General features: G+C 39.8%; 10 protein-coding genes and 2 pseudogenes across 12 annotated transcripts; all 12 read left to right on the top strand.

The window, feature by feature from the left end:
- The first annotated feature begins 29,763 nt into the window (after positions 1–29,763).
- On the top strand, positions 29,764–31,893 carry LOC115678559 (MATH domain and coiled-coil domain-containing protein At3g58250-like). Its single transcript, XM_030601958.2, has 3 exons — positions 29,764–29,990; positions 30,096–30,253; positions 30,884–31,893. The coding sequence occupies exons 1-3, from the start codon at positions 29,875–29,877 to the stop codon at positions 31,723–31,725; spliced, it is 1,116 nt and encodes a 371-aa protein (XP_030457818.1). The 5' UTR covers positions 29,764–29,874; the 3' UTR covers positions 31,726–31,893.
- A 3,777-nt stretch (positions 31,894–35,670) lies between these two features.
- On the top strand, positions 35,671–38,035 carry LOC115678556 (MATH domain and coiled-coil domain-containing protein At3g58270-like). Its single transcript, XM_030601951.2, has 3 exons — positions 35,671–36,131; positions 36,229–36,386; positions 36,975–38,035. The coding sequence occupies exons 1-3, from the start codon at positions 36,016–36,018 to the stop codon at positions 37,814–37,816; spliced, it is 1,116 nt and encodes a 371-aa protein (XP_030457811.1). The 5' UTR covers positions 35,671–36,015; the 3' UTR covers positions 37,817–38,035.
- Positions 38,036–43,498: 5,463 nt separating this feature from the next.
- Positions 43,499–46,368, top strand: LOC115678599 (protein RESTRICTED TEV MOVEMENT 3-like). Its single transcript, XM_030601983.2, has 3 exons — positions 43,499–43,614; positions 43,736–43,896; positions 45,441–46,368. The coding sequence occupies exons 1-3, from the start codon at positions 43,499–43,501 to the stop codon at positions 46,259–46,261; spliced, it is 1,098 nt and encodes a 365-aa protein (XP_030457843.2). The 3' UTR covers positions 46,262–46,368.
- Positions 46,369–50,896: 4,528 nt separating this feature from the next.
- LOC115662534 (MATH domain and coiled-coil domain-containing protein At3g58270-like) lies at positions 50,897–52,972 on the top strand. Its single transcript, XM_030584675.2, has 3 exons — positions 50,897–51,035; positions 51,162–51,319; positions 51,990–52,972. Exons 1-3 carry the CDS (start codon positions 50,920–50,922, stop codon positions 52,826–52,828), a joined length of 1,113 nt encoding a protein of 370 aa, XP_030440535.2. The 5' UTR covers positions 50,897–50,919; the 3' UTR covers positions 52,829–52,972.
- Positions 52,973–56,506: 3,534 nt separating this feature from the next.
- On the top strand, positions 56,507–58,796 carry LOC115662533 (MATH domain and coiled-coil domain-containing protein At3g58360-like; annotated as a pseudogene).
- A 547-nt stretch (positions 58,797–59,343) lies between these two features.
- Positions 59,344–60,523, top strand: LOC115662532 (uncharacterized). The gene is made up of 2 exons (XM_030584673.2): positions 59,344–59,377; positions 59,701–60,523. Exons 1-2 carry the CDS (start codon positions 59,344–59,346, stop codon positions 60,420–60,422), a joined length of 756 nt encoding a protein of 251 aa, XP_030440533.1. The 3' UTR covers positions 60,423–60,523.
- Positions 60,524–65,063: 4,540 nt separating this feature from the next.
- Positions 65,064–71,557, top strand: LOC115662531 (uncharacterized). The gene is made up of 3 exons (XM_030584672.2): positions 65,064–65,235; positions 65,864–66,136; positions 70,952–71,557. The coding sequence occupies exons 1-3, from the start codon at positions 65,151–65,153 to the stop codon at positions 71,518–71,520; spliced, it is 927 nt and encodes a 308-aa protein (XP_030440532.1). The 5' UTR covers positions 65,064–65,150; the 3' UTR covers positions 71,521–71,557.
- Positions 71,558–76,154: 4,597 nt separating this feature from the next.
- LOC130139080 (uncharacterized) lies at positions 76,155–76,867 on the top strand (annotated as a pseudogene).
- An 8,546-nt stretch (positions 76,868–85,413) lies between these two features.
- LOC115678555 (MATH domain and coiled-coil domain-containing protein At3g58270-like) lies at positions 85,414–87,967 on the top strand. Of its 3 annotated transcripts, none has more exons than XM_030601950.2 (3): positions 85,416–85,725; positions 85,868–86,025; positions 86,799–87,967. In XM_030601950.2, exons 1-3 carry the CDS (start codon positions 85,610–85,612, stop codon positions 87,638–87,640), a joined length of 1,116 nt encoding a protein of 371 aa, XP_030457810.1. In that variant the 5' UTR covers positions 85,416–85,609; the 3' UTR covers positions 87,641–87,967. The 3 variants fall into 3 exon arrangements, with proteins under 3 accessions (XP_056171551.1, XP_030457810.1, XP_056171552.1); XM_056315577.1 differs by lacking the exon at positions 85,416–85,725 and adding an exon at positions 86,264–86,321 and having other exon boundaries at positions 85,869–86,025; XM_056315576.1 differs by lacking the exon at positions 85,868–86,025 and having other exon boundaries at positions 85,414–85,725.
- A 3,168-nt stretch (positions 87,968–91,135) lies between these two features.
- Positions 91,136–93,376, top strand: LOC115678557 (MATH domain and coiled-coil domain-containing protein At2g01790-like). Its single transcript, XM_030601957.2, has 3 exons — positions 91,136–91,484; positions 91,588–91,745; positions 92,344–93,376. The coding sequence occupies exons 1-3, from the start codon at positions 91,369–91,371 to the stop codon at positions 93,162–93,164; spliced, it is 1,095 nt and encodes a 364-aa protein (XP_030457817.1). The 5' UTR covers positions 91,136–91,368; the 3' UTR covers positions 93,165–93,376.
- Positions 93,377–98,671: 5,295 nt separating this feature from the next.
- On the top strand, positions 98,672–100,809 carry LOC130134396 (MATH domain and coiled-coil domain-containing protein At2g01790-like). Its single transcript, XM_056315672.1, has 3 exons — positions 98,672–98,944; positions 99,064–99,212; positions 99,784–100,809. The coding sequence occupies exons 1-3, from the start codon at positions 98,829–98,831 to the stop codon at positions 100,602–100,604; spliced, it is 1,086 nt and encodes a 361-aa protein (XP_056171647.1). The 5' UTR covers positions 98,672–98,828; the 3' UTR covers positions 100,605–100,809.
- A 12,889-nt stretch (positions 100,810–113,698) lies between these two features.
- LOC130139202 (MATH domain and coiled-coil domain-containing protein At2g05410-like) lies at positions 113,699–116,024 on the top strand. The gene is made up of 3 exons (XM_056315671.1): positions 113,699–113,949; positions 114,057–114,214; positions 114,863–116,024. Exons 1-3 carry the CDS (start codon positions 113,816–113,818, stop codon positions 115,702–115,704), a joined length of 1,134 nt encoding a protein of 377 aa, XP_056171646.1. The 5' UTR covers positions 113,699–113,815; the 3' UTR covers positions 115,705–116,024.
- The last annotated feature ends 458 nt before the right edge of the window (positions 116,025–116,482 follow it).

Here is a 116,482-nt window from a genome sequence, read left to right as displayed (position 1 = left end):
TGGAGGATCAAACTGGTTCGTTAGTAGCCAAAAAAATTGGCAGCTTGACTTAAGGGCCTCACCATTCGATTTTTGGGAATTATGATACCACGGCTGAGTTTCAAGAGGGAAGAGACTTTATTTGACCTTGATTGATTGTGTAAATACTCTAGGATCTTCAAGAGAGAGGGAGAGAGAATTAGTAAAGATTACATCTTCACTCAATTAGCTTGACTTTACAAGTTATTAGAGGAGGGTATTTATACCCGAACAATATGCATAGGAAAGGAAATTAGCTATCTTAGAGAATCATGAAATATTAAATAATATCCCTAATATCTAATAATATTTCTAATGATTTTCTCTCAACATGAAATCTCTAGTCCCCATAAATATACTTTATCATTCCCCCTCAAGCTGGAGCATCCAGCTTGCATATGATTGTTGCAACTTTCTTCGAAAGTAAGCCGGATCTTACACTAAACAAACCGGATTTGACAAGCGCTAAAGCAACACATGTTTAGAAAGTTGACATATCTTTCTCATACAACCTTGATAGAATCCTATGGAAACCCAACTTGAATTGCGGCAAACTAAACTGCATCACCCCATAGTGCTCATCTTTGGCTACTTGATGAAGGTGTGCTCGATTCTGGCGCTCACAGCTACCTGGATACTTGATGACATCACCCCACGACGCTCATCTTTGGCTGCTTAGTGAAGGTGTGATTGACTTTGGTGCTCACAGCTACCTGGATATTTGACGGCAACTTTGCTCGTCGATGTTACTCGCAATTAGAGGAGAGTACCACATCGAATAACATCTATAGTAGCGTTGTTGAGTGTTGACAAAATCGAGAAGTAATCGAAGATGTTTAGTCAACATAGAGGAAGAAAAGGCCTTCTCTCTTGATGGCTCTGATACCATGTAAATATTCTAGGATCTTGAAGAGAGGGAGAAAGAATCAGTAAAGACTACATGTTTACTCAATTGGCTTGACTTTACAAGTTATTAGATGAGGGTATTTATACCCGAACAATATCCATAGGAAAGAAAATTAGTTATCTTAGAGAGTCACAACATATTAAATAATATCCTTAATATCTAATAATATCTCTAATGATATTCTCTAAAAAGGAAATATCTAATCTCCATAAATATACTTCATCAGATTGGGCTTGATTAAAGTGACAAATATAACGCCAAGGACCATTGAATGAAGCCAAATACTGGTGGACATGGACTGCTAGAAACTGCTTATGAGAGGGAGTTCAGTCCCATTTTGGATCGCTTTAAGCTATTTTTTCTTCTCCAAAAAGCTTGAGGGTTCAAGTGCAATAAAAATCTTGAGAAAACCACAAGTTTGGAGGCCAAAATCGAGATGTAGACAGGAGAGTTTTGTGATTGCGAGCTAGGGTGTTTTGGCAGTGAGTTCTAAGCGGTGATCCGTGAGCTTGTGGTGCCTTATTCATCATTTAAGTTAGATTACATGTCTTTATTTTGCTTTTGTTTGGCTTTGGTTCCCTCACCATGCTTCCAAGCGCAGAATTGGAGTTTAAAGTCGAGGTATGTCTTGAAAAACATCCCTATGATATTTTGATGAATACCAAGCTATCTCTAAGTTCTAACTATTACCATGACGAATGCAAATAGTGAAATTAGTTATACATCATCAGTGATCTAGCTTATTAGTAAAGACGAGAAACTAATCTTTGATAGTCTGAGCTTAAGCACCAGTCATGATAGTGTTCTTGGAAGTCTTTGGTAATGATAAGAATTGAAGAATCATTGATCTTAACATCTCGTGTAATTCAATTAGTATCGTCAATGTAGATAATCAGCCGTATCACTCACAATCAGCATTGGTGATAGTGTGTGCATAATAGTGATGGTGATGCATTAGGTCTGATGATGGTGAGATATGTACTGGGAAGATGACCAATGATGGTACAAAATGTATCCATTAATGGATTGGACTCCGTAGTAGAAAAATCGAGAAACTAATCAGAAAAGCAGCTACCGACCAAAAAAAAAAATCAGAAAAGCAGCTGACAATTTACTATTCTGACAGTTGCAACAGGCCTACTTCAGGAAGCCTAAGACTAGCAAAGGAAGTGACTGCAGGAGCAATGTTGATTCTGTCAATGGTCTCCTCCAATGGCTCTCAACGGCTTGCTGATCTCCAACGAACACTTTGAAAACTCCAATATATAAGAAGCAATGATGCTTTGAAGAGGGTTGGCCGGATTGAATATTGTGATCATTATCACAAATAGAAACTGTAGTTGATCTTGCTCTGCATTGCTCTTTGTATTGGTTTAGCACTAACACATTTGATAATCGAGTGAACAAGTGTAAAAGCAGTGTGTGTATTCTAATAGTGTGATCTCTGAGTTGAGAGGAACAACACTAGTTAGTTGTAACTTGCTCTGCTAATCATTAATGGAATTCGGCCACTGTTAAGACTGTTTTTTTTTTTTTAGCAAATTTAAGACTGTTAGTCTGAGAGTGGAAGTAGGCTTGTCTACAAAGCCAAACCACTATAAATCGCTATGTGATTGTCTTGATTCACTCCGATTTACTTATTATCATCACACACGCTACTTTAGCCGAGATACTATCTTGAGTGCTGATTGTTTAATATTCTGCAAAAGTTTAAAGTATCATCACTCAATCTATTTAACCCCCTTCTAGGTTGCATTGTTAGCCCCAATAGTATGAAAGCTTGTCTTCCCCTTGGGGGTGTCGCAAGCTCATTATTTTGGTCTACCAGTTCATTTAGCTAGGCCACGGTGTTCGGAATTGTACGGTTTAGTCTTTAGATCGTGTGTATGTTGTCAATAAACCGGTGGTTTCATTCTTGAAGCCGGTTGGAAACCAGTTCTTGTGCTTGTGGTCGTGACTCTCTCGGTGCAAATCCTAGTTGGTCCTTGCTTGTTCATGTTCTATAGTTGTTGTTTATAATAATATATGATGCTTATTTGCGATAGGCTTAGTGTTTAATAGTCGTAGTACACATCAAATGTGTTAAATGTCGATTTTATGCCTCGTAGACGATTTTAAGCAATTTTGTTTGCCCTCTGGACAGTCCGTTCCAGCCTTCGTTCATGTGTGTTTAGTCTTCATTCAAGTGTTAATTTTGTCACCTATTGCTTGCACGTTAATGTGGGTTCTTGTCCGAATTAGTCCTCGTTAATTTCCTAGAGCGGTCTGCGTGGTTTGGGGACGAGTCAGGATGCTTTCCGAGTGATTTTGAAACCGTTTTGTGTGTCGTTAGCGGTGTCGAGTCTCCTATCCAGAATTTGTGCTTGCTTGTGAGGGACGCCTAGTCTCCTTTGGGCCTTGAATCGTGGCCTTGACGTGCCTTGGGTCGGTCTCCGTTGGCCTCAATAGGGCTTTGAACCGGCTGGTCACGTCGTGCTGTGGCCTTGACAGCGGGTCCTTCGTCTTATTTCGTCCCTTGGCCAAGGCCCCTAAGCGGTCCCAGCTTCCTGTTTCATGTTTGCATCATCTCCATGCCATTATCGCATGTTTGCATCGCATTCAGTGTCATCTCAAGCACCGTAGCTGGTTTATTACTCTAGCGGCTGTCATGTAACATAGATTAGACTTTGGTCATGTTTATCATAAATAGAAATTAAAAGATAAGAAGATGATGAATGGAAAAGATAAAAAATGGGGATTGCATTTAGATAGGAATTGCTTCTTACTGCTAAATTTGAGATATGCTTAGTTGCATTCCATATCATTTAATGTATTAAGGGCATCATCTAGTTAGGATATTTACATTCCTTAGTCTAGGATTGTTTGCATGTTTAAATTTATGGAATAGATTACAAGGTCTTGTTCCGAGCCTTAATAATAAGGCGGTGCTAAACTTTTACTCGATACGGCTTGGTTTTATTTACCGTACTTTAATTATATTTATATCTTGCTTGATTTGTGCTTTGCTTAATTCTGGACGTATGAGCAGGTTTATGCGTGGCCACATAGATTTGCAAGTTTAGGGAATAAAAGTGGAAAGATCGAGTGAAACATTTTCCTGAGAAAAGAGAAAAGGTACCAATTTTGAGCGCTTTTAGAAAAACATTTTGCGTAATCAAGTTCCCGTGCCCGAATCTCTGGTTCGCAAAAGAAAAACGACCTCCCGCATTTTACTTAGCTATTAAGCGCACCGTAATAGGTTAGTGGCGTAGCTAAAGAAGAACCGATTGTCATAATAAAAATGAGAAAACCAATGTTGCCACCGCCTGTAGATACCTTAGCCATTGAGCAATTGCAGATCCACTTGCGATACTTAGCAAACGGTAAGAAATTTTTCCTCCTGTTATACATGACATTGGTCATACTCATAGCAAGTGGAATGAGATGAGAGATTTGTTCATGGAAGGCGCCCGCCTAGTTGCGATATTGCTTCCCTAAGGAGATCTACATTAGATTTCCCGTTAAGGGCCTCTCTTAGTTCTTAGGACACCCTTTGGCTTTCTTCCCCAAGTGGGCATTTGATGGCCAAGCAAAGAAAATTCATGTCCCCGATCTTCTCGCGATCGCAATCGGAATCGTCGAGAAATGCAAGGGAGTTCTCCTTGCTCTGAAAATTTTCGGGTGCTTACCTCACGCTAAAAGCCACACGATCAACAATACCGGGCAGCGACATCCTTCCTGCGCTCAAATGTATGGGAATCTGTACGAAGACGAAACGACATCCTTCCTGCGCTCAAACTCTATGATTTGCTGCTCCAAATGAAACGTTGTTCCTAATTTTGTTCCACTGGCACGCCGGCTATCTGTTAAGTAATCTTTGGAGCGTATGTGCACTGGAAGAAGGTGGCAGAGATAGGTAAAAAAAGAAGCTGAGGAGTTCACCCAACCATCGCCGCCACGACCTTAGCCCACTTGAGTCATTGTTGTGAATCTCTCTCTCTCTCTCTCTGCGCGAAGGTGGCAAGCTGCGGCCATGGAGGTCGTCATGACCTCTGTCGATTTTGCTTCCATGGAGGTTGGTGGCTCCACGCGAGCCCCACGACCTCCATGGCTGTGGTTGGGGTAGCTCGGTAACCTCCATGACCTCGGTGACCTCCATGGCTGGGCTCTGAGTTCAAAGTGACAGAGAGAGACATTTGTAGCGGTGCTCGGTTGTGCGAAGAGGAAAAGCAGTGACAATGACGGTGGTCGTGGCGGCGACAGCGGTGGAGGCGGCCACGACAGCGGTAGCGGCAATGAGCATGATGTTGATCTTTTTCTTTTTCTTTTTAAATTTGTTATTTTTTATTTATGAAAATTTAAATTGGTTTCTTTGGATAAAAAAATAAGTGGTTTCAGAATCCTTATAATAGGTTATGCCAAGTAATCCAGTTGCACATTTTTTTAAAGAATCCTATTTCCTGAGTAATTCAAGAGTCCTAGTTCCAAGGTCTTTCCAAAGATGAAAAATCAAAGAATTGCAATCCGAATCCTATAGTAATCTCAACCCGCAGTGACCTAAGCAAGATCTAAGAGAATTTCAGAAAGTGCCGGATATATTCATTCTTTAAAAATTGCAGTCCAAATTCAGGCTTCACCTTTGAACCGATTCTGTCTCCTTCTGCAACTTGCTCTGTTTTCAATGGCTCCCAAGAATCAAGCTCTTGACAGTTCTTCTTCAGCGCATGTCTCGTTTTGACAATCTCAAAAAGACGAACACTGCAGCAACTGTTTGCTCGAACTCCTTGATGAAGGGGGCACAGACTTTGATCAGGTGATTCTGGGTCCCTGCTTTGTTCAGCGTTACCGCATTCCTTCATCTCTTAATATTTGTTTCCCCCGGTATGCCGGAGAAAAACTTCCTATTATAGTTCTTGAAACTGCCAGCATATCTGGGAGACATCTAAAATAGACGTTAACTCTTCAATTTTGCTTCACGGATTTCCATTGTGATTTTAGTCCTTGGGTGCCCACGAGTTTTTTGTCTCCATCAACTAATTCCTTTGCCCATCGCTCTTCTCGATTTGTATATGCTATCACCCGCTTCCATCCAACTGGGGATGATGTCTCGGATGCAAAGACCGCCAAATGCCCTTATTTTGAGCGAGTTAAAGATCTTTCCTGTGGTCATTTCTTAGCCAAATACTTCAGCAAATCTAGCAATACAGTCGATCATGTCAATAGGCGTGTGCAAAGGAACCGGGAACCGCCCGGAACTGGACCGGACTGAATCGGAACAGGCAGTCCTATGGGGACCGGTCCAGTTCTCGGTTACAATTTACTAGAATCGATGAATACCGGTCCGGTTCTCGATTCTAGGTGTGGAACCGCTCGCCCAATTACTCGGACCAGACCGGTAATGTGTATATATATGTGTGTGTGTGTGTGTAATTTTTAAGAAAAATTTCCAACCAAATAAAAGAAAACATTTTAAGAAAAATAAAAACCCTAAAATCCCTAATCTAAAACTCAACGCCTATCAATTAAGTACTCGTCTCATCTCATTCTTAATTTGCCTGAGTCGTCTCTATATCTCTCATTCATGGTCTCGACACTTAAGCTGATCGCCCAATTCACGGCTTCGGCTCTCAACTCCCATCAACTTACGGCCGCACCGCGGGCTGCTCATTGCCTCTTTCTCTCGCTCTTGGTCACTTCCATTTACGTGAAGCTTGGTGGGACTGATTCCATGAACCCACCTGGGAACCAGACTGGACCGGTAGTTCAATTCTCGAGTGGATTCATGGAACCAATGGGCGGTTCTTGGTTCCAATTTTTCGGAATCGGTCCTTAGTGGGCGGTTCCCGGTTCCATAGTGGAAACCACCCACTCAGACCATGCTCACCCCTACAAGTCAAACATGTTGTTTTCTCACTGTATTGGTTCTCTCGGTACGTTTTTTATAAGGGTTATTATTACGAAAAACCCCAAATTGGTACTCCTATGACATATTTAATCAAAACTAATTTTTTAACCACAAAAAACCCCAAACTGGTACACCTGTGATAAATTTACCCTCCGTTAGTTTCCGTTAAATTTTGCTGTCAAATTGCTTAGTTAAATGACACATGGCAGTTGATGAATGTACCAATTTGGGGTGTTACCCTTCGTTTGCCCCATGTGTACTAGTTTGTAATTTTTTTTATATTAATTCAATTTAATGGAGGGTAAATTTGTCACAAATGTACAAGTTTGGAGTTTTTGATGGTCAAAATATTAGTTTGGGGTAAATTTATCACATGTATACCAGTTTGTGGTTTTTGATGGTCAAAAAATTAGTTTGGGGTAAATTTGTCACATGTACCAGTTTGAGGTTTTTCATGATATTAACCCTTTTTATAATCCAGTCCTCAAAGTTGGAGTTTTTGGTGGTCAAAATATTAGTTTGGGGTAAATTTGTCACATGTGTACTAGTTTGTGATTTTTGATTGTCAAAAGATTAGTTTGGGATAAATTTGTTACATGTACCAGTTTGAGATTTTTTGTAGAATTAATCCTTTTTATAATCAAGTCCTCAAAGTCTCAAAGGATTTGGCTAACGCTCTTTGCCCAGATTCAATAAGGCAAGAACTCAGCCCCAGTTTCCTGATACTCCTGGATATTCGTTGCTAAGTCGTCTACTTAGCAAAGTCAGTTTCGCCTTTTCAGTACTTCCTTCGATTCTTTTCTGTGTACTCCATTGACCTTTTCCTGCTCCGTGCTCCTAGTTTTGCTAGTCTCTTCTCTTCCTTCACCCAAACAGAGCTTCGAAACTATGGCTTGGTGTGCTTACCCTTGTCGATCTCCCTTTAAAGGTGACAAAGAAAGGTAAGCTCTATCCTGGATTCGAGATTTTACTCTTCCCAATGTTGTGGAGGACAATTTGGACTTACTCAAAGTGTTCCCATGCCGATTCTATATTCTATGGAATATCCCTTCGAGAAGGTGGGGAAATGTCTAATAACCGATAATGCACCTTTTGCATGCTGTCATAATATCACTCGAAAAATGTTCCATAGTTCAAACCAAATCCCCACACTACACTGAACTTTGAGGAGTGGTGGGGCCTCTACCACATCGAACATTTTACTGATAACATCACTTCAAACTTCGAAGAGTGGATAGGAGCAACGCCTTTGCTAAGCAAGAAATCGACAAACAGATTGAAGCCTCTAATGTTCCAGAAAATACAAAGGTCTCTGAAGGTCAAACTCAAACTCATCCTACTTCAACACATCCTCCAAAGAAGTTAAAGGAGAAGTCAGGTAGGACTCACACTTCGATATTCGTCTCTTCTTTTCTCATGCTCCTTATAACTGTTCTTTTAGTACCGACAGTCAAACCAACGAGGACCGCTCCTGTTCGAGTTGTTGAAAGAAAATTGACAGGAATCCGAATTATCGAAAGACAAAGTCCATGAGGTTGATGTTGTTTTTCGAAGTTGTCAATGATTTTCTTCGAGTAGTCTTTTTCTGAGCATTGGCTGTACGTAATTTTGCCCTAGGGTGCTCGCTTATGTCTCTCAAGTTCATGAGGTCGAGCTTCCACAAGAACTAATCGACCTTGCAACTCCGACACTTTGATCAGGTACAAGGACAACAACTCCTTATTTATCTATCTGATTATTGGGGGGCAAATTACACACTAAGCGATGATAAATAACTCAAATTAAGTTTAAAAAAATAGGTCTCCATTTGACTTTTTTTTTTGTCAAAGTCTCAAATTGACTTCAATAGTGCAATTCAATCACACTATTGCGGATGTCCCAGCTAGATTTCTGATGGGAAAAGTGGAGCTGCTCCTTTATATGTATGGGAATGTTTGAGCTAATCATGATTAGCACATATTCTCTTTGATTAATCGCATAAGTATAGTTGAGTTTTCTAGTTATGGCGAGAACTTTAGATTTGCAAATTAACGGCCGGGAAAATTCCAAATAAAGGCTCGAAGTGTCATCATTTTTTTAAATAAGGGTTTGAAGTGGACCTTGTTTCAAATAAGGATCTGAAGTATAATCATTTTTTCAAATAATGGCATGAAGTGAACCTTATTTCAAAGAAGGGTCTAAAGTGGCCATGTCAGTCTTAACAAAGTCTGACCTCACCACTGGTCAAGGGCATTTTCGTCTTTTAATTTTTTTTGATGTTTTTCCTTTTTCTGTTTTTTTCTTTCCATAAAAAAACAAATTCAAAAAAAGGCTAAACTTAAAAAAAAAAAAAAAAGAATAGCCTATGGCCACTGCCCCTTTGCTGGCGGGGCGTTGGCGATGGCTGGCGGGGTCGCCAACACCTTGGCGAGGGCTAGAGGGCCTTGCACAGGGCCCTCCCCTAGACTTGGGTGAGGGTCGACAGCCATCGCCGCCGCTCCACCAGTGATGGGGGCGGCTAGCCCTCCCGCCTATATTTTTCTTTCTTTAAAAAAAAAAACTTTTATCTTTTCTAATTTTTAATCTAATTTAACTAAAATTTATATTAAAGTTGTCTTTAGACAAAAATGTCCTTGATCGGCCTAAAAATATTTAGCCGGCGAAGTTAGGTCCTTATTTAAAACTGTTATAGCCTCTCAAGCTCTTATTTAAGAAAATGATGGCACTTCGAACTTTTATTTGAAAATTTTCCTTAACTACTGCAAAGGAGAAGCCATAGGGGCTCCAATCCCAACTGCAAAGGACATAGGAATGTGCCTTTACTTCTTTTGTGATTGAGGTGTAAGAACGTTTTCTTGACACCACTGTCGACGGAGCAAACATTAAACGAATACTGACAATGCTGTCTTCTCCTCATATGGCGCGCTTGGCCTGGGGTGCATGCGCGGGTGGGTGCATGACACATGAGAAGATCTTCATACAACTTACACTAAGGTAGCCCAAAGGACCGGTTCATCCTCCTTTTGTTGCATTGAAAGAAGGAGAGAACGTTAAAGCATCACCATATTACGCTATAATTAACATACTATTTGGAGTGATGGACGCGTGTTCCGTCATTATAAGATGGTTTATATGAAGGTTTTCAAAGTCTATCGCTATTAGAATTACTATGTCGACAAAATTTAAGATTAACCTGATTTCGTTGTCAGTACAAATATATTTTTGAAGACGTTCTTAAGTTTGTATCACTAGATATTGGTAATAACCCCAACATATTATGCGTCAGGAAAAGTTTATTGACAAAAGCCCACCACTAGAACTCGGAGGCCCTTAACCAGTCCTATTCTGCTGAACAATCAAAAGTCCTTAACCACAAAATGTGTGGACTTAAGAGATGATGATGAAGAAGAAGAGAATGCAGAGAGATATGTAGAGGAGGAAAAGAGACGAAGTTGAGAAATCAAGCGGTTGATTTCATTTTCGTGATTTGTTTTCTATAATGAAATTACATCTGCGAAACATATGGTTTTCTACTGAAATTAGCAAAAATAGAAATAGAATACATCTAAGAAATATTTGGTTGCCTACTGAAGTTTAGCAAAAACAGTAAATATAGAAAAAACAATGGAAATGGAGATTGCAGCAATTGTCATGCCAACTGGCCTTCTTAATCCATCGCAAGCGCTTGAGGCCCAAATGTCTCCTTCTTTAGATATAAACAAGTTTCCAACGGAGCCCGTCAGCCCATCTGTCCAACCGTTTGAGTCTATTTCAACTCCCCACCTCGCCTTGAAATTGTTGGTTACTGTAAGGGTGCGCATGAATACCATTCTGTGCCCCGGCGCTATTTCTGAACAGAAATGATTTTTTTTGATTCTGTGCCCGGAAACAATTTCTGGGTATTTGAAGGCGTTTGATAAACTGTCCAAAATTTCTATTCCTAGAGTAGAAAAGAATAGAAATGCGTTTGGTAACTACACAAAATTTCTGTTCCCAAATAATATTTTAATAATATTTTGAATTGTTTAAATTTTTTTTTTTCTACTTTCTTCTTTGGCCATAGCCGGTCGCCGGCGACCGGCGACCGGCCACAGCCCAGGGCCGGCGAGGGCGAGGCTGGACCTCGCCTGCACGGGCGAGGCGGCCTCGCCCGGGAGGCGAGGCTCGGCCTCGCCCGGTCGGCGAGGCCGAGCCTCGCCGTCGCGACCGGCGAAGCCGGCCTTGCCGTGGGTCGCGATGGCGAGGCTCGGCCTCGCCGGATCTGGGGCGAGGCCGAGCCTCGCCGCGCGACACGGCGAGGTCGGCCGCCGTGGATCGCGACGGCGAGGCTTGGCCTCGCCCGATCGGCGAGGCCGACCTCGCCGTCGCGACCCACGGCGAGGTCGGCCGCCGTGGGTCGCGATGGCGAGGCTCGGCCTTGCCAGATCTGGGCGAGGCCGAGCCTCGCGTCTCGGGCGAGGCCAGCCTCGCGTCTGGGCGAGGCCGACCTCGCCGTCGCGACGGACGGCGAGGCTCGGCCTCGCTCGATCTGGGCGAGGCCGCCTCGCCCGGGCGGCGAGGGTCCAGCCCTCGCCCTCGCCGGCGAGGGCCGTGACGCCCTCGCCGGCCCGGCGTGGCCGGTCGCCGCGCCGCCGGCGGCCGGCGGCCGGCTCACTCAGGGAAGAACAAAAATAAGAAAAGACAAAAAAAAAAAAAACTGATTCTCAAAATTGTGCCGAGAAACAATAAGCAACTTTTTTTTACTTCTTGTTTCTCTTCCAAAACTGTTTCTCGGCACAAATTTTTGCAAAAATGTGCCGAGGAACAAAAAGTTTACCAAACGCATTTCTGTTCCCAAACTATTTCTGGGAACAAAAGAACAGAAATTTTTACTATTTGGCACGTTACCAAACGGGCCCTAAACATAATCCTTCCATGTGTTTGACCATTGGATAAGCAGCTGAACACCAGCTTCGTTTCCCTTGTTATAAATTCATAGGCGGAATTTGTGGACGTCCTTGTGCATCTGTCAAGGATGAGGTTGGACTACTCCCTTCCTTATGTCCAACGACACCCACGGAATAGATGCTGAATTTGAGCTGTTGCTGGCAAAGTCAGGCGACAAAGCAGCCTTTCCCACTTTTCTCCCAACACTACTTAGGAATGAGCTTGTGAGATTGTGAAGGAGCCAGGGATCTATACTTGTAGGGTTGGAGCTTTAAATTTACCATGTCCCCTTCTTTAAAACATCTCTCCACCCTTTTCTTATCTGCATACTGATCCATTCGACTCTGAGGGCCTGCTGTCGATCTCTTAGTAGCCGATTTACTGTTTCAACAGGTGACAATACACGAATGTCAAGCCCAAGAGTTCTTAAGAACCATACAAACCTTGAAATGGAGTTGTCTGGATGCTGGTGCCAAAGGTGGTATTGTACCACCATTCAACCGAGGATAACCATTGAGCCCATTTGTTTCATTGAGCGAATCGCATATACCTCAAGTAAGTCTCCATACACTGATCAAGTCTATCGATTTGCCCATCAGCTTGAAGGTTTCTTGGCAAACTGAACTAGTCAATAGCTGCTCTCTCACTTACAATTCTCAGGGGTAGCTCTTGCAACTTATAAACGATGCCGAGGAACAACTTGGCCACTTCGAGTGCTGTTAAAGGACTAGACAAGGCCATAAAGGGGGCATAGTTGGCATATGGATCCACCTCCACTAACACTGTATCCTTCCCATTACATTTAGGCAAGGCTTCAATGAAATCCATAGTGACATTAGTCCACTCCTGAGCAGGAGTATCCAGTGGTTGCAAGAGTCCAGGGTTTGGAGTTTGTTCCCCTTTATTCCTTTGGCACATATTACAAGCTTTAAATTATTCCACCACATCATGTTTCATCCCTGGCCAACTGAACAGTTGCTTGGACCTTTGATAAATGCCCCCACACCAGAATGACCTCATAATGCTGAAGCATGTCAACTATTTCTTAATCACATGCTGAAGCATGTCAACCTCATCATGTTTCATCCCTGGCCACTAATGCAAATGCTCTTAATCTATATGCAAGTCAACTATTTCTTTTGTCTGGAGCCATAATCGATCCCTAATTTTTTATGCAATGAACGACTAACTAGGTCGTCAAAATTTAGGTGTCAACAGTGTTTACTGCCTGACATGCTTCAGCATTATGAGGTCATTCTGGTGTGGGGGCATTTATCAAAGGTCCAAGCAACTGTTCAATTGGCCAGGGATGAAACATGATGTGGTGGAATAGTTTAAAGCTTGTAATATGTGCCAAAGGAATAAAGGGGAACAAACTCCAAACCCTGGACTCTTGCAACCACTGGATACTCCTGCTCAGGAGTGGACTAATGTCACTATGGATTTCATTGAAGCCTTGCCTAAATGTAATGGGAAGGATTTCATTTGCATATAGATTAAGAGCATTAAAAAATGCTTTGGAGCATTTGCATTAGAAAGCAGAGCAACTCCAAGGTGATTGGCTTTTCCTAATAAGCTTCTTCTCAAGAAGTTCCTGTAATTCCTTTTGACAAAAATTTAAAACTTCCTGATTCATTTGAGAAGGTCTAGCTTTAGCAGGAATGTCCTTTTCTGAAAATCCTGGTTCATAAGGTAGATCAACTATGTGACATTTTCGAGACCAGAAAGCATTGGGAATATTAGAACATATGGAATTTTTGATCTGATTTTCGAGATTGGAAATCTTTTTCTGAAGACTCATTTCAGAAAGATTTTTATCAATCCTTTTGTATTCAAGATCTTCTTTAAGAAACTGAAGATGAGTTTCTTTGTCTTGGATTATGCAATTAATCTCAGAAATGGAATATTCTTGAAGAGTATTCAAATTTCTGGTTTGGGGTTTTGAAATGAAATTAAAGCAAATTCTTTTGCCTAAGGTTTCAGTTTCAATTCCTTTCTCAGAAACTTTAAAAGGCTGGAGTAAATTGATAAAAGGTGATCCCAAAATAACATTTTGTTTAATATTCTTAACAAGGAGGAAAGGAGTTTTGAAAGAAATTTGGTCTTTCACAACCTCGGCTTCAGGAATTTTGTAATTTATAATCAGCTTATCACCAGATGCTGATTTGAGAGATTGAGAAGTTTTTTCAAAATATTTAGTTGGTATAAGACCTTCTTTTATACAATTAAGGTCTGCACCAGTATAAAAAAGGGCTGTTGTTTCTAAAACAATTTCATTTTGGATTCTTATGGAAATATTGATAATCCATTTTTTGGTAGTTATTTCAGAAAGCATTAAAAGGAAGTTCGTATCAGACGAAGAAGTGAGTTGAGGAACATCATTTTCTTCAAAACTTTCTTCCTTTTGTTTTCCTTTTGAATTTTTCATTTTGCTTTCTAAAATGTCTTTTTGCATAATAATCTGGGCAGCTTTGAGATTTTGTATCTCTTCTTTTTGTTTATTGATCTCGTGGGTAAGATCATTTATAGAAATGGGTTTGAAACTTACTTTCTTAGCTTTGCTAAGAATAGTAGAAATATTATAGGGACTATCAGATTGGATGACTGGTTTAGTAATTGGCTTGGGATTTTGGAAATTATTTAAATATTTTAATTTTGTTTCGGGATCAGTGATTTGATCAAAAGTCTGTAAAAGAATTTCTTCTTCTTTTGTCAAAACATTAATCTCAAAATTGGTGTCTTCTTCCTTTCAACTTTTTGAAGTTGATGAGGAAGAGGTTTCCAAATCACAAACTTGCAATCCCTTTTCAAAACTAGATTCATCAGAAGAACTACTATCAGTTTCAACCATTAATTGATTGAGTTGATTAATAGTTTCTTCATCTAAATCTAACTCATTAACCTTTTTGCTGAGTTTGCAAAATCGAGAAGTATGGCCTTTTTTGCTGCAGTTATAGCAAGTGATGTTTTTAAAATCTCTTTTAGGTTTTTTAGTTTTATCAAAACTATCATTTTCTTTTCTTTTAGAAAACTTCTTATCAAATTTCCTTTTATAAGGTTTCTTATAAAATTTCTTTCGATCCTTTTGTTTAGAAGGACATTTTCCTGAACATTTGGATTTTTCAAAAGATTCAAAAGATGGATCATATTGGGCACAAAAATCTCCTAATCCTTTTTTAGAAAGCTTTTGTTCTTTCTTGATTTGTTTTTGGAGACAAATACTAGTACACAACTGTGTTCCTATTTTATAAACATAAGAGGTTAGTTCTCCATAAGAAAGATGGTCATATGGAATTTGATTTCCATATTCTTCTCTTATCTTACTACGAACTTGTTCTCCTATGAGTTTTGGTAAGCAGCAAGAAATTTTTCTTTCCAAAAGAGCGATTGCGGTCTGTTTCTTTGGAAAACTCTTTGCAAAAATATTTCTTTATATTCTCGGAATTCTCCTAAAGATCTACATTTCATATTGGATAAAAGATCTTGGTTTTTATCAAGAATATGAGAAGAATCTCCTAGAAAATGTTGGGATATAGAAAATATTAAAGTATTAACGGCATCTTGGATGGGTTGATCATCTTCGTCAAGAATATTTTGACCAAAAGGGTCGAGTTTATAGGCATTTAGAATTTGGGACCTTTGCTCATCATTCAGATAGTTATCCCACCATCCTTTGAGCTGTCCTGTAAAGCCGGCTATTAAAAGATATGCAACAGAGTGGTCGGAAGTATCCGGAATGGTTTTATAAGTGTTGGCGAGCATAACCATTTGGGTTAAAATATTCATGAGGGTTTGCTCAGAGACACCATCAATGTTCCATTCATAAATAGCATCAGAAGAATACTTATTCTGAACTTTTGAAAATGTTTCTTCTGTGAGGATATCTGGAGGAGTGGCACGAGAATAATATAATTTCTGGGGATCCCTCCATGTGATACGATTTACCTCAGGAATGGATTCAGTATCAGATTTATCCAAAAGATTAATCTGATTGTAAGGCTCCATACGATCAGGAGTGTCTTTGACGCTTAGGTTTTGTATGAAAGGAGTATCTAAAATTATGGGATTTTTAGGGTTTAAAACTGCTTTTCCGTTGAGGAGTTTCCTCCTGTCTTCTAAAGCTTTAGCAAATTCAAGACTAGGATTTTTTGGAATTTCAAAATTTTTAAAGAGAGGTGATTTTAAATCCTTTTTTGGAATTGTTATAGAAGATGATGAAAAACTATTTTGAGTAAAGTTTTCAATCCGATCAAGTTGTTTGCCTATGGTGTGAAGATGTTGATTTGAAAAGTTATTTTGTTCAACGATCTTCTTGATTCCTATGCCATCTATTTCGGAGGCTGTTTTGAAAGGAGAAGCTATTATCTCAGTTTCTCTATGTTCAATTTTAATTTTTCTAAGTGGAGGATGATTAGACTCGATGACATGGCCATCGTCTAATTTCCATTTATAAAATTGATCTAAAACAAAAATTTGTTTTTCTTTTAGAAATTCATTTTCAAACCAATCAAAGAAGAATATTTGGATTTCATGTTGGTACATGTAATCGTAATATTCTTTTTTTAATTTTAAGAGCTTGGTTTCGAAAATTCTCGAAGAACCAATCTCTGATTTGTTTATTTTTAAAAGAATTAAATTCCTTATTTAAAAGTATTTTATCAGGTTCAAAAACTAATTCCAAAATGTTGATTTCAGGATCTTCCATTTCAGAGGGAGTTGGATCTGGGAAATCGGGAGTATGCTGATAAACTGGTCTAGAAATTCCTGATCTGCTATCAATTCCACTGATGTTTGGAAGAGGGGGAGCACTTGCGGATGCTTCCTCGGGATTATTTAAAGGGATATTAGGAATAGTATCTACTGACCTTCTAGAAGAAGTGGAATGCCAAGAGGGAATTGATCTAATATCACAAGACCTCCTAGGAATGTCAACAGATCTTCTGGAAAATTGAATAGTTACTCTTCCTTCAGGGTGTTGAATAATATTGGTAGGTTCAGAATTTTGAATGATTTGCTGGGGAATTCTGTTTTCTAATTCCCATTGATCAGGAAGGGTTATTTGATTCCAAGGAATGGTCATAGGAATGGTAATATTCGCTTTAGAAATATCAGTTTGTAAAAGAAGGGTTTCTCTATTGGAATTCAATTTAAAAGCTTTGCTACCGAAAGCAGAATTCATTACTTTGTAATAAACTCTGTAGATGAGAGCTATGGGAATAGAACCTTCAGCTATAGAATAATTATGGGTTTTTATTTGGAGAGTGAGAGATTTTAAAATATTTTTGTCTTTGAGAGAGATAGTAAGACCAGGATGACTATCAAAATGAATTGGTCCGCTGCAAAGAATGGTCTCGACAGCACCAAGAATAGATTCTTCATATTTTAAAAGTCTCGCATCTCTCAAAACAAGGAGTAAGGAAGTATCTAAACCTTCTTTGGTAAGGGGCTTTGCACCGACCTGTACCAAACCTATGTGCATGTAATTCCATTTCTGGGAATGCTTCTTTACAGAATCCTTATTTAAAAGTTGTATAGAAGCAAAAGAATTAGAAAGTGGTACATCTCTTTCTTTAGTAACAATGACATAATCATTATTTCCAAAGAGTTTAAATTTTGAATGTTCATAAATTCTGTCCAGTTTGACTTTTGGAATAAACCAATTTTCAATAGATTTATTGAAATCTTCTATATTAATTTCTTCTCTATTTATTGGTCCTTGATCTGAGGACATTTGTGATAAAGAACTAGAAGAAGACTCAGATCTTCTTAATAAGTTCATTTCAAAAGACTACTTTCTTCTTTTCAATAGATTTCGACGATGCTTGCCAACGGACTTACTACCCCACTGGGCTTTACTGCCTGGAACACATCCAGAAATCACTCGAAAAGATCTCCACGAAGGAAATCGCCTTTACTGAGAATGAAATTATAAAGAATATCTTTATCAGCCCCTTGGCTTTGATATCAATTATGTCATTGTTACTGAAGAAAGAGATGTACCACTTTCTAATTCTTTTGCTTCTATACAACTTTTAAATAAGGATTCTGTAAAGAAGCATTCCCAGAAATGGAATTACATGCACATAGGTTTGGTACAGGTCGGTGCAAAGCCCCTTACCAAAGAAGGTTTAGATACTTCCTTACTCCTTGTTTTGAGAGATGCGAGACTTTTAAAATATGAAGAATCTATTCTTGGTGCTGTCGAGACCATTCTTTGCAGCGGACCAATTCATTTTGATAGTCATCCTGGTCTTACTATCTCTCTCAAAGACAAAAATATTTTAAAATCTCTCACTCTCCAAATAAAAACCCATAATTATTCTATAGCTGAAGGTTCTATTCCCATAGCTCTCATCTACAGAGTTTATTACAAAGTAATGAATTCTGCTTTCGGTAGCAAAGCTTTTAAATTGAATTCCAATAGAGAAACCCTTCTTTTACAAACTGATATTTCTAAAGCGAATATTACCATTCCTATGACCATTCCTTGGAATCAAATAACCCTTCCTGATCAATGGGAATTAGAAAACAGAATTCCCAAAGAAATCATTCAAAATTCGAACCTACCAATATTATTCAACACCCCGAAGGAAGAGTAACTATTCAATTTTCCGTAAGATCTGTTGACATTCCTAGGAGGTCTTGTGATATTAGATCAATTCCTCTTGGCATTCCACTTCTTCTAGAAGGTCAGTAGATACTATTCCTAATATCCCTTTAAATAATCCCGAGGAAGCATCCGCAAGTGCTCCCCTCTTCCAAACATCGGTGGAATTGATAGCAGATCGTGAATTTCTAGACCAGTTTATCAGCATACTCCCGATTTCCCAGATCCAACTCCCTCTGAAATGGAAGATCCTGAAATCAACATTTTGGAATTAGTTTTTGAACCTGATAAAATACTTTTAAATAAGGAATTTAATTCTTTTAAAAATAAACAAATCAGAGATTGGTTCTTCGAGAATTTTCGAAACCAAGCTCTTAAAATTAAAAAAAGAATATTACGATTACATGTACCAACATGAAATCCAAATATTCTTCTTTGATTGGTTTGAAAATGAATTTCTAAAAGAAAAACAAATTTTTGTTTTAGATCAATTTTATAAATGGAAATTAGACGATGGCCATGTCATCGAGTCTAATCATCCTCCACTTAGAAAAATTAAAATTGAACATAGAGAAACTGAGATAATAGCTTCTCCTTTCAAAACAGCCTCCGAAATAGATGGCATAGGAATCAAGAAGATCGTTGAACAAAATAACTTTTCAAATCAACATCTTCACACCATAGGCAAACAACTTGATCGGATTGAAAACTTTACTCAAAATAGTTTTTCATCATCTTCTATAACAATTCCAAAAAAGGATTTAAAATCACCTCTCTTTAAAAATTTTGAAATTCCAAAAAATCCTAGTCTTGAATTTGCTAAAGCTTTAGAAGACAGGAGGAAACTCCTCAACGGAAAAGCAGTTTTAATCCCTAAAAATCCCATAATTTTAGATACTCCTTTCATACAAAACCTAAGCGTCAAAGACACTCCTGATCGTATGGAGCCTTACAATCAGATTAATCTTTTGGATAAATCTGATACTGAATCCATTCCTGAGGTAAATCGTATCACATGGAGGGATCCCCAGAAATTATATTATTCTCGTGCCACTCCTCCAGATATCCTCACAGAAGAAACATTTTCAAAAGTTCAGAATAAGTATTCTTCTGATGCTATTTATGAATGGAACATTGATGGTGTCTCTGAGCAAACCCTCATTAATATTTTAACCCAAATGGTTATGCTCGCCAACACTTATAAAACCATTCCGGATACTTCCGACCACTCTGTTGCATATCTTTTAATAGCCAGTTTTACAGGACAGCTCAAAGGATGGTGGGATAACTATCTGAATGATGAGCAAAGGTTCCAAATTCTAAATGCCTATAAACTCGACCCTTTTGGTCAAAATCGAAGATGATCAACCCATCCAAGATGCTGTTAATACTTTAATATTTTCTATATCCCAACATTTTCTAAGAGATTCTTCTCATATTCTTGATAAAAACCAAGATCTTTTATCCAATATGAAATGTAGATCTTTAGGAGAATTTCGAGAATATAAAGAAATATTTTTGCAAAGAGTTTTCCAAAGAACAGACTGCAATCAGTCTTTTTGGAAAGAAAAATTTCTTGCTGGCTTACCAAAACTCATAGGAGAACAAGTTCGTAGTAAGATAAGAGAAGAATATGGAAATCAAATTCCATATGACCATCTTTCTTATGGAGAACTAACCTCTTATGTTTATAAAATAGGAACACAGTTGTGCACTAGTATTCGTCTCCAAAAACAAATCAAGAAAGAACAAAAGCTTTCTAAAAAAGGATTAGGAGATTTTTGTGCCCAATATGATCCATCTTTTGAATCTTTTGAAAAATCCAAATGTTCAGGAAAATGTCCTTCTAAACAAAAGGATCGAAAGAAATTTTATAAGAAACCTTATAAAAGGAAATTTGATAAGAAGTTTTCTAAAAGAAAAGAAAATGATAGTTTTGATAAAACCAAAAAACCTAAAAGAGATTTTAAAAACATCACTTGCTATAACTGCGGCAAAAAAGGCCATACTTCTCGATTTTGCAAACTCAGCAAAAAGGTTAATGAGTTAGATTTAGATGAAGAAACTATTAATCAACTCAATCAATTAATGGTTGAAACTGATAGTAGTTCTTCTGATGAATCTAGTTTTGAAAAGGGATTGCAAGTTTGTGATTTGGAAACCTCTTCCTCATCAACTTCAAAAAGTGAAAAGGAAGAAGACACCAATTTTGAGATTAATGTTTTGACAAAAGAAGAAGAAATTCTTTTACAGACTTTTGATCAAATCACTGATCCCGAAACAAAATTAAAATATTTAAATAATTTCCAAAATCCCAAGCCAATTACTAAACCAGTCATCCAATCTGATAGTCCCTATAATATTTCTACTATTCTTAGCAAAGCTAAGAAAGTAAGTTTCAAACCCATTTCTATAAATGATCTTACCCACGAGATCAATAAACAAAAAGAAGAGATACAAAATCTCAAAGCTGCCCAGATTATTATGCAAAAAGACATTTTAGAAATCAAAATGAAAAATTCAAAAGGAAAACAAAAGGAAGAAAGTTTTGAAGAAAATGATGTTCCTCAACTCACTTCTTCGTCTGATACGAACTTCCTTTTAATGCTTTCTGAAATAACTACCAGAAAATGGATTATCAATATTTCCATAAGAATCCAAAATGAAATTGTTTTAGAAACAACAGCCCTTTTTTATACTGGTGCAGACCTTAATTGTATAAAAGAAGGTCTTATACCAACTAAATATTTTGAAAAAACTTCCCAATCTCTCAAATCAGCATCTGGTGATAAGCTGATTATAAATTACAAAATTCCTAAAGCCGAGGTTGTGAAAGACCAAATTTCTTTCAAAACTCCTTTCCTCCTTGTTAAGAATATTAAACAAAATGTTATTTTGGGATCACCTTTTATCAATTTACTCCAGCCTTTTAAAGTTTCTGAGAAAGGAATTGAAACTGAAACCTTAGGCAAAAGAATTTGCTTTAATTTCATTTCAAAACCCCAAACCAGAAATTTGAATACTCTTCAAGAATATTCCATTTCTGAGATTAATTGCATAATCCAAGACAAAGAAACTCATCTTCAGTTTCTTAAAGAAGATCTTGAATACAAAAGGATTGATAAAAATCTTTCTGAAATGAGTCTTCAGAAAAAGATTTCCAATCTCGAAAATCAGATCAAAAATTCCATATGTTCTAATATTCCCAATGCTTTATGGTCTCGAAAATGTCACATAGTTGATCTACCTTATGAACCAGGATTTTCAGAAAAGGACATTCCTACTAAAGCTAGACCTTCTCAAATGAATCACGAAGTTTTAAATTTCTGTCAAAAGGAATTACAGGAACTTCTTGAGAAGAAGCTTATTAGGAAAAGCCAATCACCTTGGAGTTGCTCTGCTTTCTATGTCAACAAAAATGCTGAACTAGAAAGAGGAGTTCCAAGGTTGGTAATTAATTACAAACCTTTGAATACAGCTTTAAAATGGATAAGATATCCAATTCCTAACAAAAAGGATCTATTGAATAGACTTCATGATGCAAAAATCTTTTCAAAGTTTGATATGAAATCAGGTTTCTGGCAAATCCAGATTAGCGAAAAGGATAGGTATAAAACAGCTTTTACTGTTCCTTTTGGCCAATATGAATGGAATGTCATGCCTTTTGGTTTGAAAAACGCCCCTTCTGAATTCCAAAGGATTATGAACGATATTTTTAATCATTGTTCTGATTACATTATAGTTTACATAGATGATGTTTTAATATTTTCTACATCCATAGAAAAACATTTTAAACACATCAATCATTTTATCAATATTGTGAAGAAAAATGGTTTAGTAGTTTCACCTACTAAAATATCTCTTTTCAAAACAAAGATTCGCTTTCTAGGACATTACATCCATCAAGGAACCATCATTCCCATTGAAAGATCAATAATATTTTCTGAAAAATTTCCTGATGAAATCAGAGATAAAAATCAATTGCAAAGACTTCTAGGAAGTTTGAATTATATTATTGAATTCTTCCTACCATCAATATAATTTGCAAACCACTCCATCAGAGGCTCAAGAAAGATCCTCCACCATGGAGTCAAATTCATACTAATATTGTAAAACAGATCAAACGGACTGTCAAGGAAATTCCTTGTTTACATCTTGCTGATCCTTTTGCTTTCAAGATAGTTGAAACTGATGCTTCTGATATTGGATATGGAGGAATTCTTAAACAGTCCAAAGACAATAAGGAACAAATTGTTCAATTTGTCTCTAAGCATTGGAATGATTGTCAAAAGAATTACTCCACCATCAAAAAGGAGATTCTTGCTATTGTACTTTCTATTTCTAAGTTTCAAGGAGATCTTTTGAACTAAAAATTTTTGTTACGAATTGATTGCAAATCTGCAAAAGACGTTTTGCAGAAAGATGTTCAAAATATTGCTTCAAAACAAATTTTCGCCAGATGGCAAGCCATTTTATCTATTTTTTACTTTGATATAGAATTCATAAACGGTTCTTCAAATTCTCTCCCACACTTTCTCACAAGAGAATTTTTACAGGGAAAATGCCTCCCAAACCACCCAACAAGCCCACAAGGAGAGACAAAGGCAAACAAATTGCAGAATCCTCTTCTGAGAAGAAACCCTTAGGACTAACTAATATCAGGACTTGGCTTCAGGCTACACAGTCACCCTTGAATATTACCACCATTTCTAGCCAAGCCAAGGAACAACCCATTTCTCTTACAGAAAATCCTTCTGATTCCAATAAACTCTCACAATTTGATATAACTCAATTATCTCAGGAAGAAGCATTACAGCTTCTCCAACAAGCCTTCAATAGCCAACCACAGTCTTCACTGGCAATGGTAAGTCTTGATCCCTCTCCCATAGCCACTCAAAAGGTGAAGGGAAAAACAATTTCTAGTGAGGTGGTCATTCAGTCTACTCAGACAACCCCTCCAAAACCAAAATTTTTCCATAAAACAATATTCCAGAACATTTGCAATGTTGAAAATGGGTTTTATAACGAAGATCCTTATGTTTTTGCTCAAAACATGTTTTCTGAAAAATTCTTATATACTCCTCATGATATTTACAAAACAAATGAGTTTTATGAGAAAATTCTGGAAGAAACAAAACCTGTCACTTTCAGACACTTCTCGGATAAGGGCCATGTGAACTATTCCACAGCCAGAATTCATAGGGTCATTCACCCTTCTCAATGGAAATCTGATCCATTAACCTTGAAAAAATTCAATACCAAAACAAATGAAGCTCTTCCATATAGGACATCCTTTTCGTATTTTGACTACCAACAAGCTTGGTGGAATACCTTTTGGAGGAAAAATGCCAACAATTCCCATACTTTGCTATTCTTCTTCGAAGATTTTGATATCAAACTTGTTCCATTTTGGTTTATCATATGGTGGGAACACTTGGGACCAACTGATGAAATAATCCACCCAAGAATCCAACCTAGTCATGAACTCTTCCTAGAAAAATTCTCTCCGCTTCCATATGAGAAAAACTTTCCCAAACTGATGCTCTTTTTCTATTACTTCGGAGTATCTTGGGTCCTCGGATGGTATTTTGACTATCGAAAGGCTATCGAAACCGGCATCCCCATTCTCATAAGGCGATTCAAAATTAAATGGTGGGATGGTTTCAAATTTTTTGATAGGGTCACCAAGCAAGCCGTCACAGAATGGCTAATTTCTAGGGGTTCCATCCCCATCAGTTCTGATGATATCACCCCCTTTCTACATGACAAAGGATTTATGCTTTCTAGACTAGCATCAGCTAAATCTCACCAGCAGTTAGCAGGAATGCTAAAACAAGCCCTTTCAGATTTGGAAGAAACCACTTCTTCTCATCACAGTGGCAACTCCAACGAGGATGATTGTTATGGTATCCCAGGAATAGCCCCTATTCCTCACAACTGGGCAAGTGTGAAGGACGAAGAAGAAGAAGAGCCTGAACCGGTGGAAGATCTCTCCAGATTCTCCTAAGAAAAAGGCGCCGAAAGACTCCTAGCTGTTTTCATAATTTCTGAGCCGAAAGAAGTCTGTCAACCTTTTCCTTTTTCAAAACTTTCATAATTAGGTTCGGTCACTATTCACTGTAACACTGTGCACTTACTACTATTTGCTACAGTATCACCCGTGAACTATTTCTACAGGAACCCAACCTGCTTATATAAAAAGAACCTCTTCAGACCCTTTCACACACAATTGAAAAAAAAAAAAAAAAACCTCTCCAGCTTCTCCAGACTTCTCAAAACCTTCTTGGAAGGAATAAAAGATCTCTCATCTCAAAACTTTCTTTAACATTTCCATATCCAGTAAGTTTCTGATCCCTGTCAAGATCTTGTTTCATACCTTCAAGATCTTTTCAAACCTGTTTCTAGTTTTTATAGTGTAGAAAATCTTATCGTTCTAGACTACCAAATAGTCTGAGTAACGGGAGAATTTCTACCAAAGAAATTTTCTTACTTCTGCACTTGTACTTCTGTATTTACATTCTGTAACATTTCCATACTGTTGTTGTAATCTTTCCATACTATTTATAACAGTTATCCTCCTTCAATATATTTCATACGTCTACATACCCCACAAACGGCAGGTCGAACCGCCTGTGGATGGTTTGTATTCTACTTCAAAGCAATTTTCTGCATCTGTTATATATTGCTTACGGTCTCTTTATTATTTATAATGCTCGCGCTTTTATTTAATTTTATTTATTTAATAGTTTTCTGTGTAAAAATCTGCACTTTTATATTAGAATATATTTTCGCTGTTGCTAGATTTAGAAGCGTATCTCATATCCTTTATCTATTTTCCCAATATATTAGATATTTTGATCATTTAGAACGACGATTACAAATTATATACATCCTTGTAGCCCTTATCTTTTTACTACAATTTCCTCAATACCTTTCTAACAAAAGAAAAAGGTCAGATTAATTGGATTTCATTCTATATTATATTCTTTTCCATTTACAATCCCCAGATCCTTGGACACTTATGGTTATATATATATATATATATAATTGGTAGTTTAGGGTATTGCGGAGCCATGAAATTTTGCGGATCTCGATTTGGACTTACCGTTTGCCTGAAACGAATTTTCGAAGTTGAGCGCGCATAGTGAACAGTAGCGACCAGCAGCTTTCCATGCCGATTTTCGTCGCTTTTTGGCTCGATTCTGGATCGGCCAAGTTGGGGTTATTGTAGTTCTTTGAATGGGCTTTATTTTGACTGTATGCTCACTTGGAACGGAGTTCGGTAGAGGAAGTTATGGCGTGATCAAGTTGCGCGCTCAAGCTCTGCGTTGCGGACGGTTTGGATAATCGCTTTGGATGAGCAATTTGTGGGCGCCTTTGAGTTGTCTTGTTAGTGTTTAAGCATCGTTTAGCCGTTTCGTAGTTATCGTAGTATTTTACTTGGTTTTGACGTCGATTCTCGTTTAATTGTCAAGATTACGAGATCGTCGGTTCGAGTGAGCATTGTTGTTTAATTTTTGGAAATTCAGGTGAGTAGTGCTATTTCTTCTATAAAATTCTAAACTCATGTCTTGAAAGCGGAAGAGACTCGATATATAATGAGTTGTGAAAGAACATATTTGTTACATAAAAGTATGGATAGGGCATTTACTACATTTTGGTATTTGTAAATGGTTTAAGATATGTTTTGGGAATGATGTTGCGAAACGAGGTATAGATATTGATTTGAAATGGGTATGTGAAATGTATTATGGTTTGAGAAATGAGTTCTTGAATGATTTGAGAAACACTTTACAAAAATGATTTCTGGTGGTTGAGTTGAGTTGTGAAATGTCATATACTTGGTTTGTGAAATGTGTTCAGTTTAACGAAGAAAGATTGTGTTTTGTTTTCTGAAATCAATTGGTGATATTGATTGTGGATTATGAGATTTATTATGGATTTGGTATTGTAGATTATTGGAGGATGTGTGTTTTGTGCTCAATATCGCTGTGAACCCATTGAGGGGCTTGAGGGTATGCATACCGGTTTAGGATATCCTTCTGGACCGAGCCACTGGCTTTGTAGGTGGAGACCTTACCAGGGGAGAATCTTGGTAGCCTTGTCACAAGGCTTTATGTTGTGACGATGGTTTGATATTGAGCAATATATTAATCGATGAAATAGACCATCGACGTGTAATGTGATATGAGATTCATCAAAGGAATAGACCATTGATGCGTGATTTGAGATTAGTCAATGGAATGGACCATTGACGTGGTTTTTAATAGAGATTGATCAATGGAGTCGACCATTGATGTTTATGATGATTTAAATGAGTATTTTCTGAATTATATAAAGTCTTGTTGAAATGAAACAACTTTTATGTGACTCGATAAATATTTTATATCTTGAGTTTGGCTTCTGAAATTCTGATATAGCTTTATGTATACATGCATAGTGGTTGCTCGATCTGCTTAGAAGAGATACACATTACTTACTGAGCTGTGGTTGCTCACCTCTCTCTTTCTCCAATTTTTTTAGGTTCCTTGGTTAGTAGCTAATAGAGCGAGAGCTGTGTCGCGGAGACTTTTAAGAGTTGGATTTCTTGTTGTGGTTTCAGGCTGCATCCTTCGGGTGGAAGGACGGTCGTATCATCTCCCGTTCGGGTAGGTTTCGGGGTGTGACAGTTGTCCTTGTCGTGCTCGAACTACTCTGTTTTGCAGGTTCCTTGGCGCGGCCTATCTTGCAAAAACAAACTTTGCTGCGAGCAAGAAGACGAGGCTGATCTTTGGTCAAAGTCATAAGTCTAAGCGGTGGATTGGTTTTCTCTTGGATTTTGCCCAGATTTGACAATAATGTTGTCCTGACGCCCACAACCTCAAGTCGCGAGCTTCACTGCTTCAAGTCGCGAGCTCCACTGAGTCCCGTCGCTGGCCGTGAATCGAGAATATTGGTCGAGACAACATCATGGTTCGTCATCCTATACCGCGGACGACCACTGAGAAGCTGCCACGGGACACCACTCCATCGACCATAGCTTGGTCCACCAGCCATCTGCTGAGCCTCACCCCCAAGCCATGATCCGGTCTGATTCTGATTTGAATTACGCGCGTTCAAATTAGGTAACAATCTTTATCCAATTCGATTTGAATATTTCATTCCTTAATTCGGATGGATTGTTATCTAATATATGATATTTGAAATATTAGGCATATCCAATTAGGGCTTATTGATAAAGTTGACTTAATTACTAATTTGGTCAGTAAAGATATTGGATTATTTTTTTTAAATTATTTCAGCTTAATATTGGATAATTGTGTTGCCTAAGATTGCGATAATCTTTAATTTAATCCGTGAGATGATGGGTTATTTTTTAGATTATCGTAATCTTTAATTTGAAATTTTCTTGGATTGTGCGTGCGGATTAGGTGAGATTTTATCTCTAATTTAGACAATTGCCATGTTTTAAAAATATTAAAAAATTCCAAAAAATATTATGTGCGTGTCATACAGATTAATTGCATCATGCTTGCTTGTCATTACCACGTGTCATGTATGTCATGTTGCGTGTCATCTCGCTACGTCATTCACGTATGCTATGTTGCATGTCATCTTGCCACGTCATTCATGACTTGTGATGTCATCATGTATGCCATGTCATTGCTTGCATGTCGTGATTGATGTTAGGTTCCTGAAATATTACGTGTCATGTTAGAATAGACTTGCTTTGTACGTCATCGCATTAGAGTAAGTGCATTACATGCATTGCATATAGGTTAGTCCTCATTTAAATAAGAGAAAACCCTAAAAAGTTTTGAGTGAAATTGCGTGTTAATTAGAAATCATATTTAGGGTAATGATGTGATTTTCTAGCTAACATTGCAGATTGCTTTCATTGCTTCGAGGTAAGTGTACCTTCCCTATCTTGCATTTTATTGCTTTGCTTTATTGGGTGTTTCATTAATGGTTGTGCACCCGCACGATCAGCTCACATGTTAGTGAATAGGTTTAAAATCAATCTAAGCTGCATGCAAATATATTTTTTTTGAAATAAAAGAGAAAGGTACCGAAAGGGCGTTAGATTAATCTAGCGTAATCAAGTCCCCGAATCCATAATCTCTGGTTCGTAGGAGTAAAATAATTCTCCCGATACTTTACTTAGATTTACAATCGACCTACAAAAATAGATTAGTAGCGACTCCTAATTGAAATGATTTCGCATGTTAAAACTTAAATCTAAGTTGTGAATTGGTAGGGACTTGGGAGAGCCCAAACTAAGTTTAGACGTAGTAATCCATTAGCCAAATCTTTAGATAGTGGACCGCGAGGGTAAGGTCACGACAAACACCATCCAATATATCTATATGTGTTTCACTCATAAAGCACTCACATTCATTACAATTACATAAGCAAAGGGAATGCCGTACAAAATTTTATACAAATAGAAAGGGAATGCTAATAGAACTAGGGTGGCAATTCGTGTTGCAGATAGTGTTTGTGTTGTGTTGACGTAAGGGTATACCGCAAAGCAGGTTAACGCGAATACAATTATCGTGTTGATCTATTTGACACAAACTTGACCCAATAATAAATCGGTTGACACAACACAACTCGTGTAACATGATTAAATATCAGGTTGACGAGTCAACATGAGCACATGACCTTGCATGACACAAAATTAACTCACTCACACAAAATCAAGCCACCGACTTGACACGAAATATCCTCGATTTTTCATAAGATCTATTTACAAATTGCAATAATCCATCAATAAAATATCATCAAGTCAAATTAAAAAAACATGGAAATAGCAAATGGAATTCTTCATTTTAAAATTTTAATAGTGAAGAGCACGTATGAATAATCTTTTAGTTAATCTTGTCTAAACAAGTCACAAACAGGTGGTATCAACACCAACTCGTTAATATAATTGGGTTATACGGGTCAATTGCATGTATGGTGGGTTAGACACGAACATGACAATTATAAAATCATGTCTCGAGGTTGACTCGAAATTGACCTGGGCACAATTAGTCTCAATTTAAGCCCGCTAATTGTGTTAGAGATAATTAGGATATTAACTTATATTAGAAATAATTAAGTTATTTCTCTTGATTTTCTACGAGATATTCTCGATATCTTTTTTTGGTTGTGCATGCTCTTGATTGATTATCATGTTATATTCGAATAGAGCCTATTCATGTGCGAACGATAAGCCTTTTTCCTCTAAACTTCAATAAACCACTACTGATTTTTTTTCTTTAACTTCACAGGGAAGTTTTCTCCTTTCTTTTCTTTTATTTTTATTTTTTTGGCTTTTCCACCATTCTCCCTTTTCTAAAAGCAGGAGGCTTCCAACGTCCCATCAGCTTGAAGTGGAAGAGTCAACAACGTTCGACACAGGTACTCATGTGGAGGACCTCATAGTATTCCCAACCGATGTAATGCAAGAAAGTCTCCTCCTCCTCCTCCTCCTCCTCCTCCTTCGCAATTAGAGTGTCGTCTAAGAAGAAACTTCCGTGTTGTTTGTGAAAGTTGATCGTGCAGAAGTGGCCGTCCAATAAAAAGAACATGGATGCACAAAATGATGTTCATCGGGGAGAATTCACGTGGAAAATCAGCTACTTCACTGAGCAGGACGCAAAAAAGCTTTACTCTGAAGCATTTACAGTTTCTGGTTGTAAATGGTATTTCAATTTTTTTTATTTTTCTATTTTTGCTTTGTTTCTTGTTGATCGCATGTTCATCGTGTTGCCAAGTGATCCTTGCGTTGTCCGATCCCTTTTGAGCAGGAGAATTGTCGTATACCCCAAGGGGAATGCGACGAGCCATTTGTCGCTGTACCTCGATGTCCCTGATTCTGGGACGTTGCCGAACGGGTGGACCAGAAACGCCAAGTTCAGCTTGAGTGTGATCGATCAAATCAATGATGTTCGCTCTATTAGAATGGGTTTGTTCTTGAATTGGATTGATTTTTCTTGGAATCTCTTCTTTTTAAATCTGATTGTATGATAGGTTTCTCTGTGATTTATTGTGCATCTAGATTTTGAGATATGGGTATTATGACTTGAAGAAGAAGAAGAGTTTAGACGTGAAAAGAATAGGTGAGAAGTGGTAGAAAGAGAGATATTGAGCTGAGAGAGAGAATAAGTTTTCTGAATTCCAATCGTTAAACCTCTCAAAGGCGGGTGAGCACATGCGCGTACAACAATCCCGACGATACTGATTTAGGAATTCAGCGATTTAAGTTACTGCAACTGGTCCAGTGGATGGAGTTGGGGCTTGACTGTGCCTATATGATCCAAATGTTGGTCCAGGAAAAGAGAGGAGCCACAATTTAAGTTTTAAGATAGTTACGTCTGGTGGTCTTAAAAATGTTGTGCATTGTCAGTTTTATCCAGCTTTGTGTGAATCCGGTTGCTTAAGCTGATCATGGGGAGGTGTTTGCTTATGTGTTGCTAATATTTTTCTTGACGTACAGCACAACATTCTAGTTTTTGATGGTCTCCAATGTTTCTTGCACATATCGTGCTTGTGAAGAAGTTCTTGAATTCGTCACCCGGTCTACTGAATTCTGCAGAAACGCAACATGATTTCACTGCAAGAGTGAGAGACTGGGGCTTCACAAGTTTCATTCCATTGACTGAGCTTCATAATCATACTGGGGGATACCTAGCAAATGACGCTTTGGTGATTAAAGCCGAAGTTTGCGTCTTAACAGTTACTCCTCCAGTGAACATTCAGCCAGTTAGACCAACTGATAAGTTTGACTCCTATTTTACTGGTCTGGAGGAATTCGTCAATGCTGCTGAGACTAATGGTCTTAATGTAGGATCAACTTCGCGCCACCAAGATGGTGCTTTGACGGCTGAAGTTCCTAGCTTAGAAGAAGTTGAGAAGGCTAAGCAGTCTTTGAAGGAATGCCTGTCAGATCTCTTTAAATTGAATATGAAAGAGAGGCTATCTGAGGCACTATCAACTTTAAGATCAGCCAGAACTGGATTATCGTCAGAGCAACAAATAGCAATTGAGACATTTCAGGCCAATTTCAATGATTTCACTTCCGACTTCTTAGCATTTGAGCAGGACAATGCTGAGTTTGAGCTGCATAAACTACAAAAGGATCAAAGGTTCTCTGCTATGAAGAAGAGCCAGGAGACTCACATCTTGTATAAGCAGTTAATGGATGACCTCGCCAAGGAAGAGGAAGAGCTCAAGAAAAAGATGGGGGAAGTGAAGTCTAGGAGGGACAAGCTTCTCTCAGACTGGGAGATCTTGCTGGTCGAGTCTGAAGAAGCGAAGTCTGGCTATAAAGATGAGCAGAAGAAAGTAGCAGAGGCTGAGGAAAAGAAGAGAATAGCTGAGGAAAGAATGTCTAGATCAACCACTGCTTGGTCAAATTTGAAGGCCCAATTCTGTTAAAACTTTAAGGTTACAAATAGGCTATGAGCAATTATTCACTTAAGTATGGAAACTGAGTTTTAGCTTGACTATTTGTAGGTCAATTTTTGGCAGAACAATTGCTTAGAGTGGGTTATGTGGTTGATCCTATATCATGTTAGTTTAGTCAGCATGTGGGTCAGTTCTCGATGTCTTTACATGAATTGTGTCGTCATCGTGCTCTTTGCTCTTTGAGCTTGGATATTCTCACAATTCTGATGCAATTTCCTGACTGTTGTTCTGTCAATATGTGATGATATAACTGTTCACATAAAACCTTCTTGATATGACTCCACATGGGGTGGTTCTAGTGATTAGGATGTCCCATAATCCAGATCTCATGAGGCGGAGCCTATGGATTTCATTACAGTCTCGGGGATTTGTATTAGGAGAGTTTACCCTGTCCTAAGTAAGGGATGGTCCCCTTGCAATTGAGTTTGGAATCACAAAATAAGGATACTAACTGATGGTTAGGAGTGTTCATAATACAAGGAGAGAGCCACAAACAAGGTGCTCTAGTGTCCGGGATGTTATCGGTAATTACAGAAGAAAAACAATTGACGCATTCAATTTCTCCAAACAAATAGCAATGAAAGACATTGTAGGTTTTTTTCCCTTACCAAAAAAAAAAAAAAAGACATTGTAGGTTTTGGTTGTGAGGTACAGAACATAATGCTATATCCATAGTTCTCTGGAAAAGGGGCTTTTACGACATGGATTTTCATCATGTCCTTAGCTGATCCATGGTTTTTCTTTTTGGTGTTTTTGGGCACAACACAATCGTTGGGTTAGGAACTTTGTAGTTTGGAACTGCATAATCAAATGCAATTGAGCTCTCATTTCATCGGGCGGTATTTACTTTGCTTAACGAGGATAATGAATGACCTAAAACACAATCTTGTTCCATGGGGCCTTTTATTCTTACTTAGTAGTTTTGGCCAAAGTAAACTATTGTGTCCGAGCTAGAAGTAGATTCGAGTCATAAATTCGTACCCAATGTAAAATCATAGAACACATAACAGTAGCATTCGACCAGCGCCGTAAACTGATGACAATCTGGAGTCGATTTTGAATGAACTTTAATTATGAGGAGAACTTTTAAAAAGGATGAGAACTTTCTTATAACATATGCTTGTAAAATTGTACGACTAAGAAAAGTAGATGGTTTGAATGATGATCCTGGGCAATTAAAATGAAACCATCATGTCTTACGAGTTTTGAAGAATGAATAAAGAATGAAACAAGGAATTCTCACACAAGACCTTTTTTATTATTTGGAAGCCCTTGACAGGTAAGAATTTTCTTTAACGACCATGGCTCGGCTCTTTCCGAGAGATCAAATTCGTTAATTTACATCAAGAGGATTTAATAGTAGGGCCGTGAAAGACACACCTTGTATAAGCAGTTGATGGAGGACATCACCAAGGAAGAGAGAGAGCTCACAAGAAAGATGGAGAAAGTGAAGTGCAGGAAGGACGAGCTCCTCTCAGACTGGGAGATTTTGTTAGTCGTGTTGGAAGAAGCGAAGTCGGGCTATGACCGCTAAAACTGTGTTAGTTTAGCGGTCATTTGTTTTCAAGTATATGAAACTGTGTTTTGGCAAAATTATTGCCAGATTATGTTAATTCGAACAGGATATTGGGCCAAATATCTGCATTAATTGTCAGTTTCTAATTATCTTTAGATGAATTGCGTGGCGATTGTAATTTTTGGCTCTTGGAACTTGGGAACAGAGTGCTCTGTTTCTTTGGGTGTTCAGTGTTTTGGAACTTCAGAACAGAGTGCTCTGTTTCATTGGTATCAGATTCATCTAGTCAAATTATTGTATATGCTATTTGACCAAAAAAAAATTATTGTACATGCTCTCTTATTTTAATGCGTTTCGAAGTCATTGGATCAACTCATTGTATTAAAGCAGTAATGTTCACCAATATATGTGCTAAAAGATGATTGAAAATGGATGTATAACCGAATATTAAATGACACAGTTCTCCCATTTTCGTTAGAATTTATTGATTAAAGAGTGAAAAATTCAAGGCCTCTTGTTTTTTTGCATTTAGGTTAGCTGTATCTCATTGGTTACGTTATTTGGTAGAATGTTTTGCTGAGGTATAAATAATACTGGAAATAAAAAGATGTTTATTAACATAGAAATTTCTAAATTTCTTGGCTATACACCAAGAAAAGGCCTCCATCTCCTGGGAAAGTCTTCTTCCATGTTAATAGATTACTAGATTTGATATGATAATTGATTGAGTTAGCCAGCAAATGTTGCACCAGAAAGTCCCACCTTTTTTAAATATAAAATACTAAAATTGATAGATTGCACCATGATTTATTAATTATCAGATATTAATCATCCAATTTAACACTAGATTTGTGTCCATTGAACATATAATAAAGGAAATTCTACTTTTTGCCTAAGTATTTTACTTTTGCTCTAATCATTAATATGTCTAATCAATTATTTCTACTTTCACAAATTTACTACGCGAGTCTCTCCGACACTGAATCTGACTAAATCTAGCTAATGTAGTCGTCGAAACACTATTTGGACGTGATTGGAAAAGTTTACCACGTCAACTGAATTTGGCTACATTCGAAGCTGGTGCAACTTGATCAGGAAATTTGTGAAAATACAGGGAATTGGTTTGAAAAAGCATGAAAGCACAGAGATGAAAAGTAGAATCTTATTTGTATACTACGTCAAGTTTGTAATTAATCTAAATAAATCTAATTATTTTTGGTCAAGTCCGACGAAGCGAAGTTGGATACAAAGAGGAGCAGAAGACAGTAGCAGACTCTCAGGAAAAGAAGAGAATAGCCGAGGAAACGTCGAGATCAACCAGTGTATGGTCCAAATTGAAAGTATTTTGTTGAACCTTTTAGCTTTCTAACAGGCTGTGAGGCGATTGTTCACAGGTATACGAAACCGTGTCTAGGCATCACTATTACTAAGAGGGGCTCATGCTACTTTAGTCTGCATTCTGGTCGAATGTATACTTACATATGCATGCCAATGTAGTTGGCTTCTGACGATCTTTGATTATAAAAATTGCATGGTCATCGCGCTTTTCGCTCATGGACGACCTTGGGAATCCTCACGGTCCCGATGTGCTTTCCTAACTGTTCTTCTGTCAATATGTCATGTTCGAGTTGATGTAGAACCCTCTTGAGATATGGCCCCGTAGTGGGTTGCCCAAGTGATATGAGTGTTCCTCTGTCGGCAGCTGATGCAGCAGAAGCTATGGAATGATTAAAAATGAGGGATACCATCTAATGGTTCGAAGTTTTCTCGCAAAAGGGGCTCCAGTGTTGGGGAGTTCATCGGTTATTGCAGAAGAAAAACCATTGATTCTTTGATGTGTCCAGACAAATAGCAATGAAAGACACTTCAGGTTTTTGTTGCGAGAACATATAAAATGTTCTATCCGAAGGTACTTGCTGCAGTCAGTTTCATCATGTCCTTAGCTGATCCATGGGTATTCTGTTGGTCAGGATCAGGTACTAGATAGTACGGACACATACAGCGCATTCCACAATCACTGCCGACATTTGGTCTAAATGAGAAGATAATTTCCAAATAGATTCAATAGGTGTTGGTATTTTACCAATCACACTCGTAAGAATACAAAGAATATCTCTAGCCATCATGCATATATCGCAGATATTTTCCATCTCCCCTTTCGATTGTACATATGCTTGATCGATTATATTGTTACTTATATGGTATTCTAACAAAGCCTATTCATGTACTCATCATCACGAGACATGCAAAAATACATAGATATTACATAATTATTTTTTCCGCTTTATTTTTATCTTGGAATTTTTTGGTATCGTATTAAAGTGTCGCGTCAGAAATTTTCACTCAAATAAAACTCATTGGCTTTCAATATGCCAACCGGAAGTGCGAATGATACGCCTTTTTCCCTCTGAACCTGAATAAACCACTCTCGATTTGTCTTCATTAACTTCGCGGGGAAGGTGTCTCGTTTTGTGCTCGTCTTTTCCTATTCCCCACATTCCTCCTCCTATCAAATCCAGAGACTTCCATCGTACCATCATCACCTTGAAGTCGAAGGGTCAACAACGTTTGACACAAGTACTCATGGGGAGTACCTCATAAATTTCCCAACTCCTGTAATGTAAGAAGCTCTCCTCCATCTCCTCCTCCTCCTCCTTCTTTGCAACTAGAGTGTCGGCTAAGAACAACATCCGTGTTGTTTGCGAAAGTTGATCATGCAGAATTAGCAGTCCAATAAAAAAAGAATGGATGCACACGATGATGTTAGTCGGGGAGAATTCACGTGGAAAATCAGCTACTTCACTGAGCAGGATGCAAAAAAGCTTTACTCTGAAGCATTTACAGTTTCTGGTTGTAAATGGTATTTCAAAATTTTTTATTTTTCTATTTTTGCGTTGCTTCTTGATGACTGCATGTTCATCGTGTTGCCAAGTGATTCTTGCGTCCTTTTTGAGCAGGAGAATTCTGTTATACCCCAAGGGGGCTGCCACGAACCATTTGTCGCTGTACCTCGATGTCCCTGATTCTACGACGTTGCCAAACGGGTGGACCAGAAACGCCAAGTTCAGCTTGAGTGTGATCGATCAAACCAATAATGCTCGCTCTATTAGAAAAGGTTTGTTCTTGAATTGGATTGGTTTTTCTTGGAATCTCTTCTTTTTAATCTGAGTCTATGATAGGTTTCTCTCTGATTGATTGTGCATCTAGATTTTAAAAGAAATCGGTGTTATGACAAGAACAAGAAGAAGACTTTAGATGATAAAAGAAATAGCTTTTCTGTATCTCATTCGTTAAAACTCTCAATGGCGGGTGAGCTTATAATATGCTCATACAACAACCTGAGGTTACCGATTAAGAAATTTAGCTAAGCAACTGGTCCAGTGGATGGAGGAGTTGGGGCTTGACTGCATCTAATATGATCATATGTTGGTCCAGAAAAAAGGGAGGAGCCACAGTTTAAGTTACAGGATGGTTACGTTTGGAGGTCTTAAAAATGTTGCGCATTGTCAGTTTCAATTTTGTATGAATTTGGTTGCTTAAGCTGATCATGGGGAGGTGTTTGCTTCTTCTGTTGCTAATATTTTGCTTGACGAACAATACAAAATTTTAGTTCTTGATGGTCTCCAATGTTTCTTCCACATGTCATGCTCTGGTGTTGTAAATAAGTTTTTGAATTCTTCACACTGTCTCCTGAATTCTGCAGAGGGGCACAATGATTTCACTGAAAGAGAGAGAAACTGGGGTTTCACAAGTTTCATTCCATTGACTAAGCTTCATAATTGTACTGGGGGATACCTAGAAAATGACACGTTCGTGATTAAAGCCGAAGTATGCGTCTTAACAGTTACTCCTCCGGTGAATATTCAGCCAGCTAGACCAACTGATAAGTTTGACTCTTATTTTACCAGTCTGGAGGAATTCGTCAATGCTGCTGAGACTAATGGTGTTACTGTAGGATCAACTTCGTGCAACCAAGATGGTGCTTTGACGGCTGAAATTCCTAGCTTAGAAGAAATTGAGAAGGCTAAGCAGTCTTTGAAGGAATGCCTTTCGGATCTCTTTAAATTGAATATGAAAGAGAGGCTATCTGAGGCACTATCAACTTTAAGCTCAGCCAGAACTGGATTATCGTCAGAGCAACAAATAGCCATTGAGACATTTCAGGCCAATTTCAATGATTTCACTTCTGACTTCTTAACATTTGAGCAGGACAATGCTGAGTTTGAGCTGCATAAACTACAAAGGGATCAAATGTTCTCTGTTATGAAGAAGAGCCATGAGACTCACATCTTGTATAAGCAGTCAATGGATGACCTCGCCGAGGAAGAGGAAGAGCTCAAGAGAAAGATGGAGGAAGTAAAGTCTAGGAGGGACAAGCTCCTCTCGGATTGGGAGATCTTGCTGGTCGAGTCCGAAGAAGTGAAGTCGGTCTATAAAGATGAGCAGAAGAAAGTAGCAGAGACTAAGAAAAGAAAGAGAATAACCGAGGAAAGAATGTCTAGATCAATCACTGCTTGGTCAAATTTGAAGGCTCAATTCTGTTAAAACTTTATGGTTTCAAATGGGCTATGAGGTAATTGTTCGCTGGAAGAATGAAAACTGGCTTTTAGATTGACCACTTTTTTGGCCAATTTTCAGCGGAACAATTGTTTAGAGGGGCTTCTGTGGTCGATCCAATATCATGTTAGTTTAGTCAGCATGTGGGTCAAATACATACTTACACATGGATATCTTTAGAATCAGTTTTTGGTGTCTTCAAGTGAATTGTGTGGTCGTAGCGCTTTTTGCTCTTGGAGCTTGGAAATTTTCACAATTCTGATGTGGAACTTTCCTACGTGTTGTTCTGTCAATATGCGATGATGGTGTTGTTCTTCACATAAAACCTTCTTGATATGACTCCGCATTGGGTGACTCCAGTGATAAGGGTGTTCCTGTTTCCACATGTAGTCTTGGGGATCGGTATTAGGAGAGTAAACCCTGTCCTAAGTAAGGGATATTTCCCCTTGCAATTAAGTTTGGAATGACGAAAACAAGGATACTGTCTTATGGTTAGGAGTGTTCTCACAAGGAGAGAGCCACAAACAAGTGGCTCTTGTGTTGGGGAGGTTATCGTTAATTACAGATGAAAAATATTTGATGCTGTATTAGGTTTTGGTCGTGAGAACTAGAAATGTAATATCCCTATTTATCTGGCAAAGGGCTTTTTGCTACGTGGATTTTCATCATGTTTTTCAGCACAAAACAATGGGTGGGTTAGGAACTTTGGAGTTTGGAACTGCATAATCAAATGCAATCCAGCTCTCAATTGTCTTTGTAACTTTTACTTTGTTTAACGGGGATGATGAAATGACCTACAATGCAATCTCACTCTCAATTAGTCGTAAACTCGTATCCAATGTGACATCATACAACACACAGCAGTGGCATTCGACAAGAGCCGTAAAATGATTAAAACAGATGTGAAAGAAAAATAACTTGTTGTGACATTCCGTCTAAATGAGAAGATAATTATTCGATAGCCTTGTTTGGGTCGAAGTTCAAATATGGAGTCTATGTTAAAATAACTTTTCTTATGTGAGGACTTGCAAGGAGGATGAGAATTTTATTGTAAAATATGCTTGTAAAATTGTACAACTAAGGAAAAGTAGATGCTTTGAGTGTTGATCCTGGACAATCGAAATGGAACGATCATGTGTTACGAGTTTTAGAGAATGAGGAAAGAGTGATAGAAGGAATTCTCACACAATACTTTTGTGATTATTTGGAAGCCCTTAACAGGTAAGAATTTTCTTTAATAACCATGGCTAGGCTCTCTCTGAGAGATATGCTCTTTCATATTATGAGGATTTGAAAGTGGGAAATAAGAACCCACAAACAATAAAAATTCTATATTTAAAATCATATATCTATTTTTCAATATTTATTCGTTATTTAATTTATATTTGAATGTTAAAGATGAAATTCAAAAGTAGAAAATTATTATTTAGCATCGAATGGATCTTTTTTGAAGAATGGAATGTGATGTTCAAACAAAGGGGGGAGAGAGAAAGAGAAAAACAAAGGAAAGAAGATTGCTTATGAATTCGAAACAAAACAATGAATATACAAATAAGTCATGAAAGGAACGATTTCAAGCGAGTGAATCAGTAGGTGAAATCCTATTTTAGATAATTCGAATAAGTTAAGGGATATGTAGCGCTTCCCCTCTAGAGCCAAGTGTCTTGGTCTGGGCCGATTGGTCTCAGTCATAGGACCATATATGCGGCGCCTGGTGAGCTGATTCACCAAGCCAACCTTCGCTTCTAAGGATCATTATCATGGCTTGTATTATGGCATACATCATTATGATCAAATGTACCATGTCTCCCTTTTAATTCAGACATCTCCTGTCCCGAGCGAGACATGCATCTCGATTCAACACAACAACCGATTTCAGCCTACCATAACCATCATCAAGAGAGTGGCATAAACTCCTAACAATTTATGCACGAGTGGCGAGCCATGCCTTGGGACATTTTTTGCATGATATTCCTTTCATCAATACATTTCTAGCTCAAAGTCTCTGACACCACTCGCACGATCAAGTTGTGTCAATTCATATCTCATCCCTCATGCTTCTCTCTATATTACAAAGTTTACTTCCATGCTTTTTATGGAATGGGAATAGTCAGATTGTGAAATTCTCCCCACTTGATTTCATTCTGATCAACTTGATCAAAATAGGGAATAGCCGAGGTCCTGCGATCGGCAAGAGGAAGAAGAAAAAAAAAAGAAAGAGAAAGAATAAATAAATAAAATTCAAAAAATTATTAAATATTATCAAAAATTGTCAACGTCAGCGCTGGCTGCGCCAAATAAGAGCTGGCATCGATATCAACGATTTACAGCCAAAATTTGCCTTATAGATTGAATTTGTACAAATGCAAAAGGTTTATGATTTGATTGGCAAAAAAAAAAAGGTTTTAGAATTGAATTGACACAATTACAATAGATAAATGACTTTTTTTGTAATTTTCCCGTTTAATAAGAGTAAAAAGATGACAAATTGAACGTTGCATAATTGAATGAAGGAAAAATACCTTTTAGGTCATCATGCACATCTATCTTAGAAACAAATCATGAGAGAATAGTTTATGATAAAATTAGGATATAGAAGACCAAGTAATACATCCTCCTTATAGATTGATCCTATATTGCTAGAAAAAGAGTCCACAACTATTTGTCTTAGCAAAGGTAGGATACCCCAAGGCCAAGCCCGCCAAGTTTTCAGATTTCCAAATGAACATATATATTTCCTTTTAAAATAGACCTCAAAAGCTAAAAAAAGAATATTTCATTTCAGAAAAGAATGAGGGAAAAAAGAAAGAAACATACCTTCCAATGAGAAAATTACCCAATTAATCCTAAATTTAATGTATGGATGTCAATTAAGTCCTAAACTTTTCGATTTTGTCATATTTAGTCATAAACATTTGCACAAAATTCCAATACATTCATTCCAGTAAATTTTCGTCGGAAACCACTAACGTGATAGTGTAACCATTGTCGGCCGTGTGACGGTTGTCAAAGTCTATTGCTACTACAATTACTATAGCGGCATAATTTAAGCCTATGCTAATTTGGTTGTCAGTACATATACATTTTTGGTAGCGTTTTAACTTTTCATCACTCCATATTGGTTTTATTTGAACATATTATGTGTTAGGAAAAGTTCATTGACAAAAGCCCGCCAGCACTAGAACTATAAGCCTGAAAAATCAGAAGCCCTAAAAATCAGTCCTATTCCGTTGAACAATCAAAAGCCCTAAACCACAAAATGTGAGGACTTAAGAGATTAAAAAAGAAAAAGTGAATGCAGAGAGAAATGTAGAGAAGAGGAGAAGAGAGGAAATTGAGAAATCAAGAGCATTATTTCATTCCATAACGCAATTACATATACGAAAGCAAGAAATATATGATTGCCTACAGAAATTAGCAAAATTGGAAATGAAGGAAAATAGAATTGAAATAGGGATTGCAGCAATTATAATGCCAAAGGGCCTTCTCAATCCACGGAGCCCATCGGCCCATCATTCCAGCAGCTGAGTATGTACAGCTCCCCTCCCCTTGAACTGAGAAATAAACTCTGGAAATTGTTGGTCATAATCCAGGTTCAACCATTGGATTAGCAGCTGAACACCAGCTTGTACTACTCACTTCCTTATGTCCAATGTGCTTTTTCAACAGAGACGTGGAATAGATGATGAATTTGAGCCGTTGCTGGCAAAGTCAGGAGATACGCAACCTTTCCCACTATTCTCTCAACTGGAAAAGGGCCACAGTACTTAGGAATGAGCTTGTCAGATTGTTGGGATCTCTGCTTGTAGGTTTGTAGCCTTAAGTATACCATGTCCCCTTCTACCAAAGACCTCTCCACCCTTTTCTTATCTGCATACTGCTTCATTCGACTCTGAGGCTTAGTCAAGTTTTCTTTTAGGAGCTGATTTACTGCTTTGACAGGTGACAACATGAATTTCAGGCCCCAGAGTTGTTGGTGAAGAACCATACAAAGTCTGAAATGTAGTTGTAAGGATGCAAGTGCCATAGGTGTTATTGTACCACCATCAAGCCAGGGATAACCATCGATCCCGTCTGTTTGGCTGAGTAAAGCGCACACACCTCAAGTAAGTCTCCAAACACCAATTCAGTCTCTCGATTTGCCCATTTGGCAGGGGTTATATGCTATCGATAGATGCAACTGTGTTCCCATTGGCTTGAAGGTTTCTTGCCAAACTAAAAGTAAATATCTTTGTCTCTTCCAATTACAATGCCTAAGCCCATGCAACTTATAAATGTTGTCGAGGAACAACTTGGCTACTTCTAGTGCTGTAAAAGGATGAAACAAGCCCAAAGGGAGCATAGTTGGCATGTCGATCCACCACAATAAACACAGTATCCTTCCCATTAGATGATTTAGGCAAGACTTCAATGAAATCCGTGGTGACATTAGTCCCCCCCTGAGCAGGAATGTCCAGTGCTTGCAAGAGTCCAGGGTTAGGAGTTTGTTCCCCTTTATTCCTTTGGCCCAAATTATAGGTCATGACATATTCCACCACATCATGTTTCATCCCTGGCCAATAGAACAGTTGCTTAACCCTTTGATAAGTGCCCTCCACACTAGAATGACCTCCTAATGCTGAAGCATGTCAGGCAGTAAACACCATCTAATGTACCTATGTGTATTTCACTGACAAAGCACTAATATTTCTTGCATGAAAACCTAAACAAAGGGAATGCCGTACAAATTCCATACCAAAATAAAAAAAGAGATAGAGAAAGGAATGCTAATAGAACTAGGGTGGCAATTCGTGTTCATGGGTCATGTTTGTGTTGTGTCGACATAAGGTTATACTACAAAGCAGGTCTGCTCGAACACAATACAATCTGTTTATCGTGTCAATCTACTTGACACTAATTTGACCCGAATATTAACTGGTGGACACAGCGGTAACATGCTTAAATATTGGTTGACGAGTACATGACTCGCTATGACATGAAATTTACTCACTCACATGAAATCAACCTACCAACGTGACATGGAATATCCTAAACTTTCCATAAAATCTATTTAGAAATTGCAATAATCCGTCAACAAAATATCATCAAATCAAATTGAAAAACATGGTCATAGCCAATGCAATATCATAATTTTAAAATGTTAATAGTGAAGAATATGTACGAATAATCTTTTAATTAATCATGTCTCAACAGGTCACACACATGTTGTATCAATACCAACCAGTTCATTTTAACAGGTCAATTTCGTGTCTATTGGGTTGAACACGAACGCGCCAATCATTAATCGTGCCTTGTAGTTGACACAAAAATTGACTCGGGCACGATTAGTCTCAATTTAAACCTGCTAACTCTGTTAGAGATAATTATGATATCTCCTGGATTAAAGATACTTATGATATATATCTTGATTTTTCATATCACTTGTGATTCCGCATATATCCATGAGATTCTCCATATCTCCATTCGATTGTGCATTTGATTATCTCATTATCTTAGATACATTCTCCTTTTTGTTTTGTTCTTATCTTACTATCTTTCTAGAGTCGCATTAAAGTGTCGTTTCAGGATTTTTTTACTCGAACAAAACTCGTGAGATCGAGAGATAGTAACTCATTGGCTTCGTGGTCCGCGAAAGCTGATCGTGCAGAAGCAGCAGCCCAATAAAAGGAGATGTATGCGCAAAACGATGTTAATCGGGGAGAATTCACGTGGAAGATCAGTAACTTCACTAAGCTGATTGCGCTGAGGCTTTATTCTGAAGCATTCACAGTTTCTGGGTGTCAATGGTACTTCAAAATTTCTCACTTTTACATTTCCTTCTTCCTACTTTCTGCTGTTGTTTCTTGAGGATCGCATGTTCGTCGTGTTGCCAAGCGATTCTTGTGTCGTCCGGTCCTTTCTGAGCAGGAGAATTCTGGTATACCCCAAAGGGTATGGCTCGACGAACTATTTGGCGGTGTACCTCGACGTCCCCGATTCTGGGACGTTGCCGGTCGGGTGGACCAGGAAAGCCAAGTTCAGCTTGAGCGTGATCGATCAAATCAGTAATGTTAGCCGTTTTGGAATAGGTTCGTTCTTGAACTGGATTGATTCTTCTTGGAATCTCTTGTTCTTTAATCTAGTATGAAGGGTTTCTCTCCGATTGATTGTGCATCTAGATTTAAGAAATCGATGTTGTGACCTGCAGAAGAAAAAGAACTTAGATCAGGCTCCCGTTCCTTTCGCGGAAAATGTGATGTTTTTTTCCAAGAAGCCATTTTCTAGGAAAATAACAATAAGTTTCAGTTGAAACTTAAAAATGAACCGGAAATATTTTCTAATGTTCATTATCCAATTGATTTTCAAGGGAAAATTACCAAAAAATTTGAAATTTTTAGTTGTTTTTTAATTGTTTATTTTTTTCCTTTTCTTTCTTTTTTTCTTCTTCCTTGGCTGGTGATTGGCCACAAGCGAGCTTGAACCTCACCCGGATGTCGCCAAACGTCGGCGAGGCTCTGGCTTTGGTGACCTTGGGAGAGCTCAACCTCGTCGGAATCTAGCAAGCTCGAGCCACGCCGGCCTGTGGCAAGGCTCGAGCTCGCTTGTGGCTGGTCACGGTCATCCACCAGTTGAGAGAGAAGAAGAAAAAAAGGAAGAAAAAGAAAAAAAAATAAAAATAAAAATATTAAAAATCGATTAAAAAAAGAAAATAGAAGGAAAACGTGTTATTTGAAAGAAAATGAGGTGAAAGAGATATGGAAGCGGAAAACATTTTCCTCACTTTTGAAGTTGCTTTTTTCCATTAGTAGAAAATGTTTTCCATGAGTATATTATTTTCCATGAAATGAACACAGGAAAATTCAGAAATTTTTTTCCTAGAATTTGTTTTCCGTGAATCGAACGGAGCCTAAGGAATATTTTTTCTATATTTCATTCGTTAAACCTCTCAAGAGCTGGTGGGATTCTAACATACGTCTGTATGATCCAATTGTTGGTCCAGCATAAAGAAAAAAAGCCTCAATTCCGTTTGTTTCGCAAAAAATGGATGATTTGAAATCATTTTCCTAAAAACAATCGCTTATGTCGCTTAAAATAATTAGTCAATAAAAAATATTTTCATCATCGACATTTATATCTAAACATTTTCATAGGACAATGAAAATGGATAATTTAATGGTGCATTTGTAGCGGAAAATGAATAATTTGAAAAATATTTTTCAAAAAATGAAACAATATTTTCACAGTATAAGAAAATGTTTAGACGTAAATTGCTGTCCATAATGGAAAGAATTTTCATTCACTAATTATTTCAATTGATACAAGCGATTATTTTTAGGAAAATGTTATCCGAATCATTTATTTTTCATGAAACAAAAGAACTTGAGTTGAAGATAGTTATATCTTAGTGGTCTTAAAAATGTTGTGCATTGTCAGTTCATAGACTTCTGTAGGAATTTGGTTGCTTAAGCTGATCATGGCGAGGTGTTTGCTTCTTCTGCTGCTAATATTTTGTTTGGCATACAATACAACATTCTAGTTCTTGATGGTCTCTAATTGTTCTTCCACATATCATGCTCTGGTGCTTTAGTAAAGAAGTTTTTGAATTCGTCCTCCTGTCTCCTGAATTCTGCAGAGACGCAAGAAGTTTTCACTGCGAGCAGCAGTAACTGGGGTTTCCTACACTTCTTGCCATTGACTTTGCTTCGTAATCCTACGCGGGGATTCATAGCAAATGACACTTTGGTTATTAAAGCTGAAGTTTGCATCTTAACAGTCATTCCTCCGGTGGATATTCAGCCAGCTAGACCAACTGATATGTTTGACTCCTATTTTACTGGTCTGGAGGAACTCATCGATGCTGCTGAGACTAATGGTGCTAGTGTAGGATCAAGTTCGTGCCGCCATGATGGTGCCTTGAGGGCAGAAATTCCTAGCTTTGAAGAAGTTGAGAAGGCTAGGCAGTCCTTGAAGGAATGCCTTTCAGATCTCTTTAAATTGAATATGAAAGAGAGGCTATCTGAGGCACTAACAACTTTAAGCTCAGCCAGAATTGGATTAACGTTGGAGCAACAAATAGCAATTGAGACATTTCGGTCCAATTTCAATGATTTCACTTCCGACTTCTTAACATTTGAGCAGGACAATGCTGAGTTTGAGCTGCATAAACTACAGAAGGATCAAAGATTCTCTGCTATGAAGAAGTGCCACGACACTCACATCTTGTATAAGCAGTTAATGGATGACCTCATCAAGGAAGAGGAGGAAGTGAAGTCTAGGAGGGAGAAGCTTCTCTCAGACTGGAAGATCTTGCTGGTCGAGTCCGAAGAAGCGAAGTCAGGCTATGAAGATGAGCAGAAGAAAGTAGCAGAGGCTGAGGAAAAGAAGAGAATAGCCGAGGAAAAAATGTCTAGATCAACCACTGCTTGGTCGAATTTGAAGGCTCAATTTTGCTAAAACTTTAAGGTTTCGAATAGGCTATGAAGCAATTGTTCACTTAAAGTATGAGAACTGTGTTTTAGCTTGACTATTGTTCGGCCAATTTTCAGCAGAACAATTGCTTAGAGGGGCTTATGTGATTAATTTTATATCATGTTAACTTAGTCAGCATGTGAGTCAAATACACACACGTATGTCTATACAGTCAGTGTTTGATGTCTTCATATGAATTGCGTGGTCGTTGTGCTTTTTGCTTTTAGAGCTTGGAAATTCTCACAATTCTGACGTGATTTCCCGACAGTTGTTTTATGAATATGTGATGATCAAGTTGTCTCTTCACGTAAAACCTTTTTGATATGACTCCGCATTGGGTGGCTCTAGTGATGAGGGGGTTACAGTCTTGGGATTTTGCATTAGGAGAGTTTACCCTGTCATAAGTAAGGGATTTATCCCCTTGCAATTGAGTTTGGAATGGAAAAACAAGGATACTGTCTAAAGTAAACTTTTGTGTCCAAGCTAGAAGTAGACTCCAATCATAAATTCATACCCAATGTAAAATCATAGTGCACATAACAGTGGGCATTCGACAAGCGCCGTAAAACGATGACAACAGATGTTGCAAGAGAAAAACTTGCGGTGACATTCGGTCTAAATGAGAAGATGACTTTTTGATAGTCTTGTTTGGATAGAAGTTCAAATATGTAGTCTCTGTTTTGAACTAACTTTTTATTGAGGATGAGAGCTTTCTTGTAACATATGCTTGCAAATTCATCAATTCATGGATCTAGTGTGTCGATTTTTTTATTATTATTTCTTTTAACAATATCAACTGCTCAATGAAACTTTCGAGCTCTAACGATATCAAATTTTGAGTAACGCAGTACTTCAAGAATATCTAAAAGTCCCTCGAGATATATGCGACATATCTTGATCAATTGTGAGTTTCATTTTTGCACGAATTATAGTTTTGGCTAAGTCTATTGTATGTGGATGGCCTCAAATAGTACGAAAAGACTAATGCCCTGTATGGCCTAAAAGGTGCAAGTCAATTCGCGGGCAAAGTTGAAATTTTGTTGTTCCTCAACATTTGTTCTCTTCTTTTTAGGGGTGATTCAAATGTGCGGATCTATGCAAGATTGTGCAAATACCACCCTAATATTATCCCCTTTGTACCGTTAGAATGAACCAAAAAACTATTTTTCATTACCTTTTTGCAGGTCGTCACCTGCATGAGGAACTCCAAGAAAAGGTGTGGCAACACTCGAGGGAGAGAGGGAGAGAGGAAATTGAGAGAGAGATTTTGTGTTCTTGTATGAAATTTGGAGAAAAATGAAGAGTGTTCTTCCATGTGAGGTTCAGCCAAGGGATTTATGAGAGGATTTTGGAGATAGTTTTTGTGTCTAATCTTCACCATTAGATGTGTAAATTGATCCTATGACTAAGATTTTTGCTTGGGGATCAAGGTGTAATCTTATTGCTGGATTGAGAGAATATTCCATTCTAATCCCATTTATTAGCCAATGATTACAAAGGATTAGCGAGCACATAGATTAATGACATGGCTTGGTTATTTTGTGATTATTGAATGATTCTTTGGTAAACTAAAGGGTCCGTTCGTTTCACGGAAAATATGACATTTCTAGAAAATATTTTTTCAAAAGTTATTTTTCAAGATAATAACAGTATCTTCCGGTGTTGAACTTAAACCTGAAAATGAACTGGAAAATATTTTCCGTCGTTTGGTATGGAAAATCTGATTTGATTTTTCGTCCTTAAGCCTCGCCGAATCTAGCAAGGCCTTACTCGAGGCCGGCGAGGCAAGGCTCAAGCTCGCCAGCCTTGGGGGAGCAAGGCCGAGCCTCGCCTGTGCCTGGCAATCGGTTGAGGAAGAAATTAAAAAAGAAGAAGAAATGAAACAGAAATTATTAAAAAATAATTAAAAAATCAATTTTTTTAAAAATAAAAAATTGTTTTGTGAAAGAAAGTGAGATGAAAGAAGAAATGGAAAATGTTTTCCGCTTTCTTGAGGAAAAATTTTCCTCACTTTTAAAGGTATTTTTTTATTGATGGAAAATATTTTTCATGATTAGTTTATTTTATGTGAAACAAAACACCGGAAAATCGGAATAACATTTTCTTGAAAGTTATTTTTCGTGAAACGAACGGAGCTTAAAAGAGTGGCATCGCGGTACCTTAAGAGAGTGGTGGGCGGCCAAATGGGCTACAATGGGCCCACATGCGGCTTTAAGGGCTGGGTTCATTTCTAGCTTGAGTTAGCCCATTGCACCGGGCTCGCTCGGGCCAATCAGGTTGACCGGACCCGCCGGGTTTTCATGATTGTTCCTAATTGTTGAAATTGTCCCCAAGATGCCTAAAATGCATTGAAATTGAATTTATTAGGTCCAATTTGATTAAAAGTACTCAAATTGACTTAACCGTAAAAAGTTAACCGGCGATTTAATGTTTTTCCCGAACTTTGTCCTACTCTCAAAATTTCATTATTTAATATCTTTGAAACTGGTCTCGAGATCTCCAAATATTATTGCCCCAAAATCAAATGTCTAGAACAAACTAGATCTAAAAAATGATCAGAACTCAACGAAATTTTAATTTTTTCATGGAAGGTCAAATTCTTCGGTTTGATCGGAAAAGTCAACCTTTGACCATTTTATGAGAAATTTGAAATTTAAAGTCCTAAATCTACATGCACAAGTTGAATTGACGTTTATATAGATATTTACATGCAATGTCACGATTTGTCAATTTTTTACTTAGGATCGACTTTCTTGATTTGACTAAAAAGCCAACTCTTGATTTATTGATGAAATGGTGCTCAATTTTTTTTTTGGTTGCTAAAAGATGAAATGGTGCTCGATTATTAATGAAATGCAGTGAACCTAATTTCTATATGCAAACGGAATGCTATAGATGTTTATTTAACTACTTTTTTGGTCGAGGATCGAGTTTGATCGCAATCATGATTCTCAAACTTCGAATTTTATAAGTTTGACTTGTCGACAAAAATTCAGGTGTCCCATATTCATTAGACACACATTATAGGCTATAACATATTTCACTGTCCCTCCTTGGCCAATGGAACAGTCGTTAACCCCTTTAATTAGTGCCCCTCACACCAAAATGACCTCCTGATGTTGAAGCATATGAATATTTTGCTAATAAAGCACTAATGTCCATTGTTTAAATACCTAAACAAAGGGAATGCCATAGAAATTTCACACAAAAAAAAAGTGGAAAAGAAATGCTAAGAAAACTAGGGGTGGCAATTCATGTTCGAGGGTTGTGTTCGTGTCGTGTCAACATGTATACTACAAAAAATGTCAACTCAAACACTATACGATTTGTTAATCGTGTCGATCTACTTGACACAAACACAACCCAAAAATTAACTTGTTGACATGGCACCAATATGAATGCGACACGAAATATTCTGAATTTTTCATTAAATCTATTTACAGATTGCAATAATCGACCAACAAAATATCATCAAATCAAATTAAAAAAACAGAGTCATAGTCAATTGAATATAATCAATTTAAAATCTTGGGTTAATATCACGAAAACCCCAAACTGGTACACTTGTAATAATTTTACCAAGAACTAATTTTTTGACCACCAAAAACCCTAAACTGGCGCACATGTGATAAATTTACACCGAACTATTTTTTTGACTACTAAAAATTCTACACTGGTACAATTGTAACAATTTTACCCCGAACTAATTTTTTGACCACCAAAAACCCCAAATCGATACATTTGTGACAATTTTACCCCAAATTAATTCTTTGACCACTAAAAACTCAAAACTGGTACATTTGTGATAAATTTACCCTCTGTTAATGTCCGTTAAATTGGATTGATATCACAAAAAATCACAAATTAGTAAACTTATGACAAACAGAAAGTAATACCCCAAACTGGTACACTCGTCAACTACCACGTATCATCAAACTTAACAATTTAACAGTAAAATTTAATGGAAACTAACGGAGGGTAAATTTGTCACAAGTGTATCAGTTTGGGGTTTTTGGTGGTCAAAAAATTAGTTCGGGGTAAAATTGTCACAAGTGTACCAGTGTGGGGTTTTTGGTGGTCAAAAAATTAGTTCGGAGTAAAATTGTCACAAGTGTACCAGTGTGGGGTTTTTGGTGGTTAAAAAATAGTTCAGGGTAAAATTGTCACAAATGTACCAATTTGGGATTTTTTGTGATAAAAAAAATAGTTTGGGATAAATTTGTCGCAGGTGTACCAGTTTAGGATTTTTCACGGTATTAACCCTAAAATCTTAATACTGAAGAGTATGAAAGAAAATTAGTTTTTTAATTAATCGTGTTTAAACGAGTCACGTACATGATTAATAATAAATAGGTTATCATGCCTAATGAGTTGGAGACAAACACGACGCGATAATTAATCGTGTTTGGCGACACTAAATAGGCCTGAGCCCTATTAGGCAAAATCCAAACCTGCCATCATACCATCACCCTGAAGTCAAAGAGTCAACAACGTTCGACACTCTTCATATTTTCCCGTTCTCCTGCTGCGTTGTCTCTTCTCTCCTCCACCTTCTTCGCAATCAGAGCGTCGGCTACGAAGAAACATCTGTGTGTACGAAACTTGATCTGCAGAAGCAGCAGCTAAAAGTTTTTTTAAAAAAAATGGATGCACAAAATGATGGTAATTGGGGAGAATTCACGTGGAAAATCTGCAACTTCACCGAGCAGAAAGCGAGTAGGGTTTGTTCTGAAGTATTCATGGTTTCTGGTTGTAAATGGTACTTCAACATTTTTTTTGGTTATTTTCTCTCTCTCTCTCTCTCTCTTTTGCGTTTTTTCTTGATGATCTCACGTTCATCGTCTTGCCAAGTGATTCTTGCGTCGTCCCATCCTTTTTTGTGCAGGAGAATTGTGGTATTCCCCAAGGGGAATGGCACGAACCATTTGTCGTTGTACGTCGATGTCCCTGATTCTGCGACGTTGCCGAAAGGGTGGTCCAGAAACGCCGAGTTCAGCTTGAGTGTGATCGATCAAATCGATAATGTTCGCACTATTAGATATGGTATGTTCTCGAATTGGATTGATTTTTCTTGGAATCTCTTGTTTTTCATCGTAAGTGCATGATAGGCTTCTCTCTAGTTGATTGTGCATCCCCTAGAAAACCACTTTCAGCAAATCTCATGATGGCTGGTGGATCAGATGATGAGGATATGGGATCCCCTACCTCCGAACCTTGGGCAAGAGGAGTAAATCAGAGGCAACTCATAATCCTACATCGTCAAAATTGACCTTCACGCTCATGATCTTCCTTATCATGATGGCCAACGATTGCAAGAGTTATCTGAACAATCCTGAGGTTGCTGGTTAAGGAATTTAGCTAGTTAAGTTTGTAATCAACTGGTCCAGTGGATGGAAAAGTTGGAATTTGACTGCGCCTATGTGATCCGAATGTTGGTAAAAGAAAAAAGAGAGGAGCCACAATTTAAGTTTAAGATAGTTACATCTGGTGGTCTTAAAAATGTTGTGCATTGTTAGTTTATCGATAAATGTTTGAATTAGGAAGCTTAAGCTGATCAAGGGAGCTGTTTGCTACTACTGTTGCTAATATTTTGCTTGACGTACAATACAACATTCTAGTTCTTGATGTGTCTCCAATGTTTTTTCCACATATCATGCTCTGCTGTTGCAGGAAGGAAGTTTTTGAATTTGTTACCGTCTCCTGAATACTGCAGGGAGGCAATATGTTTTCACTGCGAGACAGACTGACTGGGGTTACAAAAATTTCATTCCATTGACTAAGCTTCGTGATCCTACTTGGGGATACCTAGCAAATGACACTTTGGTGGTTAAAGCCGAAGTTTCCGTCTTAAAAGTTACTCCTCCGGTGAATCAGCTAGCTAGACCAACTCATAATTTTGACTCCTATTTTACTGGTCTGGAGGAACTCATCAACGCTGCTGGGACTGATGGTGTTAGTGCAGGATCAAGTTTGTGCCACCAAGATGGTGCCTTGAGGGCTGAAATTCCTAGCTTAGAAGAAGTTGAGAAGGCTATGCAGTCCTTGAAGGAATGCCTTTTGGATCTCTTTAAATTGAATATGAAAGAGAGGCTATCTGAGGCATTATCAACTTTAAGTTCAGCCAGAACTGGATTAACTTCAAAGCAAAAAAAAGCAGTTGAGACATTTCGGGCCAATTTCAATGATTTCACTTCCGACTTCTTAACATTTGAGCAGGACAATGCTGAGTTTGAGCTGCATAAACTACAAAGGGATCAAAGGTTTTCTGCTATGAAGAAGAGCCACGAGACTCACATCTTGTATAAGCAGTTAATGGATGACCTCGCCAAGGAAGAGGAAGAGATCAAGAGAAAGATGGAGGAAGTGAAGTCTAGGAGGGACAAGCTCCTCTCCAACTGGGAGAACTTGCTGGTCGAGTCCGAAGAAGCGGAGTGGGGCTATAAAGATGAGCAGAAGAAAGCAGCAGAGGCTGAGGAGAAGAAGAGATTAGCTGAGGAAAGAATGTCTAGATCAATCACTGCTTGGTCAAATTTGAAAGCTCGATTTTGTTAAACTTTAAGGTTTCAAATGGGGTTATGAGGCAATTGTTCACTAGTATGAAAACTGTGTTTTAGCTTGACTATTTTTCAGCCAATTTTCCGCAGAAGAATTGCCTGGAAGGGCTTATGTGGTTGATCCCACATAATGTTAGTTTAGTCAGCATGTGGGTCTAATAAATACATACATATGTATGTCTCTAGGGTCAGTATTTGATGTCTTTATACCAATGGCGTGGTCATTGCGCATTTTGCTCTGGAACTTGTAAACTCTCACAATTCTGATGCAGTTCCCGACTGTTATTTTGTCAATATATGATTATCGAGTTGTTCCTTCATGTAAGACCTTCTTGATATGACCCCGTATCGGGTGGCTCTAGTGATAAAGGGTGTTCGTCTATACACATCTCACGAGGCAGAGCTTATGGATTTCATTAGTCATGGGGATTGTATTAGGCGAGTTTACCCTTTCGAGTTGTGCCTTCACGTAAAACACAATGATATCTTCTACGTCATCATGCTCATCTATCCTGGAAATAGATCATGTTTTTTTGTGGTAAGGTGGAAATAGATCATGTTGGTTCGCGATAAAATTAAGAATCAGAAGATCAAGTGATACATCCTTGTTATAGGATAATAACGTATATTGCTAGAAAAAGAATTCACGTCTATCACCTTAGCTGAGGTAAAATACCCCGAGTCCAAGCGCGCCCACGTTTTCAGATTTCCACATAAATATATTGACATTTTCTTTTAAAATATACCACAAAAGCTGAAAAAGAAAATTTCGTTTCAGAAAAGATAGAGGAATTAAATTTTGTTTGTTTCGCGGAAAACATTTTTTTTTTAAACATTTTTCTCATTTTCCAGCGTTTGGATCACAAAGAAAAATATTTTCCTAGTCAATAGAAAAAATTTTCCTACCAAAACTTAAATTCTAGAAAAAGATTCCCTCTTTCAAAAATCTGAAATCATTTTCCAAAAATGACTAGGTTTTGACGCTTAGACAAAAATTTCTGCGCTTGGGCAAGGGAACCCCAACGCTCATTCTCATGCCCTTAGCGGCGAGGTTGAGTCCTCGACGCCTTGGCCCGGCTCATTCTAGGCCGAGCTCAGGAATCCAGCACCCTGGCCCAAGTTTATCTAGGCCATGCCCAAGACCCGGCCACCGCGCTTGGGTCCATCGAGGTCGGGCTCTGGACACTAATTCTCGTGCCCAGGATGTCAGGCTTGCTAATATCGAGGCCAAGCCCGAATCCATCGAGGCCAAAATTTTCAAAAAAATTGAATTTTTAAATATTATTTTATTTTATTTTCTTTGCTTTCTTTTTCTTTTTCTTTCTTCCTTTGCCGGTTGCCAAGTCTCAATGACGGCTAGCCACTGACCACCAGTGCGGGCCAACCTCGGGCAAGGCTCGAGCTCGTTGGGACATGGCGAGGTCGAGCCTTCCCGAGGTTGGCGAGACTTGAGCTTGCCAGATCTCGACGATCGGTGGAGGAAGAAGGAAAAAGAAAAGTAAGAAAAAAGAAGACGAAAAGAATAAATAAAATAAATAATTGAAAATTTTATTTTTTTATATTACAAAAATTGTTTACATCAGCGCAGCCGTGTCACGTATGATGACCGTCGTCTACATCAGTAATTTTCGATCAAATGAGATTTTCCATACAACGGAAATAGCGATTGCAGGAACTGTAATGCCAATGGGCCTCCTCAATCCTTGGCAAGCAATTGATGCCCAACGTCTCCTTCATCGGATATAAATATCTCTCCACGGAGCCCGTCAACCCATCATTCCAACCGTTGACTCTGTTACAACTCCCCTCTCCTTGAATGGAAATTGTTGATCGATATAATCATCATCCCCCCATGCGTTAGACCATTGGATTAGCAGCTGAACACCAGGTTGGTTTCCCTCCTTATAAATTCATAGGTAAAATTTGAGGACGACCTTGTAGATCTTTCAAGGGTGAGATTGCACTACTTACTTATGTCCAATGAGCCACATGTAATGAATAATGAAGTGAGTTGTTGCTGGCAAAGAAGCTTCGTGTGGATGCTAGTGCAAAAAGTGGTGTTGTAGGATAACCATCGAGCCCATCTGTTTTGTTAAGCAAAACCCATACACGTCAATTAACTCCTAGCAAACATTGGTTGAGTGTCTCGATTTGCCTATCTGACTAGAGTTCTCTCCTGTCGATGCTGTCTTCCCATCAGCTTGAAGTTTTATCGAACAAACTGAACTGGTAAACATCTTGTCTCTATCACTTATAATGCTTAGGGTTAGCCATGCAACATTTAAACATTGCCAAAGAACAACTTGGCCACTTCTAGTGCTGTGAAAGGATGAGACGTGGCCATAAAGGGGGCATATTCGGCGAGTGGTCCACCACCACAAACAGAGTCTCCTTCCCATCAGATTTTGGCAAAGGGTTCAACGAAATCCGTAGGAACATGAGTCCCGGCCTGAGCAGGAATGTCCAGTGATTGCAAAGTGTCCAAGGTTATGAGTTTGTTCCCCCTCATTCCTTTTGCCCACATTACAAGCTTTAACTTATTTCACCACATCATGTTTCATCCTTGGCCAATACAACAGTTGCTTGACCCTTTGATAAGTGCCCCTCACGCCAGAATGATCTCCTAATGCTGAAGCAACTGATGAAACACTGATATTCATTGCCCAAATACCTAAACATCGGGAATGCCCAAGAAGCTTTTACAAAAAGTTTTAAAAAGCAAGTGGAAAAGGAATGCTAATAGGAACCATGGTGGCAAATTGTGTTCGTGTCTCGACATTAGGTATCCTACAAAATAAGCCAACTCGAACACAATACAATTAATTAATTGTGTTTTCTACTGGACAACAACATGACCCGAAAATTACTGGATTAACACGAGACGACTCGTGTAATAAAACTATAGTCGGGTTGATGAGTCAATATAATTACATGGCGCGTTATGACACGAAATTGACCAAACGTGAAATCAACCCACCAATACTGACGTGACACATAATATCCTCAAATTTTGTATAAAATTTATTTCCAAATTGCAATATACCATCAATAAAATATCATCAAAATAAATTAGAAAAACATGGTTACAACCGATGAAATATCATCAATTCAAAATCTTAACAATGAAGAACTCCGAAATAATAGTTTATCGATTGATCATGTCTAAACAGGTCACATAGAGGTTGTGTTAGAGAATACCATCCTTGAACGGAACTTGTGAGGATGGGAGGTTACAACACATTGGCTTTCAATGTGCCAACCAAAAGTGTGAACGATAGCCATTGTACCTGTCAAAATGAATTATAGATTCATTTCTTAAATCATATTAGATAGGCTAAGTTAATATATATGTTAGTTATCTAGTAAATGGGTCATAAATAAATTTAGAATGATAAAGTCAAAATAATTAAATGGGTTAACAATTTATTTAGACCCAACTCACCTTTGTGATTCTCTCCTCACTCTCTCTCGTTCTCACTTGATCTCGCATTCGCTCGCTTTATACTTTCACCTCAGTTTGAATATAAATTTTCCTAAATTTAGTTGAATATAGAAATGTTTTAGTAATACGGGTTAGGTTGGATATGAATTGAGTCGAGTTTGGGTCACTAAATTTATATTATATGATAATTGGTCCAAACGGCTTAAATGGGTCAATTTGGATTGAACCATTTTATCCCGGCCTACCCTTTTGACACGTCTGCATGCCATTCCCCCATTCCTCCTCCAATAAAACCCCGAGACTGCCACCATGCCATCACTTTGTAGTCGAAGAATCAAAACCACTAGACTCAAGCAGCAATGAAGAGGAAACACCCGTGTTGTTCGCGAGAGTTGATCGTGCAGAAGCAGCAGCCAAATGAGAGAAGAACGGACGCACAAAATCAGGGGGAATTCACGTGGGAAATCAGCAACTTCAGTGGGCAGAATGCGAAGAAGCGTTACTCCGAAGCATTCACAGTTTCTGGCTGTAGATGGTACTCCAACGTCGTTTTCTTTTCTTTATTTTTCCTATTTTTGTGTTGTTTCTCGATGATCGCATGTTCATGGTGTTGCCTAGTGATTCTTGCGTCGGCCCATCCTTTTTGAGCAGGAGAAGGGGGATGCCACGAACAATTTGTCGCTGTACCTCGAGATCCCTGATTCTGCGACGCTGCCCAACTGGTGGACCGCACACGCCGTGTTCAGCTTGAGCGTGATCGATCAAATCGACTATGTTCGCTCTATTAGAAAGGGTTTGTTCTTGGATTGTTTTAAAACTAATTGTGGCGATTGTTTCGCGGGATATGAATGATTTTGAAAACAAATTTCTGAAAACGAACGGGTCTTAAGTGTATGATAGGTTTTGCTCTGATTGATTGTGCTGCATTTTTGAGAAATTGGTGTTATGACTTGAAGAAGAGGAATTTAGATGAGAAAAAAAGTAGGTGAGAAGAAGTAGAATGAGGGATATCAAGGTGATCCTCTGACATGCGCAACAACATTACTGATTAAGGAATTTAGCTTAAGGCACTAAGCAACTGGACCAGGGATGGAGCGGTGGGAGCTTGAATGCGCCTATCTGATCCAAATGTTTGTCGAGAAAAAAGAGAGGAGCCACAGTTTAAGTTTAAGATAGTTACATCTGGTGGTCTTAAAAATGTTGTGCGGTTTCAGTTTATCCACTTTTGTATGAATTTGGTTGCTTAAGCTGATACCGGGGAGGTGTTTGCTTCTTCTGTTGCTAATGTTTTGCTTGACGTACGATACAAAATTCTAGTTCTTGATGGTCTCCAATATCTCTCCCACATACCATGCTCTGGTGTTGTAAAGAAGTTTTTGAATTTGTCACCTTATCTCCTGAATTCTGCAGAGTGGCAACATTATTTCACTGCGAGCAATAGTCACTGGGGTCACTCAAGTTTTATTCCATTGACTGAGCTCCATAATCGTACTGCGGGATACCTAGCAAATGACATTTTGGTGATTAAGGCCGAAGTTTGCATCTTAAACAGTTACTCCTCCGGTGAATATTCAGCCAGCTAGACCAATCGATAACTATGACTCCTATTTTACTTGGCCGGAGGAACTCATCAATGCTGTTGAGACTAATGGTGTTAGTGTAGGATCAAATACGTGCCACCAAGATGGTGCTTTGACGGCTGAAATTCGTAGCTTAGAAGAAGTTGAGAAGGCTAAGCAGTCTATGAAGGAATGCCTTTCGAATCTCTTTAAATTGAATATGAAAGAGAGGCTATCTGAGGCACTATCAACCTTAAGCTCAGTCAGAACTGGATCATCGTCGGAGCAACAACTAGCAATTGAGACATTTCAAGCCAATTTCATTGATTTCACTTCTGACTTCATAGCATTTGAGCAGGAAAATGCGGTGTTTGAGCTGCATAAGCTACAAAAGGATCAAAGGTTCTCCGCTATGAAGAAGTGCCATGAGACTTGCATCCTTTATAAGCAGTTAATGGATAATCTCATCAAGGAGGAGGAAGAGCTCAAGAGAAAGATGGCGGAAGTGAAGTCTAGAAGGGACAAGCTTCTCTCAGACTGGGAGATCTTGCTGGTCGAGTCTGAAGAAGCAAGGTCGAGCTATCAAGATAAGCAGAAGAAAGAAGCAGAGGCTATGGAAAAGAAGAGTATAGCCGAGGAAAGAATGTCTAGATCAACCACTGCTTGGTTAAATTTGAAGGCTCGTCTGTTATAAAGGTTTTAGATAGGCTATGAGGCAATTGTTCGCTTAGTATGAAAACTATGTTTTAGCTTGACTAGTTTTTGGCCACTTTTCAGCAGAACAATGGCTTTAAGGGGCATATGTCGTTGATCTTCTGTTAGTTTAATCAGCATGTGGGTCAAATATATACACTTAAGTATGTCTCTAGAGTCAGTTTTGTATGTCTTCATATGAATTGCGTTGTCATCGTGCTTTGTGATCTTGGAGCTTGCAATTATCACAAATTTGATGTGCTTTCCTGACGGAATCTGTCTATAAGTGATAATCGAGTAGTTCCTTCACGTAAAAGCTTCTTGATATGACTCCAGATTGGGCAGCTCTAGTGATACAGGTGTTCCTGTATCCACATCTCTTGAGACAGCCTGCGGATCTCATTAGTCTTGGAGATATGTATTAGGAGAGTTTACCCTGTACTAGTAAGGGATTTGGCCCCTTGCAATTGAGTTTGGAATGAAAAAAAACAAGGATATTGTCTAATGGTTAGGAGTGTTATTAAGTGGCTCTGGTGTTGGGGAGGTTATCGGTAATTACAGGGGAAAAATAACTGATGGTTTCAAATTGTCCAAACGAACAACAATGAACGGGATTTTTGGTTTTGGTTGTGAGAACTAAAGCATAATGTTATACTCGTTATCTGGAAAAGGGCTTTCAGCTACATGGATTTTCATCATGTCCTTAGCTGATCTATGGTTTTTCATTTTGGTGTTTTTAGGCACAACACAAATCGTGGGGTTTGGAACTGCATAATCAAATGCAATCTAGAGCTCTTACCTACAACACGATCTTGTTCTATGGGGCCTATTATTCCTACAGTTTTTGTCCAAAGTAAACTTTTGTGTCCATGCTAGCGGTAGACTCGAGTAATAAATTCATACCCAATGTAAGATCATAGTACTCGTAACAGAGGCATCCGACAAGCGCCTTTATATGATGACAACAGAATGTCGTAAAAGAAAAACTTCTTGTTGTGATATTCCGTCTAAATGAGAAGATAACTTTTTGACAGTCTTGTTTGGGTAAAAGTTCACACATGGAGTCCATTTGGAATGAACTTTTATAGTGCGGATGACTTGCAAGGGATATCTGAACTTTCTTGTAAAATTGTACAACTAGGAAAAGTAGATGCTTTGAATGATGATCCTGGGCAGCCGTTGTTTGCATCTTGACAGTTACTCCTCCAGTGAATATTCAGCCAGCTAGACCGACTGATAACTTTGACTCCTATTTTACTGGTTTGGAGGAAGTCATCAGTGCTGCTGAATCTAATGGTGCTAGCAAAGGATCAAGTTCGTGCCACCAAGATGGTGCCTTGAGGGCTGAAATTTCTAGCTTAGAAGAAGTTGAGAAGGCTGTGCAGTCCTTGAAGGAATGCCTTTCACATCTCTTTGAATTATATATGAAAGAGAGGCTATTTGAGGCACTATCAATTTTAAGCTCAGCCAGAACTGGATTATCTTCAGAGCAACAAATAGCGATGAGGACATTTCGGGCCAATTTCAATGATTTCACTTTGGACTTTTTAACATTTGAGCAGACCAGTGCTGAGTTTGAGCCGCATAAACTACAAAAGGATCAAAGGTTGTCTGCTATGAAGAAGTGCCGTGAGACTCACATCTTGTATAAGCAGTTAATGGATGATCTCGTCAAGGAAGAGGAAGAGCTCAAGAGAAAGATGGAGGAAATGAAGTCTAGGAGGGACAAGCTTATCTCAGACTGGGAGATCTTGCTGGTCGAGTCTGAAGAAGCAAAGTCGGGCTATAAAGATGAGCAGAAGAAAGTAGCAGAGGCTGAGGAAAAGAAGGGAATAGCCGAGGAAAGAATGTCCAGATCAACCACTGCTTGGTCGAATTTGAAGGCTCGGTCCTGTTAAAACTTTAAGGTTTCAAATATGCTATGAGCCAATTGTTAAAGTATAAAAACTGAGTTTTAGCTTGACTATTTGTGGCCAATTTTTGGCAGAACAATCACTTAGAGTGGCTCATGTAATTGATCCTATATCATGTTATTTTAGAGTCAGTTTTGATGTCTTCATATCAATTGTGGGGTCTTCGCATTTTTTGCTCTTGGAGTTTCGAAATTCTCACAATTCTGATGCACTTTCCTTATTGTTGTTCTGTCAATATGTGACGATCAAGTTATTTTAGAGTCAGTTTTGATGTCTTCATATCAATTGTGTGGTCTTCGCATTTTTTGCTCTAGGAGTTTGGAATTTCTCACAATTCTGATGCACTTTCCTTATTGTTGTTCTGTCAATATGTGATGATCAAGTTGTTCCTCCACGTATAGCCTTCTTGATATGACTCCGCATTGAGTGGCTCTAGTGATGAGGGTGTTCCTGTCTCCACATCTCAAGAGGCAGAGCCTATATGCATTTCATTGTAGTCTTTATTTGTATTAGGAGTGTTTATACTGTCCTAAGTAAGGGAGTTGTTCCCTTGCAATTGAGTTTGGAATGAAAAAAACAAGGATACTGTCTAATGGTAACGAGTGTTCTTACAACGAGAGAACCACAAACAAGTGGCTCTAGTGTTGGGCAGGTTATTGATATTTACAGAAGAAAAATAACTGATGCTTTCAATTTGCCTAAACAAATGGCAATGAAAGACATTTTTCGTTTTGGTTGAGAGAACTAGAACATAATGTTATATCCGTAGCTTGCTCATTTCATTTTGGGACCTTTTATTCTTGGAGTTTTTGTCCGAAGTATAACACTTCTGTGTCCAAGCTAGAGGTAGTCATATATTCATACCCAATGTAAAATCATAGGACATGTAACAGTGGCACTCGACAAGAACCATAAATGACGACAACCTAAGTTGTAAAAGAAAAACAACTTGTGACATTCAGTCTAAATGATAGACAACTTTTTGATAGTCTTGTTTGGGAAAAAGTTCCCATATGGAGTCTAATTTGGATGAACTATTATGCTGCGGAGGACTTGCAAGGCGGATAAAAACTTTCTTGTAAAATTGTACAACTAGGAAAAATAGATGCTTTGAATGATTTTTCTGGGCAATTATAATGGAAGGATCGTGTTGAAAGTTTCAGAGAATGAGTAAATAATGTTACAATATTCTCACATAAGACTTTTGGGATCATTTGGAAGCCCTTACTAGGTAAGAATTTTCTTTAACAACCACGGTTCAACTCTCTCTGAGTGATCAGATCTTTCATCTTATGAGGATTTGAAAGTGGGATCGTATGAGGATTTGAAAGTGGGAAATAAGACTCCATAAGCAATAAATAAGATGCATTTAAAATCAGATATGAATTATTAAATCTTTATTTCTTATTTAAGTTATATTTGAATGCTAAGATGAAATTGAAAAGTAGAAAATTCTTATCTAGCATGAATGGATTTTATTTTTTTTAAAGTATGGAATGTGATATTCAAACAAAGAGAGAGAGAAAAACAAAGAACAGAAGATTGTTTATGAATTCAAAACAAAACAATTAATATACAAGGAAGTCATCAAAGGAACGATTTCAAGCAAGTGAATCAGTAGGTGAAATCCAATTCCAGAGGATTCGAATAAGTGGAGAGATAGGTAGTGCCTCCCCTTCGGAGCCGAGTGTCATGGTGTGGGCCTATTGGTATTGGGACCGTGCGGTACCTGGCGAGCCAATTCTTCAAGCCATCATTCGCTTCTAAGGATCATTCCCACAGCTTGAATTATGGAATGCTTCATTGTGATTGACCATACCACATCTCCCTTTTAACTCAGGCATCTCATGTCCCGAGCGAAGGATGCATCTCGATTCAACATAACAATTGGTTTCGGTTTGGCGTGGCCATCATCAGAGAGTGGTATAAACTCCAGACCAGTTTATGTACGGGTGGCTAGCCCCTCCTTTGGACATTTTTTCGCATGATATTCATTTCATCGCTAGATTTCTAATACAAAGTCTCGAACACCGCTCCCACGATCAAGTCGTGTCATCCATATGTCATCCTTCGTGCTTCTACCTGGATTACAAAGTTTACTTCCATGCTTTTTCATGGAATGGGGAATAGTTGGATTGTAACATTCTCCTGAACAACGCCCTTGTTACAAGCTATTCAATCGCTTTCTTGGATTCTCCTAACCATCACCGCCTCTCTTTATGTTTTACTTGAATGGCCAATGCTCGACCAACAAAATGTGTCACTTGCTGTCGTTTCCTCGTGTACCACACCAGTACTACCTCTCTCTAGGCTTTATACAAATGGCCTGCGCTCGCCAATAGGAAAATATTGTCTCCACTGATCATGCTCGAAACATGGTAATAGATGACATATGCACATGTAACTTGGGGATCCAGCTCTGATATCATTTGTCACGATCCGAGTTGATTAGCCTCAGCCAAGGGATGGTGCGGCACTTGGCGAGCAAATTCGCCAGGCCAGCCTTCTTTTTGAGGGATCTCTCCCATGTCTTGTATCATGGAGTGCCTCGTTGTGACCGATCGTTCAATGTCTCCCATCAACTTGGGCACCTCACCATCCCAAGCAAAGGCCTGCACCTCGATACAACATAACAACTAGTTTCCACTTATGTCCAAGCCTTTTGTGCCAAAGCTCAGTAGATACCTCCCTCAGTGCATTAACATCTCTGCCACATAACTTCACTTGTATGATATAGAGCGACATGTCTTTCACTCCTCTTGCTACCACCAAGCTGCCCTTGGTTAACTTCTAATACCCTTCGCCGAAGTGATTCACACAACCATCATCATCTAGTTTTTCTTCGGAGATCAAGTTAAGGTGAATATCAGGGACATGCCTTACCTCTTTTAAGATCAGCTTGCATCCATTGTTGGTCTCGATCTCAACACATCCTATGCCAACAATCTTCAATGAACCATCATTACCCATTCTCACGAGACCGAAGTCTCCAACTATATCGGAAGAGAAAAATTCTCTCTTGGGGACCACGTGAAAGGAGGCTGCAGAATCAACTAACCAAATGGTGTCCTGACATGTTAAGTTGATTCTCACATCAGTGCGGATAACCATTATGTCTTCATAAACTGTATTCACATTTGCAACTGGTGCTTCAACTCGCTTGTTGGGTACCTTCAATGGACAGTCTCTAATGAGATAGCCGGTTTTTCCACATTGAAAACAAGCTCTCTTCTTAGCCCTTAGCCCTAAGGTTGCATGACCTTTAGGTTCACGGCTTTTGCTCCTCTCACAATCTACTTTCTTCTATTGTTCATTGATAACAAAAGTTCTATCACCATGGTTGTAGTACCCCTCATCCTTGTGCCTTTTCTCATCACTTAGCAATCTGTCCTTCACTAACTCTACGGACAATGCTCCTTCAGGCTTGGAATTGTGAATCGACAAAATTAAGGTGTCCCAGCTTTTTGGCATAGAACCTATCAGGAAGTGTGCATGCAATTTCGAAGTGATCATCCTCTCAATTATATTGATTTGATTCACCAAATCTCTCATAGTGCCTATGTGTTCAGAGACACTTGTTCCATCTTTGTACTTTATACGTGACACCTTCTTTATCAAGCTTGCTATGTTTTGAGATGTATTCCTCGCGATGTCCGCTCCAATTTCTCCACAAATCATAAGCGTATGCTTTGATCGAGTCACTTTCTAATGGTGCTAACGCATCTTCCGTTGAGGATAGTCCACTCATCCTCCTCCTCTTCTTCTTCTTCATCTTCTTCTTCTACCGTTAGTTTCAGGGCTTTTGAGGAGTCTTCTCCTCCCTCTCCAACTGTTGCTGATTTAGGAGCTAGTGCCACAATCTTTACCATGTCCTTTGGAGGCATTCTTGTCTTAATTGGCCTTTGCAAGCCTTTGATACAGAGATGATCCTCCATCTTTCAACTCCATACTGCAAAATTCATAGCCATGAGCTTGATCATGTTGGCCTTGTCTTTTGACATCTTTTACAACCTCAACTCTGATATCACTTTGTTGTAAATTAAGTCGGATTGCAATAGATCGCAGTAGAATTCTAACCATCAAAATTGTGCAATATGCGGCCGTATATTCTCTTTGCAGAAAAATGTAAATAACACAGCAAAGAAGAGACAATAAGAACGATACACCAAAAGTTTTACGTGAAAAACCCAATATGGGAAAACCACGGGACGCTAATACAAAAGCTACTCCACTATAATCAAAGGATTACAATTAACATTGTAACAGTGTTTCTCTCACAATAGATACTCACAACTGTCACATACACATCCTCATTTGATGAACTTTCAAAATCTATCGTGTTTACACACATTGTTGAAGACTCTTGTGATATCTCCTGAGTGTTTTTTGGTGCACACAATAAACCTCCACCCAAGCCTTCTATTTCTAGTGGTAGACCTCCACCAAAAATTAGGAATCTTCCCTAATTGATTGGCAATCACTTCCTAATTAGAAATCTCCCTGATCGATTGGAATTCATCTCATTTGGCAATCACCACAATTGATTCCATCTTGGTATTCTTCCTAAATAAGACTCTTATTATTTAGACTTCATCCTTTTCAGTGTCCTATCATAATTGGAGTCCTTCCTATTAGGTATTCTTGATGACCAATCATCGAATCTTACAAATCAATTCCTGAACATGTTGGGCTGCTCCCAACACTTGTTCTGTGATGTTGTCGAAGGGGTGGTCCAGAAACGCCAGGTTTTGCTCGAGTGTCACCAATCAAATGAATGATGCTCGCTCTGTTAGAAAGGGTTTATTCTTTAATTGGATTGATTTTTCTTGGAACCTCTTGTTTTTAAGTTAAGTGTATGATAGGTGTTTCTCTTATTGATGGTGCATCTAGATTATGAGAAATCGTTGTTATCTGAGAGAGAGAAAAAAAATAGGTGAGAAGAAGTAGAAAGAGAGATATAGAGCTGAGAGAGAGAATATGTTTTCTGTATTTCGTTAGTTAAGCCTCTCAAAGGTGGGTGAGCTTCTAAAATGAGTGTAGAATAATCCCGAGGTTACTGATTCAGGAATTTAGCAAGCTAAGTTTGTAAGCAACTGGCCCAGTGGATGGAGGAGTTGGGGCTTGACTGTGCCTATATGATCCAAATGTTGGTCCAGAAGAAAGAGAGGAACCACAATATAAGATAGCTATGTCTGGTGGTCTTAAAAATTTTGTGCATTGTCAGTTAATCGACTTTTGTGTGAATTTAGTTTCTTAAGCTGATCATGGGGGAGGTGTTTGCTTCTTCTGTTGCTAATATTTTGCTTGACGTACACAATACAACATTCTAGTTCTTGATGGTCTCCAATGTTTCTTCCACATATTTTGCTCTGCTGTTGTAGTAAAGAAAATTTTGAATTCGTCACCTTGTGTCCTGAATTCTGCAGAAACGCAACATGATTTCACTTTGAGAAACGGTGACTGGGAATTCACAAGGTTCATTCCATTGACTGAGCTTCATCATAGTATTCGGGGATACCTAGCAAATGACACTTTGGTCATTAAAGTCGAAGTTTGGGTCTTAACAGTTACTCCTCCAGTGAATATTCAGCCAGCTAGACCAACTGATTTGTTTGACTCCTATTTTACTGGTCTGGAGGAACTTGTCAATGCTGCTGAGATTAATGGTGCTAGTGTAGGATCAAGTTCGTGCCACCAACATGTTGAAAAAAGGAACAAGCGGCAAGTATGGTTCAATAACCTCTAAAGAGAGCAAAAAGTAGAAGAGGACACACACAAAAAATTGCTGCTGAAAAACTCTCGTACTTTTACTCAACAGATCACAAGCCTATTGAATAGGCATAACATTGAAAACTACTCAGCAAGAAAATAACGACATGATAACAATAACAAAGACCCACTAACATATCCCACTAACTAAAAACGTGTAGAAACAAACCCCTACAAACTAGGACTCCACTACTACATTATTGAAGACATGTAAAACTGAAATTTGACCACTTCAAAACTACTTCACGTGCTGGTGTTGTGTTTGTTCAATACTCCCCCTCAACACCAGCTTCTACTCTTTTCACCATACCGAGCTGATGATAGAAACTTTCGAACTTATTGCTACTCAAGCTTTTTGTAAACAAATCTGCAACTTGGTTTTCTGTTTTGACATGCTCCAACTCAATTTCTTCTTGCAAGACTTTCTCTCTGATAAAATGATGATGCACCTCCACATGCTTAGTTCTTGCGTGAAAAACTGGATTCTTCGCCAAACGTATTGCCGACAAGTTGTCGCAGTACAAAGAGACACCATACTCTGTTGGTTGATGCAAGTCTTTCAATAACTGCATAAGCCAAGTGCTTTCTTGAGCTGCCATCGCTGCTGCTCGGTATTCTGCTTCCGTGGTTGACAAAGACACCGTTGGTTGTCTTTTACTACACCAAGAAATTGCTCCGGACCCAAGCATGAAGACATACCCAGTAGTTGAACGCCGGGAATCATGGTCACCTGCATAGTCGGCATCACAGTAGCCAACTAGTCTACAATCTCCACCTTTCTTGTACATAATACCATAGCCAAGCGTGCTCTTCACATATCTCAAGATTCGACGAACTGATTCCAAATGAGTCTTCTTTGGATTTTGCATGTAGCAACTCATCACACCAACTGCAAAAGAAACATCCGGTCTTGTTAAAGTTAAGTAGATAAGACTACCCACCAACTGCCGATACATGATAGCATCTTCTAAATCTTTCCCTTCATGAGCACACATTTTGACGTTTGCCTCCATCGGTGTCGAGATTGGCTTGCATCTAAGCATTGCAAATTTCTTCAACAAATCTTTTGAATACTTTTGCTGATGGAGAAATATTCCTTCCTGAGTGTAGTCGACCTCTAAACCAAGAAAATGTTTGAGCTGTCCAAGTTCTTTCATCTGACGAAGTTAACCGACAAATTCTCCTTGGTTTGGAGAATTTCTTCTTCCTAATCTCCTATGATGATTAAATCATCCACATACACCAACAAAATAGCTAGCTTCCCTCCTTTAGCTTTGACAAACAAGCTAGAATCCGCACATGTCACCGAATAACCACTATGAGTAAGAAATTCAGCAATCTTACCATACCAAGCCCTCGGTGCTTGTTTTAGCCCATAGAGAGCCTTCCGGAGCTTACACACATACTCAGGATGATCTTGATTCTGAAAGCCCATTGGTTGGCTCATGTAGATCTCCCGATCTAGCTCCCCATGCAAAAATGCATTTTTCACGTCCATTTGCCACAAGTTCCAACTTTTGCTTGCTGCAAGTGCCAGTAGAACTCGTACAGTTGTAAACTTCGCAACTGGACTAAATGTTTCATCATAGTCTAGTCCATATTGTTGAGAGAACCCTCGAGCTACCAGATGAGCTTTGTGCCTCTCTATTGATCCATCTGTGCGGCGTTTTATCTTGTACACCCATTTGCAAGAAATAGGCTTCACATCTCTTGGCTTTGGTATGAGCTCCCAAGTCTGATTTCGCTCTAACGCAGCAATTTCCTCTTCCATAGCCTTAATCCATTCCGAACTCTGAGACGCTTCCTCAAATGTCTCAGGCTCTTTTGCATCTGCCTCTTCTACTATGGCGGCATTAGCATACTTAGGATTTGGCTTTCGGGCTCTTGTTGACCTTCTAAGTGCAGTTGGTGTACTTGCTCCACTTGGCTCATCTTCTTCGCTTGGCCTTTGGTATACACCTGTTTGCCAAGGATTTTGAGCTATGCCTTCTTCAACATCTACATCGTCGTCTGCAACCTCTGTTTCACTTGAACTCAACTGGAATTGAGAAATTTCTAACATTTCCTTAAAAACATCCGAGTCCGGTAGTACTTCCTTGTTCGAGGACCACCATGAGGAAGCTTCATCAAACACCACATTCCGAGATGTGTAGCATTTCCCGGTTGTTGGATCGCAACATCGCCACCCTTTTCTTTGATTGTCGTATCCTACAAAGATACACCTAACAGCCTTTTTCTCCATCTTGCTACGTAACTGGTCAGGTACAAATACATAGCACACGCATCCAAAAACTCGAAAATAACCAACAGCAGGCTTCATGTTCCATATTTTTTCAAAGGGTGAACAAAAGCATAACCTTTGTTGAGGAAGCCTATTGGTCACGAAGGCCGCAGTCTTCATAGCTTCCGCCCAAAACCGTCCCGGAACATTCTTTGAATGAAGCATACTTCGACATACTTCTGCCAGGATGCCTGTTTTTCCTTTCTGACACCCCGTTTTGCTGCGGAGTGCTAGCACATGTGAACTGATGGCGTATTCTGCACTTCTGAAGGAAATCTGTGAACTCATTTGAGATGTACTCTCCCCCATTGTCGGTGCGTAGACAACGAACTCTTTTACCAACCTCCGCTTCCGCTACCTTCTTGAACTCTATGAATTTTGAAAGAGTTTCAGATTTTTCCTTCATAAAGTAAACCCACACGTACCTCGAGAAGTCGTCAATGAAGGTCACCATATACTTCATCCCACCAACGGAGGCTTGCTTAATTGGTCCAAACACATCAGAGTGTATTAACTCTAATGGTTCCTTCGCTTTAAATTTAGACTCTTCATACGGCAACTGGTGCGCTTTTCCATACTGACAGCCTGCACATACAGTGTCTGTTCTCACTTCAAGTTGTGGAAGTCCCTTCAACATCGACTTCTTCATCATCACATCTAGCTTGGAATAGCTAACGTGACTTAGTCGCATGTGCCATAAGTTTGCCGTCTCATTCCTTCTCGTCTTGTCTACATATGCGGTTTCCGCAGACATTACGTAGACAGACTCCGTTCTTCGTCCCTTCATTACTGGCTCTTCTGTAATCTCAAGGTCTCGATATATCTTCACATCTTGTGGACCAAACAGAACAAAATGGCCAGAAGATGTTAATTGTGCTACCGAGAGAAGATTTTTTCTCATACCTGGAACATGATAGACGTTTTGGAGTGGCACCTCGGCATCGCTACATTGGGGAGAGACGGTCGTATTACCGATGTGGGCTATCGGTAACTTTGAGTTATTCGCCGTCACCACCACCCGACTTCCCTTGTACTCCGACAAGTTCTGCAACTTTTCTTTATCGCCGGTCATATGGTTTGAGCAGCCCGAGTCAACAATCCAATCATTCTCATAATCGATTTGATTGAATGTTGTTGCGATAAGGGCTAGCTCCTCCTTATCTACACAAAGAAAGCCTCAGCATCCCATTCGTCTTCATTTTTTGAAGTAGCAGCACGTTACTCTCGATGGCCTTCTTTTTTTACCAGCAATCTTTCGCCATATGACCTTTTTTATTGCAGTTGTAGCACTTCCCTTCAAACTTTTGGCCATTGCCGTGGTTCTTAGAACCTTTCCGTGCACGAACGCTCCCTTCATCTTGATGACTTCTCGCCTTGTCATCGTTCTTTTTGGATCCACCGTGGGCATGCCGCTTGGAATTCCACTTGCCTTTGTTGGCGTAGAGTGCCTCTTCTCCATTCTTCACGAGACTCCTCCCATTTGCTTGGCTAATGCTTCTTGACCAGCTAGCAAATTTTCGAATTCGACAAGCGACGGGCTGAGTTTGCCATCCTTGTATGGCAGCAACAAAACTCCTGAATTCTGGCTTCAAACCATGGATGATGATCTGCTTCATCCTGGTATCGCCAATCGGAGCCTCCGGATCCAATTCAGTAATCTCTCGGCATAACGTCTTCACTTTGTGGAAGTACTGAGTGATCATCATGTCGCGTTGCGCCATCGACAACAACTCACTTTCTAAGAGTTGGAGCTTCGTATCGTTCTTCTTAGAGAACGGCTTGGCGAAACGTATCCCAAGCTTCTTTGGGAGTTTCCGCATCTCGGATATGCTCCAGCACATCCTCTTCAACCTGTCGTCTTCAAAACGAACATGGCTTTGCCCGCTTTAATCTTCCACTTCCGCAATGTCCCATTCGCATCTTCAGCCTCCGGTTGTCTCACATCGTTTCCATTGACAACCTCCCACAAATCCTGGCCCTGCATATAAGACATCATGCAGGTAGACCAAGAATTGTAGTTTTGGTTGCTGAGCTTCTTGATTCCGCCAACGACTTGAAGATCACCCATCTTGGCAATAGAGATGCTCACGAAATACCCAGAACCTGGCTCTGATACCAGATTGTTGAAAAAGAACAAGCGGCAAGTATGGTTCAATAACCTCTAAAGAGAGCAAAAAGTAGAAGAGGACACACACACAAAATTGCTGCTGAAAAACTCTCGTACTTTTACTCAACAGATCACAAGCCTATTGAATAGGCATAACATTGAAAACTACTCAGCAAGAAAATAACGACATGATAACAATAACAAAGACCCACTAACATATCCCACTAACTAAAAACGTGTAGAAACAAACCCCTACAAACTAGGACTCCACTACTACATTATTGAAGACATGTAAAACTGAAATTTGACCACTTCAAAACTACTTCACGTGCTGGTGTTGTGTTTGTTCAATACAACATAGTGCTTTGACGGCTGAAATTCCTAGCTTAGAAGAAGTTGAGAAGGCTGAGCAGTCTTTGTGGGAATGCCTTTCAGATCTCTTTAAATTGAATATGAAAGAGAGGTTTTCTGAGGCACTATCAACTTTGAGCTCAGCCAGAAATGGATTATCGTTGGAGCAACAAAAAATAATTGAGACACTTCGGGCCAATTTCAATGATTTCACTTCGGACTTCCTAACATTTGAGCAGGACAATGCTGAGTTTGAGCTGCACAAACTGCAGATGGATCAAAGGTTCTCTGCTATGAAGAAGAGCCACGAGACTCGCATCTTTTATACGCAGTTAATGGATGACTGCGTCAAGGAAGAGGAAGAGCTCAAGAGAAAGATGGTGGAAGTGAAGTCTAGGAGGTACAAGCTCCTCTCAGACTGGGAAATCTTGCTGGTCGAGTTCGAAGAAGCGAAGTCGGGCTATAAAGATGAGCAAAAAAAAGTAGCAGAGGCTGAGGAAAAGAAAAGAATAGCCGAGGAAAGAATGTCTAGATCAACCACTGCTTGGTCGAACTTGAAGGCTCAGTTCTGTTAAAACTTTACGGTTTCAAATAGGCTATGAGGCAATTGTTCACTCATAGTATGAAAACTGTGTTTTAGCTTGACTATGGCTGGCCAATTTTCAGCAGAACAATGTCTTAGAGGGGCTTATATGGTTGATCCAATATCATGTTAATTTAGTCAGCATGTGTGTCAAATACATACATGTGTCTATAGAGTCAATGTTTGATGTCTTCATATGTATTGTGTGGTCATTAGGCTTTTTGCTCTTGGAGCTTGGAAATGCTCACAATTCGGATTTGCTTTTCTGACTGTTATTCTATCAATATGTGATGATCGAGTTGCCTTTTCACGTAAAACCTTCTTGATATGACTCCGCATTGGGTGGCTCTAGTGATAAGGGTGTTCCCGTGTCACATCTCACGAGGCAGAGTCTATAGATTTCATTAGAGTCTTGGGGATTTGTATTAGGAGTGTTTACCCCATCCGAAGTGGGGGATTTGTCCCTTTGCAATTGAGTTTGGAGTGAAAAAAGATGAAATACAAAAGTATAAAATTCTTATTTACCGTTGAATGGATTTTTTTTAACTATCGAACTGTGATGTTCAAACAAAGGAGAGAAAAACAAAGAAAAGAAAGGTTGTTCATGAATTCAAAACAAAACAATCTATATTCAAGGAAACTTGAAAGGAACAATTATAAGCAAGTATCGCATTCCAGATGATTTGAATAAACGAAGGGATATGTAGTGCCTCCACTCTTGGAGCCGGCTGTCATGGTCCGGGCCATTGGCCTCAGTCATGGGACCTTTCAGCGCCTAGCAAGCCGATTCACCAAGCCAAACCTTCCCTTCTAAGGGCTCGTATTGTGGAATGCCTCATTGTGATCAACCATATCAAGTCATGCATTTAACTTGGGTGTCTCGTGTCCTGAGAGAGGGACATGCATCTCGATTCAACACAATAACTGATTTGAGACTATTGTGGCCATCATCAGGAGAGCCGCATCAACTCTAAGTTGCTTTGTGCACGGGTGGCAAATCTCACCTTCGGACATTATCCACATGATATTTTCTATGGTCAGTTGATTCCTAACACAAACTCTGTGACACTACTTCCACGATCAAGTTAGGTCATTCATATCGCATGCCTTATGCTTCTCCTTGTATTACCAAGTTTACTTCCATGCTTTCACGGAATAAGGGAAAGTCGGACCGCGAAGTGCTCCCCCACTTGAATTCAACATCGCTCTTGTTACGGACTATTTTGTTGCTTCCTTGAATTCTCCTAACCGTCAACGCCTCTCCATGTGTCGTACATGAATGGCCAATGCTCACCGAACAGAATGCGTCACTCATTGTTGCTTCGTCGTGTATCGCACCCGCACTCCCTCTCCCAAGGATTTACAAGAATGGCTTATGCTTGCCCCACAGGAACACAACGTCTATATCTTCTTCCGATCGTGCTCAAAACATGGTAAGGGATTACATCCGCACCTATAGCTTAGCAACCCTCCTTTAATACAGTTTGTCACAGTCTGGGCCGATTAGCCTCGGCCATGGGATCGTACAATACCTGGCAAGTCGATTCACCCAACCAGCATTCCTTCTTAAGGATCGTTCCCATGGCTTGTATCGTAGAATGCCTCATTGTGACTGATTGTTCCATGTCTCCCATCAACTTGGGCATCTCACCATCTCGAGCAAGGCATGCATCTCAATTCAACATAATTAGTTTCGACTTGCTACGGGGCCATCATCAAGAGAGCAACATTCGTTCCCAACTAGTTTGTGCACAAGTGGCCAACCCCGCCTTTGAACATCTTCCACGTTAGGGATAAGCGGTTCTGGGTTCCGTACAGGTTCCACACGGAACCCGGAACCTACCATGCATATTTTGGAACCTAGAACCTATCCTGTCACAAGTTTTAGGGTCGATTATAAGGTCTACTCAGGTTCCACCTGTATTATTAATTAAACTATTGAAGTTAAACATCACCCTTTATAACTATCCCGCTGCTACAATCCATTGACCGCAACTTATATTTAGATATACGAAAAATATGAAATATTAACAAAGTAAAAGTCTCAGTCATAAAATGGATGTTCAGACTAGTGGTTCTAGATTATACACCCATCATCGGACGTCATGGAATACCGCAGGATCACGCGAAGACATAGATCAAGAAAAACACAAAAACTTATTACAAGTTCTAGGTTCCAGGTTCCAAGTTCCACCTACTTAGAATTTAAAGCCTACCCATCGAAATAGGTTTCTCAATTTTTGAAACATTGATCCTATCCTGCATACTTTCACCTAGAATAGATAGGTTCCCACCGATCCGATTCTCAGGTTCCAGGTTTTACCCTAAAATCATGCTCACCCCTATTCCACATGATATTCTTTTCATTTGTAAATTCCTAAAACAAGCTCTCCGACACCACTCCCATGATCCAGTCGTATCGTTCAAATTGAATCCCTCATGCTTCTCTTGGTATTGTGGAGTTTACTTTCATGCGTCCATGAAATGGGAAAAGTCGAACCGCGACACTGCCTCGAAGGAAAAAGTAGAATTTTAAAAAGAGTTCTGAAAATCGAAGAAACTTGGGATTTGAAAATGACAAATTAAATAGAGTTGCCACCAATCATTTTGGAGGAAATTTATACTGATTGGAAACCTAAGTGCACGTGTGAAGGTACTCGTCATAAGTGAGAAACAAAGAATTGTGGTTTGGGATTCGGTTAGGTCTATGGAGGCGTTAATTAGCATCCTCACAATGCCCTTTTGATACCATATTTTTCAATTAAGTCTTTCAAATGTAATGCTTAAACAAATTCCTAGAATCATGAATGCAATTTTGATTTTACCTAAGATGTAATTGGGTAAAATTCCTCCGTCATTTTACGCTCCGACATGACTCCTGATGTTGTGTGTGTTCTTATTTTGAAATTCAAACAACGTGGCAAAGCTGCATGAGTCCTAATTGTGACAAATATGTGCGTACATTTTGCAAATGACATTTTATTTGATGATGCATGCTTAGTTCTGAATTGGACAGAGCCATGTTATGTGTGGTATTCTCATAGACTGAAGTATTTTCGTCCTCTCGCCCATATAGGGAAAATTACACAAATGGTCGATAAACTTTGGTCAAATGTGCAATGTCATATCTAAAATTTTAATTTATTCAATGTGATTCATAAAATTTTGGTACATGTCCAAATTAATTCATGGAATATAAGATAATGTTCAATGTTGTCTTTGAAGTTGAATTAATAGATGGATAACATTGGATATTTTTTTGCCAAAAAAAAAACATTGGATATTTTCGTATAGTCTAATGACGAAATTGAACATTTTCAATAAATTAAAAGTTCAAGGACGGCATTGCACATTGGGCTAAAGTTTATGGATCACATTGAATAAATTAAAAGTTCAGGGACGACATTGCACATTAGGCCAAAGTTTAAGAATGATTTGTATAATTATCTTGCCCAAATATAATACTGGTTTGAAAGATGAAAATAATTCTAAGGAAAATAACTATAGTTTTGGAAAATATGCATGCACAGGACCTCGGTTCATGATACGTGGCCACTCACCTCTCTCGCTTGAGGCCCATTAGGCCCCCGGCCTTTGATCCACTCGATCCGACTCCCTCGTTATTTTGACTTATAGGGTTGCTTCATGCTTTGCGTTTTCTTAGTGTAAGAATTTAGATGGGTAAAACAACCACTACAAAAGTGTATCTTTCATAGATCAATTTTAGCATTACGACAACCAATTTATTAATAAGAATCATATTTTTCATATATTCATTTAATTTTCTAATCAAATTCTAGCATTATAGGATGCTACTTTTATTTTAAGAGAGGGTTTCGAACCCTTACTTGGACGCCACGCTAATATTCTTCGATCCACACTCACCTTGGATTCGTGGGAATCTTCAAGCTATAAACCTTTGGATTTTCTTACAAACAATAAATAATCTATATTTAGTTTCAAATATACATTTTTAAATCTTTATTGGTTATTTAACTTATAATCGAATTCTAAGACGAAATACAAAGTACAGAATTCTTATTTATCATTGAATGGATTTTCTTGAAGTATCGAATGTGATGTTCAAACAAAGGAGAGAGAGAGAGAGCGAAAAACAAATAAAAAAAGAAAGATTGTTATGTATTCAAAACAAAGCAATCGATGTACAATGAAGTGTTGAAAGGAACGATCTCAAGCAAGTGATTCAACATGTGAAATGAATGGATTGGTGTTCATGACACTTAATGGTTGTGTATATGCCGTGGAACGTGTTCCTGAAATCGGCCTAATGCCGAGCTTGTTTCAGGTTCAGGGTCTGTGTTTGTTACTTTTTCCCCCTTATGAATTCCTGTCTTAGTCACCTTAGAACTTACAGATTGCTTCCTATTTCTTTCGTCCTTGAGAAAGATCGCGTGCACGTAGTCGTAACTTGAGAGCCGAGACTAATGAAACTGTGATTGGGCAGTAAGAGAGGTCGAGACCTTGAGAGATAATGAAAAGCGCCTTAAACTTCAGTGTCGAGACTAATTCATGTGGCGGATTGTTGCCCCTGCGATGCGATGTAGAAACTATTTTTTATAATCCGTCACCCCGTCTTCACGATTCTCATCTGGAAAAATCTGGAAAATGTGCAGACTCACGGCACGACTTCACTGCGAGAAGAGCAACTCGTTCATTCCATTGACAGAGCTTCATGATCGTAGTGGAGGATTTCGTAGTGAACGACACTCCGATGATCAAAGCCAAGGTTTGGGTCCTAAACGTCACTACTCCTTTGAACAATATCGAGCCAGCTGGACCGACAGATAAGTTCGAATCTTATTTTACTAGTCTCGAGGAATTTATTAATGCTGCTGAGACTAATGGTGTTGGAGCAGGATGGAGTTCGCGCAATCGAATTCTCATTTCGGCTTCTGAATACTCCGAGCTCAGAAGAGGTCAAGAAGGCTAAGCAGTCTTCAAAGGAATGCCTGTCGGATCTTTTCAAATCAAACATGAAGGAGAGACTGGTTGAAGGGCTGTCCATTATGAGCTCGGCCAGAGCAGGACTATCGCCGGAGCAGCATAGAGCAATCCAAAAATTTTGGGTCAACATCGATGATTTTACTTCCGACTTTTTAGCCTTCAAGCAGACCAATGCCGAATTTGGGCAGGAGAGACTGCGGAAGGACGAAATGTTCTCTGCTATAAAGAAGAGCCACAAGACTCATATCACGTATAAGCGATTGTTGGACAACCTCCCCACGGAAGAGGAAGAGCTCAACGCGAAATTGGAGGAAGTGCAGTCTAGGAGAGAAGATCATCATGCTCATCTATCCTGTAAACAGATCATGAGATAATAGTTTGTTATACTTTCACGGAAAACAACTTCCAGGAAAACATTTCCAGATTTTCCGGCGTTCGGTTCACGGAAAATAAACTAGTCAAGAAAAAAAATTTCCACCAATGGAAAAAACACCTTCAAAAGTGGAGAAAATATTTTTCGTTTTTCAAAAAGCGGAAAACATTTTTCATATCTTCTTTCACCTCACTTTCTTTCACCAAACACATTTTCCTTTTATTTTTTTATTTTTTTTAAATCGATTTTTTAATTATTTTTTCTTTTTTTCATTTTCTTTCTATTTCCTTTTTTGTGACATTCTAAAATTCAACCATTTTCGGGATATATGAAATGATTATTTCATCGATGCACTATTAGTTAAATTTTATTCTGAATTGATCACTCACGAGAGGACTAACCTATAGAGAAAGGCTATCGAGGAATTAAGTACGCACGACCTGAGAACTCGAGCATAGATTGACAATTCGACCATAAGGATTGTTGAGGGATCCTCATAAGCCATTTCAAGCCGATCCGGGAATGGTTATAGATCGATTCAACAATAATATAGAATCGGGTTACGGGTGATTCCACACGATTACCCTATCAATCTCGAACGACATTAAATCAATTCCTAACATCGTGTTCTTCGAAACAGACAATTGACCTCTTATGATTACATGACAACCGAGGTCACCCATGGCTTGAGTAAGCTTAAATGTGGTTTGATATTGAGTCAACCACGGGTCGAATACGCGTAACTCCTAAAAGTCGCCCGTTAGTTTGAGATACACTAAAGTTGCAATTGATCGATTTTGGCTATGAATTAGAATCCGAAATTGGGTATCGAATTTTCAAGGGTTCCACGACTGATCTATTGGACGTCGCCTTATTAAGCTCATCTATTTGTCGGTTCGCTCAGAAATTGTTGGAAAAGTGAAATTCGGATCGGAAGTTAGAAAAGACCTTTTTACCCCTGAGTTATTTTGGATTCCTTTGATTCTTGGAAGGGCATTTCGGTCTTTTACACCCTCCTTTAAGTGGCCAGCCATATTGGACAGTTTTATCCCTATTATCTTTTGTTATTTACATTTTTTTCCCTTAGTTATTTTATTAAAGCTTATCTTGGAAGATTCAATTGTGGCCCTTAGATCTTAGCTTGTGGGTCAATATTGAATCTTGACCATCCATTTCTTGATTGTGATTGATAGACCTCTCTCTCTCTCTCTCTCTCTCTCTCTCTCTCTCTCTCTCTCTCTCTCTCTCTCTCTCTCTCTCTCTCGCTTTTGGATAACTCTCATCCTCTCTCTCCCTCTCACTTTCGGCCGACCACCACAACTAGCCGTGACCCTCACCGCCAACCACCACCACCTTCGCCATCACCGCCGTGGCCTGCCGTCTCCGCCGTCCAGCCGCCGTGAGCATCGCCGCTCGCCGCTGTGACCGCCACCGTCTCCCACACCATTTTTTCTCCCTCTCTCCCTTCCGTTCGCTTCATTCAGCCGACCACACCACCACACCACCGCCACCGTAGCTGCTGACCTTCCGGTCATTGCCGTCCAGCGCCATGCATCGCCGTCATCCGCTGTCGTGCCGCCACCGCCATGGTTGTTTGCTGACTAGCCACCACCCCGTCACCACCATTTCGACCTTGCCACCACCACCATCTCGCCGTCCTCGTCGCCACCATCTACGCCATCGTAGCCGTTGCCTTCCAGCCGCTGCCGTCGAACGCCGTATGTTGCCGCCATCCGTCGCTCGCCGGAGCTGCTGCACCGCCGGGGCTATTTGCTGCCCTTTTTGCTTGGCATTTGCTTAGATATATTTGTAAGTTGCTTCCTAAACCTTGACTAGGATAATAAGTGACTAATGGATGTGATTAGTGGCTGATTTGTGGACTGATTGTGGGCTGATTTTTGACTGATTAGGGTGCATGATAGGTAGATTAGTCATTGATTGATCTTGATTAGTTAATGGCTGATTTAGATTTGGATTATCTGTTAGCTAATTATGGTGTTGTGTATGGCTGATCATGTGTTAGTTTAATGGTTGATTTGGTTCATCTGATGGCTGAATTGATTTATTAATGGCTAATTAGGTTGATTTATTGGCTAGATAATGCTATCGGTGTTTGGAAATAAATGTGTTTCATGACATCATTGTACGTAGAGAAATATACGTCATAAACACTATGCATTGGCTAATTAAGAAAGATAAAAATCGGCATTGAGTGATTGCAATGCGTGCATGGTCATGAAAGTGCCGTCTAGGTGGGGATCTAGACGATGTCCGGCAGGGGTTCGGATGCCGTCTAGGCGGGGGTTCTAGACGATACCGTGTCGCGATTGATATCAGACCAATGCTCCTTTTTGGAATGCCGTCTGGTACCCGGCAATTTCTAGGGGGGAGATCCTAGATGTTGCCGTGCTCGATGGAGTGAGACGATGCCCAGTTATGCCGGAAGACACCGGCGGGAGTTCGGTTGTGGCCCTAAGTGGCCGTTTAATAATCTGGACTATTATGAGTACAAGGTGCACGAGTGAATGCATTGTGCCTAAAAGTGATGAAAATACGTGTCTGGATTATTAATTTGATGTTGTGTCTGCTTATACACCGTTATGCCTCTGGTCTATGCAATCATGTGATCTTGATTATGTGCTCGTTGGAGCGTTTGCCATGTTCTACAGGTTGGATGAGGCAAAGTAAGGGCACTGTTGCTAGAATTGCATGTTTAGGGCGATCCGTTGGTACGTGTCCTCCTAAGCGAGGCTTAGGAAGTTTACTTATTGAATTTATCTCATTGTTGTTTATTAACCATTTCAGACCCCCGAGTATGAACTACCCTCCCATGCGTTTTGGCGTGCCCATGGATATGGACACGATAGTGGTTGAGTATCCAATCGAACCAGATAGGGTCTATCTAAGGTATACGACGACTGTTTGGGTAAATGAGGGCTTTGTGGTGTGGAAATTGCATACTTTCCTAGCTTGGTTTCTTCGAGAAGGGGAAGTGTTGTTTGGTCCGATTCGGGGTTTCGATGGACCCCCTAATGGCGGAGTAGAGGTTGAGGTTTGGGACCTTATGGAGATCAACTCGCCGGATGGGGCTGTTACTGATCCTGACACCGGTCTAGACGATTCAGGTTCCGATCCGGATTACTTGGAGTCTAACTCGGAGCCTCTTCCCGGCTATGGTCAGTAGTGTCGACGGGTTTGGATATCCCATCTTTTTGACCGCCCTCTTTTGATAGTGAAGCTAAGTTAACCCGACCACCCAATTCCTTTTTGTTTGTGCGTGGTCTGTTAGGAAGTGGCATCGTAGTAGGCTTGTAAATTATATCTTCTGTGGTTAACAATGTGTTTATAAAATGGCTTCGTTTGTTTGTGTATCTAAGTGTTTCCTTTACTATCGCTTTGTATGATTGTTGATCGGAGTGTTCGAGTTCGCTTCCGCATGCGTTTAATCGTAAGTATAGTGTATGAGTCAGCGACGCGTCTTGGGATGTTGTAACATGCGACCGGAGTGGGATGTTAGCGTTCTCGAGGGTCGGGGCGTGACATCCTTCTTCCTCGGCCGGTCAAGGCTTGGCCTCGTCGGCCTATGGTGAGGTAGAGCCTCGCTTGATCCCCTGATCGAGTGAATTGGAGCCCCGACGGATCAAGCGAGCTGGGCAAGGCTTGACCTCAACCTTGGCTTGTGGCGAGGCTTGAGCTCGCCGGCGATCGGTTAGAGAAGAATGGGAAAAAAAAAAGGAAAGAAAAGGAAAAAAGAAAAAGAAAAAAAATTAAAAAATGATTTTAAAAAAATAAAATATTATTAAAAGTAGTACATTGAGGAAAATCTTACACCAAACGGCAGAAAATATTTTTCAGGTATTTTTCAGATTTCAGCCGAACACCGGAAAATTATAACATTTTCCAGGAAAATGGCTTTTTTAAAAACATTTTCCAGAAACATCACATTTTTTCGCAAAACGAATGGAGCCCGAGAAACAAAACACCAAGTAATACATCCTCCTTATAGAATTGAGACCCTATATTGCTAGAAAAAAAAAATCCACGACTATTCACCGTAGCAGAGGTAAAATACCCTAATGCCAAGTGCGCCTAGTATTCAGATTTTCAAATAGATGTATTAACACTTCCTTTTAAAATAAACCCATAAGCTTAAAAAAAGAAGATTTCGTCTCAAAAAAGAATGAAGAAAAAAAGAAAATGGTTTGCAAAAACATACATTCCAAGAGAAAGAAAGATTTTCCAAGAAAAAGGGAACTCGTGAAAGGCAAAGAAAACATAAGGTCAGTAACAACACAAGAATAATCCACACTCACAACAAAGTTCGAGGTGTCAATTTCACAAGAACAGACTCGGAACCCCAATTGGGCATTTCTTCGAACATGTGATACGCATGATTTAACGTGAGCTTTAGGCTAAGATTCAAAGCGGTTTATGATTCAAACGTGATGTGTGAAGCTTTAAACAGTCATGTTTTGCAACAAAATGGTCTCGGTTTGCAATAGAACGTTAAAGAACAACACACACAGATCCGGCATTTTTAGCTTATAGGGCTTCATTGAGGCATTTTAGCAAACCCGCGGGAGGCGATTGAGAGATGGAGTTTCGGGGCCGCTTTCGACAAGATTCATGGGTTCTCTTCGACATACAACGTTTAAGAATACTTCTTTAAATGTAAAACAAGCGTCATCCTCCTTTGGTGGAGCCGAGCAATCACCAAATGGACTCGGTGTGCCCGTCACCCGAGAGGCAGGGGAGGGGAGGCAAAAATAGAGGAGAAAAGCTAACACCCACCTGGTTCGCAGCTGATCGGGGCGAAATGCGGTGGCTGGAGGCTCAACGGTGGCTCGGGCAAACCTCCGGCTAGAGAAAGGGAGCTCTCTCTTCTCCAATGTCCCTCAAACTCTCTCTCTCGGTCTCTCTCCATTTTTTTCCTTTACTTCCTCTCCACTCCCTTCTTCTCCTCCTCTTCCCAGGAGCCCCCCTTCTGGACGTGTATTCCCCCCCCGAGAGAAAGAAGATGGCCTTCCCCTCTTTTTTGGTTTCTTTCTTGAAGAAATATGCAGACCAATTTCTTGTGTCATTTCTTTCTTTTTCTTCTTTTGTGAAAGTGTGACTGGAGACGAGAGAGGGGGAGCATGCCTGGGGAAGATAAGGTCCCCTTTTGTCTTCTCTCTTTTTTGTTTTCTTTTTTTTTTTTATAATGCTTTTTAAATAAAATAAAAGGAAAATATGATCCGCTAAATTCTATTAATGCGAATGCGCCTAATATCTATGTGCCATGTATTTTAATGAAAATATTTTTACTTAGGGGTTAAAAATAAGCTCATAATTTTCTTTACACTTAAACCCTAAATGACTAGACAAAATTTAAGTGTCAACAGAAGTTACTCAGTTTAAGAATGCCTATAACAAGCTAAACCAACCAAGCCTTCAACGGCAAATAGCCACTGCATCTACATCCTTCCACATGCCTAGATCCTTTTGGACTTAAGTTATGGCAACTAAACGCCCTCCCTAAAATTCGAAATTTTCTTTGGAGTGCTTGCCAAAATACTTTACCCACCAACCAGAGATAACCTCCACAAAAGAAACATCGTACCTGATCCCATATGTCCTCTGTGCAACCAGGTGTCTGAGACAGTCGTACACATTCTCGTGATCTACAGCTGGAATGCAACCATTTGGGTGGATCCGCGACTAGGTCTGATAAACCAACCCATCACTCGAATTGACAAATGGGTTTTGTAACACTTCGACTCGGTCGCAAAATTGCAGCCAAATGAAGTTCTGAGGGCCATTTTATGGTTAATTTGGTAGGAGAGTAACACCCACATCTTCCAATCACGCCGGCCAAATCCAAGCTCAATTGTTGACTCTGCAATTACAGAAACTACATGTTTCTGGAGGTGGAACTCAAGACACAAACGAAAGTCAAGCAACATAATGCCTTACTTTCCATTTGGCATCCACCGGCGAGAGGCGTCCCTAAAATCAACGTCTATGGGTCGAAGAAGGAGGGTTGTAGGATTGTGCAGTACAGGCGGAATCGTCAGTGGCATGTAAAACCCTAGCTATCATGGGGGCCCTGCAACTTTTGGAGGAAGCCTTTGACCGTGGTGCTCTCTGTGTGGTAGAAGTACTTGGAGAAAATTACCAAAAAAAATCATAAACCTATTACAATTGTATCAATTCAGTACTTAACTTTTTTTTTACCAATTAAGTCATAAACCTTTCACATTTATGCCAATTCAGTCCATCCGGCCAATTTTAATTAGAAATCGCCGACATGGACATCGGTCGTCCTACATGGCACGGCCGGTGATAATATGAATAATTTTTAATATTTTTTTTTCCAATTTATTTATTTCTTTTATTTTTCCTTTATTTTATTTTATTTTTTATTTTGTTTTCCCTTCTTCTTCTTCCTTTAGCCAGCTCCCCATTGGGCCGACGAGGTCGGGCCTCACCAGGGCGGACCCCTTGTCCGGCATGGACAAGGTGTCCATAAGCAGAACGCACGCGTCCTCCATATCGTACCTCAACTCCTTGTCCTCGGTGCATCCACCTCGATCTAAAACAATCCTAGATCCCTCTCTCTCTTCCGCGTCCTCAGTGTCCCTCGGCTTCTTCACCGCCAGCTCGGCATCCCCAAAATCCCCCTTGCGCTTAGGGTTTCCCATGACCTCAGAGACTCCATTTTCATCGCTAGGCGAGGCCAGCCCTCGTCTCTGGCCGGTCGGTGGGGTCCGGCGACTGCCTAGAGGAAGAAGAAGAAGGGAAGAAAAAAAAAGAGAAAGAAAAGAAAAAGAAGGAAAAATAAATATTTTTTTAAAAAAAATATTTAAAAATATTATTAAAAATTATCCATGTCAACGCCAATCATGTCACGTAGGACGGTCGACGTCCATCTCAGCGATTTTCGGCCAAAATTGGCCGAATGGACTGCATTGGAACAAATACAAAAGGTTTAAAACTCAATTGATAAAAAAATTGTTTATGATAGAATTAGCACAATTTCAATAAGTTTAGAACTATTTTGGTAAATTTCCCAACTACCTTATAGAAAGCGATAACAGAGAATTATTAGTCAACTGTCTGATGAGCGAAGATGAGGGCCCATGGAATATCAGGGCTTCGCCCGAGGAACGCAAGGCACTACTGGGCCGGCTTAGCTTCGTTCGGCTACAATATTGTCCAAGAGAAGCAAATCGTCTTGCTGACTAGAGGTGGCCATGGCTAACTCCCTTCTAATTGGTTGCTTTACCCCTGCAATCTATGTTGGATATTTTATATTTGATTGTCAACAAACTTGGTTTGAATTGATGCAGTTTCTCAGTTTTCAAAAAAAAATAAAAATAAAATACAACAGGTGCTTGACCCTTGATCAGTGTCCCCCACACCAGAATGACCTCAGAATGCTGAAGCATGTGAGGCAGTTAACAGGAATTTTCAATGATAAAGCACTGATGTTCATTGCATACATACCTAAATAAAGCGAATGCCGTAAAAATTTCATTGAAAAAACAAAAAACGCAAGTGGAATAGGAATGGTAATAAAACTAGGTGGTGGCAATTCGTGTTCACGGATCGTGTCATATTAACAAAAGCGTATACTACAAAGCACGTCAACTTGAACATGATCTAATTACTTAATCGTGTCGATCTACTTGACACGAACACGATCCGAAAATTAACACGTCGACACTACACGTCCCGTGTAACATGATTAAATATCGGGTTAACAAGTTAACGCGATTACACGACTCACTAGAGACGAAATTAACCTGCTGACACGAAATCAACCCACAAACACGAACGCGACATGAAATAAACTCGATTTTTCTTAATATCTATAGACAAATTGAAATAATCCATCGACAAAAAATCGTCAAATCAATTTTTCAAAATAAAACATGGTCTCGTCATTAAAATATGGTCAACACCACTACTGATTTTCTTAATATCTAGGGAATGTGACACGAATAATCTCGGAGCGTTAGTCCAATATACAATATAGTTCCTGAACTTTTAATTTGTTCAATATGGTCCCTGCACTTTAACTCAATGTGCAATGGCAGTCCCTGAACTTTTAATTTGTTCAATGTCGTCCCTAAATTTTTTATATATATTTAATTTAATCCCTGAACTATATGAAAATATTTAATGTAGTCGTTCTATTAATTTAAAATGTAAGGATTATCTTGAATATGTACCAAAAGCTCATTAATTACATTGAACGTATTAAAAGTTCAGAGACCCCATTGAACATTAGGTTAAAATTCAAGAAATATATTAAATAAATTAAAAGTTCAGAAATCATATTACATATTGAATCAAATTTTTGAGCTAAAATTTAGATAATATTTATGTCATTATCTCTATCTGTCTATTGACAAATTGCAATAATCCGGCAATGACACTACTAACTTTTTCCTCTTTACCTTCGCGGGGAAGTTTTCTCCTCTTCTTTCCTTCTGAATTTTCTCATCTCCTTTCCTTCCATCAGAGCCCGAGACTTCATTCGCCTTGAAGTCGAGGGAAGGGGGGGGGAGGGTCAACATCGTTCGACGCGCGGGTGCCCGTGCGGAGCAGTACCTCGTAATTTCCCAACTCCTCTGTAATGTAAGAAACTCTCCTCCTCATCCTCCTCCTTCGCAATCAGAGCGTCGGCCAAGAAGAAACCCTCCGTGTTGGTTGGCGAAAGTTGATCTTGCAGAAGCAGCAGCCCAATACAAAGGGAGGAATGGATGGACGAAACGATGTTAACCGGGGAGAATTCACGTGGAAAATCAGCCACTTCAGTGAGCGGGATGCGACGAAGCTTTGCTCTAGAGCATTCACGGTTTCTGGTTGTAAATGGTACTTCAAAATTTGTGTTTGTTTCCTTTCTCTCTTTCTCTCTTTCTCTCTTTCTTTCTTTTCTTGGGTTTGTTTCTTGATGATCGCGTCGTGCATGGTGTTGCCAAGTGACCCTTTGCGTCGGCCTATCCTTCTTGAGCAGGAGAATTGTTGTATACCCCAAGGGGGGTGTCACGAAAAATCTGCCGCTGTACCTCGAAGTCCCTGATTCTGCGACGTTGCCGAACGGGTGGACCAGAAAAGCCAAGTTCAGCTTGAGGGTGATCGATCAATTCGATAATGCTCGCTCTGTTAGAAAGGGTTTGTTCTTGAATTGGATTGATTTTTGTTGGAGTCTCTTCTTTCTAAACTAATTGGGAGCTCGTTTCGCAGAAAATGAATGATTTTGAAAATAAATTTCTAAATACGATGTCTAGTGTGGCTTACAAAAATAAATGAACCAAAAATGTTTTCGTCATCCACGGGATAGTTATGGACCAAAAATTCCTAAAAACGACCGTAAGTGTGTGATAGGTTTTTCTCTGATTGATTGTGCTAGATTCTGAGAAATCGGTGTTATGACTTGAAGAAGAAGAGTTTAGATGAGAAAAGAATAGGTGAGAAGAAGTAGACTGAGGGATATTGAGCTGAGAGAGAGATTCTGTATTCCATTTGTTAAACCTCTCAAAGGCAGGTGAGCTTCTAACATGCGCCTAGAACAATCCCGAGGTTACTGATTGAGGAATCATTTAAGTTAGTACGCAACTGGACCAGGGATGGAGGAGTTGGAGCTTGACTGCACCGATACACGATCCAAATGTTGGTCCAGAAAATAGAGAGGAGCCACAGTTTAAGTTTAAGATAGTTACATCTGGTGGTCTTAAAAATGGTGTGCATTGTCAGTTTATCCACTTTTGTATGAATTTGGTTGTTTAAGCTGATCCTGGGGAGGTGTTTGCTTCTTCTGTTGCTAATGTTTTCTTTGGCGTACAGTACAAAATTCTTGTTCTTGATGAAATATTTCTTCCACATACCATGCTCTGGTGTTGTAAAGAAGTTCTTGAATTCGTCACCCTATCCCCTGAATTCTGCAGAGTGGCAACATGTTTTCACTGCGAGCGAGAGTCACTGGGGTCACTCAAGTTTCATTCCATTGACTGAGCTTTGTAATCGTACTGCGGGATACCTAGCAAATGACACTTTGGTGATTAAGGCCGAAGTTTGCGTCTTAAGAGTTACTCCTCCAGTGAATATTCAGCCAGCTAGACCAACCGATAACTTTGACTCCTATTTTACTGGGCTGGAGGAATTCATCGATGCTGCTGAGACCGATGGTGTTAGAGTAGGATCAAGTTTGTGCCACCAAGATGGTTCTTTGACGGCTGAAATTCCTAGCTTAGAAGAAGTTGAGAAGGCTAAGCAGTCTTTGAAGGAATGCCTTTCGGATCTCTTTAAATTGAATATGAAAGAGAGGCTATCTGAGGCACTATCAACTTTAAGCTTAGCCAGAACTGGATTATCGCCGGAGCAACGAATAGCAATTGAGACATTTCAGGCCAATTTCAGTGATTTCACTTCCGACTTCTTAACATTTGAGCAGGACAATGCTGAGTTTGAGCTGCATAAACTACAAAAGGATCAAAGGTTCTCTGCTATGAAAAAGAGCCATGAGACTCACATCTTGTATAAGCAGTTAATGTATGACCTCGACACGGAAGAGGAAGACCTAAAAAGAAAGATGGAGGAAGTGAAATCTAGGAGGAACAAGCTCCTCTCAGACTGGGAGATCTTGCTGGTTGAGTCCGAAGAAGCGAGGTCGGGCTATAAAGATGAGCAGAAGAAAGTAGCGGAGGCTGAGGAAAAGAAGAGAATAGCTGAGGAAAGAATGTCTAGATCAGCCACTGCTTGGTCAAATTTGAAGGCTCAATTCTGTTAAAACTTTAAGGTTTCAAATAGGCTGTGAGGCAATTCTTCACTTAAAGTTTGAAAACTGTGCTTTGCTTGACTATATTTTGGCCAATTTTTGGCAGAACAATTGCTCAAGAGGGGCTTATGTGGTTGATCCTGTATCATGTTAGTTTAGTCAGCATGTTGGTCATATATATAAATACACACAGATGTCAATAGCATTAGTTTTTTATGTCTTGATATAAATTGCCTAGTCCTTGCGCTTTTTTCTCTTGGAGCTTGGAAATTCTCACAATTGTGATTCACTTTCCTAACTGTTGTTCTGTCAATATGTGAAGATCAAGTTGTTCCTCCATGTAAAACCTTCTTCCGCTTGACTCTGCATTGGGTGGCTCCAGTGATAATGGTGTTCCTGTATCAACATCTCATGAGGTAGAGCCTATAGATTTTCATTAGTCTTGGGGATTTGTATTAGGAGAGTTTACCCTGTCCTAAGTGAGGGATTTGTCCCCTTGCAATTGAGCTCGGAATGAAAAAGACAAGGATACTGTCTAATGGTGAGGAGCGTTCTTACAAGGAGAGAGCCACAAACACGAGGCTCTAGTGTCGAGCATATTGGTAGTAACAGAAGAAAACTAATTGATGCTTTCAATTTGTCCAAACAAATAGCAATGAAATACAATTTAGACATTACCAGAACACAATGTTATATCCGTAGAACATAATGAAATGACCTGCAACACACTGTTGTTCTATGGGGCCTTTTATTCTTACAGTTTTTTCCGAAGTAAACTTTTGCGTCCAAGCTAGAGGTAGACTCGAGTCATAAATTCATATTCAGTTTGGGTAAAAGTTCAAATATGGAGTCTACTTTGAATGAACTTTTGTGGAGGACTTGCGAGGAGGATGAGAATTTATTTTAACATATGCTTGTAAAGTGGTACAACTAGGAAAAGGAGATGCTTTGAATGATGATCCTGGGCAATTAAAATTAAGCTTAGCCAGAAATGGATCATTGTCGGAGCAACAAATAGCAATTGAGACATTTCAGGCCAATTTCATTGATTTCACTTCTGACTTCATAACATTTGAGCAAGAAAATGCGGTGTTTGAGCTGCATAAACTACAGAAGGATCAAAGATTCTCTGCTATGATGAAGTGCTATGAGACTCACATCCTGTATAAGCAGTTAATGGATGATCTCGTCAAGGAAGAGGAAGAGCTCAAGAGAAAGATGGCGGAAGTGAAGTCTAGGAGGAACAAGCTTCTCTCAGACTGGGAGATCTTGCTGGTCGAGTCTGAAAAAGTGAGGTCGGGCTATCAAGATAAGACATTTTGACCTTTTGATTTTATAACCCATATTTTACACTTGTCGACTGTACTTGCGCAAAGAAGATAAACAATAACAATGAGGGGCAAAACCGAAATATTAAAGAATTAGTGAAGGCAATTTGGGAAGGAAAAAATTAATTTTAGCATTCCCAATGCTAGATTTCGGCTAAAAGCCCATTGAGACCACTTGCCAAATGCTCCAGCATTTCCTTCGTAGGCTTTCCTCAAAGGGCTTTGGAGGCCAAAAGCCCCTTGAAAAAACTGAATCAAACGAGGCCAAAGAGCTCTTCTTGGCTCTTCATTTCTTTTCCTTCTCGGTCAAATGCAGCAATGGTGGCTAATAATGAGCCATCATTGTTCTCCTTTCTTAAGAGAACGAAGCCAAAGAAGCTGCTCATTTTCTTCTTTCTTCCAGCACATTCACATGGCCAAGCATGGGTATGCAGGGACTATAACAGCATTAAATGACGATAAGAAGTAAGGTTAATACCACAAAAAACTCCAAACTGGTATATTTATGGTAAATTTACCATAAACTGAATTTTTTACCATAAAAAATCTCAAATTGGTACACCTTTAATAAATTTACTCAAAATTAATTTTTTTGATCACAAAAAACTCTAAACTGGTACACTTGTGAAAAATTTACCCTCCGTTAATTTTCATTAAATTGGATTAATACCACGAAAAATCACAAGCCGGTACACCTATGATAAATGGAAGGTAAAACCTCAAACTGGTACACCCATCAATTGCCCCGTGTTATCAAACTCAGCAATTTGATGACAAAATTTTATGAAAATTGACGAAAGATAAATTTGTCATAGGTGTACCGATTTGAATTTATGGTGGTCAAAAACTTAATTTAGAGTAAATTTATCATAGATGTACAATTTTGGGATTTTTCATAGTATTAATCTTAAGAAGAACAAACAAAGACATCCACCGTTTTCCTCTCTTTTCATTTATTGTTCCGCGTGCTGACACCAAAGTATTTAATGTGCATGCTTCTAGTCGGTATTTATTGCTTCGCTTGTGTGGCAAACAACGATCTGGTCTTATATACGTACTCAAATTCGAAGCATATTTTAACAATTTCAATGAAATTGATACTGACACGAGTCCACGCCCCAATAGGAATGTCAGGTTGCAAGAGTCTAGGGTAAGGAGTTTGTTCCCCCGTATTCCTTGGGCACGCATTCCAGGCCTGAACATATTCCACCACCTCATGTTTCATCCTTGGCAAATAGACCGGTTGCTTGACCCTTTGATAAGTGCCCTTCACACGAGAACGACTTCCTAATGCCGAAGCATGAAAGGTAGTTAACACTATAAAGCGAACCTACATGTATTATATATGAAAGTACAAATATTGCACTAATAAAGCACTGTTATTCATTGCATCAAAACCGAAACAAACGGAATGCCGTAGAAATATCATACAAAAAGAAAACAAGTGGAAAAGGAATGTTACTAGAACTAGGGTGGCAATTCGTGTTCACAACTTGTGCTCGTGTCATGTCAACATAAGGTATACTATAAAATAGGGCAACTCAAATACGACACGATTAGTTATCATGTTGATCTATTTAACATGAACATGACTCGAAAAAATAACGGGTTAACATGACACGGCCCGGGCAACACGATTAAATATTGAGTTAACGAGTCAACATGATTGCATGACCTGTTGCCATACGAAACCAAACCTGCAAACACGAACTTGACACACGAAATATCCTTAAATTTGTTTTTTAATATCCATCAACAAATTGCAATAATCAGCCACCAAAACATCATCAAACCACATTAAAAAAACACGACCATAGTCGATGAGATATCATCATTATAAAATGTTAATAGTGAAGGGCATGAAAAGAGCAATCTTTTATCGTCTAAACCGTCGTACAGGTCATAATAATACTAGCTCCTTAATTAACGAGTAATATGTGTCAAATTCATGTCTGGCGGCTTGGACAAGAACACGACGCCATTATTAATCGTGTCTTGCGGGGAGACGTGAAATTGACCTGAACACAATTAGCCTCAATCCAAATCCATTAATTTTGTATCATGTTCGTTCTTGTTGTGTTAGAAACTGTTACGTCCAAATAGTATTTGCGAGACTGAGAGATAGTAACTCATTGGCTTACAATGTGCCAACCAAAAAGTGTGAATGATATGCTTTTTCCCTCTGAACCTGAATAAACAACTCCTGGGTTTTCCTCTCTAACTTCACGGGGAAGCTTTCTACTGTTTTTCTCTTTTGCTTTCCCCCATTCCCACTTTTTCTTAAAAAGCCCGACACTTCGAACAGATCATCACCTCGAAGACGAAGAGTCAACAACGTTCGATAAAAAGAAACATCCGTGTTGTTTGCGAAAGTTGATCTTGCAGAAGCAGCAGCCCAATAAAAAGAAAGAAATGGACGAACAAAATGATGTTAACCGGGGAGAATTCACGTGGAAGATCAGCTACTTCAGTGAGCAAGATGCCAACAAGCTTTACTCGGAAGCATTCACAGTTTCTGGTTGTGAATGGTACTTCAATATTGTTTTGTTTCTTTTTGCGGTTGTTTCTTGATGGTCGCCTGTTCATCGTGTTGCCAAGTGATTCTTTCATCGTCCGATCCTTTTTGTGCAGGATGATTGTTGTATACCCCAAGGGGAATAACACGGACCATTTGTCGCTGTACCTCGATATTCCTGATTCTGCGACATTGCCGGACGGGTGGACCAGAAAAGCCAAGTTCAGCTTGAGTGTGATCGATCAGATCAATGATGTTCTCTCTATTAGAAAGGGTTTGCTCTTGAATTTGGATTGGTTTTTCTTGGAATCTCTCGCTTATGATCTGAGTGTGTGATAGGATTCTCTCTGAGTGATCGTGCATCTAGATTTTGAGAAATTCGACTTATGACTTGAAGAAAACTAAGAGTTTAGATGAGAAGATTACGTGAGAAGAAATAGAAGGAGAGACATTGAGTTGAGAGAATACGTTTTCTGTATTCCATTTGTTAAACCTCTCAAAGGCGAGTGAGCTTCTTTCTAACATGCACGTACAACAATCCTGAGGTTTACTGATTAAGGAATTTAGCAATTTAAGTACTAAGCTACTGGACCAGGGATGGAAGAGTTGGAGCGTAACTGCGCCTATATGATCCAGAAAAAAGAGAGGAGCCAGAGTTTAAGTTTAAGATAGCTACATCTGGTGGTCTTAAAAATGTTGTGCATTGTCAGTTTATCCTGGGGAGGTGTTTGCTTCTTCTATTGCTAATGTTTTGCTTGATGTACAATACAAAATTCCAGTTCTTGATGGTCTCCAATATTTCTTCCACATACCATGCTCTGGTGATATAAAGAAGTTTTTGAATTCGTCACCCTATCTGCTGAATTCTGCAGAGAGGCAACATTATTTCACTACGAAACGGAGTGACTGGGGTTTCAAAAATTTCATTCCATTGACTACGCTCCATGATCCTACTTGGGGATTCCTAGCAAATGACAGTTTGGTGGTTAAAGCCGAAGTTTGCGTCTTGACAGTTTCTCCTCCGGTGAACATTCAGCCAGCTAGTCCAACTGATAACTTTGACTCCTATTTTACTGGTCTTGAGAAACTCATCAACGCTGCTGAGACTAATGGTGATAGTGTGGGATCAAGTTTGTGCCACCAAGATGGGGCCTTGAGGGCTGAAATTCCTAGCTTAGAAGAAGTTGCTAAGGCTAAGCAGTCTTTGAAGGAATGCCTTTCGGATCTCTTTAAATTGAATATGAAAGAGAGGCTATCTGAGGCATTATCAACTTTAAGCTCAGCCAGAACCGGATTATCGTCACAGCAAAAAATAGCAATTGAGACATTTCAGGCCAATTTCAATGATTTCACTTCCGACTTCTTAACATTTGAGCAGGACAATGCTGAGTTTGAGCTGCATAAACTACAAAAGGATCAAAGGTTCTCTGCTATGAAGAAGTGCCACGAGACTCACATCTTGTATAAGCAGTTAATGGATGACCTCATCAAGGAAGAGGAGGAAGTGAAGCGTAGGAGGGACAAGCTTCTCTCAGACTGGGAGGTCTTGCTGGTTGAGTCCGAAGAAGCGAAGTCGGGCTATAAAGATGAGCAGAAGAAAGTAGCAGAGGCTGAGGAAAAGAAGAGAAAAGCCGAAGAAAGGATGTCTAGATCAACCACTGCTTGGTCAAATTTGAAGGCTCAATTCTGTTAAAACTTTAAGGTTTCAAATAGACTATGAGGCAATTGTTCACGTAAGTATGGAAAATTGTGTTTTAGCTTGATTATTTGTTGGCCAATTTTCGGCAGAACAATTGCTTAGGGGGACTCATGTGATTGATCCTATATCATGTTATTTCAGACAGCATGTCCGTCAGATATATACATACATATGTATGTCTACAGAGTTAGTTTTTGATGTCTTCATGTGCATTGTGTGGTCTTCGCGCTTTTTGCTCTTGGAGCTTGGAAATTCTCGCAACTCTGATGCACTCTGCTGACTGTTGTTCTGTCAATATGAGATGATCGAGTTGTTCCTCCACGTATAGCCTTCTTGATATGACTCCGCATTGGGTGGCTCTAGTGATGAGGGTGTTCCTGTATCCACATCTCAAGAGGCAGAGCCTATATGCATTTCATTACAGTCTTTATTTGTATTAGGAGAATTTTGCCCTGTCCTAATTAAGGGATTTGTTCCCTTGCAATTGAGTTTGGAATGAAAAAAACAAGGATACTGTCTAATGCTTAGGAGTGTTCTTACAAGGAGAGAGCCACAAACAAATGGCTCTAGTGTTGGGCAGGTTACTGATATACACAGAAGAAGAACAACTGATGCTTTCAATTTGCCTAAACAAATAGCAATTAAAGACATTTTAGGTTTTGGTTGAGAGAACTAGAACATAATGTTGTATCCTTAGTTATCTCATTTCATTTTGGGACCTTTTATTCTTGGAGTTTTTGTCCAAAGTGTAACTTCTGTGTCCAAGCTAGAGGTAGACTCGAGTCATAGATTCATACCCAATGTAAAATCATAGTACACGAAACAGTGGCATTCGACAAGCGCCAAAGACGACAACCTATGTCGTAAAAGAAAAACAACTTGCGACATTGAGTCTAAATGATAACTTTTTGATATTCTTGTTTGGGAGAAGTTCCTATATAGAGTCTATTTTGGATGAACTATTATGCTGCGGAGGACTTGCACGGAGGATAAAAACCTTTCTTGTAAAATTGTACAACTATGAAAAATAGATACTTTGAATGATGATCCTGGGCAATTAAAATGGAACGATTATGTGTTACGAGTTTCGGAGAATGAGCAAAGAATGTTAGAAAGAATTCTTACAACAGGTAAGAATTTTCTTTACAGCCATGGCTCGGCTCTTTATGAGAGATCAAATATTTCATATTATGAGGATTTGAAAGTGGAAATAAGACTCCATAAACAATAAATAATCTACATTTTAAATCAAATACGAATTATTAAATCTTTATTTGTTGTTTAAGTTATATTTGAATGCTAAGACGAAATTCAAAGTTAGAAAATTTCTTATTTAGCATTGAATGGATTTTTTTTTAAGTATGGAATGTGATGTTCAAACAAAGAAGAGAGAGAAAAACAAAGAAAAGAAGACTGTTTATGAATTCAAAACAAAACAATTAATATGAAAGGAAGTCATGAAAGGAACGATTTCAAGCAAGGGAATCAATATGTGAAATCCAATTCCATATGATTCGAATAATTGGAGGGACATGTAGCGCTTCCCCTCCGGAGCCGGGTGTCATGGTCTGGGCCGATTGGTATTGATCATGGGACCGTGCGGCACCTAGTGAGCCGATTCTTCAAGCCAGCCTTCACTTCTAAGGAACATTCCCATAGCTTGTATTATGGAATGCTTCATTGTCATCGACCGTACCACGTCTCCTTTTCACTCAGGCATCTCGTGTCTTAAGCGGAGCATGCATCTCGATTCAACGTAACAATTGGTTTTGGTCTGGCATGGCCATCATCAAGAGAGTGACATAAACTCCCAATCAGTTTATGCATGGGTGGTTAGTCTCGCCTTCGGACATATTTTGCATGACATTCCTTTCATTGGTAGGTTTCTAGCACAAAGTCCCTAACACCACTCCCACGATTAAGTTGTGTCATCCATATCTCACCCCTTATTCTTCTCCGTGTATTACAAAGTTGACTTCCATGCTTTTTCATGGAATGGCGAATAGTCGGATTGTTTCATTCTTCACATTATCTAAAAGAGCGGCATCAGCCTCCGACCAGTTTGTGCACATGTAGCCAACCTTGCCTGCGGACATCTTCCACGTGATATTCATTTCGTCAATAGATTCCTAACATAAACTCTTGACACCACTCTGATAACCCAATTGTATCATTCATATCACATCCCTCATGCTTCTCCTAGTATTATGGAGTTCACTTCCACGCATTCATGGAATTGGGAAAAGTCGGACCGTGACACTAAGGCCCGTGAAAAGTGCCCCAAAGGAGAAAGGTTACGTTTAGTTCAGCTTTCCCAATGGGTTTTGGGAAAACACAAAGCAGTTTAGCCTAAAGGGTTTTGGGAAAATGCAACAACTGTTTGGGAAAATGTGCTTTGAGAAGCAACTTTGAGATAAATGCTTTTTGCTTGGAAAACACATTTGCAAAGCCCATTTGGTTGATTAATTTAAGTTTTTTAATTTTATTTGTTTAAAATTGAAAAAAATAATTTTTGCAACTTTTTTAATTTAAATTTTGACAACAATGTTAAAGTTATCGTGTAAACAATTTTATTAAAAAAATAAATTTTCTTTTTTTATAAAAAATTCAAATGGAAAAAATTCACAACAAAGTGGTCACTTTCTCAATTAAAAAAAAAAGAATACTTTCATTACAATAAATGTGGCAACGTATGCCCCGAGGAAAGAAATTCATTATCCTTAAAACTTACAAACATCCTTAAATATTTTTTAAACTTATAGCTGTTTATTGAAATAAACTTGGCATGTCAGACATCATTTGAAGCACTATCCTCCTCATTTAAATCATCGGCAATTTGTGTACCTTACTTTGGCGAGCGAGTTCCAATTCATATGAAGTTATGAGGGAATAAAAGAAAATACGGGGATTTATATTAGATCAGCCAATTTTCATTGAGTAGGCAAAGAACCAAACTTCTCCAATCTTATGTTTGTATACAAGTTCATGGCACTGCTTTGCCAGAAGAAATGATCTTTGTAGCTGAACCAAAATTAAAATGAGTTGCAGATGCCTCTTGAGTCATCATCTCAAACAATCCTTACCCAACTAACTGAAACAATAGACATGAACCAAAATAAGCTTTCATTCTGCATTATCACAAGAAGAGCAAAATGTACAATCGTTTTCAGTGACTTCTCAATAGATTACAATCATTAACTATGGACACGAAAAAATGATAAATTTATCTTTGCAGCTGCCCTAAAAGGAAGGCAAGAATTCTTTGCTTGCTGCTTCTTGTTAGCCTCTTATCATGGACAAACAAAAAGCCATTCACGATGATGAAAGCGGAGTAGATCGTGCATCGAATTCAAGAGCGTCTTCGTATCTCCTTGTAAGATGTACCGTGCGCTGCAACTTTTGGAGAGATCAACTTGAATCTCAAGCCCACAAACCTATATTGTGTGGAACATGTTCAGATGACGATAGTTATCATTGCCGGCAATCAACTAGAGACTTCACTGGAGTTCCTCTTGCCCAGACCTTGTAAATCATCACAGTTAGGCTGCTCACAAAGGCACTCCAGAGGATTTGCATAGAAGTAATCCTCCTCCTTGGGCTTATCGACAATAACTCTACGATGAATTGGCTGTGCCATCTTCTTCTCATGTGCCAGATGTACAGCAACTTCAAAATTATTCTGTGAAAGTGTCCCATTCTGATGCAAATCCAGTAACCACAAGCCTTTTACAATCTAATGGAACAATTATCTTAAATCCAAGATAACTGCAAAAAAAATGTCACAGTTTGCACACAACTTTTTGAAGGAAAATGGGATAGGCCTAATTAATTTGACCGGTTCTTCCAAGGGAAATAATGGAAGAGCATCAATCAAGTAAAGACACAAATAGCGATCTCAAAGGACCTAAGGTACGATCGCAATCGACATCAACCAATCAGTTAACTCCCCTCCTCACTTTTATCCCAAAGCCCCTTGGGGAATGGTTGCCAAACACCCCAATTTTTTTCTAAGGGGCTTTCAGACCCCAAAAGGCTTTCAAAATGCTAAATCAAACGCACCCAAAGTGGGTTTCGGGAAAGGGTTTTGAAAAATTGGAGATACTTGGTTTCAAAATTAACATATTCAATGGATCCTTCGAGTAACAAATTCTATGGATTCATCAATAAAAATCCTATTTTGAATCCAGCAGAGCAACGACTATATTCATTTAATTCTAATTCTAGCATTATAGAACGCTACTTTCAGTTAGAGAGGGTTTTGAATCCTTACTTGGACGCCGCACTAATTGTCCTCGATCCATAGACGTCTTGGATTTCCTGGAATCTTCGAGCTTCTCCAACCTTCAGGATTTTGTTACACCATTAAGATCAAGAGGATTAGTGTCTAGATATAGAGAGAACAACACCTAAAGCATGAGCTAGAGTGAATTACCTTGAGGAAAAAATGGCAAACGAAGTGCCTAATTCCCAAAAAAAGGCACCAACTTTACCTTGAGCGATAATTTTGGCTCAAACTTTTTTTTCTCTTAAAAAATCACTAATTTTCACTTAAACTCCGTTCGTTTCTCGAAAAATATTACAGTTTTGGAAAATGTTTTCCACGAAGCCATTTTAATGGAAAATGACACAATTTTCCGGTGTTCGGCTGAAATCTGAAAAAGTCTCGGAAAATATTTTCCGTTGTTCAATATGGAAAAGATTTTCCTCTTTGGACTACTTTTAATAATTTTTTATATTTATTTTTTAAAAATATTTTAATTTTATTTTTTCTTTTCTTTTCTTTTCTTTCTTTTTCTTTTTCTTTTTTTTTTCCTTCTTCTTCTTCCTTGGCTGGTCGCCGGCCACGGCGGCGGCCAAGCCGTGGCCTACGACGGGCCTGTGGCGAGGCTCCGCCTCGCCTGATCCGACAAGGCTGAGCTCGCCTAAGGTCGGTCATGCAAGCTCGAGCCTCGCTAGATCCGGCGGGCTGGGCAAGGCTCGAGCCTCCCCTAGCTCGCCGGATCAGGCGAGCCTCGAGCTCGCCTGCGGCCGGTCGTCGGCCACCGCCATGGCCAAGAAGAAGAAAGAAAAAGAAAAAATAGAATTTTAAAAAATAAAATAAAAATAATTATATCGAATGATGAAATGGAGGGGGAAAATGTTTTTCTATTTTCAAAAAGTGGAAAACATTTTCTTGAAGGTGTTTTGTTCATTGAGGGAACATCGAAAAACCCAGAAAAAGTTTTCCTGAAAGTTATTTTGCGTGAAACGAATGAAACCTTAAATCCCAAATCTGGCCCGAACAATTTGAAAATTGCACATCATAGGGGCCAGATTTGAGACTCGAGTGAAAGTTTGTGCTTTTCTATTGAGAAAAAAAAAGTTCGGGTTAGAATTGTTACTCAAGGTAAAATTTGTGTGTTTGTCTTTTCGGAATTAACCCTATTTATTAGTGTGAATTTAACTGAAAAGGGAAGAGCTTCCCAAGGACTGGAACTTGCTAGCAACATGGGGAATTGTGGCCCATGTCCATGGGGCCCCAACCCAGCCGAGCCAGCCCTGTAACGTAAGAAATTCTCCTTCTCCTTCTTCTTGGCAATGGGAGCGTCGGCTAAGAAGAAACCTCCGTGTTGTTTTCCCAAAGTTGATCGTGCAGAAGTGGCAGCCCAATGAAAAGCAATGGATGCGCAAGGTGATGTCAATCGGGGAGAATTCACGTGGATGATCAGCAACTTCACTCAGCTGATTTCGCGTAATCTTTATTCTGAAGCATTCCCAGTTTCTGGCTGTCAATGGTACTTACAAATTTTTTTTTTTGGTACACTTTCCTGCTTTTGCGTTGTTTCTTGATGATCGCATGTTCATCATGTTGCCAAGTGATTCTTGGGTCGTCGTCTTGATCCCTTTTGAGCAGGAGAATTCTGGTATACCCCAAAGGGCATGTCTCGGACCATTTGGCGCTGTACCTCAATGTCCCCGATCCTGGGACGTTGCCAAACGGGTGGACCAAGTTCAGCTTGAGTGTGATCGATCAAATCAACAATGTTCGCTCTATTAGAACAGGTTCGTTCTTGAACTGGATTTAATTTTCTTGGAATCTCTTGTTCTTCTTTAATCTATTTTGTATGATGGGTTTCTCTCTGGTTGATTGTGTGCATCTAGATTTTGAGAAATCGATGTCGTGACTTGAACGAGAAAAAGAGTTTAGGTGAGAAGAAATAGAAAGAGAGATATTGAGCTGAGAGAGAGAGAATCTGTATTTCATTCATTTGTTAAACCTCTCGAAGGTTGGTGAGCTTCTAACATTCGCGCACAACAATCCCGAGGTTACTGATTAAGGAATTTAGCTAAGTTAAGTTTGTAAGCAACTGATCCGAATGTCGATCCAGATAAAAGAGAGGAGCCACAATTTAAGGTTGGTATGCACTGTCAGTTTATATAGACTTCTGTACGAATTTTGTTGCTTATGCTGATCATGGGGAGGTGTTTGCTTGTTCTGTTGCTAATATTTTCCTTGACGTACGATACAAATTTCTAGTTCTCGAGGGTCTCCAGTTTTTCTTCCACATATCAAGCTCTGGTGCTGTTGTGAGGAAGTGTTTGAATTTGTCACCCCGTCTCCTGAATTCTGCAGAGACGCAACATTATTTCACTGCGACCGAGAGTACCTGGGGTTTCACAAGCTTCATGCCATTGACTTCGCTTCATAATCCTAGGCAGGGATACATAGCAAATGATACTTTGGTGATTAAAGCCGAAGTTTGCGTCTTAACAGTTACTCCTCCAGTGATTATTCAGCCAGCTAGACCAACTGATAAGTTCAACTCCTATTTTACTGGTCTCGAGGTACTCATCAATGCTGCTGAGACTAATGGTGCTAGTGTAGGATCAAGTTCGTGCCACCAAGATGGTGCCTTGAGGGCTGAAATTCCAAGCTTAGAAGAAGTTGAGAAGGCTATGCAGTCCTTGAAGGAATTCCTTTCAGATCTCTTTAGATTGAATATGAAAGAGAGGCTATCTGAGGCACTATCAACTTTAAGCTCAGCCAGAACCGGATTAACGTCGGAGCAACAATTAGCAATTGAGACATTTCGGGCCAATTTCAATGATTTCATTTCCGACTTCTTAAAGTTTGAGCAGCACAATGCTGAGTTCGAGCTGCATAAAGTACAAAAGGATCAAAGGTTTTCTACTATGAAGAAGTGCCACGAGACTCACATCTTGTATAAGCAGTTAATGGATGACCTCATCAAGGAAGAAGAGGAAGTGAAGTCTAGGAGGGACAAGCTTCTCTCGGACTGGGAGATCTTGCTGATCGAGTCTGAAGAAGCGAAGTCAGGCTATCAAGATGAGCTGAAGAAAGTAGCAGAGGCTGAGGAAAAGAAGAGAATAGCCGAGGAAAGAATGTCTAGATCAACCACTGCTTGGTCAAATTTGAAGGCTCAATTCTTCTAAAACTTTAAGGTTTCAAACAGGCCATGAAGCAATTGTTCACTTTAAAGTATGAAAACCGTGTTTTAGCTTGACTATTGGTTTACCAATTTTCAGCAGAACAATTGCTTAGAGGGGCTTATATGGTTGATCCCATATCATGTTAATTTAGTCAGCATGTGAGTCAAATACACACGCACGTATGTCTATACAGTCAGTGTTTGATGTCGTGGTATGAGCTGCAACAAAATATTATGTCCGTAGAATATAATGAAATGAGCTGCAACACAAACTTTCTCTATGGGGCATTCGAATCTCAGAGATTTTGTCCAAAGTCAGCTTTCATGTCCAAGCTAGAGGCAGACTTGAGTCATAAATTCATACCCAATGTAAAATCATAGTCCACATAACAGTGGCAATCGACAAGCACCGTAAAATGATGATATCTCATGTTGTAAAGGAAAAACTTGTGACATTCAGTCTATAAGAGAAGATAATTTTTCGATAGACTCGTTTCGGTAAAAGTTCACATAGTCAGTCTATTTTGCAGGGACTTTTATTATGCGGAGGACTTGCAAGGAGGATGAGGATTCTCTTTTAACATATGCTTGTAAAATGGTAAAATGACATAAATAGTCCCCGAAGTTTAACTCAATATGCAATATATGATCCATAAACTTTTAATTTGTTCAATATAATCTCTGAACTTTAATCTAATGTACACGTCCCTGCACTTTTAATATGTTCAATGTGGTCCCTCAACTTTTGGTATATATTCAATTTAGTCCCTGAACTATATGAAATTTTTCAATATATCCCTTAACTTGAATAAATGGAAGGATGACATTAGACATTTATCATATAATTTAGGGACTAGATTGAATATTTACTAAAAGTCGGTGACCACATTGAACGAATTAAAAGTTCAGGGACTACATTGCACATTGGGTTAAATGTTCCACATTGAACAAATTGAAAGTTCAGGGACGACATTGCACATTTGGCCAAAGTTCAAAGAATATTTGTGTAATTGTCCCTTGTAAAATTATCAAAAAATTCTCTTTTTAACTTTTACTCCATCGAGCCCTAATCTAGCCGAGCCAACTGCTTGATCAGGTGCACAAGGCCCCACTAGGCCATCCAGCTCCATTTGCTAGGCTAGAGGAGATGGCAAGTAGGGCCGAGGGGAATTCAATGGGTCACGTGATAATGAGTGTTTTAACTATAAAGGGAGTGAAAAAAAAGTAACCTTTTGTATATTTGTGCATATAATCCAACTATTCTTTTTGTGATACATTTTCATGGATGATAAGATTTTCATAAACCCTTACCCAAAAGAAATGAAGGATGCATGTAGATAAGGAAACTGCGATATCCATTAGATTTTACACAAATAACTTATTCTGTCTTGTTCATGCCAAGTCTATGAGCAAAGGTGAAATTTCCGAGTAAATGAATAAAGGTATCAATTAATTTCAGGTCACGCTTTTTTCACTCCCTCTATAACTAAAATACTCCTTAACACAGTATTATGATAATATTGTCCTTTGTGAGTCTCACTTTTTAGCAACTTTTGTCCTTTTCTATTTAAAAATTTCATTTCGTATTTCTTTTCTTGTGGGTTCCATATCCACTTTTCTTAATTTTCTTCCTTCTCTCTATTCTCTCTCTTTTTTATTTTATTTTATTTTTTTTGAAATGGAGAATCATGAAAGTCGTGTCCATCTGCCTTGCATATCCTAAGTAGGGCCACATCAACTCACCACCAAGACGTCGACGAAGCCCTCCTCCTTAATCACCTCCCTCTCCGCGGTTACTGATCTGACTTGCTCAACCTCAATGTAATTCATGATCTCTGCAAGGAAATTTATTGAATTGGTTGTTGGATATTTTCAACAAGTACATGAAGAGAAGGCAAGGAAATTGATTGTCAGGCTTTAAAAGGTAATGAAATGCTAAAAGAATTTGTTTGTGAGTAATGCTCCTTTTGCGAATTTCATTGATCCCTTATGCATCGAAGGGTTTTTCGATAAAGTGTTTTAAATAAGGGAGAGTATGCCTCAAGGTCGCCGCCCTCAGCCTCCCCATCACCCTTCCCAGCTCCTTCTCCTCATTGGCGCGAACTACTCCTCCATCACGGCCTCATCAAATGCAGAGTGCATAACCTCCTCTTGCTCCGCTAGTATGTGCCACTTTCCATGAACATCATCCCCTTCCTATCGTAAAACATGTGGCGCAGAGTCTCCGCTCAAACGGCTCGAAAATGTGTCGTGGGTCATGAGGATTGATTCAGTTGCCTTCGCCTACACAAGCGTGGAAGTCTCCATTTCTTTACTTCTCTATTGTTGTGAGTGGTTACATGTAAGAGAATGTAGAAAAGAAAATAAACGTGAGATTCACAAGAAAAGAAATAAAAAATTAATAAAAGAAAAGGGACACAAAAAAAAAATGAAACAACACTTTCTTAAAACATTAGCAAAAGAGGGATACTAAAAAGTGAAACTTACAAAGGGCAATATTGTCACGCCCCGGACCCTAACGGGCTCGCGACACCCCTCGAGGGTCGTATCAAACGCGACGTCCCAGGATGCGTCGCCGACCCAAACGAAATACCCACATGAATACGCAAGCAAATGCGAAATATAACAACCCAGACAATAGACAATGACAGAGGGATAATAACAGCATAAAACAATAATTTCATAGCAATGGAAAACAGTCACTTACAACATTCAGCCAGACAACCAGACATTAAGCTTCTAGGGTTAACATCCACCATTAACATTAAAAAGGGACAGGTGGTAAGGTAGACTAGCTGATTATACAAAAGGGGCTCTACCAAAAGCTTCTAAGCCCAGTACCCAAACACTCCTATGGTGCCCAATCTGAATCAGACCTTGAAGACTCCGACTCCGTGTTAGAGTTGATCTCGATCGGCTCTTCCTCGTTACTCGGCTCCTCCTCGGGCTCAGACTCCATGAGCTCTGGCACAGGCTTGGGCTCTTCTTCAGGTTTGGACTCCTCAAATTCCTCTTCGAGCTCGAGATCCGCAGGCGTTACAGGTTCTGGTACGGGCTCGGGTTCGGGACTAGGGTTCTCCGGGGGATCTTCGGGGTCCAGAATCTCACCATCAGGAGCATACATGTTCCCGGGCTCCCAATCCACGGCATCATCTTTGCCGTGCTGTTGTCCCTCAAAACCCCGGATTGGGCCAACTAACTCCAACCCGTCACGATAAAATCAGGCCAAGTAAATGTGACGCTGCAAGTCATCTAGGCCTACGTCTACCCAGACCGTAGTGAAGTGCCTAATATAAGTCTGATGTGGACCTACTGGATACTCGCTCTCCTCATGCACCGGATGCATAGGGATCCTAAAACGCCGAAATGGCGGCATGATCAAGGTCGGGGTCGAGAATCTGAAATGGTTTGCATTACAGCAATGAGAATAAATCTCAATAAGCAGACAACGTAAACCCCACCTAGGCCAATACATACCCAGACGAGTCCCAACATGCAATCTAGCAATCGACATAATAGAATTCTCATGCACACTTACCTCGCCTCAAGTCACACGCCAACTCCGCGCATTAGTCATATCACAATAATGCAATAATAACTCAAGAACATAACATAAACACTCGAGCGCTATAACCACGTACATTCACCCAATTCAACCAAATACATTTCACATGCATGTCCAACCAACTAACCACAACCCGCGTCAACACGCCTCAGGTCCAACCCTTCGATCAATCCGGGCTCAGTCCCGCATAACCACGCCTCAGGACACTTCTCTCGACCCGTGTAACCACGCCTCAGGTTGGCAGCCCTCCGATCAATCCAAGCTTAGTCTCGCGTAACCACGCCTCAGGACATTTCTCTCGACCCGCGTAACCACACCTCAGGTCATTTCTTGCCTTTCTAGCCACACCCGCGTAACCACGCCTCAAGTTGGCAGCCCTCCGATCAATCCAGGCTTAGTCTCGTGTAACCACGCCTCAGGACATTCCTCATGCACATACGCCACACACAATTCGCCAATACCAATATAACACGTCATACTATTCAAATTCAAGTTATGCTCACCACATTAGTCCACCAACCCGACCTTCAAGTCGGCCACATTCAAGCATCTATTTCCCCCACAAACGCCACGACAACCCGGTCAAAGAATCCATCTCAATCAATCACTAATTTAACCACAAAAATCACCACCACATAATCCATAAACCAATCACATTCAATTAACTAATCCATACCAAACTTAGTCACTAAACCAACCCTCATCAACCCCTAAACAAGTCTAATAATACCCAAAGTACTAAGTAGGGATTAGGAGGTCACTTACCTAGGTTTTAGCCCAAGGAAAATTGGCAAGGGGCCAAAATGGCCTGGTGGAACAGCGGCGGGCTTGGCACGGCACGGGCGCAACGGGCAAGGTGGTCGGCCAGGCTCGGCGCAGCCCTTAGCCACGGCCCGGGGCTCTGGACCACGCCACGGCCAGGCGCACGGGTGAGCGGCTGGGCACGGCACGGGCAAGGCTGGGGCAACGGCCAGGTGAGCTCGGCCACAGCCTAGACAGCAGGCTAGGCGACACGGCCGGGCGAGCTGGGCGACGGCAAGTTGGGCAGGGGGCCGGTGAGCGGCCAAGCGAGCGGCGACGGCGAACGAGCAGGCGTGCGGCCCGGCTGGTTGGTGAGCGAGCTGGGCGGCGAGCTGGGCGACACGGCGACGGCGACGAGACAAGCGGCTGTTGGGCGGTGACGGGATGAGCGAACAGCCAAGCAGCGGCTGGGATGAATGGCGGTGGGCAGGCGAGCGAAGAAGGGGAGGAGCAGAAGCCACGGGCGAAGAAAAGAAGAAGAAGAAGAAGAAAAAGGAGGAGAGAGAGAGAGAGAGAGAGAGAGAAGAGAGAGGAGAGGGGAGTAGGTCTGCATGGGGCAGAGGGGGAGGGGACGTGTCCATGGGAGGAAGGGGAAAAGTGCGTGGCAGAGGGGGAGAAACGTGATAGGAAGAGAGAGAGAGAGAGTCAACCTAATTGAGTGCGATCTAACGGTCCACGTTCAAACTCGAAGTCGATCCAACGGTCCACGAAAAATCCAAATTATAAATTAAGAAAAAGCCCAGAAGACACTAAATAAAATACATCAAGAGGGAGATCTACTAGTCAAAATCCGCACCCGATCCAAATTTCACTTTTAACCGATTTCGGGCAATATCGACGCTGGCCACAATAATATCGACACTGTCCAATTAAATTCGTCACGAAACTCTGAGAAATTCGACACTAAAGTTTGGGCTCTAAATAACGGTTAAATTCGATCGAGTGCGATTCTAGCGAAATCTCTAATTTTAAAAATAATAACCCAAGAGTGATCAGTTTCGGGCGAGATTTTATCATAAGCACACTGACGAAATACACGCTTTATAAATCCCAAAAATGGGTCGAAATTCGGAATGTCACAAATATGGTCAGATTATTATGTTGATGAATATTTTGACCAAAAAGAGGGAGGCAAAAAAGCGCGATCCTATACAAATTCAATTTATAGTTTTAAAAAAATTTGCAATATTTCTCTACCCAAAAGATTATATTTAACATTCTCTAAATTTATTTTTAGAATAAGAATATTTCCACTAGGAACCGAGCGAGGTGGACTACGATGGGTTGGAAAATGAAAGATTAGAGAAGATAGAAAATATTATGTGAGATAGTCTTGCTAAATCAGAAAATAGTCACGCCATTCAGCTCGAGACACTTGTGCAGATAGTCCCACTTGTCAGAAATTTTTTAAAGTCCCTCCCTCTCTCTCTGTATACTTCTCCGTATACTGTCTGCACTCTTCTTCACCTTTTATCCACTCCTCTCTCTCTCTCTCTCTCTCTCCAACTGCAACTTCCAAGGTTAAAATCCATGGAAGCGAGCTTCACTATGAAGTCACATACGCTGGTCCTCACGCCGTGCGCTTCCCCATCCTACTATCACTCTCCCACGAAGCTCAGCTTCATCAAGACATGTAGTACTTCAGGAGTTCCCATAATGTAAGGCCTCCCGGTTCCCTCCGCTCCAGGAAAAGATGCCTAAGGCTATTCAATTCCGCTCATCGTCAGAGCTTCTGGGATTGCTGGGAGATGTGCTTGTTAAACATAATATGTAATTTAGGTTTACTGTTCACTCTTTCCCTATATAAAGGGACTTGGCCTTGTAGTTCAATGCAAGTAATATACACAAATTTCACTCATCTCAACTTGGTATCAAAGCCGTTATTACCTGAGGAGCGCCCATTGAGTCTGCCACCCCGTGGCCGCTACGACGCCAGCCGCACCGGCCGCGCCGTCCCGGTTCTCCGACAAGACCGAAGTCTTTTCGTCTCTGCTCGCCACGACGCCTGGCCCTGCACGGCCGCGCCGTCCCGGTTCTCCAACAAGACCGGGTTTTTCGTATCTGCTCGGCATACTTCCGCCGCTCATTTCGGAAAACTCGAGACCACCACACTCGCCGCCCTCGGGCGACCCACATCCTGAAATTTCATCATCAACGGCCGCCGGACGCCGCCACACGCACCGCCCCGCGCCACTGCGCCTTCGACTCAGGAAGTCCACCGCCGTTCACCGCTGTTCACCGGTGTTTTGGACATCCTCCGCCGTGTTTCTCCAAAAACCAACACCAACCCACGACTCGCCGCCCTCAGTCGAGTCGGCCAGCCAAATTTCGCCGCATTCCTCCATCGAACGCGCCCTCACGCGCCGCTCCAAGCCTTTGCGCGTGAGATCCACGCGCCGGCGAGCCTGCCGCACGCTGCCGGCACGCGCCACACGCGCCCGGGACGCTGCCCGCACGCGCCCGGGTACACGCCGGGCACGCGCCTGGCCCACGCCGGCACGAGTCTGGCCCACGCCGACACGAGCCTGGCCCACGCTCCCAGCTGACGTCACCGCCACCGGTCGTTGACCGGCGTTGACCGGCGTTGACCGGCGTTGACCAGACCGGTTTTTCGGCCGGTTTGACCATTTCCTGACCGGTTTTCAGTGTTTTCCAACCGGTTCTTGAGGTATTCCGACATCCTGAGCTGGTTTTTGGTGTTATTTTTTCCATATCTGCGCTCAGTATACTACATTCCGTTGATTCTATAGTAGTAAAGTGCCTTTCATGGATAGAATGGATAGAATGGAAGTCTCAATGCCAATTCAGACTATTTTGAATGGTTCCAATTATATTCTATGGTCTCAAGAGATATCAAGTTTCTTAAAAGGACGCCGGCTTTGGCGTTATGTCACTGGACAAATTAGGGAACCTACTAGAATTGCTGAAGAAACTGATGATCAATTTGTGGATCGTTTGGATGAATGGGATAGTAGAAATCATCAGATTCTCACATGGTTTCGAAACACTTCGATCCCATCTATTCGACTCCAGTTTGGCCTTTTTAATACAGCCAAGGAAGCTTGGGATCTTCTTGATCGTCGTTATTCTAGTTCAGATGTTGCCCATCAATATCGGTTGTTAGGGACTTTATATCACATGCGTCAGGAGCAAGGTCAGTCCATTAATGATTTTCTATCATCTATGCATGCTATTTGGGATCAGTTGACCTTGTGTGAACCACGCTTGGAAGGGGATAGTAACATTCGCAAAGTTGCTGAACATCGTGATCGTATTCGTGTCATGCAATTTTTGATGGCTCTAAATGATGAGTTTGAACCTGTGAGAGCTTCCATTCTACATAGAGATCCCTTTCCCTCTATTGAGACAGTTGTATCAGATTTACTGAATGAGGAGACTCGGCTAGCTACCTTGAAAACGCAACGTCCTGCTGTGCCTATATCCATGCCCACGGATGCAGTACTTGCCGCTTCGAGTTCTTCCTCCATGCGCCGTCCATTTTGCAAACATTGTCGCCGATATGGTCATATGGCATCAAATTGTTATCGGCTACGACCTATGCAATCCACAGGATCGACCACTCAGCCTCGTAGCCGAGGTCCCTCTGTCGGTCCATCTGCCAATGCTACCACTGTAGAAGCTTCTTCCCATGGATCGTCCCACACACTAGTGTCTCTAGAGGATCTTCGCACTATTCTCCGAGAATCTGGTACCTTTACTCCTCCTATTCCTAGCACCTCTACTATGTCTACTACTCCAGGTATTTCTGATTCTTGGTTCTTTGATTCTGCTTGTTGCAATCACATGACATCAAATTCTGCCTTATTTCAGTCTAAATCCTCCGCTTTACATGCACCTCATATTCTTACTGCCGATAATTCACATATGAGAGTTAGTCATACAGGAAACATTTCCACATCTACATTATCTTTAACTAACACATTCCTTGTTCCTAAACTCTCACTTAACTTGATCTCTGTCGGCCAATTGTGTGAACTTGGTCTTGATATTCACTTCTCTTCTCATGGTTGTCGTGTGCAGGATCCTCGGACGGGACAGACACTTGGGACAGGCCGTAAAGTGGGGCGTCTCTTTGAGCTTGTTTCCCTAAATATTCCGACCCCTTTTGCTTTGCTTGTGCTTGCCACAGTGTCCTCTGAAACTTGGCATTCTAGGTTAGGTCATGCTTCCTTTTCTAGGTTAAGCTCTTTAATTTCGAGTGGTCATTTAGGTTCTGTTGACACTAAACATTTTGACTGTCTGCCTTGTAAGTTGGGAAAACATCATGCTTTACCGTTTCAGACTAGTGATTCTGTGTCTCATGCTCCTTTTGATCTCATTCACTCTGATATATGGGGACCTTCCCCCACTCCCACCATGGGTGGCTCTCGCTATTTTGTCATTTTTGTGGATGACCATTCTCGGTATACTTGGGTTTATCTTATGAAAAATCGTTCTGAACTTTCTCGTATTTATCGTGATTTCGTTGCTATGGTTAAAACCCAATTTTCACGAGATATTAAGATTTTTCGTACTGATAATGCTATGGAATATAGAGATACAGAATTTCTTCGGATTCTTTCTCAAAATGGTACTATCATTCATCGCTCTTGCCCTGGCACCTCTCAACAAAATGGTAGAGCTGAACGTAAGCATAGGCATATCTTAGATGTTGTACGCACTCTGCTCATCTCTGCCTCTTGTCCTGAACGGTTTTGGGGGGAAGCTTGTCACACTGCTGTTTACACTATAAATCGTACTCCATCACCTATTATAGGTCACATCTCTCCTTACGAGCGTTTGTATGGTAGTGTCCCAAATTACACTCTTCTACGTGTTTTTGGTAGTGCCTGTTTTGTGCACCTTCATCCACATGAGCGCACGAAATTAGAACCTCGTGCCCATGTATGCTGCTTCCTTGGATATGGCATTGAGCATAAAGGGTATAGATGTTGGGATCCCGCTTCCAATCGTCTTCGTGTGTCTCGTCATGTCACGTTTTGGGAACACAAGATGTTCTCCTCTATTCATCCCTTCGACCCCTCTACTCATGTTCCTTTCTTTACCAATCCTTCTGTGGACTTATTTCCAGAAGACACTACACCTCCATCCACATCTGACTCTTCCATTCCAGATGTACATTTCTCTCATCTTGAAGCAGGACATTCTGGTGACCCTACTTTGGCCACTTCTGACGTGTCTGCACCTCCCCGCGGATTCTCCACCAGCGGTCATTCCTTCATCCTCTGATCGTCGCCCCACCAGAGTAAGTCAACCTTCTGTTTGGCTTCGAGATTACCATTGTTATTCTACAATAGCTTCCCTTCATGAACCTCGCACATACAGAGAAGCTAGTACTAACCCTCTTTGGCAGAAGGCAATGGTAGATGAGTTACAAGCTTTAGACAAATCTCATACTTGGGATTTAGTTGCTCTGCCTCCTGGTAAGTCCGCTGTCGGTTGTAAATGGGTGTACAAGATTAAGACAAAAGCAAATGGTACTGTGGACCGCTATAAAGCTCGCCTCGTTGCAAAAGGCTTCACTCAGGAATATGGCATTGATTATGAAGAGACTTTTGCCCCCGTTGCACGTCTTACTTCTGTTCGCAGTCTTCTCGCTGTCGCTGCTGTTAAGCGTTGGCCTGCATTTCAGATGGATGTCAAAAATGCATTCCTAAATGGCGATCTCACCGAGGAAGTTTATATGGTACCTCCTCCTGGCTACACTCATTCTTCCCACCAAGTGTGTCGATTACGTCGTGCATTATATGGATTGAAACAATCTCCTCGTGCATGGTATTCCAAGTTTAGCTCCACCATGGCATCTCTTGGCTTTAAATCTAGTCCCCATGACCACGCTCTTTTTGTTCAACATACTTCTCGTGGATCTATTCTCCTGCTTCTATATGTTGATGATATGGTTATTACTGGAGATGATCGTCCCGGAATTTCAAAACTCAAGCATTATCTTGGTCAACAGTTCGAGATGAAGGATCTCGGACAACTTAGTTATTTTTTAGGCTTGGAGGTTACTTCAGACACATCCGGATATTATCTTTCACAAGCCAAATATGCCACTGATCTTCTTTCTCGAGCAGGACTCACGGACACCAAGGTCGTTACGACCCCTCTTGAGATCAATGCCAAATTTGATGCCGGTGATGGGACTCCTCTCCAAAACCCTACCCTCTATCGACAACTAGTTGGCAGCCTTATATATCTCATCATTACTCGCCCGACATCGCTCATGCTGTTCATATTGTCAGCCAATACATGACAGCGCCTCGTACAACTCACTTTGCTGCAGTTCTTCGTATTCTTCGCTATGTCAAGGGTACGTTATTTCATGGCCTTCACTTTTCTGCTCATTCGACATTGGAGTTGACTGCCTATTCAGATGCTGACTGGGCCGGTGACCCTCAAGATCGTCGTTCCACTACGGGTTATTGTTTTTTCTTGGGCACTTCACTTATCTCCTGGCGTAGCAAGAAACAATCCACTATTGCTCGTTCTAGTACAGAAGCTGAATATCGAGCTCTTGCTGATACCACATCGGAGTTATTATGGTTGCGATGGCTACTGGAAGATATGGGAGTCCGTCATCATAGTGGGACAATCCTTCATTGCGACAATCGCAGTGCTATCCAAATTGCACATAATGATGTTTTCCACGAACGCACCAAACACATTGAGATAGATTGTCACTTCATCCGCTCTCATGTTCTTCGTGGCACTCTACGACTTGTCTTTACTTCATCAGCTAATCAGATTGCCGATATCTTCACAAAGACACATCCACCTGGGCGCTTCTTAGATCTTCTCTCCAAACTCCAGTTGACTTGTTTCAACTCATCTTGAGTTTGCGGGGGATGTTAAACATAATATGTAATTTAGGTTTACTGTTCATTCTTTCCCTATATAAAGGGACTTGGCCTTGTAGTTCAATGCAAGTAATATACACAAATTTCACTCATCTCAACTGTGCTGTTCTGATTTACACGTTAGATTCTCGGGAACGACGGTAGATTTTGAAATGAGGTGGTTGATTTGATTTTTGATCCTCTGGATCGATTGGCGTGGTGTCACACTTATTTTGATTGCATTCCTAGGGAAGTTGCATTCTACTGAAGAGTATCGGAAATCGTCCTCATGAAAGAGTCTGGAGGTTGAGTGAAGACTGTAAATGATGATCGGAGAGAGAGTAAACGGATAAGTAAAGGAGAGAGACAGAGAGAGGAAAGAGGGATTTTTTAAAATTTCTGACCAGGGATTATCTTAACATGTGTCGCGCACTGAATGCCTAATTTGGAATTTCGTGTAAAAGTTTAGAACTCAATTGATAAAATTAAAAATTTTAGTTTTAAATTGACATTCGTATAATAGGTTTACGACTGATTGGACAATTTCCTAAATCATGGGCATAGTCAATGAAAGGTCATCAATTTACACTCTTAATAGTGCCCGATAAAAAAAAAACTCTTAATAGTGAAGAGCACAAAAAGAATAGCCTTTTGGTTAATCGTATTTAAACAAGTCACATATAGGTCGTGTTAACATTAACTCGTTAATTTACATGTCTTATGTAGGTCAATTTCGTGTCTGACCAATAGTACATGAACACGAAAAAATTATTAATAGTATCTTGCAGATTGACTTGAAATTGCCGTACAACAGGATTAGTCTCAATCCAAACCCGCTAACTTGGTGTCATATTTGAGTCAGGAAAATTGCCAAAACAAGTCATAAATTTATTAGACTTGTGCTAATTCAGTCTTTAACCTTTCAATTGTGTCAATTCAATCCTAAACCTTTTGACAATTTACTGATTAAATCATTTGAGCCAATTTTGACTAGAAAACGATACAGTCCAATCAACACCAACTGTCCTATGTGGCATATTGGCGTTGACGTGGATAATTTTTTTAATTTTTTTCTTTTTTAGTTTTTTCTTTCCTTTTTGCCGATGGCCAACCACCAGAGATGCTCGAAGAGGGCTGCGCGAGGGCCTCCCTCGCTAGCCATAGGTGAGGGACAACCTCGCTTGGGTGAGGCGATCCTCACCCTACCCAGTCCAGGCCACCCATACCTAGGCGAGGCGACCCTCACCCTACCCAAGCAAGGCCACCCTCGCCAGATCGGGCGAGGTCGTCTGTCCCCTATGGTCGACAAGGGTGGCCCTTGCCACATCGGGCAAGGGCCAATTCTTGCTCGGCATTGCCGGTGGCCAACCATCACCTATGATCAACCAACGGTGAAAAGGAAAGAAAAAAATAAAGGAAAAATTTTAAAAATTATCCACGTCAATACCGGTATGCTACATGGGACGGTCGGAAGTGACTGGACCGTCATGTCAGCATTTTGCGGTCAAAATTAGCCGAAAAGACTATATTGGCAAATTATCAAAAAGTTTTTGATTGAATTGATAGAATTAAAAGGTTTGAGACTGAGTTGGTATAAATGCAATAAATTTATGATTTTTTTTTTAGTTATTTTCCCTGTTCAAGACTCTAATCATTGGTTTTCAATGTGCTAACCAAAAGTGTGAAAAATGTGCCTCTTTCCTCTTACCCTGAAATAATAGTTTACCATTTTTCCTCCGTAACTTCCCGGGGAAGTTTTCTCCCTTTCTTCGTTTGCTTTTCCACCATTCCTCCTACAAAAGCCCGAGTCTTCCGACGTACCATCACCTGCAGGTCCAAGAATCAACAACATTGAACACAAGTACTGCTGTGAAGTAACTCATAATCTTCCCAACTCCGGTAATGTAAGAAAGCCCTCCTCCTCCTCCTCCTTCACATTTACTGTGTCGGCTTAAGAAGAAACATCCGTGTTGTTTGCTAAAGTCGATCATGCAGAAGCAGCAGCCGATGGATGAGCAAAATGATGTTACTCGGGGAAAATTCAGGTGGAAAATCAGCAACTTTACTAGGCTTACTGCGCAGAAGCTTTACTCTGATGCATTCACAGTTTCTGGTTGTAAATGGTACTTCAAAAGTTTTTATATTTTATGTTTTTTGCGCTTTTTCTTGATGATCGCATGTTCATGGTGTGGCGAAGTGATTCTTGCGTCGTCCTATCCCTTTTGAGCAGGAGAATTCTGTTAATCCTCAAGTGGAACAACTCAAACCATTTGTCGCTGTGCCTCGATGTCCCTGATTCTGCGACGTTGCCGAAGGGGTGGACCAGAAACGCCAAGTTCAGCTTGAGTGTGATCGATCAAATCAATAATGTTCGTTCTATTAGAGAAGGTTTGTTCTTAAATTGGCTCGACTTTTCTTGGAATCTCTTGTTTTCAATCTAAGTGTTTGATGGGTTTCTCTCTGATTGACTGTGCATCTTGATTTTGAGAAATCGGTGTTATGACTTGAAGAAGAAGGAGAGTTTAGATGAGAAAAGAATAGGTGAGAAGATGTAGAAAGAGAGGTATTGAGATGAGAGAGAGAATACGTTTTCTGCGTTTCATTTGCTAAACCTCTCAAAGGCAGGTGAGCTTCTAGCATGCGCGCACAACGATCCCGAGGTTACTGACTAAGGAATTTAGCGATTTAAGTTACAAAGCAACTTGTCCAGGGGCGGAGGAGTTGGGGCTTGACTGCGCTTATATGATCCAAATGCTGGTCCAGAAAAAAGAGAGGAGCGACAATTTGAGTTTAAGATAGTTGGTGGTCTTAAAAATGTTGTGCATTGTCAGTTTATCAACCTTTTTTTTTTTTATATGAATTTGGTTGTTTTAGTTGATCATGGGGAGTTATTTGCTTCTTCTGTTGCTAATATTTGGCTTGACGGACAATACAACATTCTAGTTCATGGTCTCCAATGTTTCCTTCACATATTATGTTCTGGTGTTGTAGTAAACAAGTCTTTGAATTCATCACCCTGTCTCCTGAATTCTGCAGAGACGCAACATTATTTCACTGCAAGACAGAGTAGCTGGGGTTTCACAAGGTTTATTGCATTGGCTGAGCTTCATAATCCTACGCGGGGATTCATAGCAAATGACACTTTGGTGATTAAAACCGAAGTTTGCGTCTTAACAGTTACTCCTCCCGCAAATATTCAGCCAGCTAGACCAATTGATAAGTTTGACTACTATTTTACTGGTCTGGAGGAATTCGTCAATGCTGCTGAGACTAATGGTGTTACTGTAGGATCAAGTTTCTGCCACCAAGATGCTGCTTCGACTGCTGAAATTCCTAGCTTGGAAGAAATTGAGAAGGCTAAGCTGTCTTTGAAAGAATGCCTTTCGGATCTCTTTAAATTGAATACGAAAGAGAGGCTATCTGAGGCACTATCAACTTTAAGCTCAGCCAGAACTGGATTATCGTGTGGGCAACAAATAGCAATTGAGACATTTCAGGCCAATTTTAATGATTTTACTTCTGACTTCTTAGCATTTGAGCAGGACAATGCTGAGTTTGAGCTGTACAAACTACAAAAGGATCAAAGGTTCTCTGCCATGAAGAAGAACCAGGAGACCCACATCTTGTACAAGCAGTTAATGGACGACCTTGCCAAGGAAGAGGAAGAGCTCATGAGAAAGACAGAGGAAGTGAAGTCTAGGAGGAAAAAGCTTCTCTGGGACTGGGAGATCTTGCTGGTTGAGTCCGAAGAAGTGAAGTCGGGCTATAAAGATGAGCAGAAGAAAGTAGCAGAGGCCGAGGAAAAGAAGAGAATAGCCGAGGAAAGAATGTCTAGATCCGCTACTGCTTGGTCAAATTTGAAGTCTCAATTCTGCTAAAACTTTAAGGTTTCAAATAGGCTATGAAGCAGTTGTTCACTTTAAAGTATGAAAACCGTGCTTTAGCTTGACCATTGTTTGGCCAATTTTCAGCAGAACAGTTGCTTAGAGGGGCTTATGTGTTGATCCTATATCATGTTAATTTAGTCAGCATGTGAGTCAAATGTATATATACATACGTATGTCTATACAGTCAGTGTTTGATGTCTCCATATGAATTGCGTGGTCATCATGCTTTTTGCTCTTGAAGCTTGGATATTCTCATAATGTCGCGCTCGCTTTCCTGACTGTTGTTCTATGAATATGTGATGATCGAGTTGTCTCTTCACGTAAATTTTTCTTGATATGACTCTGCATCGGGTGCCTATAGTGATGAGGGGATTACTTGAATCCACATCTCATGAGGCAGAGCCTATGGATTCAATTATAGTCTTGGGATTTTAAATTAGGAGAGTTTATTACGATAACAACACCACAAGTGTCATAATTTTCGTACGGTGTCCACTTATTATGCCATAACGTTTTACTCTAAAAATCGTTCACTTGAGTTCTATAATTTTTAATTGATTATTTGAGTGCTATAACTTTTTAAAAACATTCACTCAAGTGCCGAAGATCTGACGTGGCATAGAATTTGCGGTAAATGTTATAAAAAAAGTTATGGTAATTAAATAATCAATTGAAAAATTATATAGACTCCAGTGATAAAAAGTTATCGCATTCAAGTAAATATCAAACAAAAGTTATAATATTTATGATGTCCTTTTCTAAAAAGTGA

Source organism: Syzygium oleosum, unplaced genomic scaffold, assembly GCF_021117445.2.
Source record: "Syzygium oleosum isolate NSW1041296 unplaced genomic scaffold, Sole_v2.1 Sole_v2.10, whole genome shotgun sequence".
Classification (NCBI taxonomy): Eukaryota; Viridiplantae; Streptophyta; class Magnoliopsida; order Myrtales; family Myrtaceae; genus Syzygium; species Syzygium oleosum.
Note: the sequence above shows the minus strand (reverse complement) of the source record. Positions and strands in the feature narration are given on the sequence as shown.

Coding starts and splice junctions, on each gene's coding strand:
- LOC115678557 (XM_030601957.2), top strand. CDS start 91,369: ATGGACGAACAAAATGATGTTAACCGGGGAGAATTCACGTGGAAGATC. Junction 91,485..91,587: donor ACAGTTTCTGGTTGTGAATG/GTACTTCAATAT, acceptor CTTTTTGTGCAG/GATGATTGTTGTATACCCCA. Junction 91,746..92,343: donor TGTTCTCTCTATTAGAAAGG/GTTTGCTCTTGA, acceptor TGAATTCTGCAG/AGAGGCAACATTATTTCACT.
- LOC130139202 (XM_056315671.1), top strand. CDS start 113,816: ATGCAGAAGCAGCAGCCGATGGATGAGCAAAATGATGTTACTCGGGGA. Junction 113,950..114,056: donor ACAGTTTCTGGTTGTAAATG/GTACTTCAAAAG, acceptor CCTTTTGAGCAG/GAGAATTCTGTTAATCCTCA. Junction 114,215..114,862: donor TGTTCGTTCTATTAGAGAAG/GTTTGTTCTTAA, acceptor TGAATTCTGCAG/AGACGCAACATTATTTCACT.
- LOC115662534 (XM_030584675.2), top strand. CDS start 50,920: ATGGATGCACAAAATGATGGTAATTGGGGAGAATTCACGTGGAAAATC. Junction 51,036..51,161: donor ATGGTTTCTGGTTGTAAATG/GTACTTCAACAT, acceptor TTTTTTGTGCAG/GAGAATTGTGGTATTCCCCA. Junction 51,320..51,989: donor TGTTCGCACTATTAGATATG/GTATGTTCTCGA, acceptor TGAATACTGCAG/GGAGGCAATATGTTTTCACT.
- LOC115662531 (XM_030584672.2), top strand. CDS start 65,151: ATGTTGTCGAAGGGGTGGTCCAGAAACGCCAGGTTTTGCTCGAGTGTC. Junction 65,236..65,863: donor TGCTCGCTCTGTTAGAAAGG/GTTTATTCTTTA, acceptor TGAATTCTGCAG/AAACGCAACATGATTTCACT. Junction 66,137..70,951: donor ATCAAGTTCGTGCCACCAAC/ATGTTGAAAAAA, acceptor GTTCAATACAAC/ATAGTGCTTTGACGGCTGAA.
- LOC115678556 (XM_030601951.2), top strand. CDS start 36,016: ATGGATGCACACGATGATGTTAGTCGGGGAGAATTCACGTGGAAAATC. Junction 36,132..36,228: donor ACAGTTTCTGGTTGTAAATG/GTATTTCAAAAT, acceptor CTTTTTGAGCAG/GAGAATTCTGTTATACCCCA. Junction 36,387..36,974: donor TGCTCGCTCTATTAGAAAAG/GTTTGTTCTTGA, acceptor TGAATTCTGCAG/AGGGGCACAATGATTTCACT.
- LOC115678555 (XM_030601950.2), top strand. CDS start 85,610: ATGGATGGACGAAACGATGTTAACCGGGGAGAATTCACGTGGAAAATC. Junction 85,726..85,867: donor ACGGTTTCTGGTTGTAAATG/GTACTTCAAAAT, acceptor CTTCTTGAGCAG/GAGAATTGTTGTATACCCCA. Junction 86,026..86,798: donor TGCTCGCTCTGTTAGAAAGG/GTTTGTTCTTGA, acceptor TGAATTCTGCAG/AGTGGCAACATGTTTTCACT.
- LOC130134396 (XM_056315672.1), top strand. CDS start 98,829: ATGGATGCGCAAGGTGATGTCAATCGGGGAGAATTCACGTGGATGATC. Junction 98,945..99,063: donor CCAGTTTCTGGCTGTCAATG/GTACTTACAAAT, acceptor CCTTTTGAGCAG/GAGAATTCTGGTATACCCCA. Junction 99,213..99,783: donor TGTTCGCTCTATTAGAACAG/GTTCGTTCTTGA, acceptor TGAATTCTGCAG/AGACGCAACATTATTTCACT.
- LOC115678599 (XM_030601983.2), top strand. CDS start 43,499: ATGTATGCGCAAAACGATGTTAATCGGGGAGAATTCACGTGGAAGATC. Junction 43,615..43,735: donor ACAGTTTCTGGGTGTCAATG/GTACTTCAAAAT, acceptor CTTTCTGAGCAG/GAGAATTCTGGTATACCCCA. Junction 43,897..45,440: donor TGTTAGCCGTTTTGGAATAG/GTTCGTTCTTGA, acceptor TGAATTCTGCAG/AGACGCAAGAAGTTTTCACT.
- LOC115678559 (XM_030601958.2), top strand. CDS start 29,875: ATGGATGCACAAAATGATGTTCATCGGGGAGAATTCACGTGGAAAATC. Junction 29,991..30,095: donor ACAGTTTCTGGTTGTAAATG/GTATTTCAATTT, acceptor CCTTTTGAGCAG/GAGAATTGTCGTATACCCCA. Junction 30,254..30,883: donor TGTTCGCTCTATTAGAATGG/GTTTGTTCTTGA, acceptor TGAATTCTGCAG/AAACGCAACATGATTTCACT.
- LOC115662532 (XM_030584673.2), top strand. CDS start 59,344: ATGGGGCCTATTATTCCTACAGTTTTTGTCCAAA. Junction 59,378..59,700: donor TCCTACAGTTTTTGTCCAAA/GTAAACTTTTGT, acceptor GATCCTGGGCAG/CCGTTGTTTGCATCTTGACA.